General features: G+C 47.2%; 1 protein-coding gene across 1 annotated transcript; it reads right to left on the bottom strand.

Annotated features, from left to right (window-relative positions):
* Positions 1-11609: 11609 nt before the first annotated feature.
* LAPTM5 (lysosomal protein transmembrane 5) lies at positions 11610-54855 on the bottom strand. The gene is made up of 8 exons (XM_084652256.1): positions 54698-54855; positions 39917-40010; positions 36384-36460; positions 35451-35579; positions 33551-33676; positions 30188-30283; positions 13653-13745; positions 11610-12293 (listed from the first exon to the last, which is right to left on the bottom strand). The coding sequence occupies exons 1-8, from the start codon at positions 54773-54775 to the stop codon at positions 12219-12221; spliced, it is 768 nt and encodes a 255-aa protein (XP_084508382.1). The 5' UTR covers positions 54776-54855; the 3' UTR covers positions 11610-12218.
* Between the last annotated feature and the right edge of the window lie 89324 nt (positions 54856-144179).

Below are 144179 nucleotides of genomic sequence, written 5' to 3' on the forward strand. Positions count from 1 at the left end.
ACTTCTGGGTACTCTTCTGGCTCTGTCAATCTGTTTCTTCACTTCAGCAGTTGGGTATTGTAGTTGTAAGAACGCTTGATAGAGATCTTGTAGGTGTTTCTCTCTGTCTGAGGGGTTGGAGCAAATGCGGTTGTATCGCAGAGCTTGGCTGTAGATCTTGGCTGTAACACCACCCGTTGCTAACTGTGTCCACATATCTATTCAGGGGACACCATCATAGGGCCTAATCACATCAGCCACATTGTCAGAGGCTCATTCACTTGCACATCTACCAATGTGATATATGCCATCATGTGCCAGCAATGCCCCTCTGCCACGTACATTGGCTAAACTGGACAGTCTCTACATAAAAGAATAAATGGACACAAATCAGACGTCAAGAATTATAACATTCAAAAACCAATCGGAGAACATTTCAGTCTCTTTGGTCACTCTATTACAGACCTAAAAGTGGCAATTCTTCAACAAAAAACCTTCAAAAACAGACTCCAACGAGAGACTGCTGAATTGGAATTAATTTGCAAACTGGATACAATTAACTTAGGCTTGAATAGAGACTGGGAGTGGAGGGGTCATTACAAAAAGTAAAACTATTTCCCCATGTTTATTTCCACCCCCCCACACACACACTGTTCCTCAGATGTTCTTGTCAACTGCTGAAAATGGCCCACCTTGATTATCACTACAAAAGGTTCCCCCCCACCTCCCGCTCTCCTGCTGGTAATAGCTCACCTTAGCTGATCACTCTTGTTACAGTGTGTATGGTAACACCCATTGTTTCATGTTCTCTGTGTATATAAAATCTCCCCACTGTATTTTCCACTGAATGCATCCCATGAAGTGAGCTGTAGCTAACGAAAGCTTATGCTCAAATAAATTTATTAGTCTCTAAGGTCCCACAAGTCCTCCTACTCTTCATAGGGAATTTGAATTTTCATGTAATCTTTTAGTAAGGTTATGAAAAGAAATGTAGAAGGCTGAGTTACAGTCTCACACTTTGGATTTTTTTAGATTTATTTTTAATACAACAACAACGAAAGAACTTTCTTTTTAAAATTGATACTCCCTGTTCGAGCAGCCCTTCTTCTTCTGCAAGGTGCGTGAGACACCGTACCAACTAAATCCAGGCGGACGGGAGCAAACATCATAAGAAGAATGATCTGGAAGGAAGACGCAATACTAAATGGGCTCAGGGGCACAAAAGCACAGAAGAAGCATTATGGAGCAACTTATGCTCGCAGAAATGGTTGCAACATTTGTGTCCAGACACATTCTGGCAATGGGGACCATAGAAATACCATAGATGGCTACATAAAAAGGGGTTTGCTTGATGCAATATTGCAGTTGTCAATTTCTAGCATTAACGGACATAGTGCAGGCTGCGGCAGTTCTAACTTCATGGATCAATGTATCTCAACTCTGCAGGCACCCACTGCAACTTTGGGAGGGTGACCAGACATCCCGTTTTTAAAGGGACAGTCCCGTATTTAAGCTCTCCTGCTGATGTCCCGATTTTTTCTTTAAAATGCGCAAATTGTCCCATATTTTCTATCTCTCCCCCATTAGTATTGGTGGGTCCTGCTGCTGGCTGGATCCCTGCTTGCCAGCCGACCCCTCACCAGCTGTGAGTTGGGGGTCCAGTGACCAACGATGGGGGTGGGTGTGTAAGGCTGGAGGTGGGGCAAAGATGCAGCACATTGGGCCGGCTGCTCCCCCTCCTGGTCCACCAGCGCAGCCCCTGCTACATGCCAGCTGTTGGCCAACAGGACCCCACTCCCATCCTATTTCTGGCCAGCACTGGCTGCGTGCTGCGAGTTTGGTGAGTATGAGCAGGTACCAGGTGGCGGCTGGTTACAGGTTGCCTCTGCTGCCCACCCATCGGCACTTTATGTGCTCCCCCTCTTGCAGTCCTCTTCCTGTCTTGCCCCTTCACCCCCAGCCCCAACCCTGCTGCTCCTCCATATCCCCCCGCCCCAGTGGAGCATGTCCTGCTCCCAGCATTGTGCAGAGAACCAGCCCCTGGTCAGAGCATTCAACTCCCCAACAGCCTGCCCGGCAGTTCCTTCCTTCCCCCACTGCCTCTGGCTGGGTTGGCGCCCCAGGAAAGCCCAAGATTCTCCAGCCTGCGGCACTGGCCAGGAGGCACCAAGCCCTGCATGTGCCAAAGCCCCCGCACAGCGCTGGCACAGGGAAGCCTCTCTGCCCCTCAACTAAGAGTGGAGCGGTGGTGGGGAACTGATCTGCAGCCTGTTCATGCCCCGAACCTACAAGCTCCACAGCAGCCCCCGGGGCAGGGGCTTAGCACCCTCTTCACCTGCCCTACCCACTTACCCTGGGTCCTGCCGCCAGGAAGCGTGGGGCTGCTCCTTCCTGTAGGCACCTGCCCCTCCCTGCTGAGACACCTCTCTGGCCAGGTTTGCTGAAGCCCCTGCAGTCAGGTTCCCTGGGCCCTGGTGCACAATACATCCATAGGGCTTAACCCCTTCCTGCCCATACTGTAGCCAGAGGAGGCTGGGTAATGTTGGCAGCCAGCAGCAACTTGGAGGTGTTAGCTGCCTTTCGACACTGTGAGGGCAGGAAGGGACAAGCCGCTTCCAGCAGGGGGTGGGGGTGGCGGGGAGGGGCAAGAGGAGGAGGGGGTGCAGAGATCAGCTCTGCAAAGACAGGAGCCAGGTCACCCTTTCCCCACCCCTCCTCCCCTGAGACTGGAAGCCGCTCCTGTCCCTTCCCTCCCACAGTGCTGAAAGGAGGTTGCTGGCCACTTTCTGGTGTGAACCCTGGCAGAAATATGGGAGGGAGGGCATGTGATCCTTTGTCCCCCACAAGCTATGTGTTGCCTTGGAAAGACGAGATGCCAGGTACCAGGAGAGGTGGATCCATCCTGGGGGCCCAGCCAGGCATAGAGGGAAGAAAGCGCCGGGCAGGGAGGGTCAGCTCAGTCGGTCACACACTCCTCCTTTGAGAGAGAGGTGTAAGGGAGTGTGTGTGTGTCACCTCTCCCGGTGGGGGTGGGTGGGAAGGGGTGTGTGTGTGTCACTCCTCCCTGTGTGAACCCTAAAGCCTTAAAGATAAGAAGGTAAATTAAAATAATCCAACTACACAGTCTTTCTTTTTAAGAGGGGCTCAGTCAACCTGATGTTAATTTGAATGTTTGTACTGCATAGTTCTGATTGATTGCCATTGGACTCACTTGAATACGAGTAATTTTACTCGGTGTCCCGTATTCAGCATAGGGAAATATGGACACCCTAACTATTGGGGCTAGCTGCAGGGTGAAGGTAGAACCCTTATTTGTATTGATTTTGATGTAACTAATAATAGAGGCTGTAAGTGCCCTGACACATCATTAATAACACACTAAAACCCCAGCAGCATTAACTCATTATATCAGCAGGAATCAGAAGCCAGAAACACCACCCTTTCATCATCTGGGAAACCCACCATCAGCCTTCTTCAAAGGCCAGGTGAACAGATGGATTTATGACAACTCAGCCCTTATCACAGAGCAGACGCTATTGCTTGGGATTTTAAAAAACGCTTAATTTCCTGTGTTATTTATTATTATTATTATTATTGCCATGGTTATGTCAGTTCTATTGTGAGGCAGTTCTCAATCCACTGGCCGTGCATCCTATCCCTCAAACCCTGGCAGGCCAGTGGTCCATGGCATTTACAAACCCGTGTTTTCTCCTCTCCTCTCCATCTGTTACAGATGAATGACAGACTTCCACTGTTGTTTGGACCCTCCATGCCTGCGGGGGTAGCTTAAGATGAACAGGATAAAGGTCTAGGAGCCTGATCCTGTAAGGTGCTGAGCCCCTTGTTGGGAACTGAGGGTCCACAGCACCTCCCTGAGTCGCTCATGGTCTTGCCACACTCAGGGCTGGGTTCCCAAAGATGCTTTGATGCCCAAGTCCCAGTTTTAGACACCTCTGTGATCCACAAAACTCCCACTCAGCATGTTAAACCATGTTAAACCATGTAGGTATCTCAACTCACCTGGTGCCTCAATTTTCAGGGTAAAATTTCCCTGTTTCTGCTCCGGGGCATGTGCACTGGTGCCTCCCTCTGGGCACCTGGAGGTCTGTCTCTCACCCCAGCCCCAGAGTGATCCAGCAATCAGGGGAAGATGGGCAGAGGAGCCCCGTCTCATGTGTCGGGCCTGATCCAGGAAGCGTGCTCATAGGATGCCTAACTCCACATAAAACTGAGCAGCAGGGGAGGATGCAGTAGCTTGCCTTACAACCTTTAGCCCAGCAGTTGGGGTACCCATGCAAGCTATGAAAGACCCCCCCCCCAGTTCAAGTCAGTCCGGGGGTGCTGGAACAGTTTTTTTAGTGGGGGTGCTGAGAGCCATTGAACCAAACTGTAAACCCCGTTTATAATGGAATCCACTTCAAGCCAGAGGGTGAGGCAGCACCCCCAGCACCCCTTGCTCCAGCATGTATGCAAGTCACCCCTCTTTCTGAGGGGGAAGAAAGGATTTCAGTGGAGATCTGCCACTTCTCAAGAGAGTGCCACTGGGCCATAGAGTGTCTCTCACTTTTTCTCTGGCCTAATTAGCATTCAATTAAAGTGTAACAGCTTCAATCCAAGAGACTGTGGGAGAGCTGGGTCAGAATCTCTCATAGCTCAGGGGTTAGCACGCTCACCTGAGAGGTAGTAGAGATTTCTTCAAATCCTACCACCCTCTCAAACAGACAAGGGGCTAGAACTGGGGGGGGTCCTCCTCACCCCAGGTGATTGCCCTGACCCCAGGGCTAAAAGTTACCTCAGCTGCTTCCTCATCACTGTGTGTGCAGATGGGCAGGTGCCTCCCTCTATTTGGCAAGACTTAGGTGCCTAAGCCACCTGACTCTAAGAGTAGGGTTCCCATTTGCAGCTCTCATGCAAAGATAGGTGCCTGCCTGCAGCCTGGATTTTGGCGCTGAACTCTATGAGAGGGGAGAGGTTTCTCATGCGCCCCAGTCATCAGCATCTCCTGTTGGCTCGGGAGGGATAATGATACTTCATTTTACCCAGGCTTCATCTCTCTCCTCTCTTTCTTTATATAAGGGAAAGTCCCTGCTCCAAAGAGGTTATTATGCAGACAGTCCTATGGTATGGAGCCAAGCTCCACACCTTTCTTCTTTCCTGTTTTGGAAGTGGGAGTTCCTCCTGACACACACACTCCGTTTTGATAAAGCAGCAGGTTCCCAGCCTGCAGTCCTGTGAGCAAAGTGTTGCTTTTCTGGAACTGAGCCATCTCTTTACAAAAATCCCCATTTTCCAGGTGGAGAACTGAGACTCAGGGTGATTACATGATTTGCTGCAAGTCATACAAAGGTTTCAGAGTAACAGCTGTGTTAGTCTGTATTCGCAAAAAGAAAAGGAGTACTTGTGGCACCTTAGAGATGAACCAATTTATTTGAGCATAAGCTTTCGTGAGCTACAGCTCACTTCATCGGATGCATACTGTGGAAAGTGTAGAAGATCTTTTTATATACACGCAAAGCATGAAAAAATACCTCCTCCCATCAGGAGAGTGGGATGGGAGGAGGTATTTTTTCATGCTTTGCGTGTATATAAAAAGATCTTCTACACTTTCCACAGTATGCATCCGATGAAGTGAGCTGTAGCTCACGAAAGCTTATGCTCAAATAAATTGCTTAGTCTCTAAGGTGCTACAAGTACTCCTTTTCTTTTTAAGTCATACAAAGAGACTATGGGAGAGTCAGGCACTGAACTTAGATCTCCCGAGCTCCAATCTAGTGCCTTAGCCATGAGATCCTCCTGCTTATAAAATTGATTGATTTTCCTTTGTTTAACAAAAGAATCTCAGTGCCCCATCAGCTAAACCACTCTCTGCACTGAAGAACTGCGGTGCATTCTTCTTTTCTTTCAGAAGCAAAATGTGTGAAGGTACCAGGTTAAGAGCTATGTGCTTTTCTCTGTGAGCTGCATTCTCACTGCCTGTTGAAGACATTCAGTTCAGAAATAGATCAGTAGTTAACAACAGAACAACAGTAGCACATTAAAAAGACTCTTTGATCAGACTCAAACACAGCACTGAGGGCACCATAGTTTGACTCATTAACAGCCTCACGGCAGCTCACATTTCGTTTGTGTTGGCCAATTCATCTAACATTTCACCAAAACCAAAATCATTTCCTGTCTAGCACCCAGCCTCTGCCCTGACTGGAAATGCACAAGAAATCTATGCATTTTATCAGATTTCATGGCTCTTCTGAGGGACTATTTTCAGTTCTGGATATAAATTACTATTCAAAGCAGAGCCACCGTCTGGCTTCCTAAAACCCACCAAACATCAGGTCCATTTATAAAGTCAGGTGCTCTGGTCTGTGTTGGAACATTTGAATCTTCTTAGGCTATGCAACAAAATCCATCTCTGTGTGTGATATAGCCAACAAATTTTAACAGCTTTATTGTGGCAGATAATTAAGCCAAGAGGTTTAGGAACTCTGAACCCTCTTTCAGTAAAGAATAGTCGGGAGCACAATTAGTGGTGATTTAATTTAAGGTAGGATATTGCACCATTTAAATTTTGGATCCATGGGAATATGCTCCTATGGAAGGATGATTAATAGATTCCAAGGCCAGAAGGGACTATCATGATCATCTGGTCTGACCCCCCTGAATAGCACAGGCCAGAGACCTTCCCCAGAATAATTCCTAGCAGGGCACATCTTTTAGAAAAACATCCAGTGGTGAAGATGCTCCACACTTGGACTGCTGTGATGCATCTTCCAACCCTGCCTCAGTGCTGGGGTACAGTGATGGGTGGTTGCTTTAGGGCTAGATTGCGCCTTTAGGTGCAGCACGGAGCCCGGGACAGCGTATAAGCTGCATCACCCTCAGAGTAGTCCTGGGAGGCATTGTGCTTCAGAGACACCGCTCTGGATCACAGCTCCTCCCCAGTGGCCTATATTAGCAGTAAACGACTACTCGCCCCACACTGGCTCAGCATGTTAGGAAGGCACATTGCACAGTTAAGGCACAAAGATTGCACATGCATGGGGTCCACAAGGGGGAAGGTACTTAGCATATGTGCCAAGTTATACTCTAGCCCTTAGAGATTAGCTTGACATATTATTAGCAAGACTGTAAGATCTTCAACACCTAATAGCCTCCGTTTAGCTAGTCAGAAGTCCCAACCAGGGCCCCCTTCCCAAAGTATTCACTGAGTCTCAGTGTTTTGAGCAAAAAAAAAAAGGAGTACTTGTGGCACCTTAGAGATTAACAGATTTTGAGCATGTCCCATCCCTGTCCCCGTATCAGTCCATTGCACAAAGACTCCTTGAGTCCTGGCTGCTACAGAATAGTGGTCCTGGCTGCTACAGAATTTTATTTCTCAGCTGCCCTGATGTTGGCTCCAGACCGGGGAACTGTTTACCTTCTTGGTGATTATTTACCTTCCTGGCATGGGAGTGGCTGCCAGCTTTGCTGTTATTGTGTTGGTTTGTCTTTAAGATTGCAGGAAAAACAAATGATTAAACTGGGAAACCTGATGTTTCTTGCTGGCTTTAGCCACAGGGTGTGAGTGCAAGAGGACCTGCTAATCGCAAAAGGGGTAAGATTAGCTGGCATTGAGGGGAACATACATTTAGACGGGGAATTCTATTATTTGTTTTACTTTAACCACTAGATTCCCGACCTCAGATCAGGGTGCCATTGGGCTTGGTGCTGTACAAACATATGGTAGGAGACAATTCCTGGCCTAAAGCACTTACAATCTAAACTGGCCATAGAAGTATTATTATCTTCATTGGACAGATTGGAATGATGCATAGGGAGATAGTTTCACCTCAGTCTATACTAGCGCTGGGAATTGTACTCCAATTTCTAGCTTCTGGCCCAGGCCAGGGGCTTAACCATAAGCCCATTCTTCCTCATAAGTATTGCACTGGTGAAAACATAGAGGACCAAAACTTACTAGCTTTACTCCACTTTTACTTTGTCAGAGCTCCAGTTGCAGCCAATGGGAGTTTATGCCTGTGCAAGGCCAGAATAAAATGTGTGCATGGACTTCAGGATGCAGCCCATATACTGTAGACGATAGCAGGATGATTATTACAGGATAAATTATATGTTATATTCAGTAACAGCCAACAAGTAGGCTGTTCCCCAGCAAGAAATGAAAGGGACATCCAGAAGCTTCATGGAAAGGTGACAACCTCCATTGGGGGCATGGCCGGACAACTGGTCATGTTGTTACGGTAGTTATGGGTCTCCAGGTGAGGTGCACTGAGCACTCTGGGTAACATTGTCAAAAGGTCTTAAGTCACTTAGGTGTCTAAGCCACTTGTGGCCAGACTGTCAAAGAGATTTAGGCACCTGCTCATGTAGATAGGCGTCTAGTAGGATTGTCAAAAGCCCTTAAGCAGCTTAGGTGCCTAACTCCCCTTTCCGTCACCACTCAGACGCTTTTGCCAATCACAGTAGGTGCTGATCTGCATTACTAGGAGCCTAAATAGCTTCGACACTCTGGCCTTTAGGCTCTGCTGGATATTTTACTCCACGTCAACAGTGGCATTAACCTGCAGCCACTTCAGCAAAGGAACAAAGTGTTGTTATCCCCTTGCACAGATGGGGAAACTTGAGGCCCAGAAGGTCCATCATATAGTGTACTCCCTAGCAGACCTGGTTAATTTTTTAACCCTCTGATAGATGGGCAGACAGTTTAGTTTTGCTGTCTACAGCCAATAATGGTGCAAACCAAACCTACTGGAGTTATCCGTGGGGTTTAAGTACTAGACTGTTTGCACTGATGTAAGCTCTTTGGGGCAAGGACTGTATTTTTGGGCTGTGTTTGCACAGCACAGTGAGGTCCTGGGACTGCTAGTGGCTACTGCAGTATACATAATACACACTAATAATAGTGCTTGAGCTAAACACCTGCTCTCCCAATGCACAGCTGAAATATTGTCTGTAGCCTTTTCTGCAGACTAGCCCCTCCTGAAGCAGGACAAAGACCCATCTCCCAGCCTAGGTATGATGGGTATAAATCTCTTTCACAACATTTGTATAGAGCAGTGGCTCTCAACCTGTCCAGCCTACAGCACCCCTTTCAGGAGTCTGATTTGTCTTGAGTACCCGCAGGTTTCATCTTACTTAAAAATTACTTGCTTATAAAATCAGACATAAAAATACAAAAGTGTCAAAGCACACTATAACTGAAAAATCGCTGACTTTCTCAATTTTACTATATAATTATCAAATAAATCAATTGGAATATAAATATTGTATCAAGTATTAGGAGGGTAGCCATGTTAGTCTGTATCCACAAAAACAACAAGGAGTCCAGTGGCACCTAAAAACTAACAGATTTATTTGGGCATAAGCTTTTGTGAGTAAAAAACCCACTTCAGATGCAGATGCATGGTGCATCTGAAGCAGTGGGTTTTTTACCCACAAAAGCTTATGTCCAGATAAATCTGTTAGTCTTTTAGGGCCCCCGGCTCCTCATTGTTTTTATAAATATTGTACTTACATTTCAGGGTATAGTATATAGAGCAGTATAAACAAGTCATTGTCTGGATGAAATTTTAGTTTGTACTGGCTTTTTATGTAGCCTGTTGTAAACTAGGCAAATCTCTAGATGAGTTGATGTATCCCCTGGAAGACCTCTGTGTATGCCCCAGGGTACACATACCCCTGGTTGAGAACCAATGTTATAAAGCTCTATCAGCTAGCCTGAACCTGCTCTGTTCTCTCACCTTGCCCTGAATATTAAGTCTGATATGTTGAAGCATTATATCGTGTTTGTTGCTTTCCTCTGAGCTCTTTCCTGTTTGTCTTTGGTAGTTGGAGACTGATTCATTAATGAGCCTTTTCTATCCAGGAGACCAGGCCAAATCCCAGATACAGAAGACAGCACATGCCTGATGCCAATCATTCATTCACTGCCAGTTCAAATAGATATCTGCTGAAGGAACGCTTTCAGCCACACTGGCATCTAGTTTATAGGGGAGGGCATGAACAAGCAGCAATACACCTGCAGATTGCTAGGAAAGCCAGAACCTCCTCTCTGCTGATTTCTAGGACTAAATTCTGCTCTCAGACACGTGTGCAGCAGGTTGAATTTGGTTCATAAATTTGGGATTTTTCATTTAAATTCAATGAGATTTGCTCTCCTAAGGTGCTTTGAAAATCCCACTTTTAAAGAGCTGTTCTAATCTAAACAGCCAGTGTATGGGGATCTATGTTTATTGTCTCTCAGTGTTTTATGTATCAAAGGTGATCAGTTTAAAAGTGAAAAGATTTTGTTGTGACTGCCAAGCCTGCAAAGTTCTCCTGGGATGTTTGGGTCAAGCTGGGTTTGTTCCATTTCATGCATCCTCACCAGCGATGAGTTCTGTGGGTCAAAATGGGTCCTTAGCAACATATGGGCAACCCCATTGTCTGTAGCTGATGACTTGATGATGTTATTAGTAATAGTATTAAAATATCGCCTAGAGCTCCCAACGAAGATCAGGACTCCCTCGTGCTAGGTGCTGTACAAACACATAGCAAGAGACAGTCCCTGCCCCAAAGAGCTTGAAATCTCAATAGATAAGAAAGACAAAAGCTGGGAAGGGAAGCAAAGTTGAAGTGACTCATGTCCACAGTCACACAGCTGCAGAGTCAGTTGGAAATTTTTTGACTCTATGTTCTCCATGGAAATGCACAGATGAGATTAGCATGATTTGGAGTGTCACTCGTACAGCTGGGCAAATAATTGATTTTTCAGTGTGGTGGCAGTTCCGGGTGGGTAAAAGGTGCAGGTCAAAGCAATCTGGACTGCCCGGTGAATTGAAGAAATCCATTTTGTGTTTGGATTGGGGATTCCAGCCTGGGTCTTCCTAACCCCCAGACTAAAGACTGTATGGGGGATGGGAGGGGAAGAAAACAGTGTCACCAGCACCACAACCACTTCTTCCTTCTCTTCTGACTGATTTGGGAATGGCCAAAACTATTTGTGTCAAATTTGCACATAGTGTTGGGTTGACCAAAACTGCATTTGTCAGAGAAATAAACTAAATGTCTGAAAAAGTTCACCCAGGTCTAGCTACTTTATTCCTTTATTGCTTGCTTGTGGTCCTACTTGCAAACATGATTAGCTATAAATGGAATCTTATTACTTGGGGAATCTTCTCTCTATATTTTGCTAACTTAAGGGGAAAAATAAAATTTTAACTGATTTTAACTCCCCTTAGCTCTGCAGAGCTAACACTGCTCTGGGAGTACGAGCAGGAGTCTATTTCCCTTTCATGCATTGTCAACAGCACTGGGTAATACATTCCGATCAGTTTCCCCTGTGCAACTTTAATTGATTGCTAAAGTGTATCGAAAGCACACTTTGGCTGGCCAGATCTTTATCCCTGGAAATGATGTGCAAGAAGGAAAAAATCTGTCTAGACTCTCAGATTGTTTAGGAGTTTGCAGGGCCAGCAGTTAGAATCTTTTTACTTGCAAATGATGCCCATCTGATCTGGAGTCAGTGAATTAAAATAAACCTAAAATCCCACAATGGCATTTTTAATAGAGTTGCTTTTAAGAGGAAAGCTGCTCATTTGCTATGTTCCTCCAATTGCAAGGATAGCACTCTACAGAAGCCAGACAGCCAGGGATTGAAGCCATTAGCTTTTTATTTAAACTCATTTTTCAAATCACACAAGAAAAGCAAAACCACAAAGACTTGGAAGTGTAAAATGGCAGAGCAATATTGTAACGATCCCAGCGCTTCCAACAGCCAGATCACACACTCTAACTCAGTAGCATAGGCTGGCAGGCTGAGCACTGCACTGCGGTTCACTCAGAATCACCTGCCTTTTGCTGATCCTTTTCCCATAGGACTTCATTAAAAGCTGCTAAATTTCAGAATTGGGCTCTCTCAGCAAAAAGCTTTTTTCGGTTCTATTTCCTACTCTGCAGGTCCAATTCTTTTCTCAGCTAGAGAGGTGTAAATCGGGAGTAGCTCCTTGGAAGCAAACCGAGCTGTGCTGGGATGAAACCAGCATTAGAGGACAATCAGATCTGACACTTCTATTTTCACAGCAGAAACTGAGGTTCTTATGAGCTCCAAGTCCGTTGAACCAGAGTGAGTCTGGTGCAATATAAGCACGCTATCACAGTAACAGAGGCATTATTCAGTGAGGCTGAGTATCTGCCAGTTGAGGCACAAGAGCTAAGAGGCATTCATAGCAGCAGAGACGTCTTCCCATCTCAGTGGCTGGGGCTTAAACTCCTGAGTAGGGCGGTGGTGACTCCTTGGAGGACAGTTCTACGGCTTCCTCGTATGACGGCAGCATGACCTGGGAGGAAGAAATCATTAGAGTCCCAGACTTGCTCTGGAAACAGGAAAATGTTTCGATTGGATTTTACCTACTGTGTAAAAAGGAGGACTTGTGGCACCTTAGAGACTAACCAATTTATTTGAGCATAAGCTTTTGTGAGCTACAGCTCACTTCATCGGATGCATTCACCGAATGATGTAGCTCACAAAAGCTTATGCTCAAATAAATTGGTTAGTCTCTAAGGTGCCACAAGTACTCCTGTTCTTTTTGCAGATACAGACTAAAACAGCTGCTACTCTGAAACCTACCTAGTGTGTGTTTCTTTCCCCAGGGCAAAGGAGTGGGGCGGGAGTGACAAGGCTTATGAAGGACAGAGGACTGGAAAATGAAGGCATGTGGTAAGGGCTGAATCCAGAACCTCTGAACCAAAAGACAGAAAGCGCTACAGCCTGAGCTAGATGACCCAGCTCTGTTAGTGCAACAACAGTAGCAAATTCATAAGCCTCTATGTAGTCCAGCCACAAGAGTCAGAGTCACGGTGTCTGGACTCCACACTCCCCTGGCTGGACAGTTATTAGAATTGGTTGAAATTTCCAATTTGAGACACAAAAACAACAAAAATGTTTCAACTCAATTTTTCACAATTTTTTTTGAGGGAGGGTTTTTTTTTGTGGGGGGTAGGGAGGTTACTGCTTTTCAACCATCTTGACTATCGACCTATTTTTATGGCGTGTCCTTATGTTTTTGGAGTGGCCTTTCAGCAGCTACACACAGAATCCCAGAGCAGCTTCTGCTAAAATGGTCAGCTGTGAAACACTTGAAAATATTCCAGTTAGACTTTGGCATTAACACCCTATTGAAATGAATGGGGAAGTATCACAGCTCGCTTAGATGCCTATCCAGCAAAGTACTTACCTTTGAGTTTAAGCATGTGCATAGTACTGAGTACAAGCAGGAGTCTATTTCCCTCTTGTGCATCATCAACAGCACTGGGTAACACATAGTCCTAACCGTAGCGAGACTGCTTATATTCTCCAAGTTCAGCACGTGCTTTGCTAGGGCAAGGCCTTAGAACAACTGATTCAGGCTGCCCGTAGATTCAGCAAGACAGCTCTGCATTGGTTCACATGCAGTATCTTCTATAATGGAGAAGCCTTGATTCAGCACTACAATATTCCAGTTTTTCATGCATCCCAGTGTAACTCCACTGACTTAAATCGTTTTACACCACATTAAAACTGGAGTAACGTGGGGGTGAATCAGAGCTCTAATGGTGGTTAATGGAAGCTTCAATTCTGCCTGCTGCTGTGCCCCATCTCCATCCAGACCCTGCCTTTTAGTGATGGACACCAGGAGCTGGCATTCGGAACTTCTCACCTTCTCAGAAAACTCTGGCATGACTTTCACCTCCTCCCTCTTGCTGCCTTTAATGTACTTGTAGCATCTCAAGACGCATTTGAACATGCAGGCCTGAAAATCAAAGGGGAAAAGAGGTCTGTCCTTGCGTTACTGCCTTTTCATTCCTGACAACAATCAGTCACTGCTGTACTGCCCTAGATCTGCCACTGAACTGCTGCTATTCCTTTGAATTGGAGGCCCTGAAGTACTGCCCACCACACTCTCTGGAACCCTGATGCAGCTGTCTCACCGTGGGTCCATTGCTCTGTTGAATGCCCACCTCTGAGTGGCCCAAGGAGTGCCAAAAGCTCCCTAAAAGTGTGTGTGTGGAGGCGCACCGATGCCTGAACCATGCCCCCATCTCCTGCACTGCCCCTTCCCCTGAGCCCCTGCATCATTCCTTCTCCCCAAGCCCCCACCCTCGCACCACGCATTCGCCCCAAGATCCCGCCCTTGCACTGCTCCTTGTGCTGGAGGCCCACCCTTGCACTGCTCCTTCCCTCAGGCCCTGCCCCCACCCCACCTCTTCCCCCCAAGACCCTGCCCCCCCACACTCCTGTTCCATCCCCCCCCCCCCCCATCGCTTGCCCTTACAGCCGGTGAAAAGTGATGGGACCATGGCCCTCTGGCACCCCCTATTCTGGTGCCCCTGCCACACCGGTCTTGATTCTGCAAGGTGACATGGTTAAAGTCAAGCAAGTGCTTTCAGGCTTTGATGGATCAGGGACAAGATTGGCCAACAGAACTGAACCCAAAATTGGGAGGCAGGTCAATGTATTTTTCTTTGATTTTTTTTCCTGAGTGGGGCAGTCGCCCAGAAAAAGCACTGTGGGCCATAACCTTTGCCTCTCAGCCCTCCAGGAGAAACACGAAGGACACTTTCCATCAGGAATGGACCTGAAGTTCTGCCCATTCCATTTATTATACTTTCATTAGTTCCACTTTTCTGGTAAAATAGCCTCTGGCCTTGGAGAGTTTTAGAAGATGAAATAAATAGAGTTTTTCTAGGAAAATGAATCAATTGACAGACTGTGACACAAGACAACGTACCGTATTAAATAAACTTTTGCTTTACTATGTGCAGTGAGGCAAAGTCATGCATCTCTTATTTTTATTGGCGTGTTTTTTAAAATGCACTTTGGAATGTGCTTTGAAATAAACCCCAAACTGAGTGTCAGAAAAAGACTAAGGATGGGATTTTCAAAGGAGCCTGAGGGAGTTAGATGCCCAAATCATAAACCACTGAGATAAATGCACTTTTCTGGGACAACGCAGATCACAAAGCTGAGGCCACAGCATGTGGGAGCTGAGACCAAACATTCTCAGTCAAGGGGATCCAGCTGTGGTACAAACTTCCAAAGGAGATCAGGTGAATCCAGAGCCTGAGCATCTCTAGGAAATGCTGCAAAACCCTCTTCTTGGAAAGGCCTTTGTGCTGTAACAATGGCACTTCACAACCCTGGTGTTAGGATATAGATATTCAGGCCTGTCTGTAAAGGCCTATATTCTAAGAATTTAGGTGTATTCTTATCACTTAGCTAGTTATAGAGGTATAAAAGAAAGAATCAAAATCACTGTCTGCCGGTGTAAGGGCCTTCTCTTACTGTGACAGTCTGAGGCCCTGTGCTTAGGCTAAGGCCTTTGGCTAAGCAGCAGAGGCAGCCATAAGCTGGGAAGCGACCGGTCACCTCCTCACATTCCAAACTAGTCCCATTGAAATAAGGTGCTATTGGGCTGTTAGGAATACAATCCTGTCCTGATAATGCCTATCGCCTCCAGAGAAAGGGAAGTGCCTAGAAAATGTAAAAGGAAACTTAGTTTGATAGCATCCTGTCTGGCAAGAACTCACTTATCAATAGCTGGGATGTGAAATCCTCACTTCTGTATTGTTTTGTCATTATAGTTCCCACTTTGCTATTGTTTGTCTGTATAATCTCTGTCTGGTTCTGTGATTGTTCCTGTCTGCTGTATAATTAATTTTGCTGGGTGTAAACTAATTAAGGTAGTGGGATATAATTGGTTAAATAATCATGTTACAATATGTTAGGATTGGTTAGTTAAATTTCAGTACAATGATTGGTTAAGGTATAGCTAAGCAGAACTCAAGTTTTACTATATAGTCTGCAGTCAATCAGGAAGTAAGGGGGGGGGGGGTGGGGAATGGGAACAGGGAATGGGGGTGGGGAAATTGGAATCATGTTTAGCTAAGGGGGGTGTTGGGGACACTGAGGCATGGCCACTAGGTAACTCGAGGGGATGGAAGACCACGAGTGTCGATGAAGCCCGCTCGCACTAGGCCCAGGTGTCCTTGGCCCCCCTTCCCGCCTGGAGGCACTCGTAGCAGCTCTGCGTACTATGCCCAAGTGTCCTTGGCCCCCCCGCCTGGAGGCACACACAGCAGTTATGCTGAGAATCTGCAACAATATGCTGCGGAGTCAGACTGCCTGAAACTAAGCAAGGCCACACAGGGGAGATATGGAAGAACAATGCTGAATAAAGCAGCTTTATGTATAGTTTAACAAATGATACAGAGAATCAGGGAACTAGCTGGGAACTGGATTGGCTGGCTATATGGATACTTAGGGCAGCTTGCTATTGGATAAGTATGCTGGGAAAAAGGATGTATAAAAGCCTGTGTAACTTCCTGCTCTGTGTACAGGATTTGACATTCAAATCTCCCTGTACCTTTTTGAAGCTTCAAATAAACTTTTCTGCTTCTCCACCCCGTTGTGATTATTGGATGTAGCACACCGGGTACCGAACCAACTTAAGCTGTTGTTCAGCCTCTCAGCACTGGGTGCCCGCAACAGGGGGGGAATGGGAACAGGGACACAGGTAAGGCTCTGTGGTGTCAGAGCTGGGAAGGGGGACACTAAGGAAGGAAACTGGAATCATGCTTGCTGGAAGTTCACCCCAATAAACACGGAATTGTTTGCACCTTTGGACTTCAGGTATTGTTCCTCTCTGTTCATGTGAGAAGGACCAGGGAAGTAAGTGGGTGAAGGAATAAGCCCCCTAACATCTTGGTGCTGTGACTCGGATGCATCGCATTGGATAGGTGAGTGGCAGCCTGTAAGTCCTGCTCCCCAACAGTCCGTGCAGCTGCTTGGAGGGGGTATAGCGAACTCTCGTGATGGTAGTTGCGGGTTCTGGCAAGCCAGGGTAAAGGATTTTTTTGATAAATGGTTAAGGAAGAACCAGGGCCCATACCAGGTGCAGGGGTCAACCTGGGATGAGATTAAAAAGGAAATGGAGGCAGTGTTAGGGGACCCAGAGGGATGGGGGGTGGCTGAGGAGCCTACCCTCCTTTGGTATATGGGTAGTGGAAGAAGGTCCCTACCCATGGGGACTGAATGCCTTACAGGGAAAGGAGGCACTTCAGCGTGCTTGTGAGAGGTTTGAAGTAAGGGCAGCATTATGGGAAGCTGCCGGGAATCTTTCAAGTTAGGTGCTGCTTCAGCAAGGGCTGCCGAAGGGTTGTAAATTAGTTAGGGGTGGTTAAAGATGATTTGGCACAACAGGGTTTAAAGTCAAAAGCAGAGTTAACAGATGACCTTTAGAGACTGGAGCTGGGACTTGGTCCTGGGGGAGTGGACAGAAAGAAGTTTCAAAGTGCAAAATGGCAGGGTTTGCAGGAGCAGGTAGCAACCCCCACTCTTCTCCCAGAGCCAGAATGAGAACCTGGGGATGAGGGTTCCCAACTGTTTCAACCCAGGGAGCCTACTCTTGGCTCAGAGCTAACTATATCCTTTTCTTCTTTTCCTTCTTTTTCTCGGTTTACTTAATTTGCTGCTGGTAGCCTATACTTTAAACTGACCTGACAGGCTTAATTGGCTTCTTTCCACCTCTTTCCCCTCCTCTCCCCCCACCTTTCCACACTTTTGTTTTTCTGAAGTTTTAATGGAGGGTATTTTGGATACTTATGTGAAAAGGTTTTGTTTATTTTGGACAAAGTATGACGGAGGTCTGCTGTATTCCACTGGAATTTTTGGAGTAAAAGATCCATGGGCATACATGGAGACAAATGTTTTACTGCTTCTTTGAACAGTCTCAGGGTGAAGACAGCACAGGTTAAGGCATCTGTGTGGCAATAATTGTACTTGGTGGCTAAGTTACAGACAAATTGCACTACCTTAAAGAACTAACTGTAGGAGTAAGTGATTTAAAGAAGTGAGTGAAAAGTTACAAATACCTTTTGCAGGAATTGATAATACAGGGTTTGCAGGAAAGTAAACATTTGGGAGTTGTGGAAATGGTAAAAGGTAACTGTTGTGAAGATGTTAAAAGAGTAACAGTTGTGGTGTTACAAGAAGGAAGTTTTTGTTTAATGATAAAACCCAGTTATATAAATGTAACTGTATGTGCAACTCTGTGCAGTCACATTGGATGGAAGCTTGGTAATTAAATTATCCAAGGGGATCAGGTAGAGTGGCTACTACCACAACTATGCTTCTGTCCCCAGAAGACTTTACAGTTATTCTGAGGGAAAATGGGCCCTTTTCCCACAGAAATGGTCTATAAGGGATTGCTGCAGGCAGCAGGCGGAGAGATAATCTTATCAAAATTATTTGACTATTGGGTAATGTAATCAAAATCACTGAAGGAATGTAAGGGCTTTCTATTGGAACTTAACTTGGCTGCCCCTGGTTGTGCCCAGTTGTCCAAGATGGGAGTGTAATCGGGGTACAGTTGTGTAAAAAGGAGTAATCTGATTACCTGTAAGGTATTCACCATCTTGATTACAGAGGTGATTCTTTTACTTTTTCTTTAATTAAAATTCTTCTTTTAAGAACCTGATTGCTTTTTCATTGTTCTTAAGATCCAAGGGTTTGGGTCTGTGTTCACCTATGCAAATTGGTGAGGATTTTTATCAAGCCTTCCCCAGGAAAGCGGGTGTAGGGCTTGGGGGGATATTTTGGGGGGAAGACGTCTCTAAGTGGGCTCTTTCCCTGTTCTTTGTTTAACACGCTTGGTGGTGGCAGCATAAGGTCCAAGGACAAAAAGTAAGAGTTTGTACCTTGGGGAAGTTTTAACCTAAGCTGGTAAGAATAAGCTTAGGGGGTCTTTCATGCAGGTCCCCACATCTGTACCCTAGAGTTCAGAGTGGGGAAGTAACCTTGACACCCCCTAACACCTGTCCCTGCCTGCTGCTCATAAACCCCACCATTGACACCCCTTCAACGCAATACGCCCACCCAACGAACCAACCAAAACAATTACCCTGAAACAAATCAACCAATGCCACCCTCCGCCCCCACAGATCCCACCCTTAGCAGAGTCTTTACCCCAAAAAGGGAAAAGTGCCAGATGCTCCATGAATTCCACTAAGGACTTTGCTATTGATTTTACATGGAATGTGCTATGCTAGTGAGTGGCAGTATAATACCCTGAAATAGAGAGGGTGAGAGAGAGAGATACTCCATTGAAATTCGGAGGGACTTGAGCACCTAAATTTCTTAGATTCCGTTGCAAACCTCGCCTATTGGACAGAGCCTGCAATCCATGATATCAGCCCCACCTGGGATATCTGCACTAGAGGTGATGATGGAGTTTGCCTGAATTTCAGCCAGTTTCAGAGACAGCGGACTCTTCCCCTAAAAAATCTGACTGTGTCTGAAAATGTTAGGTATGCCCAGGTTAGGCTCTGAATTCTGGGTCATCCGTTCTTAAGATCACTCAGGGAAATATCAGTTTGCAAATAAAGAAGGAAGCAAAATTCGAGGCCTGCCGCTATGTCCTTAAAAATGGAGTTCAAAAGGGGGTTAAAGTAGGACGAACCAATATGGAGCCCAAATCATAGAATCATAGAATCATAGAATATCAGGGTTGGAAGGGACCCCAGAAGGTCATCTAGTCCAACCCCCTGCTCAAAGCAGGACCAATTCCCAGTTAAATCATCCCAGCCAGGGCTTTGTCAAGCCTGACCTTAAAAACCTCTAAGGAAGGAGATTCTACCACCTCCCTAGGTAACGCATTCCAGTGTTTCACCACCCTCTTAGTGAAAAAGTTTTTCCTAATATCCAATCTAAACCTCCCCCACTGCAACTTGAGACCATTACTCCTCGTTCTGTCATCTGCTACAATTGAGAACAGTCTAGAGCCATCCTCTTTGGAACCCCCTTTCAGGTAGTTGAAAGCAGCTATCAAATCCCCCCTCATTCTTCTCTTCTGCAGGCTAAACAATCCCAGCTCCCTCAACCTCTCCTCATAACTCATGTGTTCCAGTCCCCTAATCATTTTTGTTGCCCTTCGCTGGACTCTTTCCAATTTATCCACATCCTTCTTGAAGTGTGGGGCCCAAAACTGGACACAGTACTCCAGATGAGGCCTCACCAATGTCGAATAGAGGGGAACGATCACGTCCCTCGATCTGCTGGCTATGCCCCTACTTATACATCCCAAAATGCCATTGGCCTTCTTGGCAACAAGGGCACACTGCTGACTCATATTGAGCTTCTCGTCCACTGTCACCCCTAGGTCCTTTTCCGCAGAACTGCTGCCTAGCCATTCGGTCCCTAGTCTGTAGCTGTGCATTGGGTTCTTCTGTCCTAAGTGCAGGACCCTGCACTTACCCTTATTGAACCTCATCAGATTTCTTTTGGCCCAATCCTCCAATTTGTCTAGGTCCTTCTGTATCCTATCCCTCCCCTCCAGCGTATCTACCACTCCTCCCAGTTTAGTATCATCCGCAAATTTGCTGAGAGTGCAATCCACACCATCCTCCAGATCATTTATGAAGATATTGAACAAAACCGGTCCCAGGACCGACCCTTGGGGCACTCCACTTGATACCGGCTGCCAACTAGATATGGAGCCATTGATCACTACCCGTTGAGCCCGACAATCTAGCCAGCTTTCTACCCACCTTGTAGTGCATTCATCCAGCCCATACTTCCTTAACTTGCTGACAAGAATACTGTGGGAGACCGTGTCAAAAGCTTTGCTAAAGTCAAGAAATGCCAAGTGTGACGCTTTAAATTCAGGCCTGCAGCCAACTACCTCTTGTAATTGCAGGGTGGCAGAGGGCAGTTTTATTGGTGGTTAGAAACCCAGTTAAAACCATCTTTCAGCCTAACAGCAGGATGATGGAATGTAAGCCATTCCAGCCAGGCCAAAGGGAGTTAGGCACATATCTGCCATCCAAATTCAATGGCGTTTGGACACCTAACTCCCTTAGGTGCCTTATGAAATCCCAACCTAAAGCTCCTTTGCATTGTGGATGAGGGTCCAACTGGAGGGTGCTGTCAGCTGTCGGGCAGTTTGGTTAGGGGTCAGGGAGCTTGTCCTAGGAGTTGTGGGACTCAGGAGGTTGTGAGCGCTTGGTGGGAGGAGGATGAACTGGATGATGTGATGGGGTATCCCATCTCTATCCCACCCCCAGCCCTGACAGGGTTAACGAGAGGCCAGTTAGGTTACCTGGCATCACCTGTGAGAGTGAAGGCCAGCAGGGGAAGGGTTGGGATACAGATAAAGCCAGGACACTGAAAGCAGAAAGAGGACTGCAAAGACAGGAGCCTACAGCTACTCCTCGGGAGGAGGGTGGTCACTCAGAGAAAGCCAAGTGGGAGGGGAAGCACTGGGATCCTGCCCTGGAGTAAAGGGTCTGACACAAGGCTAGGAGGGAGTGACGGCACCATGGGAGTAGGGTAGGCTCCCATGGTAAACCCAGAAGCTGGAAAGAAAATGTAGAGAAGGCTAAAGTGTAGGAAGGAGCTCAGGGAAAGATGAGGACTGAGGACCTGGATTGCTGGTTATAGGGTCCCTGGGCTGGAACTCGGTATGGGGCAGGCTCGGGTTATTCTGCCAGTCCCTGGCTTAGTGGCATAAAGGCCTGAGCTGGGGCTGAACACCAGCTGGAGACGACATTCAGACAATTGGACTCCATAACCCTGGAAAGGGTGACCTGGCCGGAGGGCCAAGTTACCAGCAAGGGACCACTTGACACAGCGAGAGCGGGATTCCCTGACCTGGGTGCCAGGAGGCATGCTAGGCAGGAGTGGGGCCTTGTGCAAGTCACAGGAGGCAAGGAAAGGGCTGAGCACTTATCACTAGTTGATGGACTGGTGGAGGGAGATGGGAGCTATGGGAGAGTGTAGGGAGCTGTGAGTGAGGAGATGGGGCTGGCCAGGTCTATGACATTTGGATCAAACCCCTCACTGCCCAGCCATGAGAACAGGACTGACCCAGCAAACTGGAACAATCCCAGCAGATTCAGGATCTGGTCACTCTAGCCATTGAGGAAGAGAGAAGCATGAGCACATGTATCTGCACACACTTATTTGCAAGGAAAAGGCTTGCAGGGCATAGACCTGTGGGGGTTGCTCAGAGACAGGTCTGGCCCTCAGTGTCACTCAGAGCCTCCACACTAGGGTCTCATTCTATATGTCTACACAGCCGACGGAATCGAGCCTCCCAGCCTGGGTCGACAGACTTGAGCTCATGTTACTGTGCTGAAAATATCTATGTAGACAGCGTTTTAAGCTCCAGCTCAGGCTGAAGTCCATCCCTCTCCCCAGGCTTCAGAACCCAAGCCGCATCATCTACACGGCTACATTTAGTGCCATGGTGTGAGCTCAAGTCTGTTGGACCAGATGATTGCATGGTCTGTGTAGATGTACCAACTGAGTGAAACTGTGGAGATGAACCTGGGCAGGAAAGGTAAAATATTGGCTGCCTTCTTCTTTCAGTGCCACAGGCAGCTGGTGCATAGAACATTTCTGGCATGCTCCATCTATCCTGGAAATATGGAGCTATAATGCTCACAACCCAGAAGCAAGGAGTCTCATCTGGTTAGGGGACAGATGGTGCTTGGCCATGGGGTAGGTGGACAATAGGGAGAAAGTAGGGGGAGCTTCCCCCTCCTTACATCCCCCCACAAAGGGACCAGCAACAATTGCAGTCCCTTCTAGCACCACCAGGTGTGCTGACCACCCCAAAGAAGCGGGAAGGAGCCTACCAGACAGGTCAGAATAGCTTGAACATCCTTCCAGGAGTGCTCTTGGAGAGTGCGGATCCCACTGATTTCAGCAGGAGCGGTGTGCGTGTATCTCAGGGCAAGATTTCACTCTAGCTGTATGTACAGCCCAAAATTATAGGCCTTACTCTTCCTTCAGGCAACTGACTTAATCTGCAGTAGGACAAACTGTAGCCCTTTAAGGTCTGCGCCTTGCTGGGGTGCTGACGGTGCCTAGCAACTGACAAGAGCAGGCCCTGAACCTGTGAAATCTCTACAGTCTAGGCCCCTAGAGCAACAGAATCAAAGCAAATGTGCTCTCTCACCCAGACACACCAGAGGTTTTTCAGGTGGATTCCACAGGAGATCTGACACAAGCTCTTTGGTTTCTCTCCCCCGGCTATATCAAATATTGCTCATGACCTTACCGGAATGTTTAGAAGGCCCAAACATGGTCACTTCAGCACTTCATTCAGCTCCGACTCTTGCTAAAGTTGCAGGGAGTTAGCTGCATTTAATCCTAAAACCCAGGCAGCATTCTAAGTGTAGTTGTCTGCATCGTGTTTATAGGCCCCTGCTCTGATTTGCAGACCCCCGGGTGCTCAGAGCATGGATGCCAAAGAGCAATAGCTGTGCGGCTCAGTTCCTTGTCAGACTTAAATTGCCACTTGTAGCTCCACTAGGCAGTGAAACGAGCACCAGGCTCACAGTCCCGGTTGGTTACCCAGTCTCTTCAACCCATCCAGCAGCACAGCACCAGCCGCAGGGAGAAATAATACAGAGCAAGCCCCAGGAGCCATTTGGGGAAGCCAAGGTGCTGTCAGCCGTAATGGGACATGGCTCTACACCACCATGCCCAGATAGCATTGGACTGAATTGAGGGGAAGGCGTGCCAGGAGCACGGCAATTGCGGTGAATGCATGTCATGTAATTCTCATTGTTGGCAATCTGGCAATGGGCTGAATCATAGAATATCAGGATTGGAAGGGACCTCAGGAGGTCATCTAGTCCAACCCCCTGCTCAAAGCAGGACCAATCCTCAACTAAATCATCCCACCCAGGGCTTTGTCAAGCCTGATCTTAAAAACCTCAAAGGAAGGAGATTCCACCACCTCCCTAGGTAACCCATTCTAGTGCTTCACCACCCTCCTAGTGAAAAAGTTTTTCCTAATATCCAACCTAAACCTCTGCCACTGCAACTTGAGACCATTACTCCTCGTTCTGTTATCTGCTACCACTGAGAAAAGTCTAGATCCATCCTCTTCGGAACCCCCTTTCAGGTAGTTGAAAGCAGCTATCAAATCCTCCCTCATTCTTCTCTTCCGCAGACTAAACAATCCCAGTTCCCTCAGCCTCTCCTCATAAGTCATGTGTTCCAGTTCCCTAATCATTTTTGTTGCCCTCCGCTGGACTCTTTCCAATTTTTCCACATCCTTCTTGTAATGTGGGGCCCAAAACTGGACACAGTACTCCAGATGAGGCCTCACCAACGTCGAATAGAGGGGAATGATCACGTCCCTTGATCTGCTGGCAATGGCCCTACATTTACATCCCAAAATGCCATTGGCCTTCTTGGCAACTGTTGACTCATATCCAGCTTCTCGTACACTGTAACCCCTAGGTCCTTTTCTGCAGAACTGCTGCCAAGCCATTCGGTCCCTAGTCTGTAGCAGTGCATGGGATTCTTCTGTCCTAAGTGCAGGACTCTGCACTTGTCCTTGTTGAACCTCATCAGATTTCTTTTGGCCCAATCCTCTAATTTGTCTAGGTTCCTCTGTATCCTATCCCTGACCTCCAGCGTATCTACCTCTCCTCCCAGTTTAGTATCATCTGCAAACTTGCTGAGGGTGCAATCCATGCGATCCTTCAGATCATTAATGAAGATATTGAACAAAACCGGCCCGAGGACCAACCCTTGGGGCGCTCCGCTAGATACTGGCTCCCAGCTAGACATGGAGCCATTGATCACTACCCGTTGAGCCCAACAATCTAGCCAGCTTTCTATCCACCTTATAGTCCATTCATCCAGCCCATGCTTCTTTAACTTGCTGGCAAGAATACTGTGGGAGACCATGTCAAAAGCTTTGCTAAAGTCAAGGAATAACACATCCACTGCTTTCCCCTCATCCACAGAGCCAGTTATCTCATCATAGAAGGCAATTAGATTAGTCAGGCATGACTTGCCCTTGGTGAACCCAGGCTGATGGTTCCTGATCACTTTCCTCTCCTCTAAGTGCTTCAGAATTGATTCCTTGAAGACCTGCTCCATGATTTTTCCAGGGACTGAGGTGAGGCTGACTCGCCTGTAGTTCCCCAGATCCTCCTCCTTCCCGTTTTTAAAGATTGGCACTACATTAGCCTTTTTCCAGTTGTCCGGGACTTCCCCTGATCACCATGAGTTTTCAAAGATAATGGCCAATGGCTCTGCAATCACATCCGCCAACTCCTTTAGCACCCTCGGATGCAGCGCATCCGGCCCCATGGACTTGTGCTCGTCCAGCTTTTCTAAATAGTCCCAAACCACTTCTTTCTCCACAGAAGGCTGGTCACCTCCTCCCCATGCTGTGCTACCCAGTGCAGCCGTCTGGGAGCTAACCTTGTTCATGAAGATGGAGGCAAAAAAAGCATTGAGTACATTAGCTTTTTCCACATCCTCTGTCACTAGGTTGCCTCCCTCATTCAGTAAGGGGCCCACACTTCCCTTGACTTTCTTCTTGTTGCTAACATACCTGAAGAAACCCTTCTTGTTACTCTTAACATCTCCTGCTAGCTGCAACTCCAAGTGTGATTTGGCCTTCCTGATTTCACTCCTGCATGCCCGAGCAATATTTTTATACTCTTCCCTGGTAATTTGTCCAATCTTCCACTTCTTGTAAGCTTCTTTTTTGTGTTTAAGATCAGCAGGGATTTCACTGTTAAGCCAAGCTGGTCGCCTGCCATATTTACTATTCTTTCCACACATTGGGATGGTTTGTCCCTGTAACCTCAATAAGGATTCTTTACAATACAGCCAGCTCTCCTGAACTCCTTTCCCCCTCACGTTATTCTTCCAGGGGATCTTGCTCATCAGTTCCCTGAGGTTTTCAAAATCTGCTTTTCTGAAGTCCAGGGTCCGTATTCTGCTGCTCTCCTTTCTTCTCTGTGTCAGGATCCTGAACTCGACCATCTCATGGTCACTGCCTCCCAGGGTCCCATCCGCTTTTGCTTCCCCTACTAATTCTTCCCGGGTGTTGAGGGGGTGTTGAACTGCCCATGCCTGATCTCATGCTAATAAAGAACTAATAGTCATAAGAAATGACACCGACAATTGATTTTTAAAGTACGTTAAAAATCCCCACCTGCCTCCCATCCCACACCATGCCTGCAGATTTGTTTCTGATAGCTCCTCTGCGCTTTTCCCTGTGGGTGGTGGAGGGGAAGCTAGTTAGCTTTATGATACAACATATTTAAGTCTTCATCAGACCCAGGTATCTATTAGTGTACATGGCTGGGGAGGAAATATACGGCTCTGGAAGGGGATGCTCTGCAATTCTGGCCCTCTGTTTTCCTCCTCTCCTGTACACCCGTCATCTCCAGAAAAGCCTGTATAGCATTGCTTGAACAATAGGCAATAATTTTAATAATACCAACAACACTTTGCATCTCTAAAGCTTTCTTCATCTGAGGATCTCAAAGCACTTGATAATGATCGCCTCTCCCTGCCCCAGGGATAGATAAGTATAACATCTAGCACTTTTCATCTGTAGATCGCAAAGCACTGCCCATCTTTAATATATTTAGCCTCCTGTGCTCCATTTCACAGATGGGTAACTGAGGCTCAGAGAGGCTAAGTGACTGGCTCAATGTCACACAGGAAATCTATGACAAAGCAGGGAACTGCACCCACGTCTTCTACATTGTAAGCTAGTGCCCTCACCACCGGGCCATCTGGCTCACTTTGCACATGGGAAACCCAAGTCACAGAGTGGTTAAGTAACTTGCTACAGGTCACCCAGGAAGTTAGTGGCATACAGTGGAATAGAACCCATGACTATGGCCCTACCAATTTCATGGCTGTGAAAAACATGTCATAGACCATGAAATAAGCCCTTCCCCATGAAATCTGATCTCCCTGTTGCTTCTGGGAGTGCCCCAGCCAGGGGGCTCCTAGCTGCAAGTCCCTGCTGGGTTGAGGAGAGACAGGACTTGTCCTTCCCTTGCATGGCAGCTCTGGGGGCAGGGGGGAGAAGAGGGGAGATAGGTCCACTTCCAGGTACCTTTTGGGTTGAGACCCCCAGGGTTACAACACTGTGAAATTTTAGATGTAAACAGCTGAAAATGTGAAATTGACCAATTTTAAAACCCTCTGGCCATGAAATTGATCAAAATGGACTGTGAATTTGGTAGGGCCCTAGTCATGACCCTCTCTTCTCTCGCCAATGACCCCTTCTTCTCTTCGCTTTCCTGCATGGTATGTTCTGTTTTGGAAGAGAGCGTAGAGGACAGAGCTATTGGGCATTAATGTCAAGTTAGAAGGCGAACAGATGGCACCAGATATACAGGAACCACGATGTTTGAATGGAAGGACAATAAATGCTTGCAATGGGCCAATAGGCAAGGCAATTGAGGCAAAAAGATACTGGGTTGGCCCAGGGGGCCTTGAGATGCTTTCCTGGAGGGAAACAGTGAATTGAAACTGATGAGCTTAAATGGACCAAATGGCCTTTTTAGATCTACAATATTTCCATTTGTAACCATGATCCCCATCAATACTCTCTCCCTTGGAACTTGTCCCTTATTTGAATAGCCACGGCTGCTTCTGCATCCAGCCCTCAGTGTCAATATGCACCAGAGGAAAGTGAAGGGAATATCACAGCACCCGGATTGTGAAGCTCTAGGTGACATGTCTTTGTCAATTTCAGGGAGCAGAGTGGCATTATGCTGTCAGTCAGGAGTAGCAGAGATTCACCTGTCATTGCCATGGCGAGTGAGAGCCCCCTCAAAGGTAAATTTAATCTGAGAAGCAAATGTAACTTCCTAACAGTGAGATCAGTCAAGCTGTGAGATGCCTCACAGGGATGTGATAAAATACATTTATATCTTAGGTCCTTGTAGTCCCCTCTCTGTACCCATCTGTTGTCTCTTGTCTACGATTGTAAACTCTTTGGGCCAGGAACCATCTTTTGGTTCTTTGTTTGTACGGCACCTAGCATAATGGGCCCCTACATGCCACATGGTGGTGATGATGCCAGCCATTCTCAACCTCTTACATGCAGTGACCCCCTATTACAACAGGCAAAAGTTTCAGGATTCCCCTTCGTATGGCACACATCGCGGAAATCTATTTGTGACACTACCCACCTCGTAGGGCCCACGTCTCCTCTCACTAGCACCAGAGTACCTCTATTGACTCCATTGAAGTTAATCTTGATTTGTACCAGCTGAAGTTCAACCCCAGGGTGTTTCGACTCCTCTCAAGCACAATGACTTGTTGAGCAAGTGGCCATGTTGAATTCAGTTGCTACTATCACATCCCCCAGCAAAGAAATCAGATACTCACTGGGCACCAGCCCTAGCCATGCACAACTTAAGAGTTATTCATGCCACTATGGGCCAGATCTTCACCTGGTGCAGACTGGCATAGCTCCATTGAAGTCTGGATTTTACTGGTGTAACACACACACACACTGGCATTATACTGCCCCATCTCAGAGGAGTTGAGTCACATTCACATACCCTTCTGTCTATTGTCTCCAGCACACGAGGAGGAAAGCTTTGTGGTGAAAATCCATGATATGTTGCATACCCATCTAGCTAAACATGTAGTAAATTCAAGCCGAGTTCTATTTGCCAGGGGCACTAAGCCTTCTGCTGGAATGCCCCTAGTGCTATGCCAGTCCTGCTAGTCAGACTTCTACACAGCCCTTAGGCCCCACTCCCTGCTCTGCTAATATTAAAAGATATGATGAAGTCATGTCAGAAGTGCAATCAGATAAGACATTGTGCTTCATATTGGCTAGTCTGGCTGCCTGGGAAGAATCTTAATAAAAAAAAATCTCCACTTGAAAATAGCATTTTCATTCAGGTAGCATCTGCTGGAATAGCTGGAGATGTCTGTGGTTTTCTGAAATGGTCTGAAACTAGTCAATTAAAAACCTGTTCGCTGAGCCATCAACAGATGACTAGAAAACTCCACTGCGAAAGGATTTTCTAAAAGGCCGGGGGGGTTAGGAGTGGGTGGGCTTTTAATTACATGTTAGGGCAGCCCCAGACCCCCAGCTCGGCTGGTGTGAACTGGAGTAAGCTCCACTGATGTCAGCGCAGCTACACCGATTTTAACCAGCCAAGAATCTGACCCACTGTGTACTGATGTGATTTGTTTTGGCACACAACAGCCGAACTGCCCCTCATCTTTTGTTCCCAACTCATGAATCTCCTGGAGGTTGATGTGCTGGTGTCATCTATAAAGAGTGGGGAGAGATTGAGCTTTGGAGAGGTTTTGTTTCATGTTTGCAGTCTGCAGAGGTAGGGAACAGAATCATTTGAATCTCAGACCTCTCTCCTACACTTGTCTCCAGTATCTAGGCTCTGCTTTACGTGCACAGCTCCTGTTGAGCTCAGTAAGTGCCTCTAATGGCAGGACTGGAGAGGAGGAGCAGATTCCTCATGTCTCATGAGGCAGCAAACATTTGCTTGACCTTCCTGAGAAAACCAGGCAATATAAAATCATAGAATATCAGGGTTGGAAGGGACCTCAGGAGGTCATCTAGTCCCACCCCCTGCTCAAAGCAGGACCAACACCAACTAAATCTCCCAGCCAGGGCTTTGTCAAGCCTGACCTTAAAAACCTCAAAGGAAGGAGATTCCACCACCTCCCTAGGTAACCCGTTCCAGTGCTTCACCACCCTCCGAGTGAAAAAGTTTTTCCTAATATCCAACCTAAACCTCCCCCTCTGCAACTTGAGACCATTACTCCTTGTTCTGTCATCTGATACCACTGAGAACAGCCCAGATCCCTCCTCTTTGGAACCCCCTTTCAGGTAGTTAAAAGCAGCTATCAAATCCCCCTCATTCTTCTCTTCTGCAGACTAAATAATGCCAGTTCCCTCAGCCTCTCCTCATAAGTCATGTGCTCTAGCCCCCTAATAATTTTTGTTGCCCTCCGCTGGACACTTTCCAATTTTTTCACATCCTTCTTGTAGTGTGGGGCCCAAAACTGGACACAGTACTCCAGATGAGGCCTCACCAATGTCGAATAGAGGGGAACGATCACGTCCCTCGATCTGCTGGCAATGATCCAACTTATACAGCCCAAAATGCCATGAACCTTCTTGGCAACAAGGGCACACTGTTGACTGACATCCAGCTTCTCATCCACTGTAACCACTAGGTCCTTTTCTACAGAACTGCTGCCTAGCCACTTGGTCCCTAGTCTGTAGCGGTGAATGGGATTCTTCCGTCCTAAGTGCAGGACTCTGCACTTGTCCTTGTTGAACCTCATCAGATTTCTTTTGGCCCAATCCTTTAATTTGTCTAGGTCCCTCTGTATCCTATCCCTATCCTGCAGCATATGGTGGGTTACCTTTAGGAGGAGGACAGCGATGAATGTGATGGTGAAGGTGATCATCACTTTGGCATACTCCTCGGAAGACAACGTCTCCTGGCTTGGCAGGAAGCTCTGAAAGGAAAGGGAAGTGCCCATGATAGTCATATGTCTTTATTCCAACATCAAGGGCCAGATGAAATCAGTTGACAGTTTTGGTCTGATTCCTTGGAGACACATTCCTTGTTTTCCCTGTTATCAGGGAAAACTTTCATGACTTAAAGGACCAAACATTCTGGTTCTGCTGAAGTGGGAAAGTAGTAATCCATAAGGGACAGTTTTTCATTTCCTGTTGATAACCAGGTGTCTGCCAGTGCTTCCTGGCCTGAATCGGGGCTTTGATTAACCCTGGGTGGATCCAGCCCCCACCTTTAATTGCACCCACTCTGACAGGGAAATGTGTAATGGCATCTCCATGGGCAAAATGCCTTGCTCTGATCAGCAAAGGCAGATCTCGAGCTGGTCAGAATGCCCCTCCCGCCCCAAGCAGAAAATATCAACAAAAATGAAACAAAACAAAAAAATTATCTACATTTTCCATGGAAAATTTCAAGTTTTTGGGGGGTGGGGGCAGGGAGGAATCAATCCCCAACATATTTTAATCAAAAAATAAAATATTTTGGCCAAAACCAAATATTTTGATTCTGAAATGCTGCTGCAGTGCCTCCTGGGAGCTATAGTTCATGTGCCCCATGCTCCCAGTCTCTGCAATAGGCCAGGCTCCATGATCAGACTCCATCTCCCATCATGCACCTCGCTGTCCCCTCTGTGCATCAGACATAGTTCCGGTTTTGGCTGAAGTATTTCTTTTTTTGCCAAAATATTTCAGTTTTCAGATGCTCTATTTTTCAACAAAAAATTTTCTGCAGAAAGCAGACACTTTTCATGAAAAATCTAGTTTCATGAAAACCTCAATTTTCCACAGGAAAACAGTTTTGATGGAAAATTTTCAACTGGCCCGAATATTTTCACTTAATTTTAATGCATTGATTTGTTATCTAAAAGCTGATCCCAATCCATTGAAGTTAATGGCACTTAAGCTTGTGGCTAAAGTTAATCATGTTTAATTGGTTTGCTGAATAGGCTTCGACTTGGTATGTGCTTAGGTTAGAGTTGTCAGGTGTCTGGTTTTTTACTGGAATGCCTGGTTGAAAAGGGACCCTGGTGGCTCGGGTCAGTACTGCTGACCAGACCATTAAAAGTTTGGTCAGCGGCGCAGCAAGGCTAAGGCAGGCTCCCTGCCTGCCGTGGCTCCCTGCAGCTCCCAGAAGCAGCGGCCTGTCCCCGCTCTGGCTCCTATATGTAGGGGTAGCCAGGGGACTCTGCATGCTGTCCCCACCTCAAGCACCGGCTCCGCAGCTCCCATTGGCTGGGAACCACGGCCAATGGGAGCTGCGGGTGCGGCACCTGCGGACAGGGAAGTGCACAGAGCCACCTAGCCGCACTTCCATATAGGAGCCAGAAGGGGAACATGCAGCTGCTTCTGGGAGCTGCTTGAGGTAAGTGCCATCCGGAGCCTGCACCCCGACCCCGTCTTGTGCCCCAACCTGCTGCCCCAGCCCCAATCCCCCTCCCGCCCTCCGAACCCCTTGATCCCAGCCTGGATCACCCTCCTGCACCCCAAACCCCTCATCCCCAGCCCCACCCCAGAGCCTGCACCCCTAGCTGGAGCCCTCCCCACCTCCGCACCCCTCTCCCCTTCCCCATCCCGGGGCCCCCTCCTGCACCCTGAACCCTTTGGTCCCAGCCTGGAGCAGACCTCCTACACCCCAAACCCCTCATCTCCAGCCCCACACCAGAGTCTGCACTCCCAGCTGAAGCCCTCACACACTCCCACACACCGACCTCCTGCCCCAGCCTGTTGCCCCCTCCTGCATCCCAAATCCCTCATCCCTGGTCCCACACCAGAGCCTGCACCCTCAGGCAGAGACCAAACCCCCAACCCTGCACCTGAATCCCCTGCCGCAGCCTGGAGCCCCCTCAAGCACCCTGAACCCCTAATTTCTGGCCCCACCCTGGAACTCACACCTCCAGCCCTCAGCCCCCTCCTGCACCCCAAACCCCTCATCTCCAGCCCCACACCAGAGTCTGCACCCCCAGCTGAAGCCCTCACACACCCCCACACACCAACCCCCTGCCCCATCCTGGAGCCCCCTCCTGCATCCCAAATCCATCATCCCTGGTCCCACCCTGGATCCCGCACCTCCAGCCAGAGCCCTCACCGCCTCCCACATACCAACCCCTGAGCCAGCCCGGTGAAAATGAGTGAGTGAGTCAGGGTGGGGAAAGGGAGAGACAGAGGGAGGGGGGAGTGGAGTGAGCAGGGGGCATGGCCTCAGAGAAGGGGCGAGGCAGGGGTGGGGCATCAGAATAGGGGCGGGGCAAGGGTGTTCAGTTGTGTGCAAGTAGAAAGTTGGTAACCCTAGCTTAGGTGCTTTGCTGAATCAGAGCCTTAGTGAAGGTATGTCCTCAGGGAGGCCAATTCCCAGCCTCCCAGTTTTGCCGATTTAATTTGCACCCACAAAATTTGCCGCAGCAAAACGAGTTGTGCTTTTAAGAAATGATGACTGCACAAGCAAACTGTCAGGGAAGGGCACAGTGATGTTGATTAGAAAGTCCTACAGACAGAGATGAAAGTAAGCCGGTACGGTCCAAGCTGGTATAAAGCCGACCGTACTGGCAGGGGGCAGCTTCCCCGGGGCCCGGCAATTTAAATCGCTGCCAGAGCCCCGGGACTCCCCACTGCTGCTACCACTACCATGGGGCTCTGGCGGTGATTTAAAGGGCCCAGGGCTCCCGGCTGTTGCTACCCCGGACACTTTAAATTGCTGCTGGAGCCCGGGGGAAGCGATGGTGGCAGTGGCCGTGAGCCCTTTAAATTGCCTCCAGGCCACACTGAAGGGCTGGCTGGGTGAGTCTGTCCCAAGCCCCACCCCTTCCGCCCGAGGCTCCATCTAGGGTGACCAGACAGAAAGTGTGAAAAATCGGGACGGGGGTGTGGGGTTATAGGAGCCTACCTATATAAGAAAAAGACCCCAAAATCAGGACATCTGGTCATCCTAGCCCCACCCCTTCCGGTTGAGCCACCCCCTGACCTTGCTCAGGACCCCGGCCCCCCTGCATACCGGTAAGTCCCTTAGGTTACTTTCATCCCTCCCTACAGATGACCTTTGGCACTGAGCAGAGCAGAGCTGGGGGTGCTGCTCTAACAGCAAGTATTAAAGAAACATTTTTCAGAACAGAAAAAAACTGGATGAACATTTTGCTGATTTCCCTGATAGGCTAAAGCACAACATGGCACTTGTTGTCCGGGCTCATGCTTGTCGTTCATTTATTACCTACCTCTTGGTTCGCTGAGTGGAAGCTGAGATAGCCTGGGACCTCCATGTAGGAACTACAAAGTGTTAAGACATTCAGACAGAAATCCAGTAATTGCACGGCCAGGAAGGGAAACTTCGTGTGTGCTTTCTACAGAGACAAAAATGCCAGAGTGATCAAGGCTTTATTTTTGGTTAAACGAAAGAGCCATATTTGTGGGTGTTTCCTTAGCTATAAAGGGCCTGATTCTCCTTTATCCTGCACTTGGGCCTTACTCTCTTTTATGCCACAACCCCTTTATGCCACTCTGACAGTGTAAATAGACCTTCAAGTGGACTCAAGTTTAAGTGGCACTTGAAGGTGCCTTTATGCTGCTGAGGTGCTCCAGATTAAGTTATGTCTACACTGCTATCAGTATGTCAGACCTTAAGGTCTGTCTACACTGCAATCAGAGGTGTGACTGCAGCATGTGTAGACATACCCATGCTAGCTTTCATCTAGATAGCTTGGGTAACAGAGCAGGGAAGTCATGGCAGCATGCGTGTCAGCATGGGCTGTACAACACCCCCTATGCCTGGGGTCCTGGATACATACTTGATCAGTGAGCCCACGCTGCCGCAGCTTCAGTGATATTCTTATTGGAGCTAGCTAGATCAAAGCTAGCTTGGGTATGTGTTAGTCATACCTCTGACTGCCATAGAGACATACCCTGACTGCCAATGGGGAGCTGGTCCCCTGCATGATTGTTAACCCCAGTACAAAGTGGATGTAAAATGTGGTGTTTTACCCCTGTTTTGCACTAGGGCACCTGATGGCACAAGGGGGAAAGGCAATGGTGAATCAGGCCTGTCACCCATAAAAGTTTTCCGAAAAACAGTCTAGAAAGTATAGTGCAGGCCAAATTTTTTCAGACTTGGGGTGTTGGGGATGTAGGCAGGAGAGGCAGCAAAATCCATATTTAGGCACCCAATAAATGGGCTGAATTTCATGCAAAAACCCAGTTCTCAGAGTTTCTGGGCTCCTGCTGATGGGAGCTGCTGGCTTTCAACATCTCTGAAAATTGCTCCTGATTTTGATGCCTAAATATCATGTTTGATGCTTACTGTTTAGGTCTGAAGTTTGACTTTTGACCAGAGATGAAATATATGTATTTAGTTATCAATGGCATGAGAGGAGAATTCATCACTACAGTTTCCCTTTAAAGTACTCTCTAGTTCCACTGTCAGACCTCTCTCCGGTCCATCATCTTAGACACAAATGTTCCCCTGGCCAACCCTCAACCTGCTGTCACTTTGCTTTTATTACTGTAAATAAATTACATCGAGTGTGATGAATCAGGCAAGTGAGGTTATAGGAAATGTGATGAATATTAAATGAATGATTCCTGCAGTGGGGCAGAGATTCCAGTTACACAGGGTTGTAAGACTAGCAGTGGACTTTGGGGATGAAATCCTGGCTGTATTTAAACCAATGGCAAAACACCCACTGAGTTCAGTGGGGCCAGACATTCACCCCTTGTTCATATAGCGCACCAAGTATCCTGCTAGGGGTCCTATGTCAGAGTAGATCACTAGCCTATCTGCCTTAGGTATTTATATAGCCCTATCACAGTAGCTTCGGAGCAGCTCATCATCTTTTTAATGCAGTTATCCTGTGAGAGAAGGAAGTACTAGTAGCCCCAGGATACAGGTGGGGAGCTGAGGCACAGAGAAACTAAGTGACTTGCCCAAGATGACAAAGGAAGTCTGTGGCGGAGCAGAGACTTGAACCCATGTCTCCAAAGACCCTGGTGACAATCCTAACTACTGGACTAGCCTTCCTGCTTCTCTGGGGCCTTTGTCTAGTCCATCAAGTTTAGTTTCACGTATACTGCTATATATCTGCACCCCGGCAGCCTGAAAGTGGGCTCATGCTTCTTACTTACCACATGGCTAATGGATGCAAATGACAGCATTTCAGGGACTTGAATGTAGGAACTGAAGATTGTGAAGAGGGTGAGGAGAAAATCCATGATTTGCAAAGCCAGGAATGGAATCAAGAGGCGTTCCCTATTCTGTGAGAGAGAGAGCAGGCAACTGATTATTTCTATTCAAGTGGGATTGATTAGAAAGGGCTATTATAGTGCTATTGTGCTGTTACAGCTAGAAAAAATTACACACACACACACCCCGGCAAGAAATTCCACACCTAACTCTAGATATTAGTGTGACAGGTGTGTTAGAAATCTACCTTATAGACATGAGAGCTGTTCAAAAAATAGGGTTTGTTTTTTTGTTTTTTTGCCATGGAAAATTTAGATTTTTTTATGGCAATTTGAAAGCTGAAATATTTCAATTTGGAAATTCTGCCACTTTGCTTCATGGGAATTGTAGTTCGGGGGCCTCAAGCTGCTGTTCTCCTCTCTAGGCTAAGCACCCTGGTCAGACTATATCTCCCATGATTCACCATGGTTTCTCTTATTGGAGAGGGGGGGCGGTTGCATCATGGGAGTTGCTGACTATGGTGCATTATGGGAGATGTAGTCTGACCAGCCCATATAGGAGAACAACTGCAATTCGGCACCATGGCAGCATTTCCAAATCAACAATATTTTAGGTTTCGGCTGAAATATTTCAACAAAAAATCTTAATTGTCAGTGGAAAGCAGACTCTTGGCATGAAAAAATCATTTAATTGAAAACCCAATTATCCATTAAAAATAATTTTGATGGAAAATTTCCCCCTAACCCTAGTAGGCACAGCGAGACTTTGAGCAAATTTGTGAGTGACCAGTTCAATGGGTTTGAAATTGTAAATAATCTCCCCCCCCCCTCCATCCCTACAAAAACAAGACTGAAAGTTATTTTAAAATGACATACCTTCACCACTCCATAAAGAAGGTAGAAGCTGACGATAAACAGCATGAAGATCAACAGGAAGCTGGTGGTGATGTCCGCTAATAAATAATAATATTAAGATCCCAATGCAACACAGAAGCATTTCAAATCATGGGCCAGAACTACTTAGTCAATCAGTGCTCAATGGAAATTTTAACTGAGTTAAAGACTGGAGGATTTGGTCCCATAAGTCAAAGCTTTTACTTCAACATAATGACTTCTCCTCAGGTGGAATTGAACGCAGGACCGTCACTGCTAAATCCAGTTGCCTCCATCCCATGAGCTAAAGAAGCACCTCTGCCATGTGCCACCAGTAGTAGGCTCTTACCTTCTATACGGAGCAGCTGCTAGCCAGGGACATGACACAGTTAACCAGGGAATTATATAAGGATATGTTGTCAGTGGAAGATAAATATTTTGCAAGGGGTGTTAAGCTGGGCAAATTGTCTCCCAAAACAAGTAGCAGAATACCCATTGCGTGGGACATTTACTTCTGTGGTGGATGAAGCACTGGAGAATAGACTATAAGGGAAAAGCCTAATACGATCTTTCCATGTCCAACTTCTGTGATTCTATGGACTGAGACTCATTCTTGGGCATTGCTATATCTGTTCTTCCCTAGACTCACTCTGCACCTGTGGTTTGTATTGCAGGGGGCTTGAATTGATAGAATCTTGTCTTTTTTTCTTCCAAACACCCTCATGTGAAGGATCAAATCTGGATCCACAGTGCCAGACCTGAGTTCCTATCTACTCTGCAGAATTCTCCTTTCCATTCCCCAGGGCAGGGAGCACTTCTACAGGTGCTACAACAGCCCACGGTGTGCGACAGTAACAACAATGTCCTCCTTTTCCTTCATAGGGGTTTCGGCTTTTGGATCCTGCCTCCCACTCACATGGGGGGATTTGGCTGGTGTGTAGTCACAGTCGCACTAGACATGCTTCCTGCCCTCTCCCAGCCCCAAACCCATGGTCTAAGCTGCCATTGAAGACCTCTGTGCATATCTGAAGAGGATAGTTCCCCCCAGCCTGTCCACTTTGCTTGGGGATTTCACTGCTGCTGGTGAAAGCTTCCCCAAATTGGTGTGTGTATCTCATGAGACTGCCCCAGTCCATGATTTATACAAACACACATGCCAGCAAATGAATAAACGTGGTCTCTCTCTCGCGCGCAGAGATACCCAGGAATTTCATGAGCAGGGAGAAGTATGTTATGAAATAAAAGTCCTTTCTCATTGCAAATGTGGTATCAACAGTGTACGCCATGGTGGTCTGATGAAGCCTATACTGGGCCTTTGCAACCATAGCAAGGGGACTAATAAAAAAACAGGTTTTGTTTGCCAAATGTGTGTTTTGATTAACTTCTGGCCACATCAGAGCTAGTGTGCTGAATGCAGCTAGAAGGGACTTTGAATGACTCCTAATGTTCCCATTGAATGCAAAGAGGCCTGTTTCTATTTTATGGCCCAATAAACTGGCGGGAGAGGGGGGGGGGGAATGCAGGCAGGGCTCGTAAACTGTGGTTTTAATAGTCACATTTGCTGATTGCTGGAGATGGATATTTAGGTTGTTGGGCTGTTGATACACTGCAGAGTGCTGCTTCTGAACAGCTGGGTTCAAGGGCAGGACAGGATTGGCAAGAGAAATAAACCTAACGGTCCTTCAAGCGTGTTCTGCCTCCAGTGCAGGGGGTTCTGGTCCATATGACAAAAGCTGCACGCACACTGTTTTCCTGAATAGCTCTGCTGCTTCCCCTGAATGAGTCCATCAAGATTGTGATGACAACTCCTAGTCATTATTACTGCAGTCATACATTTTTATATATGAATTAAAACAAAAACAAAGGAAATTAAGCCACCACAAATGGAATTAAGGCGTGTTAGAGGTCTGGCCTTTCCATGCGGCACAAAGACCAAATAAAGATGCAACTCCCATTGAAAGTCAATGAGATCTGGACACCTAACGCCTTTGAAAATCTCCCATGTGGGTTAAAATTGTCGCTCAGCTCTTTTCTTCCACTATTGTTTGTTTTACATTTCTGTAGTGCATGATATCACACAGTAGAAATGTGCAAGTTGTTGCTGCAAAGCTTTTGAGAACGATAATGAAATTAAAAGTTTAAATACAAATGTGTGCACTTTTAGTGCACATGGGAAAGCAAAAGCTGAAGGGGTGTAAATTGACTCACAGGAAATGGTAAAGAGTTTCACAACATTCCAGGGTATTATTAACACACTCCACTCTGGTGCAATTTACACACAGAACAAAAGGCGTTGAGGACGAGTGAGAGAACCAGTTTTTTTTGTGGGGGGTGGATGAATTTCCCAAATCTTCTTCCATTTCTGTATTTGAATTCAAGCTGAGCATTTTGCAGTGTTTAAACACATTGTTTTCACTTCTAATTTCTGGAACTATAAAAGTTCCTCTTTGTGGTATTTCCAGTCTGACCAGAAAAAAAAATGCCAGCAATCTCATGAATAGACCTCTGTGAAATATTTGTGATGCACCTTCAAATGCAAGCGTTCGGGATTTCATTGGAAATTTGCAAAATACTGCAACTTTGGGAGGCGAGTGGGTAGAGGGAATATATGCCAAATTTGGCCTTTTTAATTTTGTTTTGTTAAAAAATAGTACTGTTTTCACACAAAATCATTCTGTTTTTAAGCAGAAATCTCAAGGTTTGTGAAATGCAATGTCTCGCTTGGATAACAATTTATTTTTGTATGGAAACTTCATGATCATTTGACATCTTCCCTGCTGCTAAAACTGGCCATTTAATTCAGGGTTGGTAAAATGTGAAATGTATTGTCACTAAATGATTTTTTTTTTCAAAAAATTTTTGGAAACAAATCATCATTTTTATACATCACTACTTGTGGGAACATTTTATATTTGACAGCGGTTCAAAAATGTTGCTAAGCAGCATATACATTTATGTGTACAACGCCTATAGACATGCCAGGTAGCACTGGTTGAAAAAAATAAAAACAAAATTGTGGGACTTTTCTACTAGTTATTCAAATTTCATTTCCCGCCCCCCACCCCCACCCCCCGAAATGTTAACATTATAGATCTGGATCATTGAAAAATTTCAATCAGCTCTGTAGCTAATAAAAAACTGATAAAAATTGGTCTTGTTTTGATCAAAAATTGCATTTTTGCAGAAAAACATCACTGAAAATTTGAAATTCAGAAAAATTTCACCTATTTCAGGGCTGTTATGAGATTTAATCAATTAATATTAGCCAGGGGCTTTGAGATCTGTGGTTGGAAAGCTCTCTCCCAGTATACAAAAAAAACAGAGGATTATTATTATTTACTCCCTAATTTATGTATCTGTTTTAGGTCGGATCTGGGTCTGAAGTTTTCAGCTCTTGCCCCTCAGTTCTAAACTGCAGCATCTGACAACTGGTTTGAAGAAGATTTGGAGAAGAAACAACCTTGGATTGAATGCACCCTCTCAAACGCAGCCCTCTCAGCTTCTCCTCTGGCTTCTCTTCCATCTACTGAACCTACCAATTATGTAGTAATCCTTGTCCAGGACTTTGCAGTAGCCTTTCCCAGTAGCCACCTCCATCGAGTACTCAATCAAGAGCAGTATGCTCATGACCTAGAAGAGCAAAACAGAGGAGATGGTTATGCAGGCAGCCTGCCAATTTCTTATCAACCAGTTTCCAGAGATCACTACTGCTTGGAATTCCTACTGCACAACCCGCCTCAGAGTCTCCAAGTGCCATACAAACGTTAATGGATTGAAACTGCTCTCATTACCACTACAAAAGTTATTTTTCCTCCCTTGGTACCCTGCTGTTAATTGAATTGTCTCGTTAGACTGACCTCACACTTGGTAAGGCAACTCCCATCTTTTCATGTATTTATACCTACTCCTGTATTTTCCACTCCATGCATCAGATGAAGTGGGTTCTAGCCCATGAAAGCTTACGCCCAAATAAATTTGTTAGTCTCTAAGGTGCCACAAGGACTTCTCGTTGTTTTTGCTGAAACTGCTCTGTGAGAGACTGAGGGGAAACCGAGGCACAGACCGATGGGACCTCCCCAAGGTCACAGACAGAATTTGTGGGAGAGCGAGGGAAAGAACTCAGTCAGCCCCGGTCCTGTGCTTTCACCATAACACTCTGCTTCTTCCTCAACCCCCTTGTAGGCTCTGTGGTGAGGAATTTATTTCAAACATCAAAGATTGTTGATGTTCAAAAGAGCTTGGTGCTCATGTAGGCCTAAAGAGAAGGGGGTGGATTTTCCAAAGAGCTCAGCTCAATTTAGGGTTACCACCTTTGAAATGCAAAAAACCCCCATCCAACACCCCCCACCCAAGGCAACTCCTCAACCCCCACCCCTTCAACAGCCACTTACAGTATCTAGAGAGATAACACAGATAGATAAGATTGGCAACATAGCACTTCTCCACCCTGTCCTGTGACTCAAACCTTGTCGCACACAGGGTACACCGCGTGCATGTTGCTGGGCAGACAGCTGCTGTATTTTCAGCAGTTTTGATCTGTTATTGCTTAAACTGCGTTAGTGAGAACAGCAGACACAGAAACTTTTAACATTAGATAACAACACTGTGATAATAATGCAAATCTTTAGACCCATGTAAAAAAACTCCTGGCAGATTAAATTATTTTTCCGGCAACTGGCAAATCTATAAAAAGAAACCCGGCCAAGCCGGTCAAATACTGACCAGGTAGTAACCCTAATCACTATGGGAGCTGCTGGGGGCTGAGAACTTTGACAGTACCCTCCGAGTGATGGTTGCCGCCTGTAGGGCTGGCCAGAGAACAACAAGAATATGGAGGCTTTGGAATTTGTTTTTGTTCTGATGTGGAGCGAAAATGAGGCCTTTGGGATTCTGGCATGAAAAAACACAGGTGAGACAACCCCTAGAACAGCCTGGTGGGTGAGGCACTCAAATGGGATGTAGGAGAGGCAGGTCTGAGTCCTTGCTTCAAATCAGTCAGAGCAGGGACGTGAACTGCGGTCCTCCACATCCCAAGAGATGCTCAACCTGATAATAGCCATCGTAAACTGCAGAAGGAATTTCCAGATTAAACTACATGGAAATAAATGTAGCCTTGCTACCAGCCCCTTACTACACCTGGTGTAGCAGAGAGTTAATGTCCTGCAGTCAGTCCAGAGCTGCATCCCACTACAGATTGATAATGTACAGACATTACATACAGCAGGTGTCTGGGATATCAGACTCCCTCTGGGAAGAGAGTATTTTTACTTGTGGGCTGGCAGTATCATAAAATGAGGACCACAGCAGAGCTCCAGCTGATAAAGCATAAATAAATCACCATTATTTCTTACTGGTTTGGTGCTTTACTGAAACTTTCAACACCACTGGGTGGAAAAATAGGCTCCCCTTTTAGCCCACTGCTCTTCCTGCCTTTTGTTTCTCTTCCTTCCTTTGTTTCTCTCCCCCAGTCCTGTCGTATTTCTCCTTCTTTCTTCTCTCTGCATTTCCTTCTCTGTAGCGACACCCGGCCCATGCAGATTTCACTGCCGTGCCTTTTCCTCACACCGTTGCCAAAAGGTCAGCCAGGACATAGTTCGGGTGACATTTAAAGAGCCATCATTAGCTTTCAGAGATAACACCCCAATAGGACCAATGAGGGAGCAGTTGAGTTGACACCTCACAGAGGCATTGCTTCAGGCTGCCTGCAGACTCAGGAAGGAAGTGCCACATTGCTTACCCTTGGAAGGTTTCCTTCACATTCATCAGGGTGAGTAACTTGATGAGGGGGCTGGGCTTTCTTAAAATAGAAATTTAGATTCTGCAGAATTTGAATATGCGGCATGAGCTCCATAAATAGGACTCAGCCTGTAGCCCATACCTGTACAAACCCTGGTGCATGTCGTATGTGGACATTGGGGGCCACGCTTGTATGTTCTGAGCCATGCATGTACATTGCGTTATATGCCATGAGCGTACACTGTATATTATGGATTCCAGTTAATAAATTACCTCCTGTTTCTCTGTAGCCATCTTGCTATTACTCGCCCAGCTCCTTTGTTATTGGATCTCCCTGCAGCCACTCTGTTCATCTGAAAAAACTGCTTGAGATTTTGAAGACTTTCCCATTCTGCACTGGGGCAAAACGGAGACCTTTCCAAAAATGGCAGGGAAACAGAGCAAGAGATCCACCCCAGAATGGCTTTGTGGGTGGGGCGGTCACTTGGAACATGGGAGGCCAGAGTCAAGTCCAGCATTCGGAGGGAGAAACTTGCACTCTGCTCTTTCACAGACCCAGGGAGCACCTTAACCACTGAGCTAGCAAATCTCTCTCTGGCCCACTGCATATTGTGGAACAGCTCCAACAGGAGATCTTGAGAAAGCAAGACAGAGACTGACTCTTGCTCAGGCACTCACTGGAGATGTGGGACCCCTGGATTCAAGTCCCTGTTCAAATCAGGCAGTGCAGGAAAATGAATCCAGGTCACCCCTACTCCGTGTGAGTCCCATAGGCCTCCAGGCAATTAGCAATTTGTGGGGGCACTCTCTGGTTTTGACTAGAAAATTCCATTCCTCATGGGGGAAAGTTTTGTCCAAATTGACACTTTCCCACAAAATGTTTCGGTTTGGATGAATGAGATAGAAAAAACATTTTGTTGAAAAATTCCTGACCATCTCTACCCATAGCAGGACTCAGTGGTGTCCCCAGAAGCTCCAATGTTCTGCGATACTCCTGGTGCCACAGGCAGCACTGGAGGGACATACTACTTAAACTACTAGGTTCACAAGGCATCAGCGAGTGCTGAAGTGTTGTCAAGAAGAAGCCTATGAGATAGGCCGTGAGCTCAGCCAGACTTCACAGATCTCTCTGCAGAGCTGATCATGAGATAACGGACCCTATGACAGGCACAGGAAGTATGATCATATCCCCCACAAGATAAATAACTGCATACATTCTATCTGGCTCAAACAGCTTCTCAGAGTATTTTGAGAAAGTAGCCTGAAAAATGATGCGGAAGATGACGGACAGGAATAGCTGTGGTTTGTACTTGTGTTTGCAATGGGTGCATACAGGAAACAACCCTGAAAGTAGCAAACAGAGAAGCGATCAAGCCTAGAGCTGTGTGTCTAACTGAGCAGAAGAAAAATTACTCTTATCTGTAATATGATAGCACCTGGAGACTCCAAACAAGCTCAGGACCCTGTTTTACTACGCTGTATATAGTAAGAGACGATTCCTGCCCTGAAGAGCTCACAATCTAAATACACCAGGCAAAGAGTGGGAGAAAAGGAGGATTATTGTCTCCACTTTGGAAATGGGGAATGGAGGCTCAAAGAAACTAAGTGGCTTGCCCCGAGATCACACAAGAAGCCTGTGACAGAGACAGGAATCGATCTCATATTCCCTAAGTCTCAACTGGTGTGAATGCAAGAAAAACAGGATATATATTTATACGTGGAAGAAAGAATCCTATGTAGATGACACCCATTTGTTTTCTCCTGGTCTATCACATAGATACATCCGTCTGTACTGTGCAATATCCCTGAAGTTGTGAGTTCAATCCTTGAGGGGACCATTTAGGGATCTGGGGCAAAAATTGGGGATTGGTCCTGCTTTGAGCAGGGGGTTGGACTAGATGACCTCCTGAGGTCCCTTCCAACCCTGATATTCTATGATTCTATGAAGTGCGAACATTACATGCTACTTTTTCTGTGTGGGAACGAACTTTGCAACTTTGTTGGGAGGTGTTTGAGGATGGAAGAGCTGCTCAGAGCTTTCTCTTACCTTGTTGCTGCTGCGAAGTCAATGCCTCAAGTGCTATTGTGGGGAACAGAAGAGGAAATGACTTTTTTAGGTTTCTGTGCAACAGAAACTCAAGTGAAACAGTGGATCCGAAGCCACTGAACATTAGGGGAGTTCACTTTTGGTTGCAGAACTGAATTTTGCAAATAGGCTGAACTGTGGGGTCATCAAATCCAAATGGACATGAACTCTAGTTCCCAGTTGGATTCAAAATTGAATCAGGGTCTGGATCTGAACTTCACAATGCAGGCTCATCACTAATTTCTATAAAAAGGGGGAATTCTGCAGTAAGAGGTCCAGGTTGTCCTCTCATTCCCTATGGCATGAATCAGGAGTAACTGCTGATGTAGCCGAAGGTATATTGGTGTAAAGCCAAGTGTATGTCAGAGGAGAATCCCGTCTTGCTAAACTGGAAGATTAAGAGCTTGTTTCTCATTACTTTAAAGCCCCTTTATGCTGCCAGAATAGAGCTTCATGGAATCCAATGCCAGAAAGGATCCGTTGTGATCATATAGTCTGAGGCTATCCTGGATGATCACAATGGTCCCTTCTGGCTTCGGAATCTATACTCAGCCCCCTTTACCCTGCTCTGGAAGTCTAAAGTGGCCTTAATGCAGCAGTTCTCAAACGTCATTGCACCACGACCCCCTTCTGACAACAAAAATTACTACACGACCCTGGGAGGGGGGACCGAAGCCTGAACCAAAGCCTGATTCCTGCTTCACTGAATGTGTAGGGCAAAGCCAAAGCCTTAGTCCCAGCAGGGAGCCTGTAACCTGAGCCCTGTTACCCTAGGCTGAAGCCCTCAGGCTTTGGCAACAGGCGGTGGGATTTGGGCTTCAGCTTCAGCCCGGATGGTGGGACTCAGACTTCGACTCTGGTCTTGGGCCCCAGCAAGTCTAAGCCAGCCCTGGCAACGCCATTAAAATGGGGCCAGAACCCACTTTGGGGTCCTGATCCACAGTCTGAGAACTGCTACTTTAATGTAATGAGAATCAAGCCCTTAATCTTTCAGTTTAGTGAGGCATGATTCTCCTATAGCCCAAGCACTGTGATACGTAGCATACCAATGATGTTGAAGCCACCTGCTTTATTCCCTTCTTATTTCCCCCTTGTGGGTTGCTTTGATGGAGACACCACTGCTGGGGGAGGTGGGGAAGTTTTCTCCAAGAGGTGGGTCCTGCATTTGGATCTGCACATAGATAAGGTCATGCTTGCTCTAATGTCTAATGAGCCACAACCCATGCCTACGAGTACCACAGCCATAGGCAGAGACTGAATCTGGGAAACGTAGGCACCAAAAAGCGATGCCACTGCTCCTTGAGCTAAAGAACTTCCCTAAGGGAAAACAAGAGGCAGGTGGTAGGCCTAGCATATTACTGTGCAGCGCATGGTCCAGAACCCACAGCTTTGGGGCACCAATCACCACAGTGAAGGGTGTTATTGGGGAATCTAGAAAGACAGAGTACCTGTCTCCCGGGCTTGTACTCAGCTGTGTCCTCTATGAGCTCCCACTCTTGCTCATGTTTCCAGCATCCGTGAGTGTTTCTGCATCAGCAATTTCGAGAAGCAGCACAGATGGCAGAGCAAGCGGTGAGATTTCACATGAAAAAGCCATAGGGAATAAGGAAGCATCTGTAAGAGAAGCAGCTGAAACCGCTGTATAGGTGTGGCTCTGTCACACGGCCTACTCTCACAGCATTGTAACAGCATGTGCATGGGAGGGTCTGGGGGCAGGGGAGCAGCACCTCAGAAAAGCTGGGGAAATATTGGGAAAATTGTTACAAAAATTAAAGAAGAGAAGAAAGAGCCACATGCAGCCTGTGCTGGGGAGGAATCAACAAAGCCCCCGAAGAATAAAGAAATGTCCTATTATGATGATAGGCCCCCATGTGTTACATGCTGTGCAAACACATTGTAAGAAACAGTTCCGACCTTAAAGAGCTCACTATTTTGGCCATTGGGATTGGAGACACAGAGAAATTAAGGGTCTTAGCTAAGGAGTCAGTAGTGAAGCAGGGCACTATATCAAGATCACCTCCAGTGGAGACCAGCATGTTAACCGCAAGCCCAACCTTCCGCTCTAGGCCTTGCTTTTCCTTCATTAATTACTCTTGGAGAAAATAAGCCACAAAGGCAGCTTGAGAGCTTCCATTTCATATGGACTGGCTTTAGCTTTCAGGGAATGCAAGAGCTTTCACCATGGAGGGCAACTAGAAGCTGGAAGGTTGAATGGATGGAAGCTGGAGATGGGAGCCGTGAATGGGTTCCAGCAGCCAGAGGGAGCTTTATCTGGGACCAGGACCTACACTTGAGTTGCATCCCTACTATAGCAGCGGAAGCTACCAGCGAATCTAGATAGAGTGTATGCCTGCACATAGTTTTTTCTGTCATGCCCACCTCAGGATGTGCTGGAGGGGACAGTTTCTGGTGGTGGGGATGCAGGTCCAGCAGATAGAAGGGGCGCCAGCAGCAGGAAGTATTCTGGCTGGGCATGGGGATTGGAAGACGGTTTGGGGAGGAAAGGGGAATCAGCAGCTGATGGGAGGGTTGGGGCGCTTTAGAGGGAGGGAGGTTGCTGAAGTGATTTGGTTTTAACATTCAGTTCCTTGGTGCAATTTTAAGGGTGAAGGCTCCCTTGATACTGCCATGGACCTCATCCCTGTCGCATCTGAGTGCCTCAGAACGCCCTCAGGAGGCAGAGCAGTGCTGTTACCCCCACTGTACAGATGGGGAATTGGGGCAGAGAGAGAGAGAGAGAGAGTGATTTGCCCACAGGAAATCTGTGCCAGAGCACTGAACTGCACCCACATCTCCAGAGTCCCAGGCTAGCTCCTTAATCATGGGCCCATCCTTCCCTCCTAGACAGAACCTGGGCAATATTTCTTTTCACTAGCCCAACTTCCCCATCACCCTCACTCTCCCTACACACACACCCTGCTCAGGTGGGTAATGAAAAACCTCCCTCCACAGACTAACATGCAGGGGTCCAGGTGCCAATGAATCCCAGCAGTGTGTAGAAAGCGATAGTATGCCTGGCTCGGCTGCTGGTGTCAGATAACTCGAGCCTGTGCTTCCCGGGGGAATTAACACATCTGTGCTTCTTTTTAAAACAAACCGTGAATCTCTGTGCTAAGCACCATGGCCTCTGTTCAGCATGTGTTAATCCCGGGCCTGGGCTCTGTCTCACATTCCCTATATCTTCCCATTCATTGGAGAACATCCACAATTTATTTCCACAGTCTGTGGAGAGCTCAGCAATGAGACAAATCTAATTTACAGGAGTACAAGACACTGCCACAAAGCCTCAGCGCTGGTGTTTGATGGCGTTACTATCACCAAGCATCACTGGAATTCATCGCGGGGATCCACAGCAATAATTTTTACTGATATTGATTCAGCAAATCATCCAAGTACTGTACCTGCCAGGCTATAAATCCTCTTTCCCTTTTCCCTGTGCCTGGCTGCAGACATACGATGAAAAATGCAGGAAAGAAAAAAAGATCTGCGCTCATATTTTACCTTTTAAAGTGCTGATGCGAGACAGCCTTCTCTGCAATGAGACAGCATTAAGTGTGAAAGAGACACACCGTGACAGAGCTGTCGGTGCAGACAAACTAGGGATGGGATGGGATCACTGCGCTGTGTACTCTTACGTTGTGGATTGATTGGCATCCTATAAGTGACCACAGATAGAGAAATAAATGGATGGCCATAGAGAGAAAGATAGACAGACAAGGTGGGGATGGAAATATGTTTTATTGGACCAGCTTTGTTGGTGGAAGAAGTAAGTTTTTGAACTTCACAGAGCTGTTCCTCAGGTCTGGAGAAGGAAAAGATAGATAGCTAGATAGCTAGATAGATAGCAGGGGTGGATGAGGATAGATAGATAGATAGATAGATAGATAGATAGATAGATAGATAGATAGATAGATAGATAGATAGATAGATAGATAGATAGTGTGACAGGGTCAGGCCAGATGGCTACAGGAGAGTAATCCTATTGGGATCCGGGAAATGGGCGGGCGAAGCCCGTCCACTGCTAAAGGATCCCCCCCCCAGCCTAAGAGGGGGATCCACAGGACCTAGATACCAAATCAATCTGGGGGACAATTAATGAAATAACAGGGACAGGAGTGTGGTCAAAGGGTCAAATGAAGGGAACCAGACAGGGACACCGAGCAGAGAACCCCGGACAGTGCCCACTGCTCCTCAAAGGCATCAAGGGAGTTAGTGGATGCTGCCCAGAGGAACTCTGCCCGGATACGTGAACGGACCGAGGATCAGAAATAGGCCCCACAGTCACAGGAGACTCCATCGGCCAACCTCCTCACTCTGTATGTGTATACACACACTCCTGTGTATATAGTTGGTCATTTTAGCTAGGGTCAGGAGGAGGTTGACCAGGAGATCTCGTGACTTTGTGGGGCCACGGATAGAGAGTGTCGGGCTCAACGGGTAGTGATCAATGGCTCCATGTCTAGTTGGCAGCCGGTATCGAGTGGAGTGCCCAAGGGGTCGGTCCTGGGGCCGGTTTTGTTCAATATCTTCATAAATGATCTGGAGGATGGTGTGGATTGCACTCTCAGCAAATTTGCAGATGATACTAAACTGGGAGGAGTGGTAGATACGCTGGAGGGGAGGGATAGGATACAGAAGGACCTAGACAAATTGGAGGATTGGGCCAAAAGAAATCTGATGAGGTTCAATAAGGATAAGTGCAGGGTCCTGCACTTAGGACAGAAGAACCCAATGCACAGCTACAGACTAGGGACCGAATGGCTAGGCAGCAGTTCTGTGGAAAAGGACCTAGGGGTGACAGTGGACGAGAAGCTCAATATGAGTCAGCAGTGTGCCCTTGTTGCCAAGAAGGCCAATGGCATTTTGGGATGTATAAGTAGGGGCATTGCCAGCAGATCGAGGGACGTGATCGTTCCCCTCTATTTGACATTGGTGAGGCCTCATCTGGAGTACTGTGTCCAGTTTTGGGCCCCACACTTCAAGAAGGATGTGGATAAATTGGAGAGAGTCCAGCGAAGGGCAACAAAAATGATTAGGGGTCTAGAACACATGACTTATGAGGAGAGGCTGAGGGAGCTGGGATTGTTTAGCCTGCAGAAGAGAAGAATGAGGGGGGATTTGATAGCTGCTTTCAACTACCTGGAAGGGGGTTCCAAAGAGGATGGCTCTAGACTGTTCTCAATGGTAGCAGATGACAAAACGAGGAGTAATGGTCTCAAGTTGCAGTGGGGGAGGTTTAGATTGGATATTAGGAAAAACTTTTTCACTAAGAGGGTGGTGAAACACTGGAATGCGTTACCTAGGGAGGTGGTAGAATCTCCTTCCTTAGAGGTTTTTAAGGTCAGGCTTGACAAAGCCCTGGCTGGGATGATTTAACTGGGAATTGGTCCTGCTTCGAGCAGGGGGTTGGACTAGATGACCTTCTGGGGTCCCTTCCAACCCTGATATTCTATGATTCTATGAAATAAGAAGGCGAGGGGAAAATTGCAACCAAAAACGTAATAAAATATTTGTGAGGAGCTGGAATAGGGGCTGCAGCATGGCACACTCCAGATATATGTATGCCAAGGTTTCCCTCACGCCGCAAAAGGGGCAGGTGTCTGGGATAAAGGTGAACCGCGCCAAGAACACGCCCATGCTCACGGCTCCGTGAAGGAGCCGCCAACTGATATCCCCAGCGGGCCTCGGGACCAAGGTGGAATATAGGCTGCCCCACATGCTACAGGAGAGTAATAGAAGGCAGATATATTAGCCCCAGGCTAAGTAGGTCCCTTTTCCCTGGGTAAGGTAACAGGGAAGGTTTTTTTTTTTTTTTTTTTGAAACAGAAAGGAAAGTTATTTGTAACAGTTACAAAGAATACAAAAGGATAAAATAAAAAAAAAACTTAGCAACAAAACAACGCAATCAAAAGGTATAACACAACAGCTTTCAGGAGGGAGAGGTGTTCAGGTTAGCCCAGGCCCAGAGCGGGGGGGCTTCCTCGACACTCGTGGTCTTCCACCCTCCTGAGTTACCTGGTGGCCTAGAGCGGGGGGGCTTCCTCGACACTCGTGGTCTTCCACCCTCTCGAGTTACCTAGTGCCGCGCCCAGGGTCACCGACCCTCCCTCTCCTGAGAGTGCCCGACAAGATGGGCACGGCTGCGGGGTGGGTGGTTGGGAGGGAGGGGGGTACACCCATGTATTATAGGACCCCTCCTAGAAGACAGTAATGATGGTATTCACAGCAACTAACGGCTGTGACTGGCGGCTCTCGCTCTTTCCCTCAATCAGAGGGTCAGACGGAGGGAACCGGACGGGGTCACCGAGCAGAGAACCCCGGACAGCGCCCACCGCTCCTCGAAGGTGTCAAGGGAGTCGGTGGACGCTGCCCAGAGGAACTCCGCCCGGATACGTGAATGTACTGAGAGTCGGAAAACGGCCTCACAATCGCAGGACGCCTCATGAGCCAACCTCCGCTCTCTGGTCTTATAAATGGCTGTTTTAGCCAAGGCTAGGAGGAGGCTAACCAGGAGATCCCGCGACTTGGTGGGGCCACGGATGGGGAGTGTATAGATAAAGAGGTGGGGAGAAAAATGAAGCCAAAAGCGCAAAAGAATATTTGTGAGGAGCCGAAAAAGAGGCTGCAATCTGGCACACTCTAAATAGACGTGCGCCAGGGTTTCCCTCACGTTGCAAAAAGGGCAAGTCTCCGGAAGGGAGGTAAAACGTGTCAAAAACACGCCCGTGCTCACAGCCCCGTGAAGGAGCCGCCAACTGATATCCCCAGCGGGCCTCGGGACCAAGGTGGAATATAGGCTGCCCCACATGCTACAGGAGAGTAATAGAAGGCAGATATATTAGCCCCAGGCTAAGTAGGTCCCTTTTCCCTGGGTAAGGTAACAGGGAAGGTTCCAGAACAATCAGGAACCTCCCGGAGACAATTAAGACAGGCTGACACCTGCAGCCAATCAAGAAGCTGCTAGAATCAATTAAAACAGGCTAATTAGGGCACCTGGGTTTTAAAAAGGAGCTCACTTCAGTTTGTGGTGTGCGTGTGAGGAGCTGGGAGCAAGAGGCACTAGGAGCTGAGAGTGAGAACGCGGACTGTTGGAGGACTGAGATGTACAAGCATCATCAGACACCAGGAGGAAGGTCCTGTGGTGAGGATAAAGAAGGTGTTGGGAGGAGGCCATGGGGAAGTAGCCCAGGGAGCTGTAGCTGTCACACAGCTGTTCCAGGAGGCACTCCAGACAGCTGCATTCCACAGGGCCCTGGGCTGGAACCTGGAGTAGAGGGCAGGCCCGGGTTCCCCCCAAATCCTCCCAACTCCTGGTCAGACACAGGAGGAGTCGACCTGGACTGTGAATTCAGAAAAACGGCCAAGCTGAGGGCTGCCGTGAAGCTCCAAGGCGAGCAAATCCGCCAATAAGCGCGAGACCCACCAAGGTAGAGCAGGAACTTTGTCACAATAGATAGATAGATAGATAGATAGATAGATAGATAGATAGATAGATAGATAGAGTGGGTGGATGGGCGGGGAGAGAGAGAGAGAGAGAGGGAAAAGCCACAGAGTTTGTGAAAAAAGAAGTATGCAGGGAGAGGTGCTATTGGAAAAGTAAGCATGTTTTCCATACTCTGAATTGGGCAGTTTCTTGTGTCAACCCAGCTTTGCAGGGGGCTGTTCTGTCCCTCACATAAAAACCAGGCTTCCCACTAGCCGTGACAACACGTTTTTTTGTTAGTCACCCTTGAAAATCTGCAGAAAATAAAATTAGAGGAGATGCTTGCAAGCCCAAGCAGCCTAGGTCCAGAGTCTTGCCCATTACCCTGCCTCCGCAATGCACAGGGGCACCCTGGCAACTGGTTAACTGGCATACATACGGCAAGACCTGTGGCTTCAGAACCGCAGGCCCCTACGCTCCAGTGGGACAGTCTCAGAATCACAATTCAGTCCCTGCTTCCTGGCACCAATGAGGAAGTAAACTGTACCAGCTGTTCCCCGGCACAGCTCACTTCCACAACAGCTAGCGAAAGGGAGGTGGGAAGTGCCCCCTGCCCACTCCACACCCTGCCCTGCCCACTCCCCATACACCTGCATGAAAGAGAGAGCAGCAGCCCGCCCCATCATGGAGCACCTGATGATGCAGGTGGTCTATGCATGAGAGGGGAGGGAGATTTATTCCCCCTGACTCCCCTGCATGTAGGCAGGAAAAATCCTACTCTGAACCCCACCTCCACCCAGAGGCCTGGGCAGGCTGCAGCATTGTCAGCGTCCTTGGTCCTTGTATTGGTATCTGGTGAGACGCTCAATTGCTTCACCTCAAGCTTTGTTGAACACTCAGAGCATCAACTATGGAGCTATTCTCTGAAAATAGCTTTTTTCATCATTGAATAACAATCTCTGAGATCAACTGATAAAGAGTCAAAGAGCTTTACAAAGGAGGTCAGTATCATTATCCCTGCTTTACAGATGGGGAAACTGAGAAACAGGATGGCAAAGTTACTTGCTCAAAGTCACCCAGGAGGCCAGTGGCAGAGCCGGGACTACAAACCAGGTGTCCTGAGTGCCAGGCCAGTACTCCATCCACTAGGCCACGCTGCCTCCCCCAGTATTACATTTTTCCAGGTGACCACAGCGCTGTGCCACAATTACTGTTTTCTGCCCACCATCAGGACCACTGATCACAGCTTTACAAACAAGCAAATAAATATGGACTTAATTATAATCCTAAAATGTCCCCTGAAATGACCTTGGGCTTGACTGAAATCCCAATGGAATCTTCCCATTGGCTTCAGTTGCATTAGGATAAGACTCTATGTTCACTGACCTGTTGGAAAAGGGGAAAATGTTCACAAAAATTTTGATATCTCCTGAATTCATGGATTATATCAATCTCATCTTTTTCTTTTCTTTTTTTTAAGCACCCTCATAATAGCGGAGAAAAGCCGAAAAGCATGATGGGCCTGTACCCTAAAGGCCCAACAACCCGAATGCAAAGAAACTGATGTTTTAAAATCTCAGGATTTTTAAACTAGTCTCAGGGTATTTTGGGGCCTGATGCATCATCTGTGAGCACTTGGCTTTGGCAATGCTGCTACAGAATCCGACAGCTCAATAGGTTGCTTATAACCATCAACGTCACCTTCTATTGATGAGCTTATAACCATCAATAACACACACCACTCCTGTTTGTAGCATGCTTATAAAATCTGTTGCTCACGTATTAACCCTTTATAATCTGCCTATAAATGGAATCTTAGTGACTGGGGCAATTCAAGCTTCCACAGTGACTTCCCATTAAACATGGGCCAAATCTCAGTGGGTGCAATTCAGCATAGTTGCCCTGAAATCAATGGAGCGACACCAATTTACACCAGCTGAACATCTAGCCCTATACTGGGATGACTCCATAGATACACTGTGGACCTGAAAACTGCGGACCTGTGTGTTGCTTTTAAGCTGTGGCTTTGTGCTGGGAGAGGTGACGCAGCTGCAGAGCACTGGGGAGTCTGGCAAGCCAGCCAACCGATGCAGTGCTCGTGGGCGGCGCACCCATCAGCACCATGGAGGAGTGCTGTTCCGGCATGCTGCACCCTGCCAATGGATGGTGACACCCCCTCTCCGGCAGAGGAACCGGGACACCCACTGCAGCGCAACCACCCCACCCCTTCCCAGTGCAACAAGTGGCCTAAAACCCACAGTGTCCCGCTGCCAACCGGGCGACCTCTCGAGGCCCCGCTCCTTGGTTGTGCTCAAAAGGTGTGCAGGGCAACTGGAGAGGTGATTTGAAGCCATTTTTGTACTCCCCCAATCCTGGGCTGACTATGCAATGTGTCATAACCTCAGCATAAGTTACATCCACCAGAAAGCTACTCTAACTATGTCACCAAGCAGCACTTACAACAGCAGAGACCCCCCCAGCCACACCCTATCCCCCCCCCCCCCCCCGCACACACACACACAGCGCTAATCCTCCCAGGACAGCCACGGCAACTTAACAGAGACATAAGATTCAAAGAGAAACCAACTGAGAACCGGGTACAATGTCTAAAAGCTGTTAGAGAAATTAAAGACATTCACAATTTTACCTAGATACTGTTTATAGCTCTGATCCATACACACATGCATGCCCACACCCCACTATAGATTCCTAACCTTAACTTTTACACAACCCTTTGTATTGTCATCTCACTGTACAATTTGCAACCAATGGATCCGCCTGTCTACACTGAAAACTTGTAGGATTCACAGCGCCGACTGCAAGTGCAAAGGCTCATACTCGAGCAGCAGAGGAAAAACAGGAAGTGCGGTGAATTTCCATCAGCTCTGGCAGAAGAACCTAGTTCAGAAAACTATCAGCACAGTAGGTTTCTTTTTTCCCCTCTCTTGTCCATTGCTCTTAAATCATAGGCCTTCCCCCACCTCTCAGGAACACAGAAAAGTCAACACTTTGGGAACTGTTTGATTTCCCAGTTTATAGCTTTCCTATCTGTCCTTGTATTTCGTAACTTACCACATGGTAGATGCCAAGAGTGACTGTTCCAGTCTTAATGTTGAAACAGCAACATTTCGGGGGCGTCTGGGGGGACATTTTTGATTCCTTTCGTCTGTTGTGGAGCTCCAGCTGCTGAATCCGAGGCAGCTGCACTAGAGAGACCAAGCAATGCAATGTAACATCTTGTTGCTCAACTTCCTTCCTGGTCTATAAATGTGTCAAGTCATCTCCAGAGTCACATGAGGTCTCTGAGATTTCCAAATGCAAGAGAAAACAAAATCATGTTGAAAGCAGCTGATGTCTAAATATTGCCTTTAAGTGATTAAATAAGGATTTAGGAGACTAATTTGAGCCCCCACATTTGCAAACCTTGGCCCAAACTATGAAAATGTCAGCAAATTCCCCTTAAAAGAAAATCTATTATTGCAGGGTCCAGAGTAAAGACAACAACATCAACAACAAAGCATCCATTCCACCAACCCTGCAGGTGCCCAGACATTTTTCATGGAAATCCGAGGAGCATTCACACACACACACAAGTAGCCATCTTGCAAATGATTTATGCATTGTGATCATCCTTGAAAATGTGATTCTCTAAGCCTCACCATGGTAGTTTTGTAATTGACCTAACCCATGTACAGCACAGTGCACCCAGGTGCCCAGTGCTGGGTATATGATAAGTCATCACCCTCTACATGAACCCTACCCTCAGTATGCATGTGTCATAATGGCATGTGGGCTTTAGGGCAATCTTGTGGCTTTGGGCCATGGCTGGCAGAGAGGGTGAGAAGGTGATTGTCTATCATCAGCGCAAGAAAAATGGGCCCAATTCATGGCTGCCCTAGGTCACCCAAGGGTTGCCAACTTGGTAATATTTAAAAAACAGACACTCCAGCAGGAGTGCCGGAACTTCCCCTTCCCCGCCTTTTCCCCCCAAAGCCCTGCCCTACCTCTTCCCCTGAGGACCCGCCCCCATCTATGCCTCTTCTCACCTTCACTCTGTCACTCACTGTTTTTCCCCTTTCATCCCCCCACCTGGGTCAGGAGGGACCCATCTGCAGAGCCGGGGCTGGGAGCTGCAGCTTCCCAAAGCAGGTAGGAGGCAGCCCTTGCTAAGTAGGGGCTGGTGTGGATGCTGACTTGGGGCCTTCCCACCTCCCCCGACCTCAGTAACTGGACTTGTGTTTCCGGTCAATAGATCTGACCAGACACTGTCAGGCAGGGCCAATCGGAGGCGGGGGGGGCAGGAGGGCCATTTAGCTTGGGCCTCACGCTCAAAGGGGGCCTCAAATTTAGACACTTGTTAATGTTTTGACATTTGATAAGTTTCGCAACTTGTTTTTATGAGCATCCCTATCGGACACATGCTCTCAGCTTAGAGCTGCAAATTTAAGCAACTAAGAGATGTGATTTGGTAAAAGACATACGTTTTTTGTTAACTGATCTAGATTTTGTCATATTAAAGAGTTTAAAATGTTCATAAATATTAATAAAAATATATTGGTTCTGATGACAAAAGATTAGACCGTGATGAATGTGTCCTCTCAGACCAGCTGATTATATAAACAAACCACTACTAGTGGCTGGTGCTGGGTCAAATGAGTGTTGAAAAGTAGAGAATTGTTGCATTTTAGTGTCTTTACAGTTTTACATGTAGTTGCCTAAGGAATTATTTATGTGTGAGAATTCGAACTTGGACACTCTGGGGTGTTTCCTAATATTACAATTGCATTGCGTATTTTTGTCAGTTTGCCTGCATCATTGGCTTCAGGTGAACGCACCTGCAATGTGTTGAAGCAGGTAAAGAACTATCACTGTTCCACTATGGGACAAGAGCGTTTGAACGGTCTCGCCATGCTTAGTATCAACTGTGACACTGCACGAAAGCTAGATTTTTCCTCAATAATTAGTGCATTTGCACAGAAAAAGGCTAGAAAAGCATTTGTTAACTAAAAAAATATTCAAATTATGTCTCACTCTTTTTTTGGTGCCTTATTTTGTTTTCATGTGTCATCATTTTTTATTTTTGTTATGGCTAGGGACCTCAAAATCTGGAAGCAGCCTGGGCCTCTCTGGACCTCTAAGAGGGCCTGCTATCAGGTCTTGATCAGACTTTCCGGTTGAAAACCAGGCTCCTGGCCACCCTACCTGCGCCAGAATAATCTGGGCGTAAATCAGCCATATGCCCAGTCCCTTGCCCACAGAAAACACCTCCAGCATGGGGATCTTTGCAGCAGCCAAGGCCTTTCCAGGGCATGTCAGAGGTGCCTGGGGTCTGGGAGGGGACATGGCCAGTGTAGCCCTGCAGAGTGGCCAACTCTCATGGTTTTATTCTCAGTCTCACAATATTTGGTGTTTTTTCTCAAACCTCCAGCTCTTGGAGTCATGTGATTTTAGTAGAATCTCCGCTTTCATTTTAAAAACCAAAGAAAGATTCCAGGCTTCTTGGTTGCAGAGCAAAGCTGGAAAACATGACCCAAGTGGGACTTAGCGGAGCAGTAGACAAAGAACCCAACAGTTATCATTATTTTTAAATCTCATTATTTTTAAGCCTATCTCGTTTTGGGGGGCCTTACTTATGAATTTTGAATGGCTGGGGTTGGCAGTCCTGGTCACATGTCCCTGCATTTCCCTGACTCCCACATGGGCTTTGGGCAGACGGGAGCAAATTAGGGCAGCCCGCAGGGTCAGGATCGGGGGTGCACTGGGGACCTCACCTACTGTTACATCCGTTAACAATACCCCTTCCTGCTCTGGCTTCGCTCCTCTGGCTGGTTGGGTGGGAAGAGGGCAGGGCCTTGCAGCACGGGCAGTGCCAAACTCCTTCTCTCCTCACACAGTGGGAGCACCAGGAGCAGAGTTGTGCCCAGCCCTCTGTGCAGATGCACAAATGCTGGGGGAAGCTGCTTGCACCCACCCCATGCTTTGCACTCCCAAGCAGAGCTGGGAGCCCTCAAAGCTTGATTTAGCCAGGCTTCAGTCATACATACTTTCCCGAAATACAGCGCAGGCGTCGATCGTACCAGACAGCAAGTGCAGTAAATGGCAGGAACCATTAGTGCGTCAGAGGAGACACGTGAGGAGGTGTGACTTAGCTCCCTTTATAGCCAGCCTATTGGTCTAGGGGATGGTCTTGGCTTCTGGTTCAAATCCTGGGGCAAAAGTGGAGAAGGAAGTGCATGTTAGCCTGTGTGTTATACAGAAGGTCAGATGACATGGCCCCTTCTGGCCTTCAGATCTAAGAATTCTTATGTAGAGACCCTTAGCGCTATATACACCCACTTACTGATACATAAGGGTGTCTCATTTCAGCTACGCGTTTGCCCTTAGGCGTCAGTTTAGTACTCAGGAGCTTTATGTTCCAGTCCCTGCAGTGCTACAGACTCCTTAGGTGTCCTTGGGGCAGCTCATTTAGTCTCAGGGTGTGTCTATACTGCAATGTAACACCCACAGTTGCCTGGGACTGACGTTGCAGGGCTACAAAATTGCAATGTAGACATTTGGGCTCAGGCTGGAACCTGGGCTCTGGGACCCCATGAGGGTGGAGGATCCCAGAGCCCAGGCTCCAGCCCGAATGACTATACAGCAATTTTATAGCTCCATGAGCCTGAGTCAGCTGACCTGGGCCAGTTGTGGGTGTTTCATTGCAGTGTGGACACACCCTCTCTGACCCACACCCTGAAAGGTGTTGAGGTGCCTAACTCCCATTGGTTACAGTGAGGATCTCTCCTCAGTTCCCAGTCTGTAAAATGTGGGTGATCGAACTTCCCTACCTCACAAGGTGTGGTGAGGATAGGTGCATTACAGGTTGTGAAGTGCTCAGGTACTATGGTAATAGGGGCTATAAAAGTACCATCGGTACAGGGTAAAAGATGTAAATTAAATTAATCTGGGGGCTACATTAATTTTTGCCTTTCTCCATCTAGTTATAAGCTGCTGTTCTTGCTGCACTCATTTGTTCTGGCCCCAGGTGTGTCGCTTCATTTTAGACTCCTCCCTCCAGCTCTTCGGTGTGTAAAATACCCCAACATATAATGCAGAGGGGCCAAACTCTGTAGTGACTTGTGTGATGATCTTTGCTTGCACTTATGCCACGCTGCCACCAGGTGTCTCTGTGCTGTATTGAAAGTTCCAGGAAGGGGAGCTGTGTCTGGCCAGAGACAAAAACAGAGAAGTCATTGGGTTTATAGCTTCTCTCTGTTCTCTCCAGTAAATGCCTCTTGCTTAAGAAGTACTGGGGTTCCATATGTATTAGGACAACCTGCACGAGCCCTGCAAGATACGCATTGGTGGGTGGAGAGGAGTCTAAATAAGGGTGTCAGAATAAGTGTAAAAAGATTCTTGATGCCTGAGAGCGCTGGAAGAAAGTGGAAATTGCACTAACATACACTTTCCCTCTGAATTTAGCTAACTGTAGGGTGACTCCAGCTCTGGGCAGCAGCTCGGTAGAAACCAGCCCTTGCTGGGGTCCTTGGTGGGGAGGAGCAGTCGTCTTTGCGAGGGTTGCCACCTGTCTGGATTTTTCCAGGATCATCCTTTTCTTGAGGTGCCATCCTGGTAAATCTGCCAGGGTGCTCAGTGCATACAGCCAGTGGGCAAGTTTTAGGAGCTCAGGATCGTCCCAGATGTGCCCAGTTTTTGTATCTCAGAGGTGGGAACCCTGGTCTCTGCTCCCCAATAGTCAGTCTCCCCTTGCTTTGCCTTCTGCCTACATTTCATGACAAAACTCAAACAGGGCCCCACCTCAGCCTGCAGGAATGTGGGCCCATCCAGATGTAAATACCAGCTTCGTTTAGTTCTTCTCCAAGCAGGGCCGGCCCTCGGCACCAGCAAAGGAAATCAGAAGGGGCGGCACGCCGGCCGTTCTCAGGGCGGGGCACGCCTCCCTTGGCGGCACACCGGCCGTTCTCGGGGAGGGGCACGCCTCCCTCGGCGGCACGCCGGCCGCAGCTTTTTCATTTTTTCTTCTTCGGCGGCCGCTTTTCTTTTTGCTTTGCTGCTTGGGGTGGCAAAAAAGGTAGAGCCAGCCCTGTCTCCAAGGCTTTTCACCCATAGACCTCAAAGAGCTTCACAAAGGAAGGGGAATATCCCCATTTTACAAATGGAGAAACTGAGGCACGGAAAGGTGACCTGACTTGCACAAGCTCACATCACTGGTCACAAGCTGACTATGGCTGAGCAAATAATGGATTTTTTTGGCTCAGGGGCCATTTCAAACAAAAACTAATTTCCCTCTGCTGATACCCACACCTTCTTGTCAACTTTGAAATGGGCCACCTTGATTGCATTGGCCTCATTAGAACTACAAAAGTGATTTTTCCCTCCCTTGGTATCACCCCTTCTTGTCAACTGTTGAGTATAGGCCACTTCACCTTAATTGAATTGTCTCGTTAGCATTGACCCCCTGCCCCCGCCACTTGGTAAGGCAACTCCCATCTTTTCATGTGCTGTATATTTATACCTGCCTACTGTATTTTTCACTTCATGCATCTGATGAAGTGGGTTTTAGCCCACGAAAGCTTATGCCCAAATAAATTTGTTAGTCTCTAAGGCGCCACAAGGACTCCTCATTGTTTCTACATACAGTGTTTTTTTCGTATTGTGTTACCAGACGTGAAATCCTGGCTCCACTGAAATCAGTTAGGTTTTGTCTAAGTTCCACTGGAAGCTTGGGACCCTTCTTATTTGCTAGGAACCAATTCCCAAGTGACTAATATTCCACAGTAACTAGTGATTTTGGATGCCTCAATTTTTGGGTGTGTGCTCTGTGCTGTCTGAGAATCAGGCCCCTTTAATATGTTTCAATTTGGACCCCTAGAAATTGAGGTCCCTAAAACCACTAGTTACTTTGGAACATTCATAGAAAACAATTTTCATCCATTGACTTTAGGTGGGTTGGCACTATCATTCCCATTTTACAGACAGGGAAACTGAGGCACAAAAAATAAAATGACTTATTCAAGGTCACCCATCAAGCCAGGAGCCAAGTAGGAAATAGAACGTTGCTTGTCTGAGGCTCAATGTACTATGGGAAAAAAATGCAGCTACAAAGACTCAGCGATAGATCCATACTAGAACACTAGATCCAAACTCCTTCAGACTGCAGGAAAGTTCTGATCCAGATCCTAACTTTGAGGGTAGGGCCCGACTCTACTAACTTTTAAGATAACAAACCACAAGGCCTGGTAGATTTAAGCCAAGCCACAGTAATGGCTGAAGTGTCTCTGTGGATATATTCTGTGCTTGAGTTTTAAAAAAAAAGCGTTGATCTTATTAAACTTCTTCCATTTAAAAATTAGTTGCAAATGGAGATTTTATGTTTCTTCCCCATTTGAGGCCTTCTGTTTTCTGTCGAGATTCCTTCTCCATGCCTTCCTACAGACCAGTTTCTGGGCCCATATGAATGAAGGTTCAAGAAGATCAAGTAGTTGCTGATCAAATAAAAAGCTTATTCATTATGTGAACCTGGCATCCCTAGGAAAGCATGTTTTCCTTTCGAAACCCCCTTGTCCTTTTAGAGGCAGACAGAGGCCTGCTTGTGTGCTGCACCACGCTCAAACATACTGTAACCAAACTTAGTTCACAACGTGTAAAAACAAATAGAAAGTATGGCCCAGGCTGAGCCATTGGCTTCAAATAGTCCAGCACTGACTGAAAGCCACTGAATATTTGGACTATGGATCCCGGGAATGGTATTATCCTGAGGGGCCCTTTTCAGCAGTCTGCATTCCGAGGCCTTCAGACATCTGGAGGGACAAACAGAGACATTTTGCTGGAAGATCAGTGCGGTAGGAAGTCAGGGTGCACAGAGGAAACACAACACTGTTTTTGTAGCACTAAGGATATACATTTTGTACTCTCTTTCGGGGCCCTGTTACCTGCTTCTCCCTGGAAGGAATTCAACTCAAGATGAGCTTTCTCAAGCAAAGGATGCAGTTGGACAGAGTTTGAATTAGCAAAGCCTCAGCCCTGAGACAGCGCCTCACCAAATTCTAAACAGATCCAACCCCGCCTTGAAGTCAATGGGAGTCTTTCCCATCAGGCCTTTGGTGAGACCCCCCAAAGGCAGAATTCTTAGGTGAGAGCCTTGACACAAGGAAAGATTAAACCCAATGAACCACATGCTGCTCTCATAGACCAACATCACTGAGTTCAGCGGAGCTCCTCTGGATTCACACCAGTGTAGCTGAGAGTGGAACCGGGGTCAAACCCTGTGAGGAGGCCAGAACTGCAACGTTGCCTTGAGCTTATTTTTTTTCCTGCTTACATTTATATGCATCTTTCACAAATAGTCACATGGCCGCACCACTCTCTGAGGTAAATCCCTGAAGAATGCAGGAGATCTTCTGGCAAGCGTTTAAAGTGTCAGGAGACAAAAGTGAGGCTCACTATCCTGACTTTTCAGATGAGGAAATAAGGTACAGAGAAATTACACCACGTGCCCCGAGTCACATGAGAAGCCTGGGACTGAGCTAAGAAATGAACCCAAGCCTCTTGAGTCTTAGCTCAGTGACTTAACTGTGCGCCCTCTAGACACCCTTCTTTTAAGGGTCACTCAATTTCCACTTGACCCCAATCATGTTCAGTTCCAGCGCGTGATCCCAGCCAATCAGAAAAGTATCTTCCATAGTTCCTGACCAGCTTGCTTCACAGCATTGACTGATGTATTTGCATTTAGAGGCAGCCAAATAACAATGTGACAGCAGGACCCAAAGAAGCACCACGGCACTCCAGGAGAGCAATAAATCTCAGTCAGATGCTGGCACTCGGCTCTGCCACTCTAAATTCCATTTGAAGTGAGTCAGGCTCAAGCTTCATCTATTGCTGGGAATTGATGAGGGTTTGGTGAACCAAAAACCGGCAAACGACTCCTGCCTATACAGTCTTTTAATTAGAAAGATAAATGCATTTTCCATTCACGTACAGTGAGCAAGGGCAGCTCGGGAAGATGCAACTGTCCAAAGATTCAGCAGAAATGAGAGGCCCCTGCAGCTATGCAGATATAAATAAGCAACCGTTTTCATGTTCTCTCCACAGGTACTCATGTGGAGAGTGGACTAGATGATACATCTGAGGGAAGGGAACAGAAGGAGACTCCGCCGATTGGAAGGCATGAGATGCACTGTCCTAGGGATGGGGGTTCCACGACCACCGGTCCCAAGAGAAGGAGGCGGGTGGTGGTGGTTGGGGACTCTCTCCTCAGGGGGACTGAGTCATCTATCTGCCGCCCCGACCGTGAAAACTGAGAAGTCTGCTGCTTGCCAGGAGCTAGGATTCACGATCTGATGGAGAAACTGCCGAGACTCATCAAGCCCTCGGATTGCTACCCCTTCCTGCTCCTCCACATGGGCACCAATGATACTGCCAAGAATGACCTTGAGAGAATCACTGCAGACTACGTGGCTCTGGGAAGAAGGATAAAGGAGTTTGAGGTGCAAATGGTCTTCTCGTCCAACCTCCCTGTTGAAGGAAAAGGCCTGGGTAGAGACCGTCGAATCGTGGAAGTCAACGAATGGCTACGCAGGTGGTGGAGAGAAGGCTTTGGATTCTTTGACCGTGGGATGGTGTTCCAAGAAGGAGGAGTGCTAGGCAGAGACGGGCTCCACCTAATGAAGAGACGGAAGAGCATCTTCGCAAGGAGGCTGGCTAACCTAGTGAAGAGGGCTTTAAACTAGGTTCACCGAGGGAAGGAGACCAAAGCCCTGAGGTAAGTGGGGATGTGGGATACCGGGAGGAAGCACGAGCAGGAGCGTGCGAGAGGGGAGGGCTCATACTGAGAAAGAGGGACGACCAGCGAGTTATCTCAAGTGCCTATACACAAATGCAAGAAGCCTGGGAAACTGTAAGTCCTGGCACAGTCAAGGAATTATGAAGTGATTGGAATAACAGAGACTTGGTGGGATAACTCACATGACTGGAGTACTGTCATGGATGGATATAAATTGTTCAGGAAGGACAGGCAGGGCAGAAAAGGTGGGGGAGTTGCATTGTATGTAAGAGAGCAGTATGACTGCTCAGAGCTCTGCTATGAAACTGCAGAAAAACCTGAGTGTCTCTGGATTAAGTTTAGAAGCGTGAGCAACAAGGGTGATGTCATGGTGGGAGTCTGCTATAGACTACCAGACCAGGGGGATGAGGTGGATGAGGCTTTCTTCCGGCAACTAACAGAAGTTACTAGATCGCAGGCCCTGGTTCTCAAGGGAGACTTCAATCACCCTGATATCTGCTGGGAGAGCAATACAATGGTGCACAGACAATCCAGGAAGTTTTTGGAAAGTGCAGGGGACAATTTCCTGGTGCAAGTGCTGGAGGAACCAACTAGGGACAGAGCTCTTCTTGACCTGCTGCTCACAAACCGGGAAGAATTAGTAGGGGAAGCAAAAGTGGACCGGAACCTGGGAGACAGTGACCACGAGATGGTCGAGTTCAGGATCCTGACACAGGGAAGATAGGAGAGCAGCAGAATACGGACCCTGGACTTCAGAAAAGCAGACTTTGATTCCCTCAGGGAACTGATGGGCAGGATCCCCTGGAAGAATAACATGAGGGGGAAAGGAGTCCAGGAGAGCTGGCTGTATTGTGAAGAATCCTTATTGAGGTTGCAGGGACAAACCATCCCGATGTGCAGAAAGAATAGTAAATATGGCAGGCGACCAGCTTGGCTTAACAGTGAAATCCTTGCTGATCTTAAACACAAAAAGAGGCTTACAAGAAATGGAATATTGGACAAATGACCAGGGAAGAGTATAAAAATATTCCTCGGGCATGCAGGAGTGAAATCAAGAAGTTAAATAACACTTGGAGTTGCAGCTAGCAAGAGCTGTTAAGAGTAACAAGAAGGGTTTCTTCAGGTATGTTAGCAACAAGAAGAAAGTCAAGGAAAGTGTGGGCCCCTTACTGAATGAGGGAGGCAACCTAGTGACAGAGGATGTGGAAAAAGCTAATGTACTCAATGCTTTTTTTGCCTCTGTCTTCACTAACAAGGTCAGCTCCCAGACTGCTGCTCTGGGCAGCACAGCATGGGGAGGAGGTGACCAGCCCTCTGTGGAGAAAGAAGTGGTTTGGGACTATTTGGAAAAGGTGGACGAACACAAGTCTATGGGGATGGATGCGCTGCATCCGAGGGTGCTAAAGGAGTTGGCAGATGTGATTGCAGAGCCATTGGCCATTATCTTTAAAAACTCATGGCGATCAGGGGAGGTCCCGGACGACTGGAAAAAGGCTAATGTAGTGCCCATCTTTAAAAAAGGGAAGAAGGAGGATCTGGGGAGCTACAGGCCAGTCAGCCTCACCTCAGTCCCTGGAAAAATCATGGAGCAGGTCCTCAAGGAATCAATTCTGAAGCACTTAAAGGAGAGGAAAGTGATCAGAAACAGTCAGCATGGATTCACCAAGGGCAAGTCATTCCTGACTAATATAATTGCCTTCTATGACAAGATAACTGCCTCTGTGGATGAGGGAAAAGCAGTGGACGTGTTGTTCCTTGACTTTAGCAAAGATTTGACACGGTCTCCCACAGTATTCTTGCCAACAAGTTAAAGAAGTATGGGCTGGATGAATGGACTATAAGGTGGATAGAAAGCTGGCTAGATTGTCAGGCTCAACGGGTAGTGATCAATGGCTCCATGTCTAGTTGGCATCCGGTATCAAGTGGAGTGCCCCAAGGGTTGGTCCTCGGGCTGGTTTTGTTCAATATCTTCATTAATGATCTGGAGGATCTTAGAATCATAGAATATCAGGGTTGGAAGGGACCTCAGGAGGTCATCTAGTCCAACCCCCTGCTCAAAGCAGGACCATTCCCCAATTAAATCATCCCAGCCAGGGCTTTGTCAAGCCTCACCTTAAAAACTTCTAAGGAAGGAGATTCCACCACCTCCCTAGGTAACACATTCCAGTGCTTCACCACCCTCCTAGTGAAAAAGTTTTTCCTAATATCCAACCTAAACCTCCCCCACTGCAACTTGAGACCATTACTCCTCATTCTGTCATCTGCTACCACTGAGAACAGTCTAGAGCCATCCTCTTTGGAACCCCCTTTCAGGTAGTTGAAAGCAGCTATCAAATCCCCCCTCATTCTTCTCTTCCACACACTAAACAATCCCAGTTCCCTCAGCCTCTCCTCATAAGTCATGTGTTCCAGTCCCCTAATCATTTTTGTTGCCCTCCGCTGGACGCTTTCCAATTTTTCCACATCCTTCTTGTAGTGTGGGCCCAAAACTGGACACAGTACTCCAGATGAGGCCTCACCAATGCCGAATAGAGGGGAAAGATCACGTCCCTCAATCTGCTGGCAATGCCTCTACTTATACATCCCAAAATGCCATTGGCTTTCTTGGCAACAAGGGCACACTGTTGACTCATATCCAGCTTCTCGTCCACCGTAACCCCTAGGTCGTTTTCTGCAGATGGCATGGATGGATTGCACCCTCAGCAAGTTTGCAGATGACACTAAACTGGGAGGAGAGGTAGATATGCTGGTGGGTAGGGATAGGATACAGAGGGGCCTAGACAAATTAGAGGATTGGGCCAAAAGAAATCTGATGAGGTTCAACAAGGACAAGTGCAGAGTCCTGCACTTAGGATGGAAGAATCCCATGCACTGCTACAGACTAGGGACTGAATGGCTAGGCAGCAGTTCTGATATTCTATGATTCTATGAAGAGCTCTCTTCATCCTTGCTGGAACAGATCACAGTTCACTCTGGCCCAGTGCTATAGCAGTGGAAGCAGTGTTAACATTCGGACTCTTCCCTGGCAAAGAAGGGCACCTTTTAACTTATAGCTGAGGTTATTATTATTATTATTTATTTATATCATCCTAGTGCCTAGGTACCCTAGTCGTGACCATCGTGCTAGGGGCTGTACAAGCATAGGACAAAAACATAGGAAGCCAACATAATGCAGGGCTGAGTTGAATCTGAGGAACCTACGGATGTCTGAGGACTATTACTAGATTCCCCAACCAAGGTCAAGAGCACTGCACAAACACATCGTGCGAGACCCTCCCTGTCCCAAAGAGGTAACAAAGGGTGGGAGAGGAAACAGAGGCAAAGTGACTTGACCAATGTCACACAGCAAGTCACTGGCAGAGCCACCACAAGAACCCAGGTTTCATGGGCACAAGCCCAGGGCCCCATTCACTAGGCCACACTAATAACCATCTGAGGGGGGCGGTACATATCCCAGCTTGCAACAATCATTACTATAGGAAATTTGCAGTAGTATGTATATGGGGGAGCACCACACTTTTTGTCATATTCCCAGACCAAGGTGACATTCAGATGGAGTTAAGGTAGGAAAATGGAGCTTTAATGATGACTAGGGAAACTCTTGAAAGGCCCCAGTCACGCTGCCCGCAGCTCCCTCACTCTGATACTGAGGGAGCTCCATACAGAGTACCCCCTGCTGATCTCAGCTATCAGGGCGTCCCATAGGTACAGGGGTCACGTCTCACATAACCTGAGTGGCCTGAGATGTGCCTAACACCTTAAACTCCATGCGGAAACCAAGAAGTGTCCAGTGCAGCCAAATAGCACATAAGCAAAATGGACGAGGTAGCTCATTTTGGTAGTTACCTTTAATTTCCTTTACCTTCCCCTACCCCTTTCCCACACTCTGCCAGGTGTCGAACCTGCCTGCTCTGCCATTACTAAGCCCACATGCCCTTGTACCACCCCCTCTCCCCCCCCCCCGTCTTCAGTGCTTTCCTACCCACCTCCACACTGGCGCTTTTGAATACCTCCGCTTGCTGCACATTCCCCACTAGACTGTAAACTCTGAGGCATGGACCATCTCTTCTTTCGGTGTTTGTACAGCGCCTAGCACACCGGGATCCTGGCTCAAGACTGAGGCTTCTCAGTGGTACTTCAATACCCATAAGAAATAATAATAACAATAGCATTCTTAATTCCCCCAGATTTCTTCTCCTGAAACCAAATGCCCTCATCCTGCTGCGTTCTCTGAACCCATTCTTTCCTATCTGGAGTTCAAGCAGCTAGGGTCACTACGTCCGAGCTTCCCTATTAATTTTATGGCTTGTCTACACTTGCGGCACGACAGCTGCGCCACTGAAGCGCTTACTGAAGATGCTACTGATGCTAACAGAGGAGGGTCTCCCCTCGGTGTGGGACTCCACTTCCCCGAGAGGAGGTAGTGATGTCGATGGGGGAAGCCCTCCTGTCGAAGCAGTGCTGTCTACACTAGGGTTAGGTTGGTATAGTTCATAATGCAGACCAAGCCTTAGATTCCCCATCTCTTCCTGTTTTGCTAAAATGCTAGCTGAGCTCGCCAACAAGGGTTTTAAACCCAACAATAACGTTTAGTGAAAGGTGTTTGAAAGTGTCAGACTATTAGTTTCAGCACAAGGAAACCGGAAACCCCACGCCTCAGCTTTGCATGCCAGTGAACCCACGGAAGGCGCAGAAGACAAAGATGATTGTCTCAGTTACTGTATGTGACAAGAATGATCTATCTATTAATGTGACTTTCATCCATCAGTTCATTATGCTTTATGTGTATGCTGATGTGTATTTTGCCATTTGCTACTTTTTCTATCTCCATTATGTGACATGCTTTATTCATCTCACTAGGATTTATGTCCATCCTGCTTCATTCTTTTCATTATATTTTATATCAGTTTGACTAAGCTTCACGTCCACATAGCTGCGCTTTATATGTGCCTCACTATATTTTATACCCTGTTTTACATGCTTTATGCTTTAACTAGCTGCAGAAAAGTTCCCTGCATGTATTTAAGTGCTCACAAAAGTGATTCTATTGTTTTAAGCCAGCCAGAGTGCAAGAAGGTGCTGTGTAAGCTTATGCTGCTAAAGCAATCCCAGAACCATACTATACTTTGCCTTTAGAGAAGGCAGCGTTTTCATCTTGCAAGTGCTTTATAAGGAGGAATGAATGAATCATGATTCCTATTGATTTATTATTTGTCTTTCAGTAGTGCTAGGTGGACGACTGAAAATGAGGCCGGCACCCTTGTGCTAGGCATTGCCCAAACACAAAGTAGTGCACAGTTCCTGCCCCAGAGCACTTACAATCTAACTACATGAGGCAGGCACATGTTGGGGGAAAGGGTGAGACACGCAAACAGAGGAACGGAGGGATGGCTTGCAAATGTCATGTTAATTCCATGACTTTTTTTTTTTTTTTAATTCTTAGCATGGGGGTTTGTTAAGAGGGGATTAGCGAAATGGAAACACAAAGAGAAGGCAGTCATCCCCAGCCGCTCCTGCAGTGAGGAAAATAAGTGATTTTTTGTATTATAGTACCCAGGGAGGCTCCATCCAAGATCAGGGCCCCATCATGCTGGGTGCTATACAGACACACAAGAACGTGAAGTACCTGTCCAGGAATAGTCTACAAACGAAATAAACTCAGGGTAGGAGAAGAAACAGAGGCAAAGAACAGGAGAGTGCCAATGGTGGAGCTCGGAATACACCCCAGGCATCCTGGTTCCCATAGCAGAGCTCTCCCCCGCAATCCTCAGAATTATTATTATTATAAGCCCATTTTTCAGATGGTCGAAGAATTAGAACACAGGGAAAGTATCTGGGATCTCTGGCTAGGAGGGTGTCTGTGGCCTTGAGCAAATCACCATAGGTGATCCTCACTCTGGGGCAGAGGGCCAGAGAGAGGCCTAGGCAGTGATTCAGCATTAAGGATCTGGGTTTTCGGGTTCTTTTGTCTGAAAATCGAAAATGTTTCATGCGAAATGTAAAAACAAAAAGCTCATTTTTCAAAAAATTTCTCACCAAAAAACTAAGTGGCATTTTTGACCCAGGGTAAAACTTTCAAAAGCACCTAAGTGACTAAGGACTCCATGTCCCAGTTTCAGAAGTGACTTAGACCCAGATCCTCAAGGGTATTTAAGCGCCGACCTCCGTTGGTTTCAATGGTAGTTGGCTGCCTAAGTTCCTGTGAGGAGCTAAATCTGAGGAGCTGAAAGTCAATGAGACTGAGACCTGGTCTACAGCTAAAATTTAGGTCAAGCTGGTTATGTCACTCAGGACTAAGAGCAATTTACACCCTTCAGAGACATAGTTAAGCCAATCTAAGCCCCATTGTAGACACCCCAGGTCAACGGAAGACTTCTTCCATCAACCTAGCTTCCACCACTGACGGGGATGTGTCATGGGGTCCACTCACTGCTAGTCCACCTCCTCCTGGCCACTCTGGGGATTAGCTCTTGCCAGGTCAGACATCCCCTTCTGCTGCTCATTCACACTCCCTGCCATCACTCGCTCTATATATATGCGATTCAGGGTGTTCTCTCCTCATAGCTTGGCCCTGCGACCAGGGCATCGTGCATTTTCCCCTTCCGGGTTATCAAAGTCTCTCTATACAGACTGTTTCAGGCAATCTTTCCATTCAGTGCTCAGATGGTGCCATTTCCCCAGTGGCTGGTAGGGGAACTCAGGCCTGCCCACTACTCCATGTTCCAGCCCAGGGATCTTAAGCTCCGCAACTATGGTCTACTTGCTCCCAGACCTGTTTGCTACTTCCGCGCTTTCTGCTTCTATCCTCTGGGTTTGCCACCCAACCGAGCTGCCTCCACTCCCCCTGGCTACTTCCCCCTTTGGCTTCTTGCCAGACCCCGTAATCTCCAAGACACCTTCCTGCAGACTATTTCACCCTGAAGTCCCCTGCTGTTCTCAGCCTCTTAGCTTTATAGCATCCCCACCTGTTCCTGTCCAGGTGAGTGTTGTTCCTGATTAAGCATCATTGAGCTAGCTGGCCTTAACCCCTTCAGGGCTGGGGTGAGGTCAACACCCCATCACAAAGTGGATTAACTACAGCAGTGGGAAAACCCCTTCCATCACTGTAGCAAGTATCTATGCTAAGGTGCTAGACTGGCACAGCTGCAGCACCCTGTGGCTTCTAAATCACATAGGCACTTTTGAAAATGTTCCACCAGGTCTATTCTGATCAGCTGCTGGATCTGCAGTTTCCAAGCATACTGGGTTGGTTCAGCCCATTACAAAGGCAAGGTCCATCTGGGAAGTACAAGTCTAAACCCAAATTACCCTTTATTTGGGGGGGGGGTTCTCTAGCCAGGATGGTGGCTTTAGGTCCAACTCATCCCAAACCTTTAGAAAGCTGCCCACCACTGGCCATTATCTGTGGAATACAGAGCAAAAAAAATGTGTCCTGATGCATTGCTGCTTGCAGCAAAGGGGTAAATAACAAATGTGTGGAACTGTGTCACACTAAAGTCTTGCCTTCTCCAAATCTCCCACCCCCACATTTGTTCAGGGCCTATTCTTGTTGCTCATCGCAAGTATCTGTCATCACGATTCCTTGAGGTGGTTAACTAATTTTGTGTGCAGACCACATTCTAAATTGTCCCATTCCACGCTGCTTACCCACAAGAAATCATTTTGCTTAAGAAAGGAATCAACCTACGACAGCTTATTTAGCTGCAAAAGGAAGAAATCAGATGTTACATTTGCAATCCCCCCAAAAGATTTATTAGGAGACACCGAAAAGGTGAGTGCTTCCTGACCAGCACTTGGCAGAACATACCGTATGAATAACTGAATGACCTTTCAAATATTTACACATATGCAAAGTCTTGTTTGGAGGCTGCCTCTTGCTCCTTCATTTGTCTGACAACTTCCTAACCAGAAATGATACATTCATTTACAGCCACCAGACAGCTTGTTTTTTATTAGCCAGACACCGCCAAGAACAATAGGTGAGAAATGACAGAACACATGGCACATTTGCTCAGCGCCACGGAGCCCGTTTCACACGATGAATGTCAGTCTTAGTTCTTGCTAACCTAGGAACATAGAGAGCTTTTAGGTGTTAGCCACACTGACAAGGGCCTTGTGAAGGGGGAGGAAAAGTATGGCCCATAAGGCTCCCCTTGGCATGCGTGGAAAGTAACATTTGCTGTGCTAAACAGAAGCATCTTAGTTGAGTTTACCTGCCAATGATTCCGTGGTTTAAGTGACGTTTGGATGTAGCCAGAAGGTGCCCAAGTGGTAGTAATGAGACGGCTATAGGGGAAAGCTACAACAATCAGCAAGGGCAGATGATTATTATTATAAATATAGTTATTAGGAGAGGAAGGATGATCTTAGCTCATGAGCTAGCTGTGGCAGGGACTGCCTGTGTGTTATTTGTTTGTACAGTGCCTTGTACAATTATTAATCCTAGTGAATACTAAAAAAAGGTTTGAAAAAGGTCAAGATCAAAACAAAACATTCAAAAAATTATCAAAATGTAACATTTTGATTAACCCAAATTGGAATTCTTGCCAGCTTTTGTGTTTGTGATAATTGTCAAGATTTTTGGAAGGGAAAAAAAATGTCAAAATCTCAAAAATTCTCATGGGACAGGAAAACCATTTCCTATCCAGCCCTGCCTAGCACAATGGTGCCCCAATCTTGCTTGGCCTGTAGGCACTACCTGTCAGCATTGCAAGAAACCTGCTCTGCTGGTCTCATGTTTCCCTCCAGCTGAATGGGAAGAGGAGGGGATGGCATGAGTTGGGAGAGGTCTGGTCCCGTCCTTCACGAGGAAACAGACAGTCTGATGATACATACCTCCCCATTCACGAACCTCGAGGATCCTCTACAGCAGCGTTTCTCAAACTGCGGGGTCCCGACCCAAAAAGGAATCACAAGACTATTGTAGGGGGGTCACGAGAATGGCGGCTGCTGGCCAAGGGCCCAGCTCTGAAGGCAGTGCCACCTTCAGCAGCAGCGCAGTAGTAGGGGTGGCCTGGTACGGGGGTGGGAGAATCCATCACTTTGTGAGAATGGTCTGAAATATTGTCAAAGGGGGTCCCAGAAAAAAATTTGAGAACCTCTGCTCTGCAGAAACATTGTTATGACTTTGATTCCTTTCAGCGATCTTGGGGAACTTCTCAGACCCCAGCAGGCTCTAGTGTCCCCAAATGTTGGCAAATGGGGAAAGCAGATGGCTAAGCACTTTGCAATGTTACCAGCCTCCATCCCCCTGGCCAGTGTGGCTCAGGAGACCATGAGGTTGGGGTGGAACTTCACACTGTCCCCATTAAAACTTTGAAGTTATGTTAAGTACCCATGAGACAGGGCCCCTCTAGGTGCCCAATGTTTCACACATTATCAAAGGACACCATTACTGACCTCCACACGGCCTGTGGCCCCTGGAGATGCAATAGCTCTCAGGTGCCTGGGGACCCTTCTCCTTTCTCCCTTCATGATCCCTATGGCCAGGCCGAGCCTGGGGATCATGAAAGCATGGGCTTCAAAATGCTCTCACTGGAACTTTGAAACTTTTCACCCCAGCCACACTGGAGCTTAGCTAGCACAGAGCCCACTCGGGAACTTGCCACCCACGCAGACGGGAAATACAGAATGTCTAGACCTCATGTAGTTACGGGGTAGCACTTTGCAATGTTACCAGCCTCCATCCCCTTGGCCAGTGTGGCTCAGGAGACCATGAGATTGGGGTGGAACTTCACACTGTCCCCATTAAAACTTTGAAGTTATCTTAAGTACCCATGAGACAGGGGCCCCTCTAGGTGCCCAATGTTTCACACATTATCAAAGGACACCATTACTGACCTCCACATGGCCTGTGGCCCCTGGAGATGCAATAGAATGTCTAGACCTCATGTAGTTACCTCAGTGATCTCCTGCAACATTGAAAGAGAGAAGAACAACAATGGGATTGGCTGAGTGTTTTATTCTGTTGATTTTGGAGCCCAGCGCCAAAAGTGGGGGCTAAACTCAGATGGTCCGGAGACCAGGGGGATCTTTGTTCCCTCCCCACAAAGCTGCTGGGTGAAACCCCACAGAGAGGATGGCGTGGGACATGTTTATGGAATGGCCCATTGATTCCCTCTCACAGGTGCAACGTCTCTGGGGCTGTCCCCCTCACTCTCTCCCCTTCACTCCTCTTCCATGCAGTGCATTCAGCCAAGGTGCCCTTAGAGACACAGAGCGAGCTTGGGCCCCCAGCTGTGACCGGGACATGAGACCTAGGTCCTTTGCAGTGCATAGCATGGCCATTCCCCTGACGCTTGCTCTGAGTGAGCAGGCACTGCTGTCTATCCTCTGCCAGGGACTATGCCCTCTTCCCCCCGGCAGTTGACCTGCTGGTACAGATTGGACAGTTGCCAGAGGGTGAACTCTGCTGTCTAGATTCAACACAGCAACTAGCCCCCGGGAGAAACTCCAGCTGTTCCCCCTAGGGAAGGGGAGCGGGTTTTACCCCCAGCACTCAGCCCTTACCCACTAGTCTGACTTGCAATGTCTTGTGCATTGAGAGAACATGGAGAGGAGGGAATTCAATGCAGCTCAGAGTTATTGACTCCAGAAGAATTTGGCTGCTGTTGTTTTCAGCTCATACTAATCTCTTGCTCCCTGTTGGGATTTTCAGTGGAATTGTTCTGCCAAATGTCTCCTTTGGGCTTTGCCTTTCCTAGGGTCCACCCCCTGCCCCTGCCCTCCCTAGGCTCTGTCTGTCAGCTTTGTGGGAGAAGGGAGCTCTCTGCAGCTTGGAAGGTGCCCTAATTTAATTCCTGTTGCATAGTGGAGAAGGGCCATTGTCTAGCGGGGCTCAGACGAACACTCACAGACTCGATCAATTCCCCAACCCAGGCCGCAGCAATTCCTTGAACCAAACTCTGTGGGACCAGGAATCCCCTGAGCCATCAGGACCAATCTCTGCAGGCCAAACTTCTAGATACACTCAAAGCTCCCTCTCTGTCTGACGCCATCCTGCCAGCCAAAGTCCCCCGACCCTCAGAGCCCCACTTCACCCACTGAGCCAGAACAGACACAACACTTGTCTCTTTTCTTTCCAATCCCCTATTCCATTACCTGGAACAGGGTGGCCTCCCAGAGCCATTAGACCAAGTCCTAGAACCTACATTCCCAACACCAGGAAAATCCTAGAATCCACGAGGCTCACAGCCCCAACTCCCAAGCTCTTGGCAATGGGACATCTTCACTGATTTAGGGATTTCCCTGAGCTCGACCCCTTCTCTTCCCTTCACACACACACGCACACACACTCATACACACACTTTAGACAAAGAATTTATCTATTGTCAGGGATTTCCTCTTCTTTGTCTTCCATGTTGGCTGTTAAATCTCATCTTTGTAGTGTTTAGTTTCTCTGTCCTCTCCCCCTGCCTTGCCCTGGGGGCCTCTCTGGCCATGAGCCTGGGCCCCCAGCCACTCTGCACCCACCGTGCTGAACTGCTGAGTCTGTTCTGGAAAGGCAGGCAGGCTGCATCTCCCACCCAGGGGCTGTGCTGACCTCAGCGCTGACATCATGGTGCCGGGCTCTGTGCTGGCAGGATGATGTCACAGTGCAGAGCTGAGATGCTTTCCTGCTGTCTCTGCTCGTTCCCGATGGGTCAAAGCCTGTTACTAACATGTAGAGCGGGAAGTCACTTCCCCAGTCCTTGCTGTCCTGAACAGGGGAGCAAAAAATGGTGTCTGAGTTTTCGATCTTTCCTGTGTGGTGTCACTTGCCCAATCTTTCACCTCTGGGTTTGCATCTCCCACTTTCTTCTTCCAGATTGTGATCACAGAGTCTAGATATCATATGACTCTGCTTTGTTTTCTAGAAATGAGTCTATGGAAATATATGCAAAGTGGCAAACTCTTCCTCTCTCTATCTCAGCAGTGAGGACACTTAGCCGGGGTGTGGAAGATACAGGTGCGAATATTGGTTTTCCCGACTCTAAGCTGAGTTTTTCATCTCCAGTAACTGCACCAGGCAGAGTGAAGATTTGAACCTGCAGCAGTACCAGCTCTCACAATTTTTTTCACAAGGGATAGGATTATAGCCAAGGCTGGAGCCAGTGTCACGGTGAGGCTAGAAACTCCAGCTCGTTAGCTAATGTGAGCCCTCTGATTGCTGCCTGCCTCGCACGTCTCCTGAGGCAGAACAACCAATCCAAGCTATTGCCGACAGAGCACTCTCCCAAGGGCCAGTTTTAGGGGTGAGCAAGCAGGGCAGTGACTATGGGTACTAACTTCCGGGGTGGGGGCACACCACTCCAGGTTGCCTCTTTTGGCCTTTGGCGGATACTGTGCCAAAAATATTTTCTGCCCTAAAAAGCACGTAAGAGCAGCCCTGAGTGAGGTAAGGTTCCCATCTAGTGCGTGTCTTGGACTATGCCCACAGGGGTATGCTATGTACAACAGGCTTCATCTTTTATACAGGTACTCACTGCCCACACCCAATGCTCAGGGCGTTCATATAAGACTAGGTCTGCTCTCTACCTGGAGCATTCCAGGAACTCTCCCTCCACACAACAGCAGCATTCCTGAGGTTCTGTGGCCAAAACGGGAGGAGTATCTAAGGTGATATTTCCAAATTAAGGGCCAGATCTTTAGCTGGTGGAAATCAGCATAGCACCATCAGAGTTGCATAAATTTACATCAGCTGAGGAACTCTTCTTAATGGCCAAACTCTGCTTCTTTTCACCGGGGTAAATGTAGGGTAATTCCACTGAAATTAGTGGTGTAAATCTGGAACAATTCCACTGAATTCTATGGTGTAAATCTAGAGCGACTCCTCTAAAGTTGATGGAGTTACTTTAGATTTACACCAGTATAAACAAATGCTAATGAATTATCATTTATATTCCTAAGGAACTTAAAATTGCAAATGTCTACTTATTTTTTATAACTATAATGTTGTTTTATAGCTGTGCAGAATAACAGCAAATCTCACTCAAAGCTAACAATGTAACTTGGCTGGTAATTGCTTATATTTTAAACTGAAAAAATTAGCAACTGGAAAACCATTTAGAATAATATAAAGAAAGAATCTGACCCTTCTCCAAGAACTTGAATTAATCTTTTTTAAAAGTTGAAAAAATGTTTGGTCAACTCACATCAGAATAAAAAGAAAGAAGAAATGACTTTATTCATATCCACTCCCTCTATTTTCAAATGGGACCCTATGAGAAGACAGAAAAAGCCACAAGAAAGAACAAACGTGTCATGCCAGATCTGGCGGTCCCTGCCTAATAACCCCCTCGATGGGTTTTCAGAAGAGCTTGAACCTGGGACCTTCATCACCAAAGCAAAAGCCTTTGCTCCTTGAGTCAAAGGAGTAACTCTATTAGCTAGCAGCAACAGTAGGCTGTTATTCGCTAGCTGACCAGCACCTAGAATGGGATATGATCACACACGCTTAGGCCTGGGGTACCCTAGAAAATTTATACCATTACAACTATGCTGGTTAGGGGTATGATGTTTACCAATATAGTTATACCAGTACAACCCCTAATGTAGATGCAGTTATACCAGTGGAAAGATACCTTATATCAGTAGGGCTGATTCCCTTCTTCAACGGAAATAATCTATTCTGGTATAAGCACTTTTATACTGATATAACTAAATCCATACTTGGGAAGTGGTTGTACTGCTTTAACTATTCCAATAGAGTTAAAGTAGTAGAACTGCTATGTTTACACAAATCCTTATTCTCTACTAGACCAGCCACTAAAGACAGACAAAAATCACACATATTTAGTACTTGTAAAAGTTTGCCTAACTTCTTCATAGTTTGTTTTCATTTTTACGCTGCTTCTGTAACACTTGCTTCCAACTGTGACCAGAAGCAGAATGATGAAATACCGAGACAAGATGCTCTTCTGAGATTTCCAATGCAGATATGCAACTCCATAAGTCTTGGTTCAGACGCAGCTGCAGTAAATAGACAAATGTTTTGATGTTTTACCCAAACACTTTGTGGTTTACCCATCTCTACCTGTGATATGTGATCCTGAAAAGATCCAGAAACTGAGATGAACCCCCAGCAGTTCTGATGTTGATCCAAACTGTTTGGACCTTTTGAGTGTGCAAAACGGAGTTGGAACTCTTATGAGAACAGCCTTTCATGTATTATTTTCCCACTTCCATTTCCATTCCCAACTAGAAGCATGCAGTGAATAGTCATCCTGCAAAACGAAACAATAACAAAACCCATCAGCCAGCTGGGTTGATCCTTAACTTGGGAAACATGTTGTTTATTATTTTAGCTGACCCATTTGGACTGCAGAGATGCACCTAAACCAAAATCCGTCAGTCTAGCTCTGTGGCTGGATACTGTATTCAACAGCCTCTGCCAGAATGGCATGATCCAGGCCAGAACTTCAGAAATCCTATGTGTTGCCAGGAAGCAGTGCAAGCTGAGTTAATCTTTCTGTGCCAGGAAAACAAGAGGTTCTTTTCTGTGTCCTACAGCTTAAGTGAAGCTGAGACCTGTCTCCTCCTAAGGGACAGTGGGTCTGACTTCGATACCTGGGAAGCTACTAGAGCAATGTACAAAACGTTCAATTTGTGAATACCTGCAGGACGAAGGGGTGATCACAAGCAGCCAGCCTGGATTTACCCAGAACAAGTTGTGTCAAACCAGCTTGATTTCCTTCTTTGACAGTGTAACTGATTCGGTGGATAGGGGGAATGTGGTAGACATAATATGCCTGGACTTTAGCAAGGTTTTTGACTCAGTCCCACGTGACATTCTGTTAAGTAAACTGGAGAAATGCGGGCTCAGCAGAACTACCATTAAGTGGATATATAACTGGTTAAACAACCACACAAAAAAGAGTAACCATTAATGGAATGATGTCAGATTGGAGGGAGTTCTCAAGTGGGGTTTCACAGAGATCTGTTCCGTATCCACTGTTTAACATCTTTATTAATTACCTGGATGTAGAATTACAGAGCATACTGATCAAGTTTGCAGATGACACAAAGCTGGGAGGGGGTTGCAAACACTTTGGAGGATAGAGCTAACATTCAGAGGGATCTTGATACATTGGAGAATTGGGCTATAGACAACAAAATGAAATTCAACAAAGACAAATAGAAGGTGCTACACTTAGGGAAGAAAAAACAAATGCACAAATACAGAATGGGGAAAAATTGCCTTTGCAGCAGCACTGTTGAGAAGGATTTGAGAGTTGTGGTTGGTCACATCCTCAACATAAGTCAGCAATGCAATGCTGTTGCAAAAAAAAAAAAGTGAATTCAATTTTAGGCTGCATTATCAGAGGCAAGTCATGGGAGGTGATAGCACTGCTCTACTCGGCACTGATTCGGCCTCGGCTGGAGTTCAGTTTTGGTCACCAGTGTACAGAAAGGGTGTAGAGAAACTGGAAAGGATCCAGAGGCAAGCGACAAAGATGATCAAAGGGGTGGAATACAAGTCATATGAGCAAAGGCTGAAGGAACTGGGTATGTTTGGTTTGGAAAAGAGGAGATTAAGGGGGGGACACAATAGCGATTTTCAAATACTTGAAAGGCTGCCACAGAGAGCAGGGCAAGAGGCAGTGGGTTCAACTACAGCAGAGCAGATTTAGATTAAAACTCAGGAAAAACTTCCGAACAGTAGGATAATGGAACAGACGCCTAGGGAGGTTGTTGAATCTCCTTCACTGGAGGTTTCAAAAGGAGGCTGGATAGCCATCTGTCTTGGATGGTTTAGATACAACAAACCTTGCATCTTGGCAAGGGGTTAGACTAAATGACCCTTGCGGTTCCTTCTAATCCTGTGGTTCTATGACACTCTGGTCCAGATCCTCAATTTTTGCTGATGTACATCAGCTGATGATCTAGCCCCATAGATCCATCTACACAGCTCAAACATATGGTACTCTTGTAAATGGCTGAATCTGAGCACTGTGAAGTTTGAGAAAAATTTGGATCCAGATTTCAAATGCCTAAGCTGGGAAGCACTTGGAACTAAGTTTTGGTTCTGCTCCCTTTCAAGAGAAGGGGATAGAGTCAGATGTCACTGCCACTACTGAAAATGTGGAGGCTGTGACAGGTTCTCCCTGAGCTGCCACCTGGAACTGGGATACCACTGAGCCCCCTGACTCAGCCTGGGCTCCCTCTCAGACTGTGCTGCTGTGACAAGCTGCAGACATGCTCCAGGTCTTATACTTCTACCAACATACACACAGGTAGGGACACACTCAGCTGCAGTTACATATAGCCTTTCTGACTAGCCACTGCACTAACCAAGAGTAGAAAGGCTAAAGCCAAGGTAACTCTCAGCTTCCCAGGCAAACACCCACTCTGGAGCATAAATCCAAAATTATATCGTCTTGCGCTGCACAGGGAACTCCCTTCAGTGTGGACAGGAGTAAGCAACAGCCTCTCTCAGCTAGATTCCCAAGTACTTCACTCAAACTCACTGGTTTAGATAAAGCAAAAATAAGTTTATTAACTACAAAAAGGTAGATTTTAAGTGATTATAAGTGATAACAAACAGAGCAAAGCAGATTACCTACTAAATAAACAAAAACGCAACCTAAGGCTGGTCTACAATATGAGTTTATGTCGGATTTAGCAGTGTTAAATCCGAATTAACCCTGCACCTGTCCACACAACAAAGCCATTTTTTCAACATAGAGGGCTCTTAAAACCGATTTCTCTATTCCTCCCCAACGAGGGGATTAGAGCTGAGATCGACATTGCCATTTCAAATTAGGGTTAGTGTGAATGCAATTCGAAGGTATTGGCCTCCGGGAGCTATCCCACAGTGCACCATTGTGACCACTCTGGACAGCACTCTGAACTCGGATGCACTGGCCAGATGTACAGGAAAAGCCCCGGAAACTTTTGAATCTCATTTCCTGTTTGGCCAGGCGAGCTCATCAGCACAGGTGACCATGCAGAGCTCATCAGCACAGGTGACCATGCAGTCCCAGAATCGCAAAAGAGCTCCAGCATGGACTGAACGGGAGGTACTGAATCTGATTCTGAATCTGTATGGGGAGAGAAATTTGTGCTATCAGAACTCCGTTCCAAAAGATGAAATGCCAAAACATTTCAAAAAATCTCCGAGGCCATGAGGGACAGAGACTACATCAGGGAAGCAACACAGTGCTGCGTGAAACTTAAGGAGCTCAGACAAGTGTACCAGGATCTTTTTATCACCCTGACTGAAATACCCTCCCAACCCAACGAAGCCGGAGAAGGGACCTCTGGTAAGTATACCTTTTAAACTATAATACATGTTATAAACGCAAGTGTTTTTTAATTATTAGAATCATAGAATCATAGAATATCAGGGTTGGAAGGGACCTCAGGAGGTCATCTAGTCCAACCCCCTGCTCAAAGCAGGACCAATCCCCAACTAAATCATCCCAGCCAGGGCTTTGTCAAGCCTGACCTTAAAAACTTCTAAGGAAGGAGATTCTACCACCTCCCTAGGTAACGCATTCCAGTGTTTCACCACCCTCCTAGTGAAAAAGTTTTTCTTAATATCCAACCTAAACCTCCCCCACTGCAACTTGAGACCATTACTCCTTGTTCTGTCCTCTTCTACTACTGAGAATAGTCTAGAACCATCCTCTCAGGAACCACCTCTCAGGTAGTTGAAAGCAGCTATCAAATCCACCCTCATTCTTCTCTTCTGCAGACCAAACAATCCCAGTTCCCTCAGCCTCTCCTCATAAGTCATGTGTTCTAGACCCCTAATCATTTTTGTTGCCCTTCGCTGGACTCTCTCCAATTTATCCACATCCTTCTTGTAGTGTGGGGCCCAAAATTGGACACAGTACTCCAGATGAGGCCTCACCAATGCCGAATAGAGGGGGACGATCACGTCCCTCGATCTGCTCGCTATGCCCCTACTTATACATCCCAAAATGCCATTGGCCTTCTTGGCAACAAGGGCACACTGCTGACTCATATCCAGCTTCTCGTCCACTGTCACCCCTAGGTCCTTGCAGAACTGCTGCCTAGCCATTCGATCCCTAGTCTGTAGCGGTGCATTGGGTTCTTCTGTCCTAAGTGCAGGACCCTGCACTTATCCTTATTGAACCTCATCAGATTTCTTTTCGCCCAATCCTCCAATTTGTCTAAGTCCCTCTGTATCCTATCCCTGCCCTCCAGCATATCTACCCCACTCCTCCTAGTTTAGTATCATCCGCAAATTTGCTGAGAGTGCAATCCACACCATCCTCCAGATCATTTATGAAGATATTGAACAAAACCAGCCCCAGGACCGACCCCTGGGGCACTCCACTTGACACCGGCTGCCAACTAGACATGGAGCCATTGATCACTACCCGTTGATCCTGACAATCTAGCCAACTTTCTACCCACCTTCTAGTGCATTCATCCAGCCCATACTTCTTTAACTTGCTGACAAGAATACTGTGGGAGACCGTGTCAAAAGCTTTGCTAAAGTCAAGAAACAATACATCCACTGCTTTCCCTTCATCCACAGAACCAGTAATCTCATCATAGAAGGCGATTAGATTAGTCAGGCATGACCTTCCTTTGGTGAATCCATGCTGACTGTTCCTGATCACGTTCCTCTCATGTAAGTGCTTCAGGATTGAATCTTTGAGGATCTGCTCCATGATTTTTCCGGGGACTGAGGTGAGGCTGACTGGCCTGTAGTTCCCAGGATCCTCCTTCTTCCCTTTTTAAAGATTGGCACTACATTAGCCTTTTTCCAGTCATCTGGGACTTCCCCCGTTCGCCACGAGTTTTCAAAGATAATGGCCAATGGCTCTGCAATCACAGCCACCAATTCCTTTAGCACTCTCGGATGCAACTCGTCCGGCCCCATGGACTTGTGCACGTCCAGCTTTTCTAAATAGTCCCTAACCACCCCTATCTCCACAGAGGGCTGGCCATCTACTCCCCATGCTGTGATGCCCAGCGCAGCAGTCTGGGAGCTGACCTTGTTAGTGAAGACAGAGGCAAAAAAAGCATTGAGTACATTAGCTTTTTCCACATCCTCTGTCACTAGGTTGCCTCCCTCATTCAGTAAGGGGCCCACACTTTCCTTGGCTTTCTTCTTGTTGCCAACATACCTGAAGAAACCCTTCTTGTTACTCTTGACATCTCTTGCTAGCTGCAGCTCCAGGTGCAATTTGGCCCTCCTGATTTCATTCCTACATGCCCGAGCAATATTTTTATACTTTTCCCTGGTCATATGTCCAACCTTCCACTTCTTGTAAGCTTCTGTTTTATGTTTAAGATCCGCTAGGATTTCACCGTTAAGCCAAGCTGGTCACCTGCCATATTTACTATTCTTTCGACACATCGGGATGGTTTGTCCCTGTAACCCCAACAGGGATTCCTTGAAATACAGCCAGCTCTCCTGGACTCCTTTCCCCTTCATGTTAGTTGCCCAGGGGATCCTACCCATCCGTTCCCTGAGGGAGTCAAAGTCTGCTTTCCTGAAGTCCAGGGTCCATATCCTGCTGCTTACCTTTCTTCCCTGTGTCAGGATCCTGAACTCAACCAACTCATGGTCACTGCCTCCCAAATTCCCATCCACTTTTGCTTCCCCCACTAATTCTTTCCGGTTTGTGAGCAGCAGGTCAAGAAAAGCTCCCCTCCAGTTGGCTCCTCTAGCACTTGCACCAGGAAATTGTCCCCTATGTTTTCCAAAATCTTCCTGGATTAAGTAGCCCTGAGGACTTGGGATGCATTTGTGGCAAAAGTCTGTTAACATGTCTGGGGATGGAGCGGAAATCCTTCAGTGACATCTCCATGAAGCTCTCCTGGAGGTACTCTAAAAGACTTTGCAGAAGGTTTCTGGGGAGACCAGCCTTATTCCGTCCTCCATGGTAGGATACTTTACCATGCCATGCTAGTAGCAACTAATCTGGTATCATTGCATAACAAAGCCTGGCAGCGTATGGTCCCGGTGTTTGCTGGCATTCAAGCAACATCCATTCTTTATCTCTCTGTGTTATCCTCAGGAGAGTGATATCGTTCATGGTAACCTGGTTGAAATAGGGGAATTTAATTAAGGGGACATTCAGAGGTGTCCGTTCCTACTGGGCTGTTTGCCTGTAGCTGAAAAGAAATCGTCCCCGCAGTTAGCCACGCGGTGGGAGGGGGGGCATTGGCATTGAGCTGTTGGCGTTTGGCTAGCAGGGAACTTCCCTGATACCAGCCAGGTGGTGGGAGGAGGGGAAAAGTGATCATCCCAGAGAACTGGATGTGGGGAGGGGGTTAGTTTGGTTTCTGCTGCTTCACGTTAACAGGAAAACTGCAGCACCAAATGGTCAACTCAACAAGCTTTGCTTGGTATGGGAAAGGACGGGGCTGCTGTAATGAAGGTTGCAGAAGCCGAAAGACTATGGCTTACCATGGACGCCTGCAAGCCGAATTCTGTTGCCTGGCCCTGCCTGTGTGATCTCTAACACCAAAGCCGCAGACACTCAATATAAGATGCAAAATGCGACCTTGTACCAAAATCACATGTGCTATGTAATGTGAATAGCATTGTTCACCGTGAAAGAGTATAGCCATTGTTCTGTAAAATGTATCTTTTTAAATACTTCACTCCCTTTTTTTCCTCAAGTAGCTGCAAATGTTTCAAGCCTCCTTCCTCCGTCCCAAAGGCTATCTCAGATAAGGTGGCGAAAAAAACGCACGCACGATGACATGTTCTCTGAGCTCATGCAGTCGTCCGGCACTGACAGAGCTCAACAGAATGTGTGGCGGGACACAATAGCAGAGTACAGGATGGTGACCAATGAACGTGAGGAGAGGTGGCGGCAGGAAGATCAGAGGAGGCATGAGGCAATGCTGGGGCTATTGTGGAATCAAACGGACATGTTCCAGCATTTGGTAGAGGTTCATGAACGACAGCAGGATCACAGACTGCCACTGCAGCCCCTGTTTAACCACCCTCCCTCCTCCCCAAGTTCCATCGCCTCCTCATCCAGATGTCCAAGAACTCGGGGGGGGAGGCTCTGGGCACCCAACCACTCCACCCCAGTGGACAGCCCAAGCAACAGAAGGCTGGCATTCAACAAGTTTTAAAGTGGCCTTTTCCTTTCCTCCTACCCTCCTCCCACACCCCACCTGGGCTACCTTGTGAGTTATCTCCCTATTTTTATAATCAATTAATAAAGAATACATGTTTTTAAATGATAGTGACTTTATTTCCTTTGCAAGCAAGCTGTGATCGAAGGGGGGAGGGTGGGTGGCTTACAGGGAATTTAGAGGCAACCAAGGGGGCGGGTTTTCATCAAGGAAAAACAAACAGAAGTGTCACACAGTACCCTGGCCAGTCATGAAACTGGTTTTCAAAGCTTCTCTGATGCGCACCGCTTCCTGCTGTACTCTTCTAACCGCCCTGGTGTCTGGCTGCACGTATTCAGCGGCCAGGCGATTTGCATCAGCCTCCCACCCCGCCATAAACGTCTCCCCCTTACTCTCACAGAGATTGTGGAGCACACAGCAAGCAGCAATAACAATGGGAATACTGGTTTAGCTGAGGTCTGAGCGAGTCAGTAAACTGCACCAGCGACCCTTTAAACGTCCAAATGCACATTCTACCACCATTCTGCACTTGCTCAGCCTATAGTTGAACAGCTCCTGACTACTGTCCAGGCTGCCTGTGTACGGCTTCATGAGCCATGGCATTAAGGGGTAGGCTGGGTCCCCAAGGATAACTATAGGCATTTCAACATCCCCAACAGTTATTTTCTGGTCTGGGAAGTAAATGCCTTCCTGCAGACATTTAAACAGACCAGAGTTCCTGAAGACATGAGCGTCATGAACCTTTCCTGGCCATCCCACTGTGATGTTGATGAAACGTCCCTTGTGATCCACCAGAGCTTGCAGCACCATTGAAAAGTGCCCCTTGCGGTTTATGTACTGGCTGCCCTGGTGGTCCGGTCCCAAGATAGCGATATGCGTTCCATCTATGGCCCCACCACAGTTAGGGAATCCCATTGCAGCAAAGCCATCTAGTATGACCTGCACATTTCCCAGAGTCACTACCCTTGATAGCAGCAGCTCAATGATCGCGTTGGCTGCTTGCATCACAGCAACCCCCACAGTAGATTTGCCCACTCCAAATTGATTACCGACTGCCCGGTAGCTGTCTGGCGTTGTAAGCTTCCACAGGGCTATTGCCACTCACTTGTGAACTGTGAAGGCTGCTCTCATATTGGTATTCTTGTGCTTCAGGGCAGGGGAAAGCAAGTCAAAAAGTTCCATGAAAGTGCCCTTACGCATGTGAAAGTTTCGGAGCCACTGGCAATCATCCCAGACCTGCAACACTATGCGGACCCACCAGTCTGTGCTTGTTACCCAGGCCCAGAATCGGCGTTCCATGCCATGAGCCTGCCCCATTAACACCATGATCTCCAAATTGTGGGGGAATGCGGTTTTAGAGAAAAGTGTGTTCATGTCCTCATCACCGCGCTGCCGTCGCCTCCTCGCCTGGTTTTTCAGGTGCTGGTTCTGCATAGACTGCATGATAATGTGTGAGGTGTTTACAATGGTCATAACTGCTGCGGTGAGCTGAACGGGCTCCATGCTTGCCATGCTATGGCATCTGCTCCTGCTTGGGCAATCCAGGGAAAAGGGCGCGAAATGATTGTTTACCATTGCTCTGACGGAGGGAGGGGCGACCGACAACATGGCTTACAGGGTTGGCTTACAGGGAATTAAAATCAACAAAGGGGTGGCTTTGCGAGAAACAGAATGGCCCCCTCAAGAATAGAACTCAAAACCTCAAGGATAGAACTCAAAACTGGGTTTAGCAGGCTGTTGATTTCATGGAGGGAGGGAGCAAGGGAGGAGAAAATGAATACAAAACAAATCTGGTCTATTTCTTCTTTTGATCCACTTCATCTGTATTTCAAGGAATCCCTGTTGAGGTTACAGGGACAAACCATCCCAATGAGTCGAAAGAATAGTAAATATGGCAGGCGACCAGCTTGGCTTAATGGTGAAATCCTAGTGGATCTTAAACATAAAAAAGAAGCTTACAAGAAGTGGAAGGTTGAACATATGACCAGGGAAGAGTATAAAAATATTGCTCGGGCATGTAGGAATGTTATCAGGAGGGCCAAATCGCACCTGGAGCTGCAGCTAGCCAGAGATGTCAAGAGTAACAAGAAGGGTTTCTTCAGGTATGTTGGCAACAAGAAGAAAGCCAAGGAATGTGTGGGCCCCTTACTGAATGAGGGAGGCAACCTAGTGACAGAGGATGTGGAAAAAGCTAATGTACTCAATGCTTTTTTTGCCTCTGTTTTCACTAACAAGGTCACCTCCCAGACTGCTGCGCTGGGCATCACAAAATGGGGAAGAGATGGCCAGCCCTCTGTGGAGATAGAGGCAGTTAGGGACTATTTAGAAAAGCTGGACGTGCACAAGTCCATGGGGCTGGACGAGTTGCAGCCGAGAGTGCTGAAGGAATTGGCGGCTGTGATTGCAGAGCCACTGGCCATTATCTTTGAAAACTCGTGGCAAACCGTGGAAGTCCCGGATGACTGGAAAAAGGCTAATGTAGTGCCAATCTTTAAAAAAGGGAAGAAGGAGGATCCTGGGAACTACAGGCCAGTCAGCCTCACCTCAGTCCCTGGAAAAATCATGGAGCAGGTCCTCAAAGAATCAATCCTGAAGCACTTGCATGAGAGGAAAGTGATCAGGAACAGCCAGCATGGATTCACCAAGGGAAGGTCATGCCTGACTAATCTAATCGCCTTTTATGATGAGATTACTGGTTCTGTGGATGAAGGGAAAGCAGTGGATGTATTGTTTCTTGACTTTAGCAAAGCTTTTGACACGGTCTCCCATAGTATTCTTGTCAGCAACTTAAGGAAGTATGGGCTGGATGAATGCACTATAAGGTGGGTAGAAAGCTGGCTAGATTGTCGGGCTCAACGGGTAGTGATCAATGGCTCCATGTCTAGTTGGCAGCCGGTATCAAGTGGAGTGCCCCAAGGGTCGGTCCTGGGGCCGGTTTTATTCAATATCTTCATAAATGATCTGGAGGATGGTGTGGATTGCACTCTCAGCAAATTTGCGGATGATACTAAACTGGGAGGAGTGGTAGATACGCTGGAGGGGAGGGATAGGATACAGAAGGACCTAGACCAATTGGAAGATTGGGCCAAAAGGAATCTGATGAGGTTCAATAAGGATAAGTGCAGGGTCCTGCACTTAGGACGGAAGAACCCAATGCACAGCTACAGACTAGGGACCGAATGGCTAGGCAGCAGTTCTGCGGAAAAGGACCTAGGGGTGACAGTGGACGAGAAGCTGGATATGAGTCAGCAGTGTGCCCTTGTTGCCAAGAAGGCCAATGGCATTTTGGGATGTATAAGTAGGGGCATAGCGAGCAGATCGAGGGACATGATCGTTCCCCTCTATTCGACATTGGTGAGGCCTCATCTGGAGTACTGTGTCCAGTTTTGGGCCCCACACTTCAAGAAGGATGTGGATAAATTGGAGAGAGTCCAGCGAAGGGCAACAAAAATGATTAGGGGACTGGAACACATGAGTTATGAGGAGAGGCTGAGGGACCTGGGATTGTTTAGCCTGCAGAAGAGAAGAATGAGGGTGGATTTGATAGCTGCTTTCAACTACCTGAGAGGTGGTTCCTGAGAGGATGGTTCTAGACTATTCTCAGTAGTAGAAGAGGACAGAACAAGGAGTAATGGTCTCAAGTTGCAGTGGGGGAGGTTTAGATTGGATATTAGGAAAAACTTTTTCACTAAGAGGGTGGTGAAACACTGGAATGCGTTACCTAGGGAGGTGGTAGAATCTCCTTCCTTAGAGGTTTTTTAGGTCAGGCTTGACAAAGCCCTGGCTGGGATGATTTAACGGGGAATTGGTCCTGCTTCGAGCAGGGGATTGGACTAGATGACCTTCTGGGGTCCCTTCCAACCCTGATATTCTATGATTCTATGATTCTATGATCTATCTTTATACACCTTGCTGGCAGCAGACTGTGCAGTACGACTGCTAGCCATCGTCATCTCCTGGGTGCTCGGCAGAAGACGGTGCAGTAGGACTGCTGGCCGTCATCTTCTCCTGGCTGCTTATTAAAAGACAGTGCACTGCCAGTAGGACTGAATCGCCATGAGATGAAACTTAAAAGGGAAATGACCTGGCTAAGCCACTCCTACGTTTGTCCAGGCTCCCCTGACCTCATCGAGGTCGGTTAAAAGAGCACCCTGGACTACGTCGACGACGGCTACCAGTCATACTGCACTGTCTGCTGCCAAAAGGCAATAAGCTGCTGCTGTGTAGCAATGCAGTACCACTTCTGCCAGCACCCAGGAGATGTACAGTGACAGTGAGCTGAGCGGGCTCCATGCTTGCCGTAGTATGGTGTCTGCACGGATAACTCAGGAAAAAAGGTGCAAAATGATTGTCTGCCCTTGCTTTCATGGAGGGAGGGAGGGAAGGGGGGCCTGACGATATGTACCCAGAACCACCCATGACAATTTTTTAGGCCCATCAGGCATTGGGATTTCTACCCAGAATTCCAATGGGCGGCGGAGACTGCGGGAACTGTGGGATAGCCACCCACAGTGCAACGCTCCGGAAGTCGACAGTTGCCTCTGTACTGTGGACACACTCCGCCGACTACATGCACTTAGAGTATTTGTGTGGGGACACATACAATCGACTGTATAAAAATGCTTTCTACAAAACCAACTTCTATAAATTCGACCTAATTTCGTAGTGTAGACAAGGCCTAAGTCTAAGGTATTAGAAGGATATGAATTAGCAATTTCTCACCCTGGCTGATGATACAAGCAGTCTGCAGATTCTTAAGGGAAAAGCTGCATTTGCTTTACAGCTTGGAATCCCCAGGTCTTTCATACACAGACTAGAAATCCCTTTAGACTGTGTCCAGCACTTCCCCCAGTTCAGTCGTTGTTCCTCAGGTGTTTCCAGGAGTCTTCTTGTGTGAGGAGTGAAGAACAACAGGGTCCTGCACTTAGGACGGAAGAACCCAATGCACAGCTACAGACTAGGGACCAAATGGCTAGGCAGCAGTTCTGCGGAAAAGGACCTAGGGGTGACAGTGGACGAGAAGCTGGATATGAGTCAGCAGTGTGCCCTTGTTGCCAAGAAGGCCAATGGCATTTTGGGATGTATAAGTAGGGGCATAGCGAGCAGATCGAGGGACGTGATCGTTCCCCTCTATTCGACATTGGTGAGGCCTCATCTGGAGTACTGTGTCCAGTTTTGGGCCCCACACTTCAAGAAGGATGTGGATAAATTGGAGAGAGTCCAGCGAAGGGCAACAAAAATGATTAGGGGTCTGGATCACATGAGTTATGAGGAGAGACTGAGGGAGCTGGGATTGTTTAGCCTGCAGAAGAGAAGAATGAGGGGGGATTTGATAGCTGCTTTCAACTACCTGAAAGGGGGTTCCAAAGAGGATGGCTCTAGACTGTTCTCAATGGTAGCAGATGACAGAACGAGGAGTAATGGTCTCAAGTTGCAGTGGGGGAGGTTTAGATTGGATATTAGGAAAAACTTTTTCACTAAGAGGGTGGTGAAACACTGGAATGCGTTACCTAGGGAGGTGGTAGAATCTCCTTCCTTAGAGGTTTTTAAGGTCAGGCTTGACAAAGCCCTGACTGGGATGATTTAACTGGGAATTGGTCCTGCTTCGAGCAGGGGATTGGACTAGATGACCTTCTGGGGTCCCTTCCAACCCTGATATTCTATGATTCTATGTCACTTCCTGCCTTATATAGCTTTAGCATACGGCGGGAACCCTTTGTTTCAAAATTTGGTTCCCAGACAGGTTTGTGGAAAAACACTGACATCCCAAGATGGAGTCCAGAGACACATGGCCTGGTCACATATCCTTGTAGACTCATAGCAGCCATTACTTAAAGGCTGTCTGTAGCATTCTCAGGAAGGCTCACCAGGTGGGAGATAAGCTTCTCCTAAGGCCTATTGTTCTCCCTAATGGCTCATTGCCCTGAGTAGGCCCTTCCCAACTGGCTATCTAGACTGAAAGAATCTTGTCTAGTGGGCGTTACCCAGGTGTAACTACATTTGAAATTCAGATACATAGTCAGTATTTATAACTTTAAATACAAAAACGATGCATGCATACAAATAGGATAATCAAATTCAGCAGATCATAACTTTTCCAGTGACACGACCCATCTCGCATAAAATACATCATAATTACGCTATAAACATATAATAATATCAGTATGAAGAATATGAGGTGCAATATCCTAGAGGCCTCCCTCTGAGGTCCATGGAATTATTACAGATTTACACCAGTGTTACTAAGAGCAGAGTCTGACCCACAATATTCAGCCCTGGATAGAGAATATAAATGCAGGGTATTAGTTCAAAGGCACGTCTAGTTATGAAATTATCAAAGCCAGCTAGCAATGCAAGCCGTGGGCCTTGACTGAGCATTCTGTCATTCTCTGCTTCTTCTAGTCTGTCAATATGTCTTTATCTCTCACCCTGTTTTACTCTTTCCCGGGGCCCTTTCACTGCAGGTGGGCGCCTCATCCTGGCCATGCTGGGAAATCAGCTCTTTCCAGTCCAAGGCCTCCTCCTGCTGCTCGCTGCACAACCTATTGCTGCTCTCAACCTCAGTCTCTGGGACTCCGTGTGCTCCTTCCTTGTGACTTGCCCTCTGGCCAGGCAACTCTATGTGTTCCCCCCATTCTGGTGTATCAACGTCTTTCCTTACTAGCTGTCTCTGGCAGTCTCCCCCTTCACTGCCCTGATGGTGCCAATTCTTTAGTGGCTGGTGGGGAACCCGGGCCTTCCCTCTACTCCGGGTTCCAGCTCAGGGACTCTCTACTCAGCAGCCAAGGCCTGCACCCTCCTGAACCTTGCAACCCTTCCTTGAGCCCTTTCCTTATCTTCTGGCTCTCCCTCCCTCTCTGGGTTTGCCAGCTTCACTACTCCCTCCTTCTGGGGAGCAACCATAGGCTACCTGACTCTGTAGTCCCAAATATGCCTCTTTCTCCCAGGGAGCGACTGAAGACCCCTTCCCTGGAGCCCCTTTCTTCTATCATCTCCCTGGCTTTATAGAAGCCCCACCTGTTCACACACAGATGAGCTTCCCTTAATTAGGGCTTTTCTCTGAGCCTTAATTCCTGTAGCTTGTAGCCTAATAGGTTAATTGGCCCATCTGGCCTCCATTAACCCCTTCAGGGTGAGTGTGGGGTGAACACCCTATCACATCCTCCTCTTAGAGTTTCCAACACGCAAACAGTAGGAATCTCTGTCGTCTCTGTATGCAGCCTCACTGTGCCAATTCTGAACTCAGAACTTGGAACAGTAGATGATTTGGACATGGCACCATTCATAACCCGACATGCAGAACTGACTGCAGTGCTGAACCTGAGAGCCTTGGCCAAAATAAACAATTCCTTTAAAATTTACAGGTGAAATAACATTCTGCGCCATCTAACAGAACGGAAAATACACAGGCGTCCAATGAGGTTTCACTTAGTGGCCAGTAATTAGCATTCTTGTAAATTTGTAACATTTCTGTGCAGTTTCAAGGGTGATACATTAGGTAAGAGAGCCCCGGTGTCACTTCTTTCCAGGTTGGTTTTTGTGTCATGTTAGAAATTTGCCTTTCAGGCAGATACTACACCATTCAAAGGGTTCAGTTCATAAACATTTCTGAGCTAATTGCAGCAGATTGAAGCCCTAAGTGAAATTAGTTAATACTGCTAGCTTCACAACTTCTAGCAAACATTAATTAATGCCCCCTAAACAGTAAGTGTTATCTAAGACTTTACCGACTACAGCTGGTCAAATTATTTGTTGGAAATAAACAATGCAATGAATTGTTTTTCTACACTGCTACCTATCGCTTGTTGGAGTCTTTAAATCAAGACTGCAGGTCTCTTTCTAAAAGCTGTGTTCTAGCTCAGCCAGAAATTATGGGCCGGATGCAGGAATCCCTGGGTGAGGTTCTCTGGTCTGTGTTATGTAGGAGGCCTGGCTGGGTAATCTTAATGGTTCCATAGTGTTGTTCCTTGACTTTAGCAAAGCTTTTGACACTGTCTCCCACAGTATTCTTGCCAGCAAGTTAAAGAAGTATGGGCTGGATGAATGGACTACAAGGTGGATAGAAAGCTGGCTAGATTGTCGGGCTCAAAGAGTAGTGATCAATGGCTCCATGTCTAGTTGGCAGCCGGTATCAAGTGGAGTGCCCCAAGGGTCGGTCCTGGGGCCGGTTTTGTTCAATATCTTCACTAATGATCTGGAGGATGGTGTGGATTGCACCCTCAGCAAGTTTGCAGATGACACTAAACTGGGAGGAGTGGTAGATACGCTGGAGGGTAGGGATAGGATACAGAGGGACCTAGACAAATTGGAGGATTGGGTCAAAAGAAATCTGATGAGGTTCAACAAGGGCAAGTGCAGAGTCTTGCACTTAGGACGGAAGAATCCAATGCACCGCTACAGACTAGGGACCGAATGGCTAGGCAGCAGTTCTGCAGAGAAGGACCTAGGGGTTACAGTGGACGAGAAGCTGGATATGAGTCAACAGTGTGCCCTTGTTGCCAAGAAGGCAAATGGCATTTTGGGATGTATAAGTAGGGCATTGCCAGCAGATCAAGGGACGTGATCGTTCCCCTCTATTCGACACTGGTGAGGCTTCATCTGGAGTACTGTGTCCAGTTTTGGGCCCCACACTACAAGAAGGATGTGGAAAACTTGGAAAGAGTCCAGCGGAGGGCAACAAAAATTATTAGGGGACTGGAACACATGACTTATAAGGAGATGCTGAGGGAACTGGGATTGTTTAGTCTGTGGAAGAGGAGAATGAGGGGGGATTTGATAGCGGCTTTCAACTACGTGAAAGGGGGTTCCGAAGAGGATGGATCTAGACTGTTCTCAGTGGTAGCAGATGACAGAACAAGGAGTAATGGTCTCAAGTTGCAGTGGGGGAGATTTAGGTTGGATATTAGGAAAAACTTTTTCAATCGGAGGGTGGTGAAACACTGGAATGTGTTACCTAGGGAGGTGGTGGAATCTCCTTCCTTAGAAGTTTTTAAGGTCAGGCTTGACAAAGCCCTGGCTGGGATGATTTAATTGAGGATCGGCTCTGCTTTGAGCAGAGGGTTGGACTAGATGACCTCCTGAGGTCCCTTCCAACCCTGCTATTCTATGATTCTCCTGGCTCTAAAGTCTATACATCTGTATTAGTAAAAGGCTTGATTCTCCAAGATGCCGCGCATCAGCTGGGAGGTGCTGGGTACCCTTAGTTCCCATAAAGCCTGAATTTCATTTTTACGTTAAGGCACTTCACACTGCAAGACTTGTGTAAAAAGTTTTTATTGTACAATGGGAATCAGGCCAACTGACTTCAGTGTGGACCATTTATACTAAAGGCACTTTACATCACACCAGCAGTGTAAACGCTGTCTACTTTAAGTTAGGGTTGCCAGGCATCCAGTTTTCTACCAGAATGCCCAGTTGAAAAGGGATCATGGCGACTCTGGTTAACACTGCTGACAGGGCCATTAAAAGTCCAGTTGGTGGCGCAGCAGGGCTAAGGCAGGCTCCCTGCCTGCCCTGGCTCTGCATGGCTCCCAGAAGTGGCCGGCATTTCCTGCCAAGGTGGAGGCGTAGCCACTGGGGTTCCATGCGCTGCCACTGCCCCGAGCACCAGCTCCGCAGCTCCCATTGGCTGTGAACCACAGTCAATGAGAGCTGTGGGAATGGCGCCTGTGGACAGGGGCAGTGCACAGAGCTCCCTGGCCGCACCTCTGCCTAGGAGTTGGAGGGAAATGCCAGCTGCTTCCGTGAGCAACCTGAGGTAAGCATTACCCAGAGCCCACAGCCCGGATCTTCTCCTGCACCCCAACCACCTGCCCCAGCCCTGAGACCCCCTCCCCCCTCCCGCACTCAGAACCCCTCAACCCCAGCGATAGACTAGAGCCTGTGCCCCCAGCCTCCCTCTGTCCCACCTTGGAGCCCTGACCCCCTCCCACACCCCAACCCCCTGCCCAGCTGGGTGAAAATGAGCAAGGGTGGGGAACAGCAAGCAATGGAGGGAGGGAGATGGAATGAGCAAGGGTGGGGCCTCAGAGAAGGGGGTAGGAGCAGAGCCTGGGAAGGGGCAGGGCAGGGGGGTTCAGTTTTCTACAATCGGAAAGTTGGCAACCCTACTTTAAGTGTGTCTCACAGCAAGGCTTGGGAGTTGAGGGCACTCAGCACTTCACAGGATTGAAAACTGGCTGCTTCTTTCTACTTGTCTTTAACAACCTGGGAAATAAAGGGGTTGTCTTCACTGCAGAGTAAAGCCAGGCTCTTATTTGTGTGTTTCCCCTAATGCCCCTCCTATCCACAAACAAAACCCTCTCACTTCACCCCAGCCTTGCTGGCCCAGCTGGGTGTGTATGAGAGACATAGTGCTGCTTTCACTTGAGCTGGTAACCTGCCCATTTTGCAGTGAGAACACAGGCTAAACCATGGGAGTCCTGATAGTCCTCCAATGCCTTCCCACAATTCCCTCCGTGTCCAAAGGGACAGACAAGTTCTCCCACAGTTCACTGGGAAAGAATAATAGAGTGGCTCAGTTTACAGCAGCACAAAGAATCATGGGACATGCTCCCACAAGCCCTAGCAACGCACACAGAGGAGCGCAGCACCAGTGGGGACCCAGCAACTCAGGCATAGTTTTGTAGTGTGGCTGCTCACACCCAGGTGTTGACAACAGGGTACTGGTCACCCAAATGAACTCTGCAGTGAGGACGTTCTCTAAATGTGAAAAACTCTGTTACTGCTTTTGCTGATGTAAGGGGTTTTTTAGCCATTTAAAAGCCTACAACACCACATGAAAGAAAAGTCCTGTGAAAACAATGTCAGTTTTGCACATGCAGGCCAGGTCTTCAATTGCTCTGTACCCACCACTAAGGCCAGATTTTCAAAAATGTTCAGCACCCACTGGTACACCCCTTGCCAACTTTTGCAGCGCTCTTTGGAACATCCTGCCCCAGTGTTAGGTGCCAAGCACAGCGGACCAGAAAATGATTTTGTCCCTGAGAAAAAAATTGAGACAAAACTGGACATTTTTCATTTGTGTGCAAATTCTCAGGGTTTCGTAAAACAATGAAAAATGGAAAATTTTCCACACAAATGGACACTACAGTAGAACCCAGGAGTTACGAACACCAGAATTACAAACTGACTGGTCAACCACACGCCTCATTTGGAACCAGAAGTACTCAATCAGGCAGTAGAGACCAAAAAAACCAAATACTGTGCAGTACAGTACTGTGTTAAATGTAAGCTGCAACAAAAATAAAGGAGAAGTTAAAAAAACAGTTTGATAAGCTAAGGAAACTGTTTCTGTGGTTGTTTCATTTTAATTAAGATGGTTAAAAGCAGCATTTTTTTTTTTTTGCATAGTAAAGTTTCAAAGCTGTATTAAGTCAGTGTTCAGTTGTAAACTTCTGAAAGAACAACTGGAACATTTTGTTCAGTTACAAACATTTCAGAGTTATGGACAACCTCCATTCCTGAGGTGTTTGTAACTCTGAGGTTCTGCTGTATTTGTTAAATGTCCCTGTTTTAGCACTCCAAAAAATATTTTTTGTAGGAACTTTCAATTAGCCTCTCGCATAGAGCCCTTGAAAATTTGCCCCTTAAAGTCACCAGAAGCAGAGCTGGTCAGAAAATGATCTCTCCCTGTGGAAAATTTCAGTGAAAAAAACATCCACAGAAAATGTTGATTATTTGATGAAAATTCAAATATCAAAATATTGCAGCAGAAAACCAAAATAGTTTGATTTAGAAATGCTGCCACAGTGCCTAATGGGAGTTGTAGTTTGGATGCCTTATGATCTCACTCTTCTCCATGGGGTGAGGGGTCCCTAATCAAATTCTATCTCCCATAATGCATCATAGTCTCCCTTCTGGGAGAAGAGAGGCATTGTTGTCCTTGGACAAGATGCATCAGCCAGGGAACCCAGGTATTTGACTTTAGATCAAAATTTTCTGTGGAAGGCAAACACTTTTAGTGAATATTGTCATTTTATCAAAAACCTAATTTCCCATCAAAAAACAGTTTTGACAGAACATTTTTGACCAATCCCAACCAACAGCCAAGGTGATGCAAAAGTTAACATTTCTTGAACTTTTCTTGGAACCCTCCATCCTGCTACATTTAGAATGGTTTCATCTTTCTGCCCTAGGCTATTTTAATTGAATGATTACCGTTGTTTCCGATATCATGTCATCCTGATAAATATGGGGGTATCTCGGCATAGCTGATTTAATGTGGGGTATTTTGTGTCAGCATCTGACCCACCAGTTGATGGGATAAAGCAGAGACTCTTTCTGAGCACTGATTAACTGGTGTTCAGTGTTTAATTGGCCCCTTTGATTATCATTTTGTTCTAGAAATCTAAAAGAATCTTAAAACAGTCTTACGGAACTTAGTGTCTTTCTCCTCTGTCTGCAGTCTTCCAATTAAACTGCAACCCTATAAAAAACAAGACCTACTTCATAGCAGGATGAATGCTAAGGCACACATACACGGAATGCCATAAATCGAGAATGCATGCTTTCTTTAAAACATAATGATTTTCTTCAGACATGTCTCACAGAAGTTCCCCTGGGCCCCGTAACATAGACCCTGGTGTTCTAATATATGGTGTTCTGAGAATTCATTGCAGACTCCCTTGTGAGTTCCTCCTCCTCCTTCCCCCAGTCCTTTCCCCAGTCCTCCTCCTTTCCCCTGTCCCTTTTCAGATAAAGGCATCCTTATGAGACGTGTTTGTGTAGTGGCTTTCAAGGCTTTTCATTCATTCTTCCCCCCCCCCCCCCCGGCCTACAACAGGAATGACTGTATTTCTCTTCTGCAAAAATGCCAGCGGACATTAAGTGTATGGGAGCACGAGCAGAGATTAAGGCAGATTATGGCTCTGACCCTGTAGTGAAAGGCACAGCAGCTTTTGTGCCGAAATATACCACTGTTTTTCACGTTGGACCAAATCCTGATTGTTTATATAGCTAATAGGCTATTGGTGTCATGGAGCTGATGTCCAGCTAAGCACCAGCAAGTCTTCTTGCTGGAGGCAGGGGGTAACAAGGTGGCTCATAGTCCTGGGCACTCAGGGAGGTCCAAAAAGGTGAGATAGAGACTCAGAGGTGGATAAGGCTGCCCCATCCTCAGGGCTCTGCCAGCCCATACTTTGCTTTGCAAGTTAACAATAGGTGCACCCCAATCCCAGAGCCCCCTTGAAGCATCCCCCTACAGTATCCAGCCCTTAAGCACTGGACACTCTCAGAAATTACCAGACAAGGTGTCCCCAAAGGAATAGTGAACACACCAGCTTGTTTGGGTCAACTGAGGGTCAGCTCCAATGTAACATCACAGCACTGAGATATATCTATAGTGAAAACAATCATAATTTTATTGTCAAAAGCTAAGTTTAAGAGATAGTGAGTAAGGATAACAATGGAAACAGGAATGGTTACATATAAAACAAAAGATACAACATGCTTCCTAGAGTCTAAACTTAATTTTAACATGCTAACCCCTTGTCAGAAGCAGTTTATCTCACCTTAAGCAATCTCGCAGCGTCTCCAACCGACATGGCCAGAATCCCGCTTTCATAAATGCATCAAGCACTGTCCTTTCGCTTCCACAGTTCAGGATAAAAAGACACCCTTTTGCCTTTCTCCCCTCCTCCCCCTCCCCCAAGTTAATTGGTTTGTACCCAGAGTCAGGATGAGCCCCCATGATTCAGTTCAGTCTCCAGTGTCTTGCCTCCTTGTTGGCTTCCCATCCCCTGTTGATTTCAAATGTAAATGGAGCTTCCATTGTGTTGGTTTACAATGTTTCATCTACAAGGCCAACAAAGCAACAGGTGATTCAACATCCTTTGTGTGACCCAAAGTCTGTTTCTCAGCTCTGCCTTAGACACAAACTGTTTAAAACTTATTTTCAGTACAAAGGCGCCAGGCCTTAGAATCATAGAATATCAGGGTTGGAAGGGACCTCAGGAGGTCATCTAGTCCAACCCCCTGATCAAAGCAGGACCAATCCCCAATTAAATCATCCCAGCCAGGGCTTTGTCAAGCCTCACCTTAAAAACTTCTAAGGAAGGAGATTCCACCACCTCCATAGGTAACGCATTCCAGTGTTTCACCACCCTCCTAGTGAAAAAGTTTTTCCTAATATCCAACCTAAACCTCCCCCACTGCAACTTGAGACCATTACTCCTTGTTCTGTCATCAGCTACCACTGAGAACAGTCTAGATCCATCCTCTTTGGAACCCCCTTTCAAGTAGTTGAAAGCAGCTATCAAATCCCCCTTCATTCTTCTCTTCCGTAGACTAAACAATCCCAGTTCCCTCAGCCTCTCCTCATAAGTCATGTGTTCCAGTCCCCTAATCATTTTTATTGCTCTATGCTGTACTCTTTCCAAGTTTTCCACATCCTTCTTGTAGTGTAGGGCCCAAAACTGGACCCAGTACTCCAGATGTGGCCTCACCAATGTCGAATAGAGGGGAACGATCACGTCCCTCGATCTGCTGGCAATGCCCCTACTTATACATCCCAAAATGCCATTGGCCTTCTTGGCAACAAGGGCACACTGTAGACTCATATCCAGCTTCTCGTCCACTGTAAACAATAGGTCCTTTTCTGCAGAACTGCTGCCTAGCCATTCGGTTCCTAGTCTGTAGCAGTGCATGGGATTCTTCAGTCCTAAGTGCAGGACTCTGCACTTGTTTTTGTTGAACCTCATCAGATTTCTTTTGGCCCAATCCCTCTGATTCCCTCTGTATCCTATCCCTACACTCCTCTCAGTTTAGTGTCATCTGCAAACTTGCTGAGGGTGCAATCATCCTCCAGCTCATTAAGGAAGATATTGAACAAAACCATCCCCAGGACCGACCCTTGGGGCACTCTGCTTGATACCCGCTGCCAACTAGACATGGAGCCATTGATCACTACCAACTGAGCCCATGCCAGCTTTCTATCCACCTTATAGTCCATTCATCGAGCCCATACTTCTTTAACTTGCTGGCAAGAATACTGTGGGAGACCGTGTCAAAAGCTTTGCTAAAGTCAAGGAATAACACGTCCACTGCTTTCCCCTCATCCACAGAGCCAGTTATCTCGTCATAGAAGGCAATTAGATTAAATAACAACAGTCCATACAGCTTGCGGTGATTATGGGGATCAATCTGACACAAGCTGTTATTAGATATCTCATTTGATCCTCTTTGGATAAATACTATGAAAGCAGTGTGTTGGGTGTAGTGAGTTTGTCAGACCGGTCACGTAACAGTGAACCCTTTGCTCGTTGGCATTGAGGGGTTCTTAGAGTCACACCTTGCCCAGAGCCTGATTCCCTCCCCACTACAGCTATCTGTACATGGATGGGGTGACCTTAGCTACCTCTGAGTCTCCACTTCTCTTTTCTGACCTCCCCTAGGGACCTGTGATGGGGCCTGCATCCCACACTGGCCCGGCAAGAGCTGGGTGGGGCCAAGGCTCCTTGCCTGCCCTAGCTCCATGTGGCTCCCAGAAGTGGCTCCCGGGTCCTTGCAGCCCCTAGGCACATGGGCGGCCAGGGAGGCTCCATGCGCTGCCCCTGCCCTGAGTGCTGGCTCCACAGCTCCCATTGGCTAGGAACCGTGACCAGTGGGAGCTGTGGGGGCTGTGCCTGCGGGCGCAAAGGCAGCATGTAGAGCCTCCCTGGCCGCACATAGAATCATAGAATCATAGAATCATAGAATATCAGGGTTGGAAAGGACCCCAGAAGGTCATCTAGTCCAACCCCCTGCTCGAAGCAGGACCAATTCCCAGTTAAATCATCCCAGCCAGGGCTTTGTCAAGCCTGACCTTAAAAACCTCTAAGGAAGGAGATTCTACCACCTCCCTAGGTAACGCATTCCAGTGTTTCACCACCCTCTTAGTGAAAAAGTTTTTCCTAATATCCAATCTAAACCTCCCCCACTGCAACTTGAGACCATTACTCCTCGTTCTGTCATCTGCTACCATTGAGAACAGTCTAGAGCCATCCTCTTTGGAACCCCCTTTCAGGTAGTTGAAAGCAGCTATCAAATCCCCCCTCATTCTTCTCTTCTGCAGGCTAAACAATCCCAGCTCCCTCAGCCTCTCCTCATAACTCATGTGTTCCAGTCCCCTAATCATTTTTGTTGCCCTTCGCTGGACTCTCTCCAATTTATCCACATCCTTCTTGAAGTGTGGGGCCCAAAACTGGACACAGTACTCCAGATGAGGCCTCACCAATGTCGAATAGAGGGGAACGATCACGTCCCTCAATCTGCTCGCTATGCCCCTACTTATACATCCCAAAATGCCATTGGCCTTCTTGGCAACAAGGGCACACTGCTGACTCATATCCAGCTTCTCGTCCACTGTCACCCCTAGGTCCTTTTCCGCAGAACTGCTGCCTAGCCATTCGGTCCCTAGTCTGTAGCTGTGCAGTGGGTTCTTCCGTCCTAAGTGCAGGACCCTGCACTTATCCTTATTGAACCTCATCAGATTTCTTTTGGCCCAATCCTCCAATTTGTCTAGGTCCCTCTGTATCCTATCCCTCCCCTCCAGCGTATCTACCACTCCTCCCAGTTTAGTATCATCCGCAAATTTGCTGAGAGTGCAATCCATACCATCCTCCAGATCATTTATGAAGATATTGAACAAAACCGGTCCCAGGACCGACCCTTGGGGCACTCCACTTGATACCGGCTGCCAACTAGATATGGAGCCATTGATCACTACCCGTTGAGCCCGACAATCTAGCCAGCTTTCTACCCACCTTGTAGTGCATTCATCCAGCCCATACTTCCTTAACTTGCTGACAAGAATACTGTGGGAGACCGTGTCAAAAGCTTTGCTAAAGTCAAGAAACAATACATCCACTGCTTTCCCTTCATCCACAGAACCAGTAATCTCATCATAAAAGGCGATTAGATTAGTCAGGCATGACCTTCCCTTGGTGAATCCATGCTGGCTGTTCCTGATCACTTTCCTCTCATGCAAGTGCTTCAGGATTGATTCTTTGAGGACCTGCTCCATGATTTTTCCAGGGACTGAAGTGAGGCTGACTGGCCTGTAGTTCCCAGGATCCTCCTTCTTCCCTTTTTTAAAGATTGGCACTACATTAGCCTTTTTCCAGTCATCCGGGACTTCCCCGGTTCGCCACGAGTTTTCAAAGATAATGGTCAATGGCTCTGCAATCACAGCCGCCAATTCCTTCAGCACTCTTGGATGCAACTCGTCCGGCCCCATGGACTTGTGCACGTCCAGCTTTTCTAAATAGTCCCTAACCACCTCTATCTCCACAGAGGGCTGGCCATCTCTTCCCCATTTTGTGATGCCCAGCGCAGCAGTCTGGGAGCTGACCTTGTTAGTGAAAACAGAGGCAAAAAAAGCATTGAGTACATTAGCTTTTTCCACATCCTCTGTCACTAGGTTGCCTCCCTCATTCAGTAAGGGGCCCACACATTCCTTGCGCCTAGGAACTGCAGGGAGCTGGCGGCTGCTTAGTGGGAGTCATGGTAAGTGCCACCAGGACCCCACATGCTGAAAACCCTCCCACACCCCAATCCCCTGCCACAGCCCTGAGCCCCCTCCAGCACCCCAAACCCCTCATTCCCAGCCCCACCCCAGAATCCACACCCCCAGCCAGAGCCTGCACCCCCTTCTGCACTCCGAACCCCTCAGCCCCAGCCCAGAGCCACTTCCTTCACCCCAAACCCCTCATCCGCAGCCCCACCCCAGAACCTGCACCCTCTCCGGAGTCCTCACCCATCCCCCCCATGAATGCAAACCCCCTGCCGCAGCCCGGAGCCCTCTCCTGCACCCTGAGCCCCTCGTTTCTGGCCCCACCCAGAGCCCATATCCCCAGCCCAGAGCCCATATCCCTCTGTACCCCAACCTCCTGCCCCAGCCTGGGTTCCTGCACTCCAAACCCCTTGGTGGAGAGACCAAGCAATGGAGGGACGGGGGATGGAGTGACCGGGGCAGGGCCTCAGGGAAGTGGCGGGGCCTCAGGGAAGGGGCAGGGAAAGGGTGTTCAGTTTTGTACCATTAGAAAGTGGCAACCCTAGGGGCCAGATGGATCCAAGCTACTAAGTAGGCTGCAAAACCAGGGAGCTAATTGAGAATAAATGAGCTCACCTGGGCTGGAACAGGCAGGGCCTGTAAAAAGAGAGATAGCTGGCTACAGGGTAGGGGGTGGGCAGCTTCTAGGGAAGGGCAGTCATGCCTGGAAAGGGGGAACAGAGTTTGAGGCTGCAGGAAGGCAGGCTGCACAGACTCCTTGAGAGGAGGGAGTAGAGAAGCTGCCGAACTGGGGGCAGGGGAACCAGTTAGGTAGGAGAAGGACCAAGGAAACAGGAACAAGGTTCAATGCAGTACAGGCCTAGATTGCATGTTATAGGATCCCTGGACTGGAACCCAGTGTAGAGGGTGGGCCTGGGTTCCAGTACCAGCCACTGGGAAGTGGCTCAGGGGGCTGAAGACACCAGCCAGGCGGCTGGTCAAGAAAGACTGTGATTTCCCTGGAAGGGGAGGGACTGAGTGACGTGGCGGGATGGCCAAGCCATGGACAGGAAGTGGCAGCACTGAAAGCGAGAAGACGACGGGTGGAGAGACTGCTGAGGAGGGTGCCGCACACGACGAAGCTAATCCCCAGACTGACCAGCAGGAAGCACCACGAGCAGATAGGGAAAGCATCACATGGACGCTCTGCAGGGCATCCAGAATCTGCATCTGGGGAAGAAGCAGACTCATCCCCCACTCTGAATCTCACACAGAACCTGGGCAGGAGCTAATGCAGCCCCAGGCTCTGTTAGCACTGGTGCAGATCACTACCACACTGGGGAAACAGCCTCCTTTCCACAGGTTCCCTTCTCTTAGGGATTCCCTGGCAGTGCAGCACCAATGAGGCTAGACTTGTGTGTGTGTGTGTGTGTGTGTGTGTGGCAGGGGTCCCAGAGGGTGGCGCTTTGCCTCTGGCAGATCCCCAAGCAGTGGATGATCTGTGGGCTTGGGGGCTGAACCCCATCTTTGTTTCAAGGAAAAAGCGGGTTAAATAAGACCCCGCTCCCCACTTCAAAGAACTCAGAGAAAATTCCCTGACATGATCCTCCCAGAGTTTTCATCCCACAGGAATCTTTCCACTGGTGTTTCCATGGGCAGGAGTGATCCTCCCATTGCCTTACCCTGTCCTTACTCAGGCAGAAACGCACAGGGAAATCCTTTGACTCCACAGCGAGATCTGACAGAGCAAGGACAGAATGAATTTGGAGCTCAGACTTCAGGATTCAGCCTGTTAGCTTCAAGGGATAGAGGGATTTTCCAGCCTGCTACACAGAGCAAAGTTGAGTAGAGCATCTGGCGACAGGCAGTGGAGAATTCTGCCTTCACAGGGCACTTTCTGCCAGCCCCACCACCTTCTGCACCCCTGTGATGACAGGGACAGGGCTAGGCAAAGAGGGAAGGGCATGGTAGGGTAGAACTCTGCTACACACGTCCCTCTGTGGGGGAAGAGCACCCTAGAAACTGGTGTAACTTATACGTGCCCCCCTACAACTCTTGCTATGACAAATTTGATCCGGGACATGCTGCTGCTTCCAGGAGCCATGCAGAGCTACAGCACATGTAGAGCAGGGCAAGACCTCGACCCTGCTCCCGGGCTGGAGCTCGAGGGCCAGGCTGGATTAAAAGGTTTGACAGGCCACCCACCCCTGCTCTATACCTTCCTACTGGCCAGCTCTTGGATCCTCCATGTCAGGCCGCAAAGAGTAAATAGTCTTTTGTGTTTCTTCTCTTTCCCTATCTAAGACCCTGGCACCACTCCTATACCAGGTACGCCTCAAAAATTGAGTTAAATATATACTCCCTGTGATGTTTCACTTCATATTCTTTATGAAAATATGCTTATGATACAAATATGACACAACTTAGATATATTTTATGCAAGATGGCTCATGTGAGTATCATTGGAAAGGTTATGATTTACTGAATGTGATTGTCCAATTTGTATGCACGTATCATTTCTGTATCTAAAGTTATAAATGTGGACTATGTAACAATTACAACTGGGTGTGTATTGGGAAGACACCCACCAGAGGACAGGCTATCAGATTTGATGAGCCATCAGGAAGAAACAACAAAACCATGAAGATACTAATTTCTCTCCTTCCTGGGAGGGGTCCAGGGATCTAACTGTGACACTACTAGATCAGGTGGTCTTGTCACCCTGATACTAAACATCATCTGGGACTTGTTGTAACTTTCCACTGGGAGGGGTGGGGGCTCAAGTTTGGGAAACAAAGGATTTGCACCTTATGTAAATCCTATTTAAGTGTGGGGAGGAAGGCAAACAGGACTCCTCCTCTCCCTGGCCTGTCTGCCCAAGAAGAAAGACTGCTAAAGCCACCTGAAGGGAAGACAGGGGGGAGTCCAGACTAAGACAGGGGTCCAGTCTGAAAAGAAATATAACTGGAACTCTAAACCACAGAAACTTTGTAACCTGCCTAAAATAACATTTAAGGTAAGAAATTACATTTTGCAACCTCAGAAAGAAAAGGAAAGCTTATGCTCAAATAAATTTGTTAGTCTCTAAGGTGCCACAAGTACTCCTTTTCTTTTTGCGGATACAGACTAACATGGCTGCTACTCTGAAACCTGTCATTTTGTAATCTGTTTCTTAAGTATATTGAGCTTAGCTTGCATGTTTGGTTTCATTTTCTTTGTAATCTGCTTTGTTCTGTCTGATATCTCTTACATTCACTTAAAATCCACCTTTGGTAGTTAATAAACTTACTTCTTGTTTATAATAAAACTCAGTTTCTGCAAAACCCAGTTTCTAACTGGGGGGAAGGAGGGGCAAGAAGTGTGCACATCTCTCTTCACACTGAGGAAGAAGGGCAGTTATTTTTATGAGCTTGCGCTGTGAAGATTTTTCTATACAGCACAAGACAGTATTATTTTGGGTTTCTCTCCCAAAAAGGGGTGGCACATGAGTGCTGGGGGAGTTCTCTAACACAGAGCTGACTTCAGTCTGTGTCTGCAGTGGGTGTGGCCATTCCTGTGTGTGTGCTGCAAGAGGCCGGAGAGCCTAATTCAGCAAAGCAGGGAGAGCAAACGCAGGCTAATTGAGCAGGGGAGGCTCAGTGAAATCCCAGGACATCAGGTGGCATCCCAGAAGGGGGGTCCAGACTGTCACACTCCCATCCCACCACAGTCCACAGCAGCCCTTGCAGTTTCCGAGTTGGAAAACATAATGTGTTAAACAGGGATCGGTCCTGCTTTGAGCAGGGAGTTGGACTAGATGACCTCCTGAGGTCCCTTCCAACCCTGATATTCTATGATTCTATGATCTTCCAGATAGCAATCAGGGGTAGGCCAGCCCTCCTGCTCCTTTGTCTCCCACCCACCCCACTGGGGAGCGGATTTCAAATCCCACTGAAGCTCACACTTGAAAATGAGCTGGGTAGTTTGGGCTCAGTCCCAAGTGGCTGTGTGTTTACATCACAAAGCCATCATACAGACTTGTCTCGGTCAGTGTGGTTGGTATCGCAGGTGGGTGCTGGGGGTCAGGACCGGGGCATGTTGTGAGGCCCTGCACAGCGACTGCTTCCACCCAAATTGTGCTGCTGTAGAAATGTGGCTTGGGTGGAATTTACAGACTAATACGGCTGTTACTCTGAAACTCGTCTCTTCTGTAGGGATCCCTCATATTCACTTTCACAAACAACAATTAACCTGAGGATTAAATTTAGGCTGGGATTTCCAAGTGAGACCTGGACCCAAGAATTTCCACTCTCCTTGGTTGTTCTCAGTGGGAGCTGCTGGGTGCTGAGCATATTTTAAATCTGGCCCTTACTGTCTAAGTGCCAGATTAAAAAAGCTATTTAGGTGCCTAAAGATACAGCTAGATTCCGATGGGATTTACAGAAGTCCCAAGGTGCCCAACTCCCATTGATTTCAAGGGGCTTAAGTGATTTTGAAAATGCATCTAGAAGCCTTTAGGTACCTATTTATCTTTACATCTTTGCCATTCTGGCTTAGCCCCAGTGGTCCATCTAGCCTAGCATCCTGCCTCTGACATGGCCAGTGCCAAAGGTTTGGGGGAGAGTACAGAACAGTGATCCATCCCATTTTTCCCTCCCAGCTTCTGAAGTCAGAGGTTTGGGTTTGCCCTGAGCATAGGGCTGAATCTCTGACCATCATGGCTAATGCAGTGTAGTTGTAGCTGTGTCAGTCCCAGGATATTAGAAGGACTAGGTGGGTGAACTTTCGTGGGCTACAGCCCACTTCACATATCTTTTATTGGACCAACTTCTGTAGGTGAAAGAGACAAGCTTTGGAGCTGCACAGAGGTCTTCCTCTGCTCTGGGAAAAGTACTTAGTGTCTCAGCTAAATGCAAGATGGAACAGATTGTTTAGTTAGTTTGCACATATTCTAAAAAAAGGAGGACTTGTGGCACCTCAGAGACTAACACATTTATTTGAGCATAAGCTTTTGTGAGCTACAGCTCACTTCATGGGATGCATCCACATATTCTAAGGGACCATTCAAGGTAGAGTGGCCCATTAACACCTCTTCAATCATAGGACAAAAAGGGGGGTTAATGGGTTATAGTTACTGCTAATCACTGTAGCTAACACCCATTGAGGGACCTATCTTCCATGAATGTATCTAGTTCTTTTTTGAACCCAGTTATAGTTCTAGCCCTTACAACATCCTGTGGCAGTGGGTTCCACCGCTTAATTGTGCATTGTATGAAAAATACTTCATCTTTTTTGTATTAATCCTGCTGCCTATGAATGTCATTGGGTGACCCCTGCTTTTTGTAGTGTGGGAAAGGGTCAATAGCACTTCTCTAGTCACTTTTTTGACACCATTCATGATTTTATAGACCTCTATCATATCCACCCACCCTCGCCATTAGTTGTCTCTCTTCTAAGCCGAACAGCCTTAGTCTTTTGAGTCTCTCCTCATAAGGAAGCCATTCCATACTCTGGATCCTCTTTGTTGTCCTTCTCGGAACCTTTTCCAGTTCCACTCAGTACTTTTTGAGATGGGGTGACCAGAACTGGACACGGTATTCAAAGTGGGGGTGCTTTATTGATTTATCTAGTGTCATTATTATATGTTTTCTTATTTTCTACCCCTTTCCTAATACTCCCTAACATTCTGCAAACCTTTTTGACTGCTGCTGGACACTGAGCTGACGTTTTCAGAGAACTATCCATGGTGACTCCAAAATCTTTCTTAAGTGGTAACAGATAATTTCGGACCCATCATTTTATATGGGTTTAAAAATCTGACCCTGAATTGGGGTAAAATTTCATTTACACTAAGGCCCCTTTACACTCCTATGAGAATCAGGCCTTAAAGGTCTGATTTCAACATCGTTTATGCAGATGTAACTCCACAGATGCCATTCCCCAACCTGGTTTATAGCAGTATAAATGAGAGCAGAGTTGAGCCTTAAAAATCCATGTACGTTTGACTGAAATAAATTGAAAAGAGCCAAGAGAGTCAGCATTTTTAAAATTTAGTTCATATTTATTCATGTAATTTATACTTTGAAAAGCCTGTATATAGAGAGATTTGATGACTGTGCAGTAGGTCATAATCACTTAAACATTCAGATCTCTTCAGGGGGAATTGGTTTCATTAAAAAAAAAAGCATTTAAAAAAAAATCAAAGGAAGCAATCAGTCTCAGGACAGGGGACTCTATTACAATGTGCTCGTACAATGTCCAGCACACTGCAGGGGCCGCAGGCATGGCTGCCTTATAAATATGAACTACGGATCATGACCTCTAGCTAGGTATGAGTGGTGTAGAGAAAGTCAATAAGGAAGTGCTATTTACTCCTTCTCATAATACAAGAACAAGGGGCCACCAAACGAAATTAATAGGTGGCAGGTTTAAAACAAACACAAGAAAGTATTTTTTCATGCAACGCACTGTCAACCTCTGGAACCCCTTGCCAGATGGTATTGTGAAGGCCAATACTATAACGGGGTTCAGAAGGGAGCTAGATAGATTCATGGAAGATAGGTCCGTCAATGGCTATTAGCCAGGATGGGCAGGAATGGTGTCCCTGCCTCTGTTTGCCAGAGGTTGGGATTGGGTGACAGGGTATGGATCACTTGATGATAACCTATCTGTTCATTCCCTTTGGGGCACCTGGCATTGGCCACTGTCAGGGGACAGGATACTGGGCTTGATGGACCTTTGGTCTGACCCAGTATGGCCATTCTTATGTTCTTATACTGTCTTCATTGCTGTGATGAGTGATTGCATAGGCCACAAAGACCATGTTTGAGTTAGGGCCTTGTGAACTGGATCCAGAAATATAATCCACCTCGCAGTCCTACCCCAAAAAGAAACCTCCTTACTCAGTGCTGGAGCCAAACCAAAATGGAACTGTTCTCATGCTGGAAAAAGATTCTGAATGCCCTAACGTCTGAGGGCCAGATCCATAGCTGGTATCAACAGGTGTAGTTCCATTGACGTCGATGAAACAATGCCAGTTTGGGATAGGCACAAACACTGAAATTGGAAGGTTTTTTCAGAAGGCATTTTTGGTTTTTGGAAGAAACCTTCGGTTTTCAGTTTTCAAAAACTGAAGAAATTTTACTGCACACCCAATCTTTTATTATTATTTGACCAAAAATTGTTTTTCAAAACTGAAAATTTTCCAGTTTTTGGCTTTGTTTTTTGTCAAAACAAACAAAAACGTGTACATGAGAAAAAAATTTTAAAAACACAATTTAAAAAAATTCTTATAAAAATAATTGGCACCTTCCAACCTCTTTTAATAATAAAATAATAAATGAAAATCACAGAAAACACTTATTTTCATAGCTTCATAGATTTTGTGGCCAGAAGGGACCATTAGATCATCTAGTCTTATCTCCTGTATAACATAGGACATAGAATTTCACCGTGTTACCCCATATTTGAGAACATACCATCGCCATAACATCTTATTTGAAGTACAGAATAATACATTGCCTGGTTAATGCTTGAAAACAGACTTCTGATCTGAGTAAATGCTGCTTAGTAGCTCCTTTTTGGTTATGGGTTATAAAACAGAGAGGAACGTGAAAGTACAGAACAGATGGCCACCCCGTTATTACAAGCACTTCGGATCATTAGGCATAAGGAACTCTGTTAAGCCTGGAAGTTTATCTTTAGTTTTCTTACTTGTGTGTATTATATCTGCACATAGGCCTAAGCTGCAGAATTCAGATCTGGATCTTCACATCTCTGAAGTTCTGGGCTGTTCTGATGTGGAGTTTTGGTCAGGGGCCCATCTTTCAGCGTATCACAGGTCTGTGTTACTTAAACATCACTCTGCATGTGTTAATATTTACTCAGTGCTGTTTTTCTGTGGTTGTTGGGGTGGGAGGGGCAGGCACATTAAACCCAGTTAAACGTTGCAAAGAATGTTTAATTTGGCACAGGGCTAAGAAAGCTGCAATGATGCTATGCAGGACTAGGCAGCTCAACTGGTGGAGATGAGGACAGGGGAGTAACCAGCCAATAAGCTCCCCCTTGGAAGAAAGTGGCAAAGACAGCATGGTGAAGACTCACGGAGGGGCAAATATAAAGTCAGATGCTCTACTTGCAATAAATTGGCTTTTGATGTCAATGGAGCTGTGCTTAATTACACTAGCTGAGAATTTGTCCCCTAATACTTTCCAGTTGCAGAGGAAAAAAAGGGACATACCATTCTGTATGGGGGAGAAGGGGTGAATGAAAGGGAAAGAATGGATCAATCAAGACATATGCCCATAAGATCTGAGTAGTCCCTTACCATTGGCTGAATTCAGCCCTTGTATGGGTGTGTGTGTGAGTGATTGTGGGAATCATGTGACAGTGGGAAACATGAATACACAGCTATGGACAAAATGTGGTGTCCAAAAGGACTGCGCCCAATTTGCCTCATCTTTCAATCACATGGGGGACCTAACAGAGGAGAGGGACATCTAAATGATGGTGACCATCAACCTGGACTGCACTGAAATGGGACAATAGGGGACAACGTGGAATTTCAGCACAGTGGGTTCAGAAGAAACTTATGGATGAAACCAAAAAGACCAAAGTGAAAGACGGAAAAAGACATTAAAATGGAGGTGGAAAATATTTAAAGATGAACAGATATGTGTTCAGAGGTTCTGTATTGCAAGCGGTGATAAATAAACTCAGAGGGGCTGGGGATTATAAAAAAGAAGATGCAAGTCTGGTGTGGGTGAATGAGAAGGTTCCAAGAGTAATCAGGGTAATTAATTGGAGGTAAGGTATGAAACACTAAGCGGGACAGCAGTGCTGGAAAGACTCCAGAATGAAATGAGGAGAGTGCAAATAAGCAATAACAGAAGCAAAGACAGTAAATGACAGAGAGCATTAATAGAAGGGGACAATAAATCTTTGACAATCAAATCTGTGCAAGAGTTTCCTAAGGAAATTCATGGTTCCATTACAAATCCCAACCTCAGGCAAGGTGGATCAGAAATGCAGTTGAACTTCACAAGTCTCTCAACCAGCCTGGACCTGCATTCAGAATGGACAGAGGATGAGTTATGGGTTTGAGTGGAATCCAAGGATGCATGTTTAATCCATCTGTGTCTTGCCATGTGCCTCTCACCATCTAGGAGCCAATAATAATCATTGACTCTTCTCTAGCACCTTCCCTCAGAGGATTTCAAAGCAGTGTAGAGCAGGGGTTCTCAAACTTTTTCTTTCTGAGGCCCCCCCCAACATGCTATAAAAACCTCCATGGCCCACCTGTGCCACAATAACTGTTTTCCTGCATATAAAAGCCAGGGATGGCATCATGGGGTAGAAAGCAGGGCAGTTGCCTGGAGCCCCATGCCACAGAGGCCCCCATGAAGCTAAGCTGCTCAAGTTTCGGCTTCAGCCCCTTGTGGTGGGGCTTGGGGCATAGGTGTTTTGGCATTCAGCTCTGGGCCCCAATGAGTCTAGTGCCAGCCCTGCTTGGCAGACCCCCTGAAATCTACCTGAGGCCCCCCAGAGGACCTCAGACCCCTGGTTGAGAACTGCTGGTATAGAGCATTAAGAAGTCTCACAAGTCTCTTATGAATACAGCTGGGTGACATTTTTCAGACAAATAGTTTATTTGCCAGAAAATGAAGATTTGGGTCAACCCAAACTATTCAAGAACTCAACATTTTTGTGAATAGTTTCAGCCAAAAAAAAAAAAAGGGGGGGGGGGGGAACGGGGGCTAGATTCATGTAGGCACCATTCACAAAAGTGAGGCAGAGGTGCCTACTTCTCATATCCTACCCCACAGTCCAGTGGGTAGAGCATTCACTAAGGATGTAGGCACCTGGGTTCAAGGCCACATTCTAGGACTTGAGTCTCAAGGTGCTGGTGATAGCCCTAACCACTGGGCTATAGGTTATTCTGGGCTTAGGGTGTCTCCTATTGAAACTGTTCCACTGTATCAATAATTAAATACTTATTGGAACAGGAATCGGAGGCTAGGTGTTCTGCCTCCCAGGTAAGTGCCCTGACTACCAGGTATGGAGTCATTTCACTCTCTCTCTCACTGGCTTTTGTTTTTTTGTTTCAACAAGAAAAACATGAAAAATTTCATTTGGGGTCAATTTGAAACAAATGTTTGTTTGGTTTTTGTTGTTTCATTCACTGTCCAGACTGAATAAAACTGATAATTAGAACTGTGAAAATTGTGAGGCTGGTGGGTCTTAAAATCCTTATTTTACAGTCAGGAAAAAATGAAGCCCAAGACAGGCTAGGGGATATATCCATGATCAAATAGGGAATCGGTATAAGGAATAGCACCCAGGAGCCCTGCCTCCTTTGTATTTGAACCACGAGACCGCCCTTCCTCTCCAACAGCTACGCAGTCCCACACCGTGAAACTCCTGCACCACGGTATTGTGAAGGTATTTACATAGGTTGCCCATGCACAGAAGAGGATAGAGCAGAAGATGGAAATTAGTGGTACATTTCCACAGGAGGAAGAAGAAATATGCTAAAGGGACCTTGCCAAAATAGCTAATCAAGGAATAAGACTGTTCAGAATCTAAAATGAAAAAGGACCAGATGGTAGAATCCCCAGACTCCAAAGGAAGTGTCAAAGGAGATCCAGGAACTGTTAGAACTAGAAATAAAACTTCCTTGGAAAGCAGGAAATTAACAGGGGATGGATCACTTGATGATTACCTGTTATGTTCATTCTCTCTGGGGCACCTGGCATTGGCCACTGTTGGAAGACAGGATCCTGGGCTAGATGAACCTTTGGTCTGACCTAGTATGGCTGTTCTTATGTTCTAAGGGACCTTTCCTCCATTAATTTATCTTTTAATTTATCTGTTAATTTTTTGAACCCTGTTATAGTCTTGGCTTTCACAACAACCTCTGGAACTCAGAGTTGGAACTCATAACAGTAGGCAAGAGGAAGGATGGTCTTGTAGTTAAGACACTGGCCTGGAAGTTGGGAGAGCTAGGTTCAACCACAGATTTCCAGTGTGCCCTTAGGTAGCTCACTGAATCTGTCTGTGCCTTAGTTTCCCATCTATTAAAAGAGAATAATCATACTTCCTTTCTTCCACTGCTTGGACTATAAGGAGTTTGGGGCAGGGCTTCTGTGTTGGTACAGCACCTAGCACAATGGGGTTCTTCTGACCTTGGTTAGTGCATCTGTATGCCACCATAATATACATAAAAATAGTACTTCTCGCTATATAATGCCTATGCAATGCCAGACTGTCAGTCAGAGCCACATCCTTACTTCCTAAAAGTCTGGATCCAGGGCTTGAGTTCAGCCCAGGTAGAAGAGATATGATCATCTGCAAAGGTATCTGGGCCTCTGTGATGGATTTATTGTCATTTCTACAGTCCCCAATTATATATTGTCCCTTTGTATCAGGTGTGTACATAACAAAAAGACCATCTCGTAATGCTCAAATTTATTTTACATCTCTGCAATATCTTCCCTCCAGGGATCTCAAAACTCTTTTCCTAATACTCAGTCTTCTCCATATCTATCTATCTATCTATCTATCTATTTTTAAGATGCTTGTCTTTCCCCATATTATCCTTTTCTTTTCTTTTTTGTTTTCCACTCAAGAATACAAGAGGCAAAAGCAGGGAATCACCATAAAATGATCATTTTCCAGATTAATTCCATCCCCTTAATAGCAAGGCTGAATCCTGTGGTGGGACATAATTCACAGTAGGCTGTTGTTGTTGTTTTAAATTGTAGTAGTTTTGCAAAGGAGGGTCGGGGGAAGGGGGAAGGGTATGCTAACCGCAATTTATTACAAAGCATCAAACAAGCCTTCACTTCTTTTACCAGCAGAAAGCGATTCCTGTATGGACAAGGCTCTTCGTGAGCTTTTGTTTGATGTAGGTGAAGCATTAACTGAAATATACAGTTGAAACACATGCCATTTAAAGCTGAACAGATGGATACTGTGGGCCTGGTTCTGACCTCATCTTCAGGGATAACTGAATGAAATTCTGTGGCTTGCATTATAAAGAATGTCAGCGCATATGACCATAATGGGCACTTTGGATCTTAAAATATATGAATCTCACTTGTACAGGTGTAAATCAGGAGTAGCACCATTAAAATCAATAGTAATTGCTCTACCATCAATGAGAGCAGAACCCAGCCTTATGAGTCTGATTTTCTACTCACATACACTCTTGTGCACATTATTGACTTCAATGGTCTTACTCCTGATTTACACCAGAGTGAGTGAGATCAGAATCAGGTCCTTAGAATAAAAAGCAGACGGACAAAAACAAACACACCAATCGCTTTGGGACAATTTGGCTCATCATCACTGGCTGGGTTTATTCACAAAAACAGCCTCTTGACAAATATTTGTTGACCATTTTTATACATATATATATACACACACACACCTCTTTATTATCTTTTTATAGCCTTGTTGTTGTGTTCTGGTATTGCCGGCTGTATTTTAAGTTCAAATTATGGAAATACAAAATGCTGTGAGAACACATGGAGAGGCCAAGAGTGGATCCCAAAGTCTCACCAGTTGAACTGCTGATTCTCATTCAAAGCACATTAGAACCTTTTCCAGCCTAGGCAATAACTTTGGACTGTTAGAGTCAAATTTTCAAATGTGCCTTCCTTAGCTGTTGAGCCCATTGGCCATTCAAAATGACATTTGGGTGAAACTGGGCACGTGTATGTAAAAGTGTCTATATGCACACATAGGGTTGCCAACTTTCTAATCACACAAAAACGAACACCCCTGCCCACCTCTTCCCTGAGGCCCTGCCCCTTCTCCGGGCCCCGCCCTTGCTCACTCCACCCCCTCCCTCCATCATTCTCTCTCCCCCACCCTCACTCACTTGCTCATTTTCACTGTGTTGGGGCAACAGGTTGGGGTACAGGAGGGGGTGAGGGCTCCGGCTGGCGGTGTGGGCTCTGGGGTGGGACCAGAAATGAGGGGTTCAGGGGGTGGGAGGGGGCTCCAGGCGGGGCAGGGGGTTGGGTTGTGGGAGGGGGTGCAGGCTCTGGGGTGGGGCCAGGGATGAGGAGTTTGAGGTGCAGGAGGGGGCTCAGGATTGGGGTGGGGGGTGAGGTGCAGGTCCTGGGTGGGAGTTTGGGTGTGGGAGGGGGCTCCGGGCTGGGGCACGGGGTTGGTGTGCAGGAGGGGGTTTGGGGTGCAGGCTCCAGGCTGCCCTTACCTCAGGCAGCTCCTGGAAGTGACTGGCATGTCCTTCCAGCTCCTAGGCAGAGGCATGGCTAGGTAGCTCTGTGCATGGCCCCTGCCTGCAGGCGCCACCCTGGCAGTTCCCTTTGGCTGCGGTTCCTAACCAATGGGACCTGTGGAGACGGCGCTTGGGGCGGCGGCAACACGTGTAGCCCTCATGGCCTCCCCTACAAATAGGAGCCAAGAAACATGTCATCGCTTCCCGGGAACTGCACGGAGCCGGGTAGGGAGCCTGCCAGCCCCATGCCAACCGGACTTTTAACAGCCCTGTCAGCAATGCTGACCGGAGTCCCCAGGGTCTCTTTTCAAGCGGGTGTTCTGGTCAAAAAGTGGACACTTGGCAACCCTATGCGCGCACACAACTGCATGGACCAAAGGCCCCACGGCTATAATCTGGTTCATCTCTATATAAGTCAATATGTAAACCATGTGTCCTAGTGCAGGAGAGAAGGGAGCTCACTACTGTCACCTGTTGGTGAAATGGGAGAAGAGCAGCTCAGAACTGCTTAAAATCTGCAGGCGGGGCCGGGATTCCACTGGCGAGGGAGCGCTCTGCCGGCACCTGTTGGCCAGCCAGGGAAGCTGATTGAATGGGGCAGGCCTCATTTGCATTTCTGCTGTGTGACATTTGGAGCATTTGGGGGAGGGGGCAATAAAATGCAGTTGTTGGGAAGGGCGTGGGAGCCCGGACAGAGCCTAGGTGATGGATGGTGCGGAGCGATGAGTGCAGCAGCTTGTCTGATGTGCAGAGTAGCAGGGGTGCCCTCAAGGGAATGGATGGCACAGAGGAGCAGCAAAGCTAGGCAGCTTGGGGCTGAAGCCCACAATGAGCGGCAGCCTGCCTAAGGGACATTGGTGTGGGCCTCCTCCCAAGCAATTAAAGCTGAAATCCCTCCAGGTGGGTTAGGGAGAGGCCCCAGAGCAGCCCAGGTAGGAGTGACCTGTTACAAACCTTGGACCTCTCCAACCCAGGACAGTGAACCATGAGTGAGGAGCTGGGGAGGAGGGAAGTGGCCAGAACTCATCAGCCACTCAACCACCAAAGGAGGACTGTGGCTGGGGCTATTGTTAAGCTTCTGTGAGGGTGGGAGTCTTACCTCACAGAATCTGTTAATTGCCGGTTTTCCCAAATTCAATCTTTTGTCTTCCCTCTCCCAGTCAAAAACATTCTCTTTGTTATTTGCCCTGGACTTGGTGCTAGTGAGTGGGCAAGCCTAGCCAGGATGCTGTATATCATTTCCCAGGTTTCTGGACGCAGGCTCAAGCTGGTGTTAGTGAAATCTTTAAGGAAGCTCCTAGAAAATTGAACTTGGTTCTTTTTGCTGCTGACAATGCCTGGCAGAAGGGTTAAAGATACAACTGCGAACTTCAGTTGTAAATCCAGGCCTCTGTGGTCAAGAGCTCATGTCTTCACGTGCAAGATTGGGACTGTTCAGTCTGCGGAAGAGAAGAATGAGGGGGGATTTGATAGCTGCTTTCAACTACCTGAAAGGGGGTTCCAAAGAGGATGGATCTAGACTGTTCTCAGTGGTAGCAGATGACAGAACAAGGAGTAATGGTCTCAAGTTGCAGTGGGGGAGTGTCAAGGTTCCTCCCCCACTCTGAACTCTAGGGTACAGATGTGGGGACCTGCATGAAAAACCTCCTAAGCTTATCTTTACCAGCTTAGGTCAAAACTTCCCCAAGGTACAAAATATTACCCCCGTTATCCTTGGACTGGCCGCTACCACCACCAAACTAATACTGGTTACTGGGGAAGAGCTGTTTGGACGCGTCCTTCCCCCCAAAATACTTCCCAAAACCTTGCACCCCACTTCCTGGACAAGGTTTGGTAAAAAGCCTCACCAATTTGCCTAGGTGACTACAGACCCAGACCCTTGGATCTGAGAACAATGAAAAAGCATTCAGTTTTTTACAAGAAGACTTTTAATAAAAAATAGAAGTAAATAGAAATAAAGAAATCCCCCCTGTAAAATCAGGATGGTAGATATCTTACAGGGTAATTAGATTCAAAAACATAGAGAACCCCTCTAGGCAAAACCTTAAGTTACAAAAAAGATACACAGACAGAAATAGTTATTCTATTCAGCACAATTCTTTTCTCAGCCATTTAAAGAAATCATAATCTAACACATACCTAGCTAGATTACTTACTAAAAGTTCTAAGACTCCATTCCTGTTCTGTCCCTGGCCAAGACGACTACAGACAGACACAGACCCTTTGTTTCTCTCCCTCCTCCCAGCTTTTGAAAGTATCTTGTCTCCTCATTGGTCATTTTGGTCAGGTGCCAGTGAGGTTACCTTTAGCTTCTTAACCCTTTACAGGTGAGAGGAGCTTTCCCCTGGCCAGGAGGGATTTCAAAGGGGTTTACCCTTCCCTTTATATTTATGACATGCCCCCCAAATCTCAGCTAGGGTGAAACACTGGCTGGGATTTCTTCCTGGAGCTCTAGGAAAACAGAGTTAATAAGACACATGCATCTCTAAATATACTACCAAGTACATAAAGACTAACAATATTTTCCACATCTCAAGGACAATTTTAACCAGTTGATTCTGGGAAACTTTCACGGGAGAGTGCATCAGCCACTTTGTTAGAAGCTCCTGAGATGTGTTGGATGTCGAAATCAAAATCTTGGAGAGCTAAACTCCACCGAAGAAGTTTTTTGTTAGTTTCTTTGACGGTGTGAAGCCACTTTAGTGCAGCATGGTCGGTTTGCAGGTGGAAACGCCGTCCCCAAACATATGGGCGTAGCTTTTCCAGAGCGTAGACAATGGCATAACATTCTTTTTCAGTGACTGACCAGTTGCTTTCCCTCTCAGACAGTTTTTTGCTGAGAAACACTACAGGGTGGAATTCTTGATCAGGTCCTTTCTGCATTAAAACTGCTCCCACACCACGCTCGGATGCATCTGTGGTTACTAGGAACGGTTTGTCAAAGTCTGGGGCCCTTAGTACAGGGTCAGACATGAGTGTCGCTTTAAGCTTGTTAAAGGCCTTCTGACACTTTCCGGTCCACTGAACAGCATTTGGCTGTTTCTTTTTGGTTAGGTCTGTCAGTGGGGCAGCGATTTGGCTGTAGTGCGGTACAAATCGTCTGTAATAACCGGCCAAGCCTAAGAAGGATTGAACCTGTTTCTTTGACTTTGGGACAGGCCACTTTTGGATAGCATCCACTTTGGCCTGTAGGGGGCTGATAGTTCCTTGACCCACCTGGTGTCCAAGGTAAGTCACTCTGTTTAGGCCTATTTGACACTTCTTAGCCTTAACAGTTAGTCCTGCCTCCCTTATGCGCTCAAGGACTTTTTGTAGATGTTCCAGGTGGTCTGCCCAGGAATCCGAAAATATGGCCACATCGTCAAGGTAGGCGACTGCATATTCTCCTAATCCCGCTAGGAGACCATCTACAAGTCTTTGGAAAGTGGCGGGTGCATTTCGCAGCCCGAAAGGGAGTACATTAAATTCATACAGCCCGAGATGTGTGAGGAAGGCTGACCTTTCCTTGGCAGATTCATCTAGCGGTACCTGCCAGTACCCCTTGGTTAAGTCCAAGGTAGAGATGAACTGGGCCCGTCCCAGTTTCTCTAATAGTTCATCAGTGCGTGGCATTGGATAGTTGTCTGGGCGAGTTACAGCATTTAGCTTACGGTAGTCCACGCAAAAACGTATTTCCCCATCTGGTTTGGGAACTAGAACCACTGGAGATGCCCATGCACTTTCAGAGGGGCGGATTACACCCATCTGTAACATATCCTGGATCTCCCGTTCTATAGCAGTTTTAGCTTGAGGAGACACCCGGTAAGGGTGGACCCTAATTGGGTGAGCATTACCTGTGTCAATGGAGTGGTATGCCCGTTCAGTCAGTCCTGGGGTGGCTGAGAACGTTGGCGCGTAGCTAGTGCACAGCTCCTGGATCTGCTGTCGCTGCATACGCCCAAGGGTCATGGAGAGGTTCACCTCTTCCACACCACCAGCACATTTCCCTTCGTAGTAAACACCTTCAGGCCACTCAGCGTCGTCTCCTCCCTGGGCTGTAAACTGACAAACCTTTAATTCTCTGGATCGATTAGAAGAGCTGAGAGGCGGTGGGTTGCTCCGTGCCGCCGTCCACGCTCTCTGGAGGCTTTCATCTGCTTCCTGTTCGGTCTGGAACTGTTCCCTTGATGCTGGAGACATCAGTTCCTCATTGGATTGGGGACATAGGCTTGGTCCCTCTGGAAGCGATATAGGGGATGGAGCTGTTTCTGTTGACTGTGAACCGCTCTCCGCTGGTGCACTATGTTGGGATTCAGGCTCCGGCTGAGCCTCTTTTGTAGGGTTATCGGCTGCTGCCAGTTCAGGTTCGGTGGGGCCCTCTGGTGTTGAGGTTGCAAGTACTGGATTCAGTGCTGGCACGGGGTCTGGTGTTGGTTGTTTGGCTGGTTCCGGTTCTGGGACTGGTTCCGTCTGGGTCTCTGGGACTGGATCCACTACTGCTGTTGCAGACATTGGCCTGGGGTCCGGGTCCATCACCTCTGACCGGGCCCTGATAGAAGTTTCCGGAACAGAGCTAGGCCCCACGGCTTGTTTAGCCTGGCTGCGGGTGACCGTTCCCACCCTCTTGGCCTGCTTCACGTGATTGGCCAAGTCTTCCCCCAACAGCATGGGGATGGGATAATCATCATAGACTGCAAAAGTCCACATTCCTGACCAGCCCTTGTACTGGACAGGCAACTTGGCTGTAGGCAAATTGAAAGAGTTGGACTTGAAGGGTTGAATCGTCACTTGGATCTCTGGGTTGATTAAATTGGGGTCCACTAAGGAAGCATGGATAGCTGACACTTGTGCTCCGGTGTCCCTTCACGCGGTGACCTTCTTCCCGCCCACACTCACAGTTTCCCTCCGCTCCAAGGGTATCTGGGAGGTATCTGGGCCTGTGGACCTCTGGTGTGATTCCGGTGCAATGAACTGTAATCTGTTGGGGTTCTTGGGGCAGTTGGCCTTTACATGCCCCAGCTCGTTACATTTAAAACATCGTCCAGCTGACGGGTCACCGGGGCGAGGTGGGTTGCTGGAGAATGGGGTGGTGGGACGATAAGGGGTCTGGAGGGTTCTTTGGGAGGTAGGTGGGGCTTTGGGCGGCCCCCGGTAATAGGGTGTGGTCTGGGGTGGTCCCTTCTGGTCTCCGCTCCAACTGCGACCAGTTTTCTTCTTCTCTGCCACCTCCACCCATCTGGCTCCAATCTCTCCTGCCTCGATTACAGTTTTGGGTTTCCCATCTAGGATGTATCTTTCTATTTCCTCAGGAACACCCTCTAAGAATTGTTCCATTTGCATTAGGAAGGGCAAATTTACTGGAGATTCAACACTTGCTCCTGATATCCAGGCATCCCAATGTTTCACAATGTGGTAGGCATGTCGGGTAAATGACATGTCTGGTTTCCACCTTAGGGCTCGGAACCTCCGACGAGACTGCTCGGGTGTTATCCCCATTCTGACTCTCGCCTTGGATTTAAACAGTTCATACTTGTTCATATGTTCTTTAGGCATTTCAGCTGCCACCTCAGCTAAGGGTCCACTGAGCTGCGGCCTCAGCTCTACCATGTATTGGTCAGTAGAGATGTTGTACCCAAGGCAGGCCCTTTCGAAGTTTTCTAAGAAGACCTCAGTATCATCACCTGCCTTGTAGGTGGGGAACTTTCTGGGATGGGAAGTGGTACCTGGAGAAGGATTGCTAGGGTTTGTTGGTATATTCTGCTGGGCCTTTATCCTCTCCATCTCCTCCACATGCTTCCTTGCCTCCATTTCCCTCTTGTGGGCAGCCTCCTGTACCTCCTTCTCCAGCCGCATGAGTTCTATCTGTCTTTTATGTTCCCTTTGTTTTTCCTCCGCCTGAAATTTGGCTAATTCCAGCTGTAGTCGAGCCGAGGATTTGGCCATTCTAACCTCTCTGTTTTTAACTAACTTTACACCCGAGGTTTAGAAATAAACAAACAAAACTTGGCTGTAAAATTTTGCTGTGCTGGAATAGAATACCTATTCTTTGATAGTGATTGTCAGCCTACAGAAAAAGACAATTCCCTTGTCTCTGCTCTGGGCCCAAATTAAAGCAAAAAACCTCCAACTACTTGGAAACCTGCTTACCCAGCCCAAAGAAAAAAAAAATTTCTTTTCAAACCTGTGCTCCTTGTAAAACAAAAAAAAAATCAAAATCCAAAAAAAAAACCCTGCCACTTTTGTCTCCAGGCAAATGGGTAGAGCACACACCCCCTATTTACTTTTAGGAAGAAAAGAAAAAAAAAACCTCTGGGTTGGAAGACTGTGAATTTCCCTGCAGGAGTTAAGTACCCTGCCTCCAGGCAAAGAAAACCTGCAATTCACAAGATAATCCCCTTTTGTCTCTGCTTGGCCACAAAGCAGAGAGAAACCAAGCTGCTTTCAGTTTCAAAGCTGCTTCCTGGACTTCCTAAAAATTCCTTTTTAAAATCTGTATTTCTAGTTCAAAAAATCTCAACTGGATCTCAAAATGATTTCAGGTTAATCCCACCACTGTGCCACCATGTCACGGTTCCTCCCCCACTCTGAACTCTAGGGTACAGATGTGGGGACCTGCATGAAAAACCTCCTAAGCTTATCTTTACCAGCTTAGGTCAAAACTTCCCCAAGGTACAAAATATTACCCCCGTTATCCTTGGACTGGCCGCTACCACCACCAAACTAATACTGGTTACTGGGGAAGAGCTGTTTGGACGCGTCCTTCCCCCCAAAATACTTCCCAAAACCTTGCACCCCACTTCCTGGACAAGGTTTGGTAAAAAGCCTCACCAATTTGCCTAGGTGACTACAGACCCAGACCCTTGGATCTGAGAACAATGAAAAAGCATTCAGTGTTTTACAAGAAGACTTTTAATAAAAAATAGAAATAAAGAAATCCCCCCTGTAAAATCAGGATGGTAGATATCTTACAGGGTAATTAGATTCAAAAACATAGAGAACCCCTCTAGGCAAAACCTTAAGTTACAAAAAAGATACACAGACAGAAATAGTTATTCTATTCAGCACAATTCTTTTCTCAGCCATTTAAAGAAATCATAATCTAACACATACCTAGCTAGATTACTTACTAAAAGTTCTAAGACTCCATTCCTGTTCTGTCCCTGGCCAAGACGACTACAGACAGACACAGACCCTTTGTTTCTCTCCCTCCTCCCAGCTTTTGAAAGTATCTTGTCTCCTCATTGGTCATTTTGGTCAGGTGCCAGCGAGGTTACCTTTAGCTTCTTAACCCTTTACAGGTGAGAGGAGCTTTCCCCTGGCCAGGAGGGATTTCAAAGGGGTTTACCCTTCCCTTTATATTTATGACAGGGAGGTTTAAGTTGGATATTAGGAAAAACTTTTTCACTAACAGGGTGGTGAAACACTGGAATGCATTACCTAGGGAGGTGGTGGAATCTCCTTCTTTTGAAGTTTTTAAGGTGAGGCTTGACAAAGCCCTGGCTGGGATGATTTAGTTGGGGATTGGTCCTGCTTTGAGCAGGGGGTTGGACTAGATGACCTCCTGAGGTCCCTTCCAACCCTGATATTCTATGATTCTATGAACTGCTGTGCATGCATTTTCATAGCTGCAAACTGAAGGCCAGTGTTCTTTTGCAAATGCCTTCTTGTGCGAGGAGTCTGACAGGAACTAGAATCGAACCTCCTTGGGAAGATAACGCCTTTCGCAACACAGCACCCTCTAGCACCACACAGGGTCAGTGGGGCAGGACAGACACAGAAAGAGAAAACCATCAGCTGCATTTTCTGTAGCTAAGGGCCAGATCCTCAGTTGGTGTAAATCGGTGTACCAGGCAGCAGGGACTAGTTGCAAGGAGGCCCAGATGATGCCACCAAGTCTCAGGTGAGAGCAGGAGGAGGGTCAGGCCACCAGCCCTCCAAAGCACAAAATCGAAAGCCAAGCTGTGGGGAGGTCCCAGGAGCTGGAAGGAGAGTGTGTCCAGGAGGCTCCTCAGGAAGTTCCCTGGAGGGTAATTTCTGTAAACTGTGATTGTGCTGTGGTAGTTTTTAGTCAACCTCAGTAGCAAATTTTGTAGGTGAGGAGGTGGCTTGGTGAGGAGATTAAGAAAGGGCATTGCAAGTGTTAGGGGTTGGGGCATGAGGGTGGGTTGGGAGAAGATGAGATAAAGGCTGGTGGTGTTGGCAGAGTAGAGAGGAGTGTTTGTGTATGTGGTGAGGTGGATTGGAGGACTGTGAACAGAAATCAAATTGGAGACATCAGAGATCTTATCTATCTTATCACCCATCTAGCTCATCGCCATAATTTCTGAGCAGCTATTTGCCCCAGAGAGCACTTATGGGGCACCAGTATGGAAGAGCTGTTTTTCTCATTGTCAAGCTGTCCCACAGTGGCTCAAGAGCCTGTGTACCAACCTCAGGGCAGACTGTTAAGATGCTTGGGACAGACCCCAAACTGGCTGTGAGTTCTATGCTTAGATGTCACCAATCAAGTATAAACTCCTCAGCACTATAACAGCTTAACCATGGAGTCAAACAGCATCCCCTGGGATACTCCGATCTATCTTGTCACCTAGGCAAGCTTGCCACTGTGATAGATGGTCCCTTACACCAAATATCACAACAATAATCTGGTTACTTCCCAGGCCAGTCACACTTTAGATCCCACACTAAAGGCAATACTTGTAGCCAATCCTATAATAAACTATCTAAAGACTTTTTTTTTATTAAATAGGTAAAGGAAATAAGAGCGTTATTTGCAAGGTTAAAGCAGGTAAACGTAGCCACACAAATGGGTTACAGTCTTAAGTTTCAAAAAGTAATAGAAGCATTTATAATAAGCAAGTTCTATATGTCCTTTAGAGTTAACCCAGGCCAAGCCTGGGGATCTTGCTTATGTTTAGTCATCCTTGCCCCACGTGTTAGGACTTTTTATTCTTTTCCCCCTTCTGCTTCAAGAGGCAAATTCAGCAGTTGGGAGGAAATCTGTTGCAGGTCTCCTCCTCATGGGTGGGCTGGGGGGCAATCCACAAAGCCTTTTGTCTTCTGATGTTCCACAATCGGTCATCTGCTGTTGATGGGCCTCCATTTGTTGGGCAAGAAAGAACCCCTCCTGTTGGAAAGTAGTATTTCACACTTGTTAATGCTTCTCTCCTGTCTGGTGACTTACAGTTACAAAGCAAACACTTCAATATTGCCGTATAACTTGGGATACGGGTATTATAAGTGCGATTAATGCAGGCAGCAACTTACAAGTATTTCATGAAGTTTAAACACTAAACACATCTACACAACTCTAATACCTATTTTAACACTACTAACACACAGGTAAGCCAGACTGGTTCTAGCAGTGAATTTGTCAGTGTTCAGTTGAGGCCTTGGGACCATGGCACAGGAGATATGTATAGGGAGCATGTGAGGTCAAGTGCCCTCCCCAGATTGGCCTGCTGGGGGCAGGAAGGGAGAGGGGCTCTGTCCTTCTTTCCCTGCGCCTCCCTCCCCCTTTCCCGGCACTTTCGGCTGCTCTCCCTCGCAGCTGGGTGGAGAGCGGGATGGAGCTGCTTCTGCCTGAGAGGGGAAAGCAGCGGATGTGTTGTTCCTTGACTTTAGCAAAGCTTCTTACACGGTCTCCCATAGTATTCTTGCCAGCAAGTTAAAGAAGTATGGGCTGGATGAATGGACTATAAGGTGGATAGAAAGTTGGCTAGATTGTCGGGCTCAACAGGTAGTGACATCAATGGCTCCATGTCTAGTTGGCAGCCGGTATCAAGTGGAGTGCCCCAAAGGTTGGTCCTGGGGCTGGTTTTGTTCAATATCTTCATTAATGATCTGGAGGATGGTGTGGATTGCACCCTCAGCAAGTTTGCAGATGACACTAAACTGAGAGGAGAGGTAGATACGCTGGAGGATAGGGATCGGATACAGAGGGCCCTAAACAAATTAGAGGATTGGGCCAAAAGAAATCAGATGAGGTTCAACAAGGACAAGTGCAGAGTCCTGCACTTAGGATGGAAGAATCCCATGCACCGCTACAGACTAGGGACTGAATGGCTAGGCAGCAGTTCTGCAGAAAAGGACCTAGGGGTTACAGTGGACGAGAAGCTGGATATGAGTCAATAGTTTGCCCTGGTTGCCAAGAAGGCCAATGGCATTTTGGGCTGTATAAGTAGGGGCATAGCCAGCAGATCGAGGGACGTGATCGTTCCCCTCTATTCGACATTGGTGAGGCCTCATCTGGAGTACTGTGTCCAGTTTTGGGCCCCACACTACAAGAAGGATGTGGAAAAATTGGAAAACGTCCAGCAGAGGGCAACAAAAATGATTAGGGGACTGGAACACATGAGTTATGAGGAGAGGCTGAGGGAACTGGGATTGTTTAGTCTGCAGAAGAGAAGAATGAGGGGGGATTTGATAGCTGCTTTCAACTACATGAAAGGGGGTTCCAAAGAGGATGGATCTAGACTGTTCTCAGTGGTAGCAGATGACAGAACAAGGAGTAATGGTCTCAAGTTGCAGTGGGGGAGGTTTAGGTTGGATATTAGGAAAAACTTTTTCACTCGGAGGGTGGTGAAACACTGGAATGCGTTACCTAGGGAGGTGGTGGAATCTCCTTCCTTAGAAGTTTTTAAGGTCAGGCTTGACAAAGCCCTGGCTGGGATGATTTAGTTGGGGATTGGTCCTACTTTGAGCAGGGGGTTGGACTAGATAACCTCCTGAGGTCCCTTCTAACCCTGATATTCTATGATTCTATGATTCTAGACTTGTGTGCCTCAATCACTTAAGTGCTTTTGAAAATCTCATCCTAGTACCTTAGTCATCCTCCATCAGGGAAGATGCATCCTACCCTTCTAGGGGTTAAGAACATAAGACGAGATGCACTTACAAAACCTGTCCAAGAGACATGATGTTGGAAACAACAACAAAACAAACTACTGGCCTGTAAAGTTTGACATTGGCAATAGGGAAAATGTGGGCAGATGAGGGCAGATGAGGGAAAACACCTGGTAAATTACGATTTAATTAAAGAGAGCTGGCTTGGATTCACAAAGGGGAGATCATGTATAGCCAAGTGAAGCATTTTGCAGAGGGAGAGAAATGGAGATAATGTAACTGTGCTTTAGGGGAGCAATGCGGCAAAGACAAACTTGCAAGGTCACTACGTTACTGGTGCTGGGGGTCAGCAATGGAAGCAGATGGAAAAGAACGGGCTGCTCATGGAGAATGCTGGAGACCTAAAGGAAGTATCTGGGTTTCCAGCATTTGTGTCCACAGACTTGTTAATGCCTCAGGGAGGTAGTTACAGGGCCAAAGCAATACAAGGAAGGCATTCTGGCTCTCCATTGCCCTGCACCTTCTACGTTTATGCCACTGCAAAGTGACTGTAAAATGGTGGTAGAATTATACACCCCTTCTTGTACTCTGTGCTGGTATAAGAGACTGCACCGAGAATCCGACCCCTGGGCGTCTTCACATTTTGGGTGATGCAAAGATCATCAGTGTGATACTGGCAGACCAGGTGCCAGCTCATGCCAAACTCCAGAGATGACTCAGGCCTCCCCATATTGGCGGGCGGGGGGCACAATCTAAAGGGGAGGACACGTGACTGCCCCATGTGTCTCCTCTGCCCAGTGACACACCCCCATCCCGCACCCAGCCTGGGACTGCCACACTCTCCCTACCTGACATTACCTGCTGGGGTGTGTGTGGGGGAAGTTCTGTCCTTCTCTCCCTGAACCCCGCTCCTCCCCCCCATATTAGGCCACTCTCCCTGGCAGCTGGGCAGGGAGCGGGACAGAGCCGCTTCTGCCTGAGAGAGCCTGGCTGGGTAGCAGCAGCGGCCCACACCCCACCCAGGCTTGGCTGGCGGGGACGGGGGCCAAGCGAGCCGGAGCCCTCCTGGCACACTTGAGCCCTGTTTCCGGCAGCCAAACCCAGGCAGGCAGCAGGCCACTGCTGCCTCCCATAGGGGTGCCAACTGTATACTTACACAAAACCAAGCACCCTTTCCCTGCCCCTCCTCCGAGGTCCCACCCCTGAGGCCCCACCCCTACTCACTCCATCCCCCCTCCCTCTGTCACTAGCTCTCCCCCACCCTCACTCACTTTCACCGGGCTGGGACAGAGGGTTGGGGTGCAGGAGGGGGTGAGGGCTCCAGCTGGGGGTGTGGTCTCTGGGGTGGGGCTGAGGATGAGGGGCTTGAGGTGCAGGATGATGCTCTGGGCTGGGATTGAGGGGTTCAGCGGGCAGGGGATCAGGGCTGGGGCAAGGGGTTGGGGCACAGGAAGGGGTCAGGTTTCCAGGCTCCGGGCGGCACGTACCTCAAGCAGCTCCCAAAAGCAGCAGCATGTCCCCTCTCCAGCTCCTGTGTGGAGGCACGGCCAGGCGACTCTGTGTGCTGCCCAGTCCACAGTTGCTACCCCCTCAGCTCCCATTGGCCAGGGTTCCCAGCCAATGGGAACTGCAGAGCTGGCACTTGGGACCAGGGCAGTGTGCAGAGCCCTCTGGCTGCCCCACATATAGGAGTTGGAGAGGGGACATGCCATTGTTTCCAGGAGCCATGCGGATCCATGGCAGGCAGGGAGCCTTCCTTAGCCCCACTGTGCTGCCAACTGGGCTGACCGGAGCCACCAGGGTCCCTTTTTGACTGGGCATTCTGGTTGAAAACTGGACACCTGGCAAACCTAGCCTCCCAGCCAGGATCATAGAATCATAGAATCAGGGTTGGAAGGGACCTCAGGAGGTCATCTAGTCCAACCCCTGCTCAAAGCAGGACCGATCCCCAACTAAATCATCCCAGCCAGGGCTTTTTGTTGCCCTCCGCTGGACGCTTTCCAATTTTTCCACATCCTTCTTGTAGTGTGGGCCCAAAACTGGACACAGTACTCCAGATGAGGCCTCACCAATGCCGAATAGAGGGGAAAGATCACGTCCCTCAATCTGCTGGCAATGCCTCTACTTATACATCTCAAAATGCCATTGGCTTTCTTGGCAACAAGGGCACACTGTTGACTCATATCCAGCTTCTCGTCCACCGTAACCCCTAGGTCGTTTTCTGCAGATGGCATGGATGGATTGCACCCTCAGCAAGTTTGCAGATGACACTAAACTGGGAGGAGAGGTAGATATGCTGGTGGGTAGGCCAAAAGAAATCTGATGAGGTTCAACAAGGACAAGTGCAGAGTCCTGCACTTAGGATGGAAGAATCCCATGCACTGCTACAGACTTGGGACTGAATGGCTAGGCAGCAGTTCTGATATTCTATGATTCTATGAAGAGCTCTCTTCATCCTTGCTGTGTCATGTGTTCCAGTCCCCTAATCATTTTTGTTGCCCTCCGCTGGACTCTTTCCAATTTTTCTACATCCTTCTTGTAGTGTGGGGCCCAAAACTGGACACAGTACTCCAAATGAGGCCTTACCAATGTCGAATAGAGGGGAACAATCACGTCCCTCGATCTGCTGGCAATGCCCCTACTTATACAGCCCAAAATGCCATTGGCCTTCTTGGCAACAAGGGCACACTGTTGACTCATATCCAGCTTCTAGTCCACTGTAAACAATAGGTCCTTTTCTGCAGAACTGCTGCCGAGCCATTCGGTCCCTAGTCTGTAGCGGTGCATGGGATTCTTCAGTCCTAAGTGCAGGACTCTGCACTTGTCCTTGTTGAACCTCATCTGATTTCTTTTAGCCCAATCCTCTAATTTGTCTAGGGCCCTCTGTATTCTATCCCTACCCTTCAGTGTATCTACCTCTCCTCCCAGTTTAGTGTCATCTGCAAACTTGCTGAGGGTGCAATCCACACCATCCTCCAGATCATTAATGAAGATATTGAACAAAACCGGCCCCAGGACCAACCCTTGGGGCACTCCACTTGATACCGGCTGCCAACTAGACATGGAGCCATTGATCACTCCCCGTTGAGCCCAACAATCTAGCCAGCTTTCTACCCACCTTATCGTCCAATTTTCGAATTGAAAATCAATGGGCTGAATACTCCTAAATCACTTAGGTGCTTATGAAACTCTGACTGCGGAATGATTCTACATTTGGTCTTAGCATAATGGCCAAGAAAAAGCAAAGGAATTCCCAAAGAGACAAGAAACTTGAAATCTGGTGCTTCTAAAAATCTGGCATGCTGGGTGTGCTAGTTCCATGGACAGTATATCACTGTAGTAGATCATCCATTGGTCACCTGATACATAAATTGAATAATACAGTCTGACCTCTGCGAATTGATTTAAAGAGGGAAAAGGTCAGTGGCCTGTACATATGATCTATTGTACGTATAAAAAGAAAAGGGTACAAACTCTATCATTATTGGAAGTCACCGAGTGGTGCTATTACAGATAGCCTTGCAAGTTCTGTGAACTGACTTTATATTAAGCTAGATCTTGGAGAAATGTTTATTGTTAGTCATGGGGCAATTCTTTTTAGAAGCTGTCCATATCACCAGTTAAGACTGTTTCTCTAGTCTCTCTCTACATTAATTTTCCGAGTTGTTGCCTGTGAGCTATCCATACACAAACAGACAAGAAGCAAGTGAAAGACTCCAATTTTGATAGGAATTTAGTGACTTGATTATGGATCATCAGTAACAACTTTATGATTAAGGTTGCATTCCATTCTTTGCATTTAATACTTGTTGTAAATCCATTTAGTTAGGTATGAAAATAGGCATTGATTGTAACCAAGCACAACTCCAGTGGCTCAAAAGACTTCAGAAGGGCTGACGAGGGGCTGCATTTCAGCCCTGACATCTACCCATGAGCTGAGTGCCTTCACATCAGTCAAGGAGAATCCAATTCCAAGCCTGATTGTTCCTGGTTTCTATAATGTACCTCGGTGTGTGTGAGTGAATTTCACCCGAGAGGCCCAGCATTTCAAGTTGTCAATGCGCCTTTCTTCTGACGCTTAATATATGACGAAGAGAGACTTTAATACTTGAAAAATGAAATCTACTTCTCTGGCAGAAAGACTGATTAATCAGATTCTCAGTGAGAAAGCTGGGCAGGTGAAATCTCTCTCTCTCACACACACATGTCTGAAGCCAGGCTAGAAGCTGCAGGCAACCTGCAAGGACACTGACCCCAATCCAGGGCTAGCATGGTGCCCCCTCTGTCCATCTTCTGAGTGACTTCCATCCTATGCCTTTATCACTCCAGGCTGGAAATCTACAACACAAGAGATGGTCGCAGAAGACAACCCAGGGATTGGATGGACTTAAACTAATCCTCACTGAATCCTTAGATCTGATTCAAACATCCAGTCAACTCACTGTTAAAACCTTTTTCTGTGTGTCTTTGTTCTTCTTGGTCTTGTGTTGTGAAAGGAAGATGCTAGGATTTAATCTCTTAGGCCAGCTCCTGCTCCTGTTGAAATCGGTGGCAGAACTCACAGTGTTCTAGCTGGCTCAGAGATTAATTTTCTGCTTTGCGGGAAATTCCATGATTCCAAAATGGAATAAAAACAAAAAAGATCAAAATCAAAAATGAGATTTATATTTTGCGTCAACTGAAACATTGTGTTTCAATCAACTCGAAAGTTTTGCTCTGATTTTTTCACTTTTAAAAAAATATTGAACTTCTTATCAAATGAAATAAGACGTATAAATGAAAAGGCATTTCAACGTGAAGAATCAAAGTGTTCTGGTCTGAAAATGTTGAAATGAAACGTTTAGACCTTTACAAAATGCTTTTTTTTTTGCATCTTTCCCCTGAAACAAAATGTTGCAGAAATCCAAACAGTTTGCCTTCTGAATTTTCCAGAGGACGATTTCCAACCAGTTCTACTCACTGTCTTCATGGGCATGGGGCAGACACCTTCAGGAATGAATTCATAAAATCTAAACTGCATCCAAAGTGCAATTCAAAGAATCAATCCAGAGATGATAATGGGCCTGCAGGATAGTTCTTGGAGAGGCCAGGAGAATTGTGTACAGGTTGGCCAATGGACAACTAATGGGTGGCATGATAAGCATCTGCAATCATGTGGGTTTGAACAGGGAACTACTTCCCCTTTCCTTATATAAAGCTTCAGGGCTTGATTCTCATGGACATTGAGCCCCATTGATACTGAGGGTGAAATAAGAACTACACCCATACAGTGCTGCACTGAGCACTCAACCCTATATCCATTGAAGGAAATGGCAAAATTCCCACTGCCTTCCATTGTGGAGGATCAGACGCTGAGAGACCAAGGGCCTGATTTCCCCCTGCCTCGCACCTGTTGCCACGATTTACACCCTTGCAAAGAAGATGTGCCATTCCACCACTATGCTGTGGTAGCCGTTCACTCTCCCTGCACTGCTCTAAATGGCTCCCCAGAAAGCAGAGCAAATCAAGCCCTCAATCTGAGTGTTAAAATCATTTTGTTCTCACTCACTGTGGCAGAGGAGTGCAAGATAACTCAGCCTACCATGCTCATCTTCACTTACTCCATGCAGTAAAGAAACCCTTCATTTGGGTCTGTGCAAGCCCAGAGTTACATGATTCCTTTCCTTAAAGTCTCCTGGAGGCATCAGCAGTGCAACAAGCAAGGACTTCTCCCCCATCTCCCCAGCGCCTGGAGGTCACCATGGCAGTTGCTGGCATCAGTGAGGTTTTTTCAAGCCCTTCACTTTGCCTGTCCAGGATCTGTTTGACACGTCTGGGCAGCACAGTGTACAGAACATTTGCTGGCTCAGGGCTGGGGAGTGACGGCTCATGTTGATCATCAGGCTCTTTGGAGGCATTCAAAAGAAAACAACAACCAAAAAAAATCGGCTTTCACGCAAGCGGAGTGTTTGGAGCGGGATGAATGAAGCCTCAGAGAGGGGGCTGTTTTTCCTAATGGAACTGGCATCTCCAACTCTCCAGGCCATGTACATTTCACTCATTTCCAATGGGTCACATCCCTACTCCTCAGCCCTGTGAGTGTCAAGGGAAATATGGGAAGCGAAAAATATCCTGCAGAATCTAATGCTCTTCCGCGCCTCTCCCGGAGCACCGTAGGCGCTGACTCCATGGGTGTGTTGGGAATACTGGGGCATGGCCACTAGGTAACTCGAGGGGATGGAAGACCACGAGTGTCGATGAAGCCCCCTCGCACTAGGCCCAGGTGTCCTTGCCCCCCCCCTCCTGCCTGGAGGCACTCGCAGCAGCTCTGCGTGCTAGGCCCAAGTGTCCTTGGCCCCCCCCGCCTGGAGGCACACACAGCAGTTATGCTGAGAATCTGCAACAATATGCTGCGGAGTCAAACTGCCTGAAACTAAGCAAGGCCAAACAGGGGAGATATGGAAGAACAATGCTGAATAAAGCAGCTTTATGTATAGTTTAACAAATGATACAGAGAATCAGGGAACTAGCTGGGAACTGGATTGGCTGGCTATATGGATACTTAGGGCAGCTTGCTATTGGATAAGTATGCTGGGAAAAAGGATGTATAAAAGCCTGTGTAACTTCCTGCTCTGTGTACAGGATTTGAGATTCAAATCTCCCTGTACCTTTTTGAAGCTTCAAATAAACTTTTCTGCTTCTCCACCCCGTTGTGATTATTGGGTGCAGCACACCGGGTAACGAACCAACTCAAGCTGTTGTTCAGCCTCTCGGCACTGGGTGCAGGCAACAGGTGCGCCGGGGCTCGAGCACCCACGGAAAAAAATAGTGGGTGCCCAGCACCCGCCAGCCACTGCTGCTCGGAAGCTGGCGGACACACTTGGCGGGGAGGTGCGGAGAGCTGAGAGCGTCCGGCGAGTGTGGGATTCGGGGGGGTGGGGTGGGGGGTTGGAGCAGGAGCAGGAAGAAGCAGGGTGAGGGCAGGGCCTCGAGGGAGGGGCAGAGCGGGGCAGGAAGAGGTGGAGGGAAGGCGGGGCCTTGGGGAAGGGTCAGAGCAGGGCAGGAAGGGGAGAGGGTGAGGCCTTGGGGAAGGGGCGTAGTGGGGGCAGGGCCTCGGGGCAGAGCCGGGGGGGAGAACCCCCAGGGAAAAATAAAAATCAGCGCCAATGAGGAGGACACATCTTACAGCATGTCTATGCTGCATCTGGGAGGTGCCTCCCAGCCTAGGTAGACAGACACACGTTAGCTCTGTTTCAGCTAGCGTGCTAAAAAATAGCAGGGTAGACATTGCAGCATGAGTGGCAGCAAAACTAGCAGCCCAAGCACAAGCCCCCCCAATCCCCGAGGTCCGGTCTCAGGTGACTAGTCCATGCCAGTGCCCATTCCACAATGTCCACACTGCTACGCGCGTGTCTGTCTCCTACTCAGGCCGGGAAGCACACTCCCAGCTGCAGTGCAGATATGCCTTTCGTGACTCAGGGGCTATCGTTTCCTTGCACACACCTGCCCCTGTGTGTGTGTGTGTGTGTGTGTGAGGGAGGTGGGCTTGCACACTGATCTACAATCACACATGTATGCGTGAGAGAAAGGGTTATGTTGCACACCTGCCCTGTGTCAATGAGATAAGTGTTCCTGGACGCGTACCTCCAATCATGTACCAGGAAAATGGATTCTTTCACACAGCTGTCCATGTGTGTATGAGGGAGATGTTCTTGCACACCTGTCCCTTTGTAATGAGGTGTTCTCTTGCACACCAATAAACAATCACACGTGTGCCCGCTGTGGTGTTAATTGGGATAGAATAAGTGGGCCCAGGGAGTCAAAGGTGTTAACAAAACCCTGTCACTCTACAACACTACACAGTCAGTACAAAGACCTCATCCTACTTAGTCCCATGGCAACAACCCCCGTTAAAAATCTTTATAACTGTGGAGGACATGGGAGATTTCTGCATTATGTTATGACCACCATGTGTGACTCAGTTTACATACTTATCTGTGTATTGTGGGCTACCTGGATTCAAAGGGTTAACTCCTGCCTAACCCACCATCTAGGAGGCCAGGTAGTGAGACAATGATCTGAATTAGCTCCATCACCCAATACTTCACCAACTATAAAAGTGAAAATGATTGTCTCAGTCCCAACTGGGTTGCCACCCTCAGCTTGGGCTAAAGGAGGGGGGATCCTTAAGACAGGAAATCCTTAAGAAAACAAAGGGATTTGTGTCTGTTAAAAAGCAGTCCTGGCAAACTGGAAAAAAGGACTCTGGGAGAGAGAGACACAGGCAGGGTGTCCAAATTAGGAGCCACGGGCTCCCTCTCCCAACCCAAGACTGAAAGCTACATTGATTAAATAGGGCCTGCTTAACTAAGCAAGGAGAAGCTAAAAGGTTAGGGGGGGGGTGTCTAAAAGGAAAAAGCTTCTTGGTTTGTTTGTCTAGAGCTGGTTGGAAATGTTGTATCTAAAGAAGTTACTAGATCGCAGACCCTGGTTCTCATGGGAGACTTCAATCACCCTGATATCTGCTGGGAGAGCAACACAGCGGTGCACAGACAATCCAGGAAGTTTTTGGAAAGTGTAGGGGACAATTTCCTGGTGCAAGTGCTGTAGGAACCAACTAGGGGCAGAGCTCTTCTTGACCTGCTCACAAACCAGGAAGAATTAGTAGGGGAAGCTAAACTGGATGGGAACATGGGAGGCAGTGACCATGAGATGATCGAGTTCAGGATCCTGACACAGGGAAGAAAGGAGAGCAGCAGAATACGGACCCTGGACTTCAGAAAAGCAGACTTTGACTCCCTCAGGGAACTGATGGGCAGGATCCCCTGGGAGAATAACATGAGGAGGAAAGGAGTCCAGGAGAACTGGCTGTATTTTAAAGGACCCTTATTGAGGTTACGGGGACAAACCATCCCGATGTGTGGAAAGAATAGTAAATATGGCAGGCGACCAGCTTGGCTTCACAGTGAAATCCTTGCTGATCTTAAACACAAAAAAGAAGCTTACAAGAAGTGGAAGATTGGACAAATGACCAGGGAAGAGTATAAAAATATTGCTCGGGCATGCAGGAGTGAAATTAGGAAGGCCAAATCAAACCTGGAGTTGCAGCTAGCAAGAGATGTTAAGAGTAACAAGAAGGGTTTCTTCGGGTATTTTAGCAACAAGAAGAAAGTCAAGGAAAGTGTGGGCCCCTTACTGAATGAGGGAGGCAACCTAGTGACAGAGGATGTGGAAAAAGCTAATGTACTCAATGCTTTTTTTGCCTCTGTCTTCATGAACAAGGTCAGCTCCCAGACTACTGCACTGGGCAGCACAGCATGGGGAGGAGGTGACCAGCCCTCTGTGGAGAAAGAAGTGGTTCAGGACTATTTAGAAAAGCTGGATGAGCACAAGTCCATGGGGCCGGATGCGCTGCACCCGAGAGTGCTAAAGGAGTTGGCGGATGTGATTGCAGAGCCATTGGCCATTATCTTTGAAAACTCATGGCGATCGGGGGAAGTCCCGGACAACTGGAAAAAGGCTAATGTAGTGCCCATCTTTAAAAAAGGGAAGAAGGAGGATCCAGGGAACTACAGGCCCGTCAGCCTCACCTCAGTCCCTGGAAAAATCATGGAGCAGGTCCTCAAGGAATCAATTCTGAAGCACTTAGAGGAGAGGAAAGTGATCAGGAACAGTCAGCATGGATTCACCAAGGGCAAGTCGTGACTGACTAATCTAATTGCTTTCTATGACGAGATAACTGGCTCTGTGGATGAGGGGAAAGCAGTGGACATGTTGTTCCTTGACTTTAGCAAAGTTTTTGACATGGTCTCCCACAGTATTCTTGCCAGTAAGTTAAAGAAGTATGGGGTGGATGAATGGACTATAAAGTGGATAGAAAGTTGGCTTGATTGTCGGGCTCAACGGGTAGTGATCAATGGCTCCATGTCTCGTTGGCAGACGGTAAAAAGTGGAGTGCCCCAAGGGTCGGTCCTTGGGCCGGTTTTGTTCAATATCTTCATATATGATCTGGAGGATGGTGTGGATTACACCTTCAGCAAGTTTGCAGATGACACTAAACTGGGAGGAGAGGTAGATACGATGAAGGGTAGAGATAGGATAGAGAGGGCCCTAGACAAATTGGAGGATTGGGCAAAAGAAATCTGATGAGGTTCAACAAGGACAAGTGCATCGCTACAGACTAGGGACCGAATGACTAGGCAGCAGTTCTGCAGAAAAGGATCAAGGGGTTACAGTGGACGAGAAGCTGGATATGAGTCAACAGTGTGCCCTTGTTGCCAAGAAGGCCAATGGCACTTTGGCATGTATATGTAGGGGCATTGCCAGCAGATCGAGGGACATGATCATTCCCCTCTATTCGACATTGGTGAGGCTTCATCTGGAGTACTGTGTCCAGTTTTGGGCCCCACACTACAAGAAGGATGTGGAAAAATTGGAAAGAGTCCAGCAGAGGTCAACAAAAATGATTAGGGGATTGGAACACATGACTTGTGAGGAGAGGCTGAGGGAACTGGGATTGTTTAGTCTGCGGAAGAGAAGAATGAGGGGGGATTTGATAGCTGCTTTCAACTACCTGAAAGGGGGTTCCGAAGAGGATGGATCTAGACTGTTCTCAGTGGTAGCAGATGTCAGAACAAGGAGTAATGGCCTCAAGTTGCAGTAGGGGAGGTTTAGGTTGGATATTAGGAAAAACTTTTTCACTCGGAGGGTGGTGAAACACTGGAATGCGTTACCTAGGGAGGTGGTGGAATCTCCTTCCTTAGAAGTTTTTAAGGTCAGGCTTGACAAAGCCCTGGCTGGGATGATTTAGTTGGGGATTGGTCCTGCTTTGAGAAGGGGGTTGGACTAGATGACCTCCTGAGGTCCCTTCCAACCCTGATATTCTATGATTCTATGATTCTAAAGGGTTTTGTCAATTGAAATTGAAATGTTGCAAAAAATGTGGCAATTTGAACCGAATCTTAGCTCAAAAGCAAAAACCAAATGAAGCATTTCAGCTTTTTGTTTTGGAATGACTTTTCATAGTGAAACGTGTTGCTTTTTAGAAAGAGCCTTTTAAAAAAAAACAGTTGTGAAAAGGTCAAAATAGGAATAAAATGCTTTGATTTTACAGGGCGGGAAAGATGGTTCCAGCCACCCAATTTTCCCCTGGAAACTAGAGGAGTTGTTGGTCTTGTGTGAAGTTAGACCTGTGCAGCAAGGACTCAGGCCCTAAATATTCGTAGTGCTTTCAGATCCCTTAATGAAAGATCCTTGGTAAGTCCAACATATTAGTTTGTGGGTCATGCTTAGGTGATTTAGAAGCACAAGCCCTATTGAAAGTCAGTGCAATTTGTGTACTGAGGTCACTTTGGGTATGTCTACATGGCACACTCAGCCTGGGCTCTGACTTGGTTTGAGCCCAAGCCCCCTTCCAGCTACACACAAATCAGCCTGACTTGGGCCAGCAAGCACCCAGGGCATGGGTCCTTGGATCCTGCTGGAGGGAAGGGGCAGAGGCTGGGTCCCACTGAGACTCAGGGCCAAGCCCTGTCATTTTGCAGTGTGGACACAGCCCAAGCGCAGTCTGAGTCAGAAGGTCTGTGTCGTGCTGTATGGATGCATTAACACAGCTGTGAGACCAAGGTGCAGCAGTTGTAAAGCCAGGTTGATGATGCAGCCTGGACACTCATGCGTGGGGTTGGAAACACTGAGTCCACAAGCCAGGTCACACAGTCCCAGGCTCAGTGTGCTGTGCAGACACACCCTTAGGGGTTGTGAAAATCCAATAGGTCTGATATTTTCAAAAGCGACCAGAATGTGCAGGTGCCTCGATTTTAAGGACCAGCACTGGAGACACCTTGAAGGGGCCTGATTTTTGGAAAGTGCCAAGGCCGAGATCCTCAGAGCGATTTAGGCCCTTGGCTTCCTTTGAAATCAGTGGGAGTTAAGTGCCTGAATCCCTTTGAGGATCTGGGCTTGAGGGTCCACTCTGAAAATCAGGCCCCTGTTAGGCATTTCAGGTTGGACCCCCAAAATCACAAGAGCCTTTTGAAAATCCTGAGCTAATTCACCCAGTTTGTCTCTCCATTCATACTGGCATAAACCCAGCACCGTCCCATTGACTTCAGAATTTACACCGAGGAGCAGAGCAGAATTTGAGCTGCATTTTTACAAGCTATTCAGCAGCTATTCTGGGCATATCTAAGGCCAGCATCCAGCTCCCATGACTGGGAGCTGGGCGAGAAGAAACACTGCTCTCTGTCCCACTTTCAAGATGAAGAATAATATCAATAAACATCCCAGTTTGAAAGCTCCAAAGGCGGGAGTCGCACATGGGAGCAATGTGAGTGGAAAACCTGTTTTCAATAGGGCTTGTATGGCTCGGCTCAAGGCAAAGGTTCTGGCTTTCCTCCCAGTGATTTTCCCTGCTGCTATTGCAATGAATTATCCTTCCTTGGGTTAGACGCAATCACTCAACTCCAGTTACCTTGTGCCAGGGTTAGTCCAGGTCAAGCATTCTTCACCTCAATTCACACTGAGCTGCTCAGGAAGGGGTGGCACCAAGAACACTGTGAGCACTGGGGCAAGTGTTGCCTCCCAGAACAAAGCATTTTAAAGGGGGGATCTATTTGGGAAGGAACTATTAGATGGACAAGGTAGCTCTATATGTGAAGCATGGGCGTCGGGTAGCACAGGCTGGGGGAGGCTGTGTCTCCCCAGGCAGCCAGGCTTGGCCCCGCCCCCTGCCTACCACTGTTCCCTGCACGCAGTTCCAGTCCTTCAGGACTGAGGCCGGGATTGCCTGGGTACCACACAGACACATTTCCTCTGTGTCACTGCTACTGCTTGTATCAGTTTAGTTTTAACTTGCTACAAGCTCTCAAGAGGGTGACTCCCAACCAAATGGAACCTGGATTCCAGGGAATCTCCTGGATCGGTAACTGGTTAAAAGATAGGAAACAAAGGGTAAGAATAAATGGTCAGTTTTCAGAATGGAGAGGTAAATAGTGGTGTCCCCCAGGGATCTGTACTGGGCCCAGTCCTATTCAACATATCCATAAATGATCTGGAAAAAGGGGTAAACAGTGAAGTGGCAAAATTTGCGGATGATATAAAATTAAGATAGTTAAGACCGAGGCAGACTGCGAAGAGCTACAAAAGGATCTCTCAAAACTGGGTGACTGGGCAACAAAATGGCAGATGAAATTTAATGTTGATAAATGCAAAGTAATGCACATTGGAAAGCATAATACCAACTATACATATACAATGATGGGGTCTAAATTAGCAGTTACCACTCAAGAAAGAGATCTTGGAGTCATGGTGGACAGTTCTCCGAAAACATCCACTCAATGTGCAGCGGCCGTCAAAAAGGCGAACAGAATGCTGGGAATAATTAAGAAAAGGGATAGATAATAGAACAGAAAATATCATGTTGCCTCTGTATAAATCCATGGGACACCCACATCTTGAATACTGTGTGCAGATGTAGTCGCCCCATCTCAAAGAAGTTATAGTGGAATTGAAAAAGTTTCAGAAAAGAGCAACAAAAATTATTAGGAGTATGGAACGGCTTCCATATGAGGAGAGATTAATAAGACTGGGACTTTTCAGCTTGGAAAAGAGACGGCTAAGGGGAGATATGATTGAGGTCTATAAAATCATGACTGGCATAGAGAAAGTAGATAAGGAAGTATTGTTTACTACTTCTCATAACACAAGAACTAGGGGTCACCAAATGAAATTTATACGCAGCAGATTTAAAACAAATAAAAGGAAGTATTTCTTCACACAACACACAGTCAACCTGTGGAACTCTCTGCCAGAGGATGTTGTGAAGGCCAAGACCATAACAGGGTTCAAAAAAGAACTAGATAAATTCATGGAGGATAGGTCAATCAATGGCTATTAGCCAGGATGGGCAGGGATGGTGTTCCTAGCCTCTGTTTTCCAGAAACTGGTAATAAGCGACAGGGGATGGATCACTAGATGATTCCCTGTTCTGTTCATTCCCTCTGGGGCACCTGGCACTGCCACTGTTGGAAGACCGGATACTGAGCTAGTTGGACCCTTGGTCTGACCCAGTAGGGCCATTCTTATGTTATGTTCTTGTCCACCCCTGCCCAAATCATTTCTCTTCCATAACACCCATCCAAAACAGCCCCATTTGGCATCGCACCCACCTTGTATCACTCCTTGAATGCTCAGCTTTCTTCTGAGTATGAATCAGATGTTCCCCCAGTTTCGTGGGTCCTCCAGAATCCACATTTTCAGACCCCACTTAACTTAAGGACACAAGGCAGAAGCAACAGTAATAAAACACCGACACCTTTTGGAATAAAAGAGTCTGAGCAAGGGGGCCCGATCTGGTGAATCAGCAGCCCGCTCTGCAGTCAGCGGCCCCCCTTTTAAAATCCCTCACTCAGACAAAGCTGCCACTAAGCCTGGGGAAAATCAAGAAGGCTCAACTCCACTCTCCCTTACTCAGTTGGAAATCAGGTGCCATTGCCGCAATCAGTGAAGTTACGCTGGGGTCAGCGAGAGCAGAATACAGCTCTGAATAAGGACTGTAGGGTTTGATCTGATGGGAGTTGGGAGCATTCAGCTTCTCTCAGCATCTGGTCCTATTAGAGCCAAATGGGAGTGATTGTCTTAGAGGGGATGTGATAGGGGCACCCTCATGTGGATGCCAGATCTGCTGCTTTTACTCACACTGAGCCTGATTCTTCACTGCCCTGCACTTTGGGCCTGAATCTGACTTACACTGAGGCCTCTTTGCACCCCCATGGCAGCATAAAGGGGCCCTGCATCGGAAAGAAATGCAAGGCTGCTCTAAGTTGCAACAGTATCGAAGCTTGCAACAGCATCCAAGGCATCATTAGCGGGGATCAGTGAAGTCCAGTGGCCTTCTAGTCTTACCTCCAACAAGCCCTCTATACCAAGGCTGGGGAGCGGGGTTGACATAGACCACTCAGGGATTCCCCCATGTTGGGGAAACCTGCAGTTGGTGCTGACTCCAGCTTTGTACCACAGAGACAAGACTGGGATCTGACACTGTACTGCCTTGAAACGTTCCCCGAAGGTACTCAGTACCCTCTGGTAGAATGTACACACAGTGCTGCCAAATATCCCTGCTTCAGCTAGGGAGGCTAGATTTGTTTTGCTGTCACATGCACAAGGTATCTGCAGTACAGTGCACGTACTGTGATATTAAGCATGCCAAATGCGGCACGGAATGATGCACCTGCTCACACTGATAATCCAGTTACATCTTGGAACACGGCACTTCTTTTGCTGCGATATATTCCAGGTGCTTTGGGGTAAATCGCACATGCTCAGTGAAGCATGTCCAGATGGAATGACCCTACTGCAAGTCCAGATATTCCAGTTGTGTAAGCGTAGAGCAGGCCTGTATTACAGGAGACAGCATTGCCAATGAATTCAGAAAATATCTAGATTCAGTTCCTGGCTCTGTCACTGCAGGCAACCCACTTGCCTTTCTTGTGCCTCAGTTTCCCCACCTGTAAAATGTGGAAAAGCATGCTAACCTCATTTGTAAAGCACTTTGAGATTTACAGATTCAAGCTCTATATAAGAGCCAGGTATTTCTACTATGAAGAAGAACATCCAGGTGAAAAACACCCATTGGGTTTCCAGATATTCCAAGTGAACCCAGACAAAACACAGCAGATGTGGCAGAGGAGTACCAGTGAAGAGGTTAAATATAGGGAAACAGTAAGCAGGTTGTGTGCCCTATTTTCAGTTTGCTTTGCACACTCCCTTCTGATTCGGTTTGGTGAATCATAACACATTCTAACCCTCTGCGAGGTTTTTAGGAGCCAGTAACCAGGAAGTACAGTAATTAGAGTAAGTATCTGCTACATTTGCACCTTCGATCAAAACCAGCCTTTCAGTTTTGATTAAAGATATATAATTCTAGCTTCCTTGCCCTGTCAGTTTCATGCGCTTGCTTATTTATAAATGGCTACTCTCCACTACAAAAGATTGGCTGCCCTGTTTCATTAAGAAAGAATGTATATTCCGCAATAATCAGGTTCCATTTCCTTTGCCGGCATTTGCATTTGAAAGATTCAACTGAATTAATTTCAGACAAAATGTAAATACAACACCTGGATTCCAATCAGGAGTCTCAACTGTAACCTGGATTTTTTCATGGGGGGAAAAAAAAGAAAAGAGGAAGTGTTCTGGCATTAGCCCATCTTTTTTTCCCTGTGTTTTTTTTTCAAAATGTCCCTTCACTAGAGTGAGGGGAGAATGTGACATTGAATGACATAAATGGGACAGGCCTCTTCCTTCTATTAAAGAAAAAGGCCCCCAATGCACTAGCAGCCAGGGGTCCAGCTGTTTAGTTTTGAAGCATGTCTACTGGATCTGGCTCATAGCTGTCCCTGCTACAGATAGGCTGCATCAGTGAGGAGTCAAACTTCCCCCAAAGGCTGAGGAAGGATGGTGTGTGGTTAAAACATTGGTAATGGATACACAATGGCATCAAAGGCATGACAGTTAAGACACAGGATTGGGACTCAAGACATTGGTTCTGTTCCCAGTTCTGCCAAAGGTTTCTTGTGTGGCTTGGACAAGTCAGTTAAGCCCAGCTGTTCAAAAGGCATTTAGGCACCAAACTAGGGAATTTGGTGCCTAAACCTTCTTTGATGATCGGGGCCTTAATCTTGTGGGGCCAGGTTTAAAAACTTGTGAGATTTTCAAGTAAGCTTCTAAGTAAGTGTTTAGGCACTTTTGAAAATGCTCCTAAACACCTGTCTGCATCATTCAGCACCTAAATGCCTTTATAAATCTGGCCCTCTGTGCCTTTGCTCCCCAGCCCTGACTGTTAAAAGTATTTAGGTGCTGCTCCACTCAGTAGTCCAAGGCCTAAAATTCCATTTTCCAAGAATACTTAGGCTAAGCTCCTCAAAGGTATTTAAGTACTAACTCCCATTAATTTAGGCACTTAGGAGCCAAAATCCCATTGATAGCCAATGGGTTTAGACTCCTCAGTGCTTAAATCCCTTTTGAAAATGAGGTTTAGGCCCCTAAGGGTATGTCTACGCTATGAAATTAGGTCGAATTTATAGAAGTCATTTTTTTTAGAAATCGTTTTTATATAGTCGATTGTTTGTGTCCCCACACAAAATGCTCTAAGTGCATTAAGTGCATTTACTCGGTGGAGTGCTTCCACAGTACCGAGGCTAGCGTTGACTTCCGGAGTGTTGCACTGTGGGTAACTATCCCACAGTTCCCGCAGAATCCACTGCCCATTAGAATTCTGGGTTGAGTTCCCAATGCCTGATGGGGCAAAAAACATTGTCGCGGGTGGTTCTGGGTACATGTCATCAGGCCCCCCTTCCCTCCCTCCCTCTGTGAAAGCAACGGCAGACAATCGTTTCGCGCCTTTTTTCCTGAGTTACCTGTGCAGACACCATACCACGGCAAGCATGGAGCCCGCTCAGCTCACTGTCACCGTATGTCTCCTGGGTGCTGGCAGGCGTGGTACTGCATTGCTGCACAGCAGCAGCAACCCATAGCCTTGTGGCAGGAGATGGTGCAATAGGCCTGAAAACATCCTCATCGTGTCCAAGGTACTCCTGGCAGCCTTGGTAAGGTCGGTCAGGAGCTCCTGGGCAGACATGGGTGCAGGGACTAAATTAGGAGTGACTCGACCAGGTCATTCTCTTTAGTCCTGCAGGCACTCCTATTGTACCATCTTATGGTGAGCAGGCAGGAGATGAGGATGGCTAGCCGTCCTATTTCATCGTCTGCTGCCAGCCAAAGATGTAAAAGATAGATGGAGTGGATCAAAACAAGAAATAGACCAGATTTATTTTGTATTCATTTGCTCCCCCCTCCCTCCCTCTCTCCGTCAAATCAACAGCCGACAATCATTTCGGTGAGGTCTGTCAGGGGCACCTTGAAAACTTTAATGGAGATTCAGTCTGCCTGAAATACCAGAGGGAGGGATAGCTTAGTAGGTTGAGCATTGGCTTGCTAAACCCAGTGTTTTGAGTTCAATCCTTGAGGTGGCCATTCTGTGTGACAGCTGTTTTTGTTTCTCCTTGATGTAAAGCCACCCCCTTGTTGATTTTAATTCCCTGTAAGCCAACCCTATAAGTCATGTCGTCAGTCGCACCTCCCTCCATCAGAGCAAAGGCAGACAATCGTTCCACGCCTTTTTTCCTTGCAGACACCATACCACGGCAAGCATGGAGCCCGCTCA

The sequence above is a fragment of the Lepidochelys olivacea genome (assembly GCF_965140295.1).
Source record: "Lepidochelys olivacea isolate rLepOli2 genome assembly, chromosome: 19".
Lineage (NCBI taxonomy): Eukaryota > Metazoa > Chordata > Testudines > Cheloniidae > Lepidochelys > Lepidochelys olivacea.

Bases quoted from the DNA above. Each gene is read 5' to 3' on its own strand.
- LAPTM5 (XM_084652256.1), bottom strand. From the start codon at position 54,775: ATGTCCCCCCAGACGCCCCCGAAATGTTGCTGTTTCAACATTAAGACT. The intron at 35,580-36,383 runs GTATGTCATTTT...TCTCTCTCACAG, and splicing joins TTCTTTATGGAGTGGTGAAG to AATAGGGAACGCCTCTTGAT. The intron at 12,294-13,652 runs GTGAGAAGTTCC...TCTTCCTCCCAG, and splicing joins TGCCAGAGTTTTCTGAGAAG to GTCATGCTGCCGTCATACGA.